At 50.2% G+C, this 120,419-nt stretch overlaps 7 protein-coding genes across 11 annotated transcripts in view; 2 read left to right on the forward strand and 5 right to left on the reverse strand.

The window, feature by feature from the left end:
- The window catches only part of Hap1 (huntingtin associated protein 1), an 8,248-nt gene extending 1,824 nt beyond the window's left edge, over window positions 1–6,424 (reverse strand). Inside the window, exons 1-11 of one of the 2 annotated variants that reach the window (XM_041644048.1) lie at window positions 5,976–6,424; window positions 4,943–5,019; window positions 4,488–4,604; window positions 4,214–4,386; window positions 3,912–4,011; window positions 3,767–3,833; window positions 2,374–2,504; window positions 1,967–2,029; window positions 1,559–1,693; window positions 1,350–1,441; window positions 1–344 (exon numbers count right to left, since the gene is read on the reverse strand). The exon at window positions 1–344 is cut by the window's left edge and continues 42 nt beyond it. In XM_041644048.1, coding sequence (XP_041499982.1) covers window positions 1–344; window positions 1,350–1,441; window positions 1,559–1,693; window positions 1,967–2,029; window positions 2,374–2,504; window positions 3,767–3,833; window positions 3,912–4,011; window positions 4,214–4,386; window positions 4,488–4,604; window positions 4,943–5,019; window positions 5,976–6,366 — 1,690 coding nt within the window. In that variant the 5' untranslated portion in view covers window positions 6,367–6,424. The remainder of the gene's footprint in view (window positions 345–1,349; window positions 1,442–1,558; window positions 1,694–1,966; window positions 2,030–2,373; window positions 2,505–3,766; window positions 3,834–3,911; window positions 4,012–4,213; window positions 4,387–4,487; window positions 4,605–4,942; window positions 5,020–5,975) is intronic. The other variant, XM_041644047.1, reaches the window with a different exon arrangement.
- Window positions 6,425–21,144: 14,720 nt separating this feature from the next.
- On the reverse strand, window positions 21,145–47,672 carry LOC121442411 (junction plakoglobin). Of its 4 annotated transcripts, none has more exons than XM_041643961.1 (15): window positions 47,528–47,672; window positions 35,462–35,674; window positions 32,711–32,970; window positions 32,279–32,517; window positions 30,882–31,083; window positions 29,947–30,091; window positions 29,322–29,425; window positions 27,818–28,156; window positions 26,456–26,611; window positions 26,131–26,250; window positions 24,183–24,333; window positions 23,951–24,072; window positions 23,098–23,137; window positions 22,738–22,903; window positions 21,145–21,948 (listed from the first exon to the last, which is right to left on the reverse strand). In XM_041643961.1, the coding sequence occupies exons 2-14, from the start codon at window positions 35,667–35,669 to the stop codon at window positions 22,752–22,754; spliced, it is 2,238 nt and encodes a 745-aa protein (XP_041499895.1). In that variant the 5' UTR covers window positions 35,670–35,674; window positions 47,528–47,672; the 3' UTR covers window positions 21,145–21,948; window positions 22,738–22,751. The 4 variants fall into 4 exon arrangements, with proteins under 4 accessions (XP_041499895.1, XP_041499894.1, XP_041499896.1 ...); XM_041643960.1 differs by having other exon boundaries at window positions 35,462–35,677; XM_041643962.1 differs by lacking the exon at window positions 47,528–47,672 and adding an exon at window positions 47,146–47,287 and having other exon boundaries at window positions 35,462–35,677.
- Window positions 47,673–58,506: 10,834 nt separating this feature from the next.
- P3h4 (prolyl 3-hydroxylase family member 4 (inactive)) lies at window positions 58,507–65,804 on the reverse strand. Its single transcript, XM_041643788.1, has 8 exons — window positions 65,178–65,804; window positions 64,929–65,081; window positions 64,639–64,810; window positions 62,730–62,858; window positions 61,673–61,818; window positions 61,049–61,132; window positions 59,236–59,392; window positions 58,507–59,030 (listed from the first exon to the last, which is right to left on the reverse strand). The coding sequence occupies exons 1-8, from the start codon at window positions 65,655–65,657 to the stop codon at window positions 59,008–59,010; spliced, it is 1,344 nt and encodes a 447-aa protein (XP_041499722.1). The 5' UTR covers window positions 65,658–65,804; the 3' UTR covers window positions 58,507–59,007.
- Window positions 65,805–66,663: 859 nt separating this feature from the next.
- On the forward strand, window positions 66,664–75,112 carry Fkbp10 (FKBP prolyl isomerase 10). Its single transcript, XM_041644038.1, has 10 exons — window positions 66,664–66,956; window positions 70,781–70,926; window positions 71,232–71,421; window positions 71,534–71,679; window positions 71,975–72,164; window positions 72,280–72,425; window positions 72,937–73,129; window positions 73,396–73,538; window positions 73,731–73,894; window positions 74,208–75,112. Exons 1-10 carry the CDS (start codon window positions 66,715–66,717, stop codon window positions 74,391–74,393), a joined length of 1,746 nt encoding a protein of 581 aa, XP_041499972.1. The 5' UTR covers window positions 66,664–66,714; the 3' UTR covers window positions 74,394–75,112.
- A 2,346-nt stretch (window positions 75,113–77,458) lies between these two features.
- Nt5c3b (5'-nucleotidase, cytosolic IIIB) lies at window positions 77,459–88,558 on the reverse strand. The gene is made up of 9 exons (XM_041643978.1): window positions 88,468–88,558; window positions 88,252–88,350; window positions 87,632–87,701; window positions 87,503–87,549; window positions 84,701–84,786; window positions 83,368–83,457; window positions 81,240–81,402; window positions 79,350–79,550; window positions 77,459–77,987 (listed from the first exon to the last, which is right to left on the reverse strand). Exons 1-9 carry the CDS (start codon window positions 88,477–88,479, stop codon window positions 77,853–77,855), a joined length of 903 nt encoding a protein of 300 aa, XP_041499912.1. The 5' UTR covers window positions 88,480–88,558; the 3' UTR covers window positions 77,459–77,852.
- An 867-nt stretch (window positions 88,559–89,425) lies between these two features.
- Window positions 89,426–102,302, forward strand: Klhl10 (kelch like family member 10). Its single transcript, XM_041644110.1, has 5 exons — window positions 89,426–89,619; window positions 94,339–94,828; window positions 95,673–96,290; window positions 101,637–101,786; window positions 101,928–102,302. The coding sequence occupies exons 1-5, from the start codon at window positions 89,426–89,428 to the stop codon at window positions 102,300–102,302; spliced, it is 1,827 nt and encodes a 608-aa protein (XP_041500044.1).
- A 205-nt stretch (window positions 102,303–102,507) lies between these two features.
- Klhl11 (kelch like family member 11) lies at window positions 102,508–117,123 on the reverse strand. Its single transcript, XM_041643899.1, has 2 exons — window positions 116,548–117,123; window positions 102,508–110,013 (listed from the first exon to the last, which is right to left on the reverse strand). The coding sequence occupies exons 1-2, from the start codon at window positions 117,084–117,086 to the stop codon at window positions 108,432–108,434; spliced, it is 2,121 nt and encodes a 706-aa protein (XP_041499833.1). The 5' UTR covers window positions 117,087–117,123; the 3' UTR covers window positions 102,508–108,431.
- Between the last annotated feature and the right edge of the window lie 3,296 nt (window positions 117,124–120,419).

Below are 120,419 nucleotides of genomic sequence, written 5' to 3' on the forward strand. Positions count from 1 at the left end.
CATCCTGCCAGTTGGTCAGCTGCCGGAGGACGTACTTCATGTCCAGGCGGGAAGGGCCCAGGCCACTGGCCTGCAGGGCGGAGGCCACCACATTCATCCTTGTGGCCTCGTCCACCTCTGGTTCCACTTCCTCCCAGGCCTCGGTCTCCTCAGACACCCGGTCTGCCTCGTCCGCCAGCCCTTCCTCGGCTGTCCCCACCTCTTCTATGGCCCCCAGCTCCTCCTCAGGCACCAGCTCCTCTGGAGCCTCGAAATCTTCAGGTGGCTTGAGATCTTGCGGTGGTGGGGGTTGTGGCATCGCCCCCTGTTCCTGCTCTCGCTCCTCCTTGCAGCGGACGTCACATCTAGGAGGGTGGGAAGTGGACAAGAGATGGAACCTGTTTGGTATTGATGACCCTGCTTCTTCTTGCTAAGTGGCACGGGCTGGGTACTGGGTACATTGAGGATAATTCTCCTTCCCTTCACTCCTGGCTGGGACAGAGCTGGGGAGGACCTTGAGGGTCTGTAGACTAGGGCAGGGCAAGAGAACTCAGAGAGCTAAGGGGTAGGGGTCGGGTTGGGATGTCCTCCTCAGAAGCCCCTGGTTGGAGGGAGAGGAGTAAGGGCCAGGAACTCCAGCATGGCTGACAGGTGTGGGAAAACCCTCACGTGTCCCTGTCTAGATATGACGTCCGCCTTGGTCTCTACACAGAGTAGCCTAAATCAAAGTGGCCACCTAGGTGTCATATGAATGGAAAGGGACAGCCTATTTCCAAAACAACTTTCAGATGAGTAGCCCCCAGGGCACGCCTTCCCAGTTTCCTGGTCACAGAACCAGCATCCTGCTGTCGTCTGACTGCTGCAATGTGAAGACAGATGATGGGGAGCCCTTAGCCAGGTTACCCCAGGTTTTATGTCTCCCCCACAGCCACCCTGTAAGCCCTTAACAGAGAGCAGGGCCTTCAGTGGACTGAGGAAGCTCACGTTGCAAAGTTCCTGGGGCACAGACATATTGAAAGGTCACAGGAAGCCAGGCGTGGCGGGACATTAAATCTCAGTACTGGGAAGACAGATCTCGAAGTTCAAGGCCAGCCTGGTCTACGGTGTGAGGGTGTGAGTTCCAGGACAGCCAGGGATACACAGAGAAACACAGTCTCAAAAGGACAAAAGAAAGAAGTCTCCGGTAGAAATGACCAATCCAATACAGAGTCCAAAGAGGGAGGGGCTAGGCAGTGTGAGTGGAGCAGGATGGATACCCAAGAGAGGTCAGAACATGAGGGTCAACCATGCCCCACTCAGAGAAAGTAGCTGCCACTGGGTGAACCAAAGTGAGCAGAGCTGAAGCAAGCCTGAGGATCCCAGTCACGCACCTCTCCATGAAATAGGCAGGGTCAGTAATGATCTTCCTTAGAGACGTTCGGAGCTCTTCAGCCAGCGTCTCTGGGAAACTGGGAAGCGCGTCCTATAACAGAGATGAGAGGAGCCGTTCCACCCCCACACTCACAGGGGAAAAATCAGAGGGCAGAGACCAGGCAGCAGCAGGTCTGGTTTGATCCCGAGATCAAAGGGACATCCTCACCAGAGGCACACTGTATCCATAGTGGGCGACAGAAGTCGTGGGCATCGAGGAGCGCTGGCGCTGGTTCTTCCCATCCTCCTGGCGATCGCGAAACCTGCTCCCATAATCCTGCACGTGGGAGCCCGCGCGAAAGCTCTGCGAGGATCCAGGGGTCCCCAGTCAGACACTCCGCCTGCTCTCGCCTTAGCGCCCCGCGCCCGCCTCCCGGTACACCCCCCCCCCACGCTCTTAATCCAAACAGTGAGATTCTGGGTAACCCTGGACAAGACCCATTCGGGTCTCAAATGAGCTGCTACTCGCTGAGCCACAAGCCAGTCAGGGTGGGCGGCAGAAAGGCTCTGTCTTCTGTGGAGATTCAAGCAATCCCCAGGGGCCTGCATCCCTGATCAAGGACACATGGAACCTCACCTCTGGGTGGACTCCCTTCTCCGAAGCCAGCTGCTGCTGCAGTTTCTCTGTCTGGGCTCCATACTGGAAGGAACCAGGATGTATGAGACCCCACAAGACCTCCCACTCCAGGGCTCCCTGCCCAAACAGGCGTCCCACATCAGAGTCTTTGACAGTCCTTTTAGGAGGAGGTCACATGGGATGGGCGTCCTAAAGTGCAGGTCATTCAGCTTGGCACCGGGAAGAGTTGTGGGATCCCGTGGGCTCGGCTAGGGACATGACGGGGCAAGATGAAAGGCTCTCTAGTTAACCTCTGCTAACTCTGATGCCCACACAGGTTAGACTTCTGGGCCTGGCAGAGCAGGGGGAAGAGGTTGGGGTCCCATGCAGCCTCGATGAGGGAGAGGAGCTCCCATGGTGCAGCTTACCGACTGACAACGCTGTTGTAGCTTGGTGATCTCAGCCTGCAGCTGGGTGATCTCCTTCTGCTGCCGCTCATAGCCCTCCAACCTCAGGACCAGCACCTCCGAGAGCTCTGCCATCTGCTGGCTCGCTTCAGCTACGGGACAAGCACAGATCAGCCTCGGCTCTGGCCCGCCCCTCGGGGGTCCCAGGGGGCTTTGGCATTCTTTGTTCAGGTCTTCTTGTCCAGGAACAGCTTATCAACACACAGATCCCAGCCCATACCAAGCTCCGGTACAGTGGAGACAGTCAACTAGGAAGAGGAACTCAGGATATCAGATAGTACGGGCTATGATAGAGCCAATGGGGGAGCAGTAGAGAAAATGACGTCATAGGTGGAAGGACCATCAACCTGTGCTGCAAAGCCTAGGAAGGGTTCTGGAAGGAGCCACCGGCTAAGTAAGCACCACCATACAAAGAGGAAGCTGGAGAGCGTGGGCAGCAAGAGATGCTGGGGCAGTGAGCAGAGGACCTTATCACACAGGTGGGGGGAGGGGTCGAGATTATCCTTTGACCAATGGGAAGACGGAACCTGATTCGGTTTCAGAAAACTCATCCAGGCTGTAGTCCTGGATGGGCAGAGAGACTCCATGGTGCATTAGGAGATGTTGGGGGCTAGAGATATTGAGTCTTGAGAGCCGTGGAATGCAGGGGGAAGGAAGGCCAGGGATGACGTAGGCCGACAGAAGCGGACTGCTACCCTCCTGAGTCTGCATCTCAGCAAGTAGACTTGAGGGCCTCGGGGACGGACAAAGCTCAGGTTGGTGCTAGGCACAGCTCAGACCCAATATGTGACTTTGAACGCCTCCAGCCCTAAATGTCCAGACTCTGGCAGCTGCTGGCTCTCTCCCCGCTGTCCCAGCCACATTCCCAGCGTGTACCGTCCCAAATAATAGACTTTAAGGACCCCTGTGGCTTCTGCCAAGCTCTCTTACACAAAGCACTTCCTCAGCTCAGCTCGTTCTCTTTCTCTCCTCTCTCTCTCTCTCTCTCTCTCTCTCTCTCTCTGTGTGTGTGTGTGTGTGTGTGTGTGCGCGTGCGTGTATGTGTGTGTCTCTCTCTCTCCCTTCAAAGTCTTCACCACCTGACTCTGCTCTGACTGCTGAGTGCTGGGATCACAGACGTGCACCGCCACGCTCGGCGACCTCATAAAGCCTGAGATGAAGGGTCAGCAGGTCACAGTCATTAATCCTCATTCTAAAGATGAACGTTCAGAAAAGCCGAGGAATCTGTCTGCGCTTACGCAGCTGCAAAGTCCCAGAGCCGAGACCTCAGCTCAGCTCTCCAGTCTCCAAACCCTGAATTCTTCCCACCACCCCTCCAGGCCCGTGCTCCATCCCGAATTACAGCGTCACGTACAAAACTGCTCCACGCATTCCAGGATGAGCATCTGCTCCTCGTCTTCCAGGTTGTCAAGGTGAGAGGCCTGGAGGAAGGGAAAGAGGAAGGGGGCCAGGCTGTCACCACCCCCAGCCAAAGGGCGTGCCTTCCTCCCTGGCCTCACCTCCTCTCGCAGGTGGTCATTCTCCTTCTCCAGTCGCCTCAACTTCTGCTGCAGAGCTTCCAGCTGTGGGCAGCGGTGCTGTGACTCCACCTTAGGGGGCCTGGCAACAGGGTGACGAGAGTCAGCATGGGGTGGAGGGTGGTGGATCCCAGGCCCCATGGCTTCCCCATACTGGATAAGGGTGGCAGGGTCAGCAAGTTCCAACAGCTCTCCTGGCAGGCTCACTGCCCGCGTCCCTGCTCACAAATGAGCAACTGAAGCTCGGAGAAGGGATGGTCCAGGCACAAAGGCAGGACACGTACGGCTTGGGAGCACCATAAGGATGATCATGCTGTTGGTCTTGATCCCGCTGTCCTTCGTGCTCCTCCTCTTCTCCCTCTTCCTCTTCTTCCTCCTCATCCTCCTCATCGTCGGAGTCTGAGTAGAGCTGAAGGAGGTCATCTCGCAGGTTCACCTGCTTCCGGAGATGCAAAATCTAGGGGAGGAGAGAGAAGCCACTGGAGGGTGAGCACGAAGGCATATAACAGGTGCTAGTTTGGGGAACACACTGACCCCTGCCCTTAGGTGCCCAAATACCTCCTCCCTGGCTGAGCCCAGCATGGTTTCCAGCTTGTTATTCTCCTCCATCAAAGCACTGTTCTGTTTCACCAGGGACTGACCGATGCGAGCAGCTGTGTTCAGGTCCCGTTCTTTCTGCAAAAGGAGAGCCAGCCATTCATACTTTCCCAGTTTCTCGGACCTCCCAAACAGGAGAGAGGAACCAGGGCTAGGACACACGAAGAAAGCTTCCCCAACACCCAGTAGTCCAGGTACTAGATCACAGACTACTAACGAACTCTGGGGTCTGATTCGATTTCCCATCTTGGGGAAAAGAATAAGATCAGCCCAGATTGCCCCCCTGGAAGCAAATGCATTTCTGGAGAGGGGCCCTCAAGTTGACCCTCAGGCAAGCAAAAAACAGACAGAATCCCTAAGTCCTGCAGGGCAGAGTTAAAATGAGGGCCGATCTGGGTGAGAAAAGCAATACCCACCTCTTCCAGCAAATATAGCATCACTTTGACATCATCTTCAGTGATTTTCTTCGTGGGAGGTGGGTTAGGACACAGTGCTGCAGGAGGAAAGGCTTGGGTGGGTCAGAGAAAGGAGCCAAGGCTGCCCACAGCCCACTGCGACCCTCAAACCAAAGGTCAGAGAGCCAGGAGACTGAGATCCATCCGGCCCTAGCACCCTCTGCAGAGCTCCGGATCTCAGCGCTCCTGCTTCCTCAGGAGGGGCCTGGGTGCTGTAAGAGCAAAACCACCCTCTAGGTTCAAGAACTGGAATCCTAGGACCCCTGGGTCCTTGGTCCCCAGAGATAGGAAGTCAGGGGAAATACAGCTGCAAACTGACTGGTCATGCCTGACCCAATCGGCAGCGGATCCAGCTCACTGGAGCCTCCTCGGTCATAAAAACATATGCAGTTTAGTCACCTTACACCTGTTGCTTGTGACAAGAGGGCCAAGGAGACTTCTTCAGCACCCAGAAGGGGGCACCAAAGCCTAAAATTGTGCCCGCCCAGAAGAGGAGGAACAGAAGCTCAGTGCCCCGCCCACTCCTCCCGCCTCAGCCCAGCTCCGGGGAAAACACAACCCAGACCCCTGCAGCCAGTTAGTGGTCAAAAGCTCCCTCTCCACCCACCCACGCATGCTGGTTCCACGAGCTAGCGCAGGCTCAGAGCGCGACTAGCAGCTCCCTACGGCAGCCCCCGCCCCTCTGCTGGCACTGCGGTAGATGGGGAGGGGGCACTGAGAGTGCGCAGATCTGCCGCAGCAACAGGCGCGAAGAGGGGGCGAGGAGCGCGCAGGCCCTGAACCTGACGCACACACAAAATTCGTGGAACCCGAAAGGGAGGAAGAGATGGGAAAAGGGAGACTAAACAGGCACTGCGGACAGAGGTCTCGCGGGGTGGTGGAAAGGTGGGAGTGAGCGCCACAGGGGGGCGGGGCTCCTGAGTCGTGGGCCCCTTCCTCCTCCCCGGAGATGCCCGAGTAGCAGTCAGTGCAGGATCCCATAGATTCAGTTTACCTTCCTGCAGCTCTCGAATAAACGCGGCGCGCTCAGGGCCGGACACGCCAGGCCTCCGGCCGATGTACGCGGCTGGCGTCTTCCAGATTCCCTCGGCTTTTCCAGTGCCCAGGCCAGTGGCCCGGGGACCATAAGGCCCCTGGAATACATAACGGGTCCATGGCGCGTCCGAATTACCGATAATCATGGACCGACAAAATCTTCCTGTCTTGATTCGGGATCCTGGAGCTCGCCGTCCGGACCCGGTTCCCTGCGCAGGAGCAGGTTTGGGCTCCGCCGAGGGCTCCGGGGCCGGACTGGCTGCAGGCTGGGTCTCGGGGGTCCCTGCTGCTGGGTCCCCAGACCCCGTCCCTTCCCCCGCACTGTTCTGCACCTGTTCCTTGGGGCGCATCTTGACTCCGCAGTGGGCTGCCGCAGCCGAGCCTTTATAACCTGCGCCCGGAGCGGGCTCCACTGGGCTGTACCACGTGTGATGCTGGGGGTCACCGAAGATCAATTAGTGGAGCCGAGGATTCGGAATCGTGCGAGAGTGCAGCAAGTGGTGATGGAAATAGAAAGAAAGAACAAGAAGAGGAAAGAAAGAGATGAGCGAGTGCCAAATTGGCTCTGCAGGATCGAGTTCATGGTGAAAGGCCTTTTGTCCCCCTTCCATCTTCTGATAATGGTTCTGTCCAAAGCCGCCGCTTTCCCTGGACTTGGGCTGAGGGACCCCGAGCTTCTTGTCTAGAAGCAGTCCCCCCCCTCCCCGCCCCCACCCCGTGCGCTCCCGCCCCCCGGACTTCCAGCTTGTGCCTTTTCTGTTGTCATACACAACGTTGTATAAAAGCTGAGGTGACTTGCGAGGCGGGGCAGTACGCCTGTGTCTTCCCAGGTGGATTAAGCGAGAAATGCAAACTCCTCCAATATGGTTTTCAACGTGTTGCGTGTCACCCACAGGTCCTCGCGCGCTCACACTCCCGCACTCGCCCCTGGACGTCTTCCATCTTAGTGCATTCACTCCTGGTTCTTTATTTCCAACCCTAATTCGCAGGGCCTGCCGTCCTTGTTCTTCAGACTTTCCAGAAACGGCATCTTCTGAGGAAGTCCCGTTTAAATGCTTTGCTGTGACCGCTCTTCCAGGACCTCCCGCCACATATGCCCCCCCACTCATCTTCCCAAAGCATCCGTCATCCCGAAGTCTGAAAGGACCAATGTCGGTCAAGACCCGTGCTCTTCAGCCCACGGATGGTGTGCTCCCGAGAAAACTGGATACCTTAGAAGGCTGCTCTAAGTCCTGAATGAACTGGGGTAGGGGTGGGAGCCAAGCAGGGCAGTAGCCATTTCTATGCGTTTAGACTGGAAGACAGGCTAAATAAGGAGATGGGTGGCTCATTGATGAAGGTCTCAAAGTAATTTTTGATGTCCTCCATTCTTCTCCACCGTCTTCTAGTTGCCAAGCCTACTGACTTTACCTTTAATGTGTGCGTGTGTGTGTGTGTGTGTGTGTGTGCGTGTGTGTGCCTCCCGAGTGCTGGCCCACCGCGCTCAGATTATTTTAAATTTTTGTATGTGGTGTATGAACGCGTCCATATCTGTGGGCGGAAGTCAGTGGTCAACAGTAGCTGTTGCCTATCGCTTTCCACCTCATTTTTTTGACACAAGGTCTCTCACTGAAGCTGGAGTTCAGTACTTTGACTAGACTGTCTGGCTAGTGCGCCCCAGGCATCCACTTAACTTCACCCCACCCTCAACCCTGGGGTTTGCAGACAGGTATCTTCCTGTGGGTGCCAGGGATCCAAACACAGGCCCTTGTGCTTACACAACAGTTTGCCTTTGAGCCGTCTCCTCAGCTCCCTATAGATTGTCTTGTTTTGTGTGTATGGCTGTTTTGCGTGCTTGTATGTCTGTGCACCGCTTGCATGCCTACGGTCCACAGAAGCCAGAAGAAGGCATCAGATCCCCCTAGAAATGGAATTACAGATGGCTGTGACCTGGGGGGAAAACCCAGGTCCTATAGAAGAGCCGCCTGGACTCTCAACCACTGACTCATCTCCCCATTTTCTTTTGGTTTTAAGAGAGGATCTCACTGTGTTGTCCAGGTTAGCTTAAAGTTCACTATGTGGGTCTGGAGAAATGGCTCAGCAGTTAAGAGCACTGGCTGCTCTTCAAGAGGATCTGGGTTCAATTCCCGGCACCCACATAGCAGCTCACAACTGTCTGTAACTCCAGTGCAAGGGAATCCTTCACATCAATGTACATAAAATAAATTTAAATAAATTATTTTAAAAATTCATTATGTTTGCCCATCAAAATCCCAGCAAAATTCTTCAAAGACCTTGAAAGAACGGTACTCAACTTCATTTGGAAAAGCAAAAAACCCAGGATAGCCCAAACAATCCTGTACAATAAAAAACTTCTGGAGGCATCACAATCCCTGACTTCAAACTCTACTACAGAGCTACAATACTGAAAACAGCCTGGTACTGGCATAAGAACAGACAGGAGGACCAATGGAACCGAATAGAAGACCCGGATATCAATCCACACATCTTCGAACACCTGATATTTGATAAAGAAGCAAAAAATATCAAATGGAAAAAAGAAAGCATATTTAACAAGTGGTGCTGGCATTACTGGATATCAACATGTAGAAAAATGAAAATAGACCCATATCTATCACCATGCACAAAACTCAAGTCCAAATGGATCAAAGACCTTAACATAAAGCCAGCCACACTGAACCTTATAGAAAAGAAAGTGGGAAGTACACTTGAATGCATTGGCACAGGGAACCACTTCCTAAATAGAACCCCAGCAGCACAGACACTGAGAGAAACAATTAATAAATGGGACCTCCTGAAACTGGAAAGCTTCTGTAAAGCAAAGGACATGGTCAACAAGACAAAACGACAGCCTACAGAATGGGAAAAGATCTTCACTAATCCCACATCAGATAGAGGTCTGATCTCCAAAATATACAAAGAACTCAAGAAATTGGACACCAAAAGAACAAATAATCCGATAAAAAAAAAAAACGGAGTACAGACCTAAACAGAGAACTCTCAACAGAGGAATCTAAAATGGCTGAAAGACACTTAAGGAAATGTTCAACATCCTTAGTCATCAGAGAAATGCAAATCAAAACAACTCTGAGATTCCATCTTACACCTGTAAGAATGGCCAAGATCAAAAACACTGATGACAACTTATGCTGGAGAGGTTGTGGGGAAAAGGGAACACTTCTGCATTGCTGGTGGTAATGCAAGCTGGTACAAACCCTTTGAATGTCACTGTGGCGATTTCTCAGAAAATTAGGAAACAACCTTCCTCAACACCCAGTAATACCACTTTTGGGTATATATCCAAAGGATGCTCAATCGTGCCACAAGGACATGTGCTCAACTATGTACATAGCAGCATTGTTTGTCATAGCCAGAATCTGGAAACAACCTAAATGCCCCTCGATCAAAGAATGGATAAGGAAAATGTGGTACATTTACACAATGGAGTACTACACAGCAGAAAAAAATAACGGCAGCTTGAATTTTGCAGACAAATGGATAGAGGTAGAAAACATCATATTGAGTGAGGTAACCCAGACCCAGAAAGACAATTATCACATGTACTCACTCAAAGGTGGTTTTTAAACATAAAGCAAAGAAAACCAGCCTACAAACCACAATCCCAGAGAACTTAAACAACAATGAGGACACTAAGAGAGACTTACATAGATCTATTAATCTACATGGGAAGTAGAAAAAGACAAGATCTCCTGAGTAAACTGGGAGCATGGGGACCTTGGGGGAGGGTTGGAGAGGGAAGGGGAGAGGCGGGGAGGGGAGCAGAGAAAAATGTAGAGCTCAATAAATATCATGGGGAAAAAAACTGAAAAAAGATTCACTATGTTGCCCAGGTTGGCCTCAATTCTCCTACCTCAGACTTTCTTGAACTGGGATTATAAGCATACCCAGTTTGAATTTCCATTTTAAATACATCTCAAATATAGCAAGTTCCAGGCCAGCCAAAGCTACAGAGCGAGACTTTATCTCAAAAATAAATAAATAAATAAATAAATAAAATAAAATAAAAAAAATTAAGTGATTTTCAAATGTTCATCTGCTTGGCTCTTCTGTTTTCCAAGCTGAGTGTTCCTTCTCTCTTTTTAGATTGCTGTAGTATCCAACTCCCTACACTCCCCCGACACTTCCCACACACCTGCCTTACCCCTTCCTGGATCCAAGTCCATTCATTCTTCATAATACACTTAACTAGGCTAAGGAACTCTGGAACCCCTTCCTCACAGCCATCCTTGCCTGGGCCCTAGAGAAGACTGATACCTAAGGTTTTTGCCTAGCATAGAGGCTCCTGGTACCTTTGGGGTCAGGTTTCCACACAGTCTGGAACAAGAGAGACAACCCAGAAAGAATCAAAGTGCCACTCCATCAGTATCCCATCAAGAAGCATTGGCGCCGGGCGGTGGTGGCGCACGCCTTTAATCCCAGCACTTGGGAGGCAGAGGCAGGCGGATCTCTGTGAGTTCGAGGCCAGCCTGGTCTAGAAGAGCTAGTTCCAGGACAGGAACCAAAAGCTACAGAGGAAATCCTGTCTCGAAAATCAAAAAAAAAAAAAAAAAAAAAAAAAAAAAGGAAGAAGAAGAAGAAGCATTGGCATTCGAATATGTCTTTCTACCACATGATAGTGTGCATCCACAGCCTCAGCCCTTGGGAGCTGAGACAGGTGAATTATGAGTTCAAGGTCAACCTGGACCCTGTGGCGAGTTTGAATCCAACCTGTACTACTTAGCAAGTTTGAGGTCAGCTTGGGCTACATGAGAACATGTCTTGATGCTGCTCCTCTCAAAACAATGTTTCCTTCTATTTCTGTTCATCCATTCATTCAACAAACATATTGAGTACCTGCTCTAACTCGTGTGTTTGTGCATGTATGGGGTGTGTATGTTTGTACGTTTGTACGGATGCCAGAAGCTACAGGAAACACCTCTCTCTACCCACCTTACTCCTTTGACACAAGGTCTCCCAATGAACCTGGAGTCTGACATTTTTCAGCTTCGCTGGCTGGCCAGCAAGCCCCAGAGATTCTCCGCTCCTTGAGCCCCATCCCCCAGCACCAGGGTTACAGGCTCATGTAGCCACGGCCAACTTTTCCCATGGATACTGGAGATCCAAACTCAGGTGGTCAAGCTTGTACAGCAAGCACTCTTACCCACTGAGCCATCTCCCTGGCCCTAAGTGCCGATTCTATATGCCAGGTATTGCGCTAGACTAGGGCTAAGGCAGGGAACGAGAGGTAGTCCGGCTCCGCTCTCCTGGAATTTAGAGTCTAGAGGAGAGACAGGTAAACAAGAAAACAAGTCAGATAGTCACGGATTTCACAAGTTCTCGGAAAGGTACAAAGAGGTATGATTAAGAGAAACAGAAAGTCCCCACTCTCAGAGGGTGGAGAAAATCATCTGCGGAATAGTCATTTTGCATCCCAGCCCACACCTGAGCTGTCGGCATACAAGGCTCACTCAGACTCCTTCTCTCCCTCAAGTAGCCTCCCTCCCTGGGGACCAGGGCTTCTTACTCCTGACTGGTGAGTGGACCCTGCTCCCACTTCCCCTCCTAGTCCCACCTCCTTTCCATACCCATCAGCCCCCAGCCCCATAGGGATTCATCTGCCTGTTTATCAAGGGGTCTGTTCTCTCTAATCAGGCCAGGTTTGAAATAGTACTTCACACTCAACTCCTGCAGTAGCAGGGAGACATAATAAAAGAAATGGCACCCTGCTGAACTTGGACCCCTCCCAACCTCTACCTGTTATTTCTTCCCCTCATTTTCCTTGGGTTCTCTCTCTCTCTCTTCTTCCATCTACCCATCTATTCATCATCAATCTTTTGTTTTTGTTTTTTCAAGACGAGACAGGGTGTCTCTGTAGCTTTGGGGCCTGTCCTGGAACTCGCTCTGTAGACCAGGCTGGCCTCCAACTCACAGAGATCCATCTGTCTCTGCCTCCCGAGTGCTGGGATTAAAGGCGTGTGTCACCACCGCCCAGCCCATCATCAATCTTTTTTTTAAAGATTTTATTATTTATTGTGTATACAAGAGGGCGCCAGATCTCATTACAGATGGTTGTGAGCCACCATGTGGTTGCTGGGAATTGAACTCAGGACCTCTGGAAGAACAGTCAGTGTTCTTAATCTCTGAGCCATCTCTCCAGTCTATCAATCTTTTTAAAGATTTTTTGGTTTATGTGTATGTTTTACTTGCATGTACATGTATCACATGCATGCCTTGTGCCCAAGGATACCAGAAGAGGGCATTGGATCCCCTGGAACTGGAGTTACAGATGATTGTGACCCACCATGTAGGTGCTGGGAACTGAACCCAGGTCCTCTGCAGAACAAGTGCTCTTAACCAATAACCCATCTCTCCAGCCCCCAACTACCTTTTTGAAGACAGGACCTTGTTATGTAACTCAAGCTGGCCTGGAACTCTCTATATGCACAGGCTAGTCTCCAACTTATCCTGCCTCATCTCTCTAGGTGTATAACTTATAGGCATGTCTTAGTTACTGTCCTATTGCTGTGACAAGACACCATGACAGAGGTGACTCTTACACGGGAATGTATTTAACTGGGGCTGGCAGAGGTTTAGTCCATTCTCATCATAGCAGGAAGCAGAGAGATACGGCACTGGAGAAGCGGCTGAGAGCTTTGAGAGCTTTACATTCTAATACACAGAGAGAGAGACAGACAGACAGACAGAGACAGAGATAGACAGACAGACAGACAGACAGAGAGAGAGAGAGAGACAGACAGACAGACAGTCAGACAGAGGAGAGAGAGAGACAGAAAGGGGAAAGATTGGTCCTGGTATGGGCTTTTGTGTCCTAGTGACATACTTCCTTCGACAAGGCCACACCTCCCAATCTTTCCCAAACAGTTCACCAACTATTCGTGACTAAGCATTCAAACACGTTAGTCCACTGCAGGACTTTCTCATTACACCGGGCTGATCCCAAGTCGGTTCTACAAAGCTGTTGAGAGTGGATCGGCCAGGGTCACTACAGAGAAGACAGAAAACGTAAGATTTTTTTATCGTTAGCTTTTATTACCTTTAGCCGTCTTCGTTTTTGTGGGGTTTGTGTCTTTTTTAATCTCATGCCTCTAAATTATCTTCCAATCATTGCTCATCCCTGACAAACACTTAGTAAGCATTACGACAGGCATTTGGGACACACCAGTGAGCCAAGAGGACAGATCTCTGTCGTCTTAGGAGTCCTGTGCTGGGGGAGCTACAAACCATCAACAAAGAACTGAAGCCCAGGGGCTGGAGAGATGGCTCAGTGGTTAAGAGCATTGCCTGCTCTTCCAAAGGTCCTGAGTTCAATTCCCAGCAACCACATGGTGGCTCACAACCATCTATAATGGGGTCTGGTGCCCTCTTCTGGCCTGCAGACATACACACAGACAGAATATTGTAGACATAATAAATAAATAAATATTTAAAAAAAAAAAAGAACTGAAGCCCAGGGTTCAGCCCAGTGGCAGACACCTGTAAGTGATCCCAGCCCTCCAGAGACAGAGGCAGGGAAATCAAAAGTTCAAGAACAGCCTGACCTATGAGAGTGACAGCTGTCTCCAAGAAAACTAAAAGGAGATGGGGTGGGGAGTGCTGTGGAGGACACAGTGGGGGTGGTGGGACTGGGCGCTGTGTGACTCTTCTGGGGGAGGTGTGAACAATGCCTCTTCACCCCAGATATGGCACCAAAGACAAAGCAGGGATTCCCCCCGAGGTCAGCTTGCTGAACCAGCGAGTTTACTGGGGACCATACGAAGTTATTTCCAAAAGTAGAGATGCTCAGCCCAGTGGCACTGTCCTCGAATCCCAGAACGCAGGAGGCTGGGGTAGGGCTTCCGGAAGAGCAAAACAGTATCTAAACTGCTGATCCATCTCACCAATCCCCCTCAAACTTTTTTCTTTTTCTTTTGGAAGACAGGGTTTCTCTGTGTAGCCCTGGCTGTCCTGGAACTCACTTTGTAGACCAGGCTGGCCTTGAACTCACAGAGATACGCCTGCCTCTGCCTCCCAAGTGCTGGGATTAAAGGCATGCACCATCACTGCCTGGCCCTCCACAAACTTTTCATCCTCCTGCCTCAACCTCACAAGGAGCTGGGGTCACAGACATGGACCACCATTCCCCACAGTATACGTATTTTCTTTTCTTTTTAAAAAAGATTTATTTATTTATTATGTATACATCATTCTGCCTCCATGTATGCCTGCAGGCCAGAAGAGGGCGCCAGATCTCATTACAGATGGTTGTGAGCCACCATGTGGTTGCTGGGAATTGAACTCAGGTCCTCTGAAAGAACAGTCAATGCTCTTAACCACTGACCCATCTCTACAGCCCATGTATATGTGTTTTCATTGTCAACAGAAAGCTTGAAAGTGACACACTCCCTGTGTTTGCTGTGGACGGCGAGGAAGAAGAGGAGGTGGCTCTTTTGACATCTGCCCAGGCCAGCTCTCATGAGGCCACAGCTCTGGATCTCTGTCAAACGCCTCCTTCCCAGGCAGTTTCTCTGTGCCTGGACACTTGCAGCTTACACCAAACACAGAACAGGGCACACAGAAGGAGCTCTTAAGTTCTTGTGAACAAGACATCTCCTTGCGCATGTAGAAGCGGCCCTAAGGCCTTTGGGAAGTCTGAGTAGGGAAGGAAATGGAACACCAAGGCGAAACTGGAGAACCCGCTAGGTCTAAGCGTTGGAATCAGGCAGTTCTGACTGTGGCCTCCAGAGGGCAGTGTCAGCCCACACTCGGCTGCACCCCTGGGCCGGCTGGCTCATTCACCTGACTGAGGACGGATGAAGAAGAGAGGTCTTCTCCGTAAGGCATCATTGTGGCCACTACCAGGCGACCCAGAGGGGGCTCTGATCCTGCTCACTATCTGCTACAGAGACGTCTTAAGGAACTGAGGTCTTGGGCCATCTCTTCCAGTGTGTCCTCTCCAACCCCTAATAGGCCGGAAAGGGAGTGGGGTGCCAAACCCTCACACCTCGTCCCGCCCCCTTCCCCGCCAAGAACTTGCAGGCACAGTTTCCATAATTCCCAACCTTGGGTAGCCCTCGCCTAGCTCAGGTCCCTCTCACTGACTCCTTGGTCGGAAAGAGACACCAGTAGGGTCACCGAAGGTCAACGCCATAACTGCCCAGTGCAAGGCCTCAGGATTCCTTTCTGAATGACCAAGGACTTGGGGTTGGGGGATACTTCCTCCTGGCTTTCCCCCTGCTGTCTCCTGCAGGCCTTGGGGGCTGCTCGCTTTCCTGGATTCTGTCACCCAGGCACTGCAGTCCCTCTTCCAAGCAGCACCAGCACAAAACCTCTTCATACACTCCGTACCGGATGGGATTTCCAAGGACCAGGCCTTTCCCATCTCTCAGAGCCCCTTCCCTTTTTTTTAACCCTTCCTTTCAGAATTCAGCCAAACTCTTGGGGCTCAGAGGCCCCCGGTTCCCAGCAGGAGTTCAGGCTGTGCTTGCCAGAACACCTTCAGGAGCGCTGTCTGTCTGTATCTCACGCCCCCTGCTGGCTATATTTCGGAAAGGCGAGATGCCCGGTCCAGGAGAGCAAGCTCTAGTGAGCGGAGAGGTATGAGGTGCTGGGTTGCGGAAGGACCAGGGTCTCAGGTCCAGTGATTTCTCATTCCTAACCGCTGCGCTCCCTGACACCTCCCTGACTCGTGCACCGGGACCTCCACTGCCGATGGGGGCTGGTGTATTCTCGCAGCTCCCTCTCTGAGCCAATTCTAGGAAGCTCTGAATCCTCACCCAGACTTTGTCTTCTCCTGATGCTCACCGTCCGCGGTGGTGATGGGTAAAATAATCCAGTTTCCCCATTTCACCAGTGATGTTGACAGCGTCTATTTTGTTCACTTTTACATGCTTCTGAATATAATTAGGTGTGCAATAAATATTTATTGAATGGATACACAAGGATGGACACTGGGTGTGGGTACATGGGGAGGTGCATGTCGTGCTAGAAGCCCTCAGAAAGTCGCGAGCTGCTCTGTAGATGCTGGGAATAGAACCTGGGTCTTTCTGGAATAGAAATGGGTTCTGAAAGACTACCCATTGCTTTTGGTGGGGCGACTGTCAAACCACTTTATTTCTAGGCTTGGGGAAGGGCTGAAGAGGTCCAAGCCATCTGATATTCTCCGCGGGGCAGATCTCCATAGCCCTCTCACTTCCCTAAAAGCAGCCAGTGCTCCGAGCTGCTGAGCCATCTCCCCAGCCCACGCCTTTCTGTTTTGTGGTAACTAACCTGCCCAGGCAGATCTTGAACTCACAATATTCCTGCCTCCGTTCTCTAAGCAGCTGAGACTGCAGGAATGCACAGAGCCTCACTTCTGTTGGTAGGTGGTTCTGCTTTGGGGCAGGGGTCTCTGGGGATGTGTGGCCTTGAGCTTCTCTTTCCTGATTTAAGCTGTCATTGTAGGCTACCCAGCCCATATTCAGACCCACTAGACCAGAGCATCATTAGACTGGACCCATTTGGGGAGGACAGGGGAAGCTGCTTGAGAGAGAGTTTGGCATCTGGGATTCAAAGTACGGTTCCAGGACAGAGTCACCCTCAGGAGGTCACTGTGCCTTCCAGTAACCACTCAGGCAGTGGCTCCCACTACCAAGGTCTCCAGGATCAGAATGCACCACCAGCTCTGGCTGTTATACCTTTGACATCTGATGGCTCTGTCTCAGGTGGATACAGCAAACCACTGTCCCTTCCCACTCTTCCGTCAGAGATCTGAGCATTTGCTGCTTGGGCCACAGTATGTCAATGCTCTCCCTAATGCCCTGCTCGGATATGGGTGGAGCAATATTCTTGCATGCTGCCAAACACAGAAAAGGACAGTGGATATCAAGAGTCCCGGAGCCTTGAAGAAAGTCTGGCAAAGAGCAAGCCTCTAGGGGACTCTTGCAAGGATGAGGGAATGATGGGCAAGCATTCCAGTCCAGGGACTCTGTCAAGGAGCTTGCTGTACTCTATGTGGGTAGCCATCTTCCAGTTGGACCCACATAGAACAAAAGATACAGGAAGGAGTTTGCCCTTCGTATCCTCATTGTTTGAGCTGGGCATTGGAGCTTATCTCTTCCTGATGCCAGGCTGGCACTTACGAACTGGGCTCTCCCACTTAGCCTCCAGGTCTTCTAGAAAGACACCACTTGGGTGCCCAGTCTCTGGCTTGCAGAGATAGATGGTACATCCTGGGACTTCTCAGCCCCCATCATCAGTTTCTCTTAACACATGGGCCAACAGTTCATAGTATATCTTATGTATGTGTATATGTATGTATGTATGACTTGTACACACATCTGTGTATATATGTCCCTCCCCCTCCCCTCTTTCTGAGAGACCGGAGTCTCTCATGTAACCCAGGCTAGCCTTGGATTCATTGCATAGCCAAGAATGATCTCAAACTCCTGGTGGTTCTGTCTCCAGCTTCTGTTCCAGTGCTGGGATTATAGGTTTGTAAACCAGTCTATCCATATATCTTACTAGTTGTTTCTCTGCAATTTGTGATCCTCCCGCCACAGCTTCCTGAGTATTGCGATGACAGAGGTCCAACACAACAATATTGGTTTCTGTAAACTTAAGATGCAGCTGCGTTTCTCAGGCTGTTCCCGTGTCTTGTGCACAACATAACTTCATATTCTATGTGCACAGATTTCTAGGGATCCTAGATCCTAACTAAAGGATTCATTCAGGGGTCCAGCTAATTATTTCCTAGTTACTTTAGACTGTCTTTTATATGAAGCTATAGACCTTTAAAAGAACCTTCTTGTGGTGTGCACACATGCATGGCACACATGGAGGTCAGAGGACAGATTGCAGGAGTCAGTTCTCTCCTTTTACCAAGCGGGTCCCGGGACCAAACTCAGACCGTTGGCTTGGCAGCAAGCGCTTCCCACTGAATCATTTTGCCAGCCTGAGATGAGGTTTTGTGTGATGTAGATTTTTCTTTTTCAGTGTAAGATTCCATAACTTTTTTAAAAAAGACGCGGCTTATTTGTATTACGTGTGTCCTGATATGAGCACATGTGGTGTTGCTTGTGAGCTCCAGAAGGGTGTGTCGGACCTCATGGGAGTGGAATCACGTAACTGCCAAACTCCAGTTTGTGAGTAATGAGTGTTCTTTACCACTGAGCCCACGGCATTTGCTTTTTTTTTTTTTTTTTTTTTTTTTTGAGACAGGGTTTCTCTGTGTAACTTTGGAGCCTGTCCTGGATCTTGCTCTGTGCACCAGGCTGGCCTCTCAACTCTCGAACTCACGGAGATCACCTGCCTCTGCCTCCTGAGTGCTGGGATTAAAGGCATGCACCACCAATGCCCAGCTGGCATTTACTTTTAGTGATTTCACTTGGTAAAGGGCTTGCTATAGCAGCCAAAGTTCAAGTTGTAAAAAGCAGGGCACAGTGGTACACGCCTACCGTTCCCGTGCCAGGAAGCCGAGACAGGAGAACCCCTGGGACTTGCAGGTGAGCAAGTCTAACCAAACTGATAGCTCTAGCTTCAGGGGGAACACTACTCTCAAAAATAAAACCAAAAACAGCTTGAGTGGGCCCATGAGATGGCTCAGCAGGCAACGGCCCCTTCCATCAAGCCTGACATCTGAGTCCATCCCCATCACATATATAAAAAATAAACAAAAAAATTAAAAAAGCCAGGTGGTGGTGGTGGCACACACCTTCAACTCCAGTGCTTGGAAGGAAGGTGGATCTCTGTGAGTTTGAGGCCAGCCTGATCTACAGTGAGATCCAGGACAGCCAGAGCTACAGTGAGACCCTGTCTTGAAAAACCAAAACAGACAACCTTATTGTAGAAATCTGCCTAGTTCTGCTTCTGTCCCATCGCCATTTCTGAGAGCACTGGGCTTGACATTTAGTCTACTGTCCTCCCCTATGTGAGTGGCACCTGCCATTTTGATAGGTGTATCTCTGCTATTGTGGCTGACTGGGTATAAAAATGTTACCTGTGGGTGACAGAGTAACCCTTGCTCCACACTCACAGTCCAAGGGCCATGGCTGTACCCACATACCTTCCACATGACTCAAGTCCCAGTGTCACCTCTGACCTAGGAACACCCAGTCAGTTCCATTGCGACTCCCCCAGTCAAGCCACTAGCAAAGGAAGTGGCCCTTTCTGTGGTGAACCATGGCGGTGATCTACCCAAAGTTTTCCACATCCCTTGTCACTGCTATAGCCTTGACATTCCCCAGGGACTGTCATGTAGATCTGGGATAGTCCCCATTTCCCAACCTCCTTGGCATAAAGGCTGGTCATGTGACATAGTCACGATAAACAGCAGGTCCGCCCCTGGTGTAAACATCTTTCCGGAATCAAAGAACTAAAACCTGGGGGAATCAAGTCTGCCCTGCCCTCACCCTGTTTGTTTTTTAAGTGTATGATTTTTTTTTTCTTTTTGGGGGGTTTTTAAGACAGGGTTTCTCTGTAGCTTTAGAACCTGTCCGCGAACTCGCTCGCTCGTAGACCAGGCTGGCCTTGAACTCACAGAGATCCACCTGCTTCTGCCTCCCGAGTGCTGGGATTAAAGGCGTGCGCCACCACCGTCCAGCTGCGTGTGTGCTTGTTTTGTCTGCACATATGTCTGTGCATCGTTTGCCTGCCCGGTGCTCAGAGGCCAGCTCCCTTGAACTGGAGTTACAGTTGTGAACTGCCATGCAAGGGCTAGAACAGAATCCAGGTCCACAGAAGAGCACCTGGTGCTCCGAGGCATCTCTCCAGCCCCCTTGACCCTCCTTCCGTCTGGAATCCTTGTGTCTTCAGCTTTCATCCTGACACTTGGCAGAGGACCAGGCAAGATTTCTCTGAGCATGGGGACTCCCAAGCCTGGCACAAGCCAAACTCATGCTCTACACCGAGCTATAACACACTTCTATTTTACAGATCAGGAAAGCAAAGGTTCTAAGAACTGACTTTCTCGGGGTTGTGAGAAAGCCTACATGAAAATGGGCCATTGAGGCTACATTAATCTATGCGCCTTTTTTGACCAGGCTGCTGGGGAGCTCAGAGCACCAGCTCAATCACGGCTAGAAATTAACCTTCAATCTTTCTGTAAAGGTTTTGCTGCCTCCTCCTCTCCCCTTGTCCTTGCTGACTGTTACAGGGCTAGAGACTGATTCTTCCTTGATGGCCACTGCACATCTTCTTTGGGGGTGGGTGGTCCTCATGGCGTCTTCCCTGGCATCTCTGGATCATTCTGCCCCGTGTTCGGCAGCTAGAGAGAACATGAGCATCCTCTCTGGTTTCTACCTGAGCTCATGCCGACAACAGGGAGCACCAGTCATTGGGAGTGAGATCCCAGCATGCCTGTCTGGGAGCATCAGACACGGATGCAGGATCCTACTGCATCCAGCAGGCCTAGCTAACACCATCTTTCCCCACCGCTGGTTCAGGTCTGTTCTCTCCTGTGGTGTTTCTCACACCAGAGGGACAGTCCGCGCAAAGCCCAGGTGACACGAAAACACGTAGAGGGTGCTGGCCACCACGCGTGTCACTCAAGATTGGGAGCAGCAAAGAATCATGGGGAGAGCTGGACAGGAGCTGGGGTGGGCCCACTACGGGCCAACAAGAAGCCTGGATTAGCAAGCCTTAGGTCGCAGAAGGCATCTATCACAACTACATTATGGCAGGGCAGAGGTTGAGGCCAGCAAGGAGCTTGCCTGTGGAGCAAAACAGCCTGGTGTCAGCCGGGCGGTGGTGGCGCACGCCTGTAATCCCAGCACTTGGGAGGCAGAGACAGGCGGATCTCTGTGAGTTCGAGGCCAGCCTGGTCTACCAAGGGAGTTCCAGGACAGGCTCCAAAGCTACAGAGAAACCCTGTCTCGAAAAACCAAAAACAAAACAAAACAGCCTGGTGTCAATAAAGCAGAAGCTCTTCTGTTACCTATCCTGTGTCCTAGACTCCTAAGGTTCCATGTGAATATGGAATTAAATCATTAAATTGACTTCAGGTCTTCAAATGCTCCCTTCTCCCCCATTTGCCTCACCCAGCCCCGAGGACAACAAGGCTTGGCTAAGGGGTATCCCAGGTTACGAGGAGAGGTCCCTCACCCCTACTGTACCCCTTATTCCCCTCCAGACCCACAGTGCTTTAATAGCCTCTATTGGATCTGTGTCTTATTTTATTTTCTTTGCTTTGGTCTATACAAAAACAAAAAGAAAAGAAAAACCAATAACCAAAAACATAAAGCAATCATAATAAAACTCTGATGGAACTCCCCGTCTAGTCCCCCAAACCCATGTGCAGGAGGTGGTGTGGGGGTCAAACAGAAAGGGGAGGAGGAAGCCCCTCACCACACCAGAGGGGTGATCTAGAGCACTTCTGCAGGTGAGCTGGACCAGTGTAGGGCAAGGTGGAAGGGGGCTTCACCAAGAGCTCCCCCGGAGAGGGGCAAAGCAGACTTAGCAACCTGGAGAGAAGGGCAGGTCCTGGAGGGGGCACTTGCAATCCCCACTCTTTTCCCCCCAGAAGGTCCCTGAACTTTTCAAAAGAAGCATTGGATGTCAGGGGTCAGGGCTTTGAACCTGTGTCTTGGATATTCCAGGAGGGCAGGGCAGTTGGATGCTGAAGTTCATTGAGAAAACTGCCTCCTGGTGGGGGGAGGCGGGGAAGGAAGTCAAGGGGACCCAGGCAGCTGGAGTAGAGCCGAGAGGATTACTGTGCAAGAACACAGTCTGAGTCTAAAGCTTTAGTGGCCATAGCCATAGTGGGGAGGGGGAAAAGGTGCTGGGCCTGGATCCACAGTCCAGGGCAGAGAAGAAGGAGCAGACACCATCCCAAGAAACCCTACGGAGGAACTCTCTGAAGCATGGGTTCAGCAGGACATCCAGGCTGGCTCCCGGGGTTCGGGGACTTTTCTGTCTCATCCCACAGTCTGCTCGAGAGCTTCCCGGGTGAGAAACAGCTCCTGTGGGGCATACAGACACAGGGATCAGGTGCTTGGCTGGTCTGCATCCCCTAGAAGCTCAGGATGCTATTGTGGCACCTGCCTATCACCCCCGAAAAATGCCTTTTTCCTTATTTGCTTAGAAGTAGCTGGAGGAGCAGGAGCTGGGTGCCAAGCAAGGGAGGGACAAACGCAAAGGAGAGAGGCTCCAGCGGTGAAGCCCTTAGGGGACTAAGGCGGGACAATCCTAAATTCAAGGCATACCTGGGCTCCAGACTGAGTTAAAGCCTAGCCTGGACAGTTTAGCGAGACTATTTCAATATAATGGAAGACAAAACCGGGGTTAAGGATGCAGTCCAGTGGCAGAGCATTTGCCTAGCACACAAAAAGTTCTAGGTTCGATTCCCAGGCTTATGAAAGAAAAAAAATGATCAAAAAAATAAAAAAGTGATGTCACTAAGGCTGGGGACAGATCTGAGGCCAGGCTGTGATACATAGTGAACTTCAGGCCAGCCTGAAACAGTAAAACCCTGTCAATAATAATCTTCATCTTCATCATCAAGGCAGGCCAGAGCACAACAAATCAAAAACCAAAGGATTCCTAAACTCCTCCTCCACCCTACATGAGCCAGGATTTACAGCCCAGAATGGAACTGTCCCCACCAGACCATTCAGAGGGGAAAGCAGGTACCACCGTAACCACGGCAGGGGAAAGCAGGTGCCACCGTAACCACGGCAGGGGAAAGCAGGTGCCACCGTAACCACGGCTACAGGCAGAGGGCAAGGCTACAAGACAGGAAGGGGCCATACTGAGGTGGAGTCAGCTAGGCCAGCATGTGGTCTGCAGTGGGGTAGGGAGGCCTCAGGCCATCGCTGTAGGTGTCCATGGGGTAGTCCCCATCCATGTCCATATGCATATCGAGTGTGTCCAGAGGAACATCGCTGGAATACATGGGGCGGTAGGTGGCATCCATGTCTGGGGACGAAAAAGAAAGACTTGTCCAGGGATCTGCAGGTCACACATGGTAGCAGAACAGGCCTACTGCTAGGACCCTAGCTCTCTCCCCACCCCCACCTACTGCAGGAATCTAGACTGGAACACACTGGCTACCATAGGTTTCTGCTCTCACTCACATAGCCCTGGGCAATGGGTTGGGGCCCCACACTTACCATCTGCGTAGGGTTCATTGATTGGGATCATACTCTGGGCCTAAAGAAGAACAGAAAGACTTAAGTGTGGAAAGTATCCTCTGGGCTACCTTTCCACCAAAGGTCAGAGAGGTGCTCTAAGGGACAAGGAGACCCCTCAGAGAAGGAAAAGAAAACACCAGTGTTGGGGGCTGGAGAGATGGCAGATGATTCAATGGCTAAGAGCACTGGCTGCTCTTTGAGAGGGCCTAAGTTCAAGTCTCAGCAACCACATGGTGAATCACAACCATCTGTAATGGAATCTGATGCCCTCTTCTGTTATGCATGCATATAAATATAATAAATATATATAAATAAATAAATCTAAAAAAAAAAAAAAAAAAGAAGTTCAAAATTCTTTGGTCCCAGCACTAGGGAGGCAGAAGCAGGTGGACCTCTGTGAGTTTGAGTTCAGCTTGGTCTACAGAACTAGTTCTAGGAGAGCCAGGGCTACACAAAGAAATCCTGTCTCAAAAAAACAAATAGCCAGAATGGTGGTGGTGCATGCCTTTAATCCCAGCACTTGGAAGGCAGAGACAGGCGGATCTCTGGGAGTTCGAGGCCAGCCTGGTCTACAAGACCTAGTTCCAGGACAGGCACCAAAGCTACAAAGAAACCCTGTCTCGAAAAACCAAAAAAAAAAAAAAAAAAAATCAGCCTTGAGATGACTATTGAGTTGGAGGTTATCCCTGGCTACACAAGACTCTATAAAAAATAAAAAGACACACCTGAAAACTAAGATAAAATCCCTGAGGTCAGCTAAGCCTCCTCAAAGAGCAATGAGCTGCCCCCGTAGCTCGCACAATCAGATGTTCAAGCCCAGTCAGATACTCACAGCCTCCCAGGCAGCTGGGTCATGCTTGAAGAGCGAGTTGGTGAGCTCCACAGACACTCGCTTGCGGTAATCCGGGTTCTTGTCCTCCGAGATGCGGAACAGGACAGCGGCAGCGTAGGTGGCTGAGCAGAGGGGGAAGGGAGGTCCAAGTCAGAGGCTAACTCTACTGTGGCCGGAGGAACAGAGCCCAGCCTCCTCCCTTTGGCGCCTGCCCACAGGCACAGCCCCTCACCGGTGCCCTCATTGCGGGAGTGGAGCAGTTCCATGAGAGGGGCAGAGGCGCCCTCGGCATCAATGGCATCGGCAGCCTCCTTGTCCTGGGCCAGCTCACACAGCACCCCGGCAGCCACACGCTGGATGTTCTCCACAGAGGAATACAGGAGCTAGGACAGAGGACGCAGGAGGAGGCGAGATTAGCCAGGCTGTGTACCAACAGTGCTGCCCACCCTCACCCTGCCTAGCCATCTTAGAAAATGTAAACCTGGGAAAACATAAGGGGGAAAAAGCAGACAAGCGCTATCCCCTGACCAGACACAGTCTGCTAACACGTCAGCAAATTACCAGTGTGTTTTCACTACAGTCCACTGGTACACACTATAGATATGTGCGTGTGCGTGTGCGTCTGTGTATGTGAGTATGTGAGCACACATGTATAATACATGTGTATATCATGGTGATTGTGTTTGGGGGCACATGTACATGTGGGTTCACGTAGTTGTGTATGAAGGTCAGAGTCACGTGTTCCCATCAGTCGATTCTCCAACTTTGTGTGTGTGTGTGTGTGTGTGTGTGTGTGTGTGTGTGTACAGGGTCTCTCACTGAACCTGAGGCTCCCTGTCTGGCTAGGCTCACTCGGTTACGCTACCACACCTGAGTGCTGGGGATCCGAACTCAGGTCCTCAGGATCGCACAGCAAACACCTTACTGACTGAGCCATTTCCCCGGCCCCAATAATCATTTTGATTCCTCTTTTTTTTTTTTTTCTGGCCTGCCATAGAAGAACAAGGCATTTCCCTGTGTATTTCAAAACCTGCCCTATCAAGCTATGCGTTCATACGGATGAGAACGAGAAAACAGCTGCCGGCTGAAACAATCTCTTAACACTGAAGACAGGATGGGGAAAGGAAGAAAAACTGTTTTCAAAGACAAAAACCAAACCAACTCTTCCTGGGCGGGTTAGCTCAGGGGTAGTGTGCTGGTCTCCAAGCTTGCGCATGGCCCTGGGTTCAACCCTTAGTACCACACAACTAAACAAGCATCCCGCTGCATGGCTGTGCGGCTGTACAACCTAACAAGCTACTCTTGTGTTTATTTAGCTCTTCCTGTAAAAGATAAGGTCAAGACGGGTCCCTCAGTCTCCCCAGCAACCGCTGTGTCCTGACATTCTTCTTCTTCTTCTTCTTGTTTTTTAGATGGAGATTTGTGTAACCCAGGGTAGCCTTAAGCTCACTCTTGCGTGGCTGATCCTCCTGCCTCCGCTCCTGGGTGCTGGAATGACAAGCATGTACCCCCACGCCCAGTTGCTTCCTTCCAGGCCATTTCCTTACCATCAGACAAAGACTTTGTTTGGGACAGCTGTGTCTGCAATTGTTATTTATCTCCCTGTATAAACCTCTGCCATTTGAGTTATGTTAAATGATTTCCTCAAGGGGGGTCAGATTTGAATTCCAGGTCAAAGGATAGGAATATTTCCAAGCCGCTCTTCACAGGGCAACAGCAGTTCCCAGGTTACACACACACACACACACACACACACACACACACGCCAGGGCACAAGGCACTCGTCCAACCCTCAAGCTATCTTCTTCGATGGCCAGTTCGACAGTGGAAAATGAACTCTCGCTGGGGGCTAGATTTCATTTCTATAAATTCCTGGGCTGCACCCTGTTTGCTTATGAGCCACCTGGGAGCCACTTGTTGACTCTGCCCACACAGCGCTGCTGGGACCCAGCGTTAATGAGCTCCTGTCTGCTGAGACACTCGCTCCTGTTTTCCAAGTTTGTGCTTTTCAGGTTGTTTTGAACACGCAGATGCTCCTACTGCCTGCGTGGCTACATCTCACCTCCCGGGCTTCTGAGCTTGGAAAGTCACTCATCCACCCTTCTGCACAGTCACTGGTCCACACACCCCAAAACCCTTGGCAGTATCTGGGGACACATCTCCTGCCTCTCTGGACTCACCTGGACAAAGAGGGGAATGGTGTTGAGCCGGAAGATCTCCATGCGGTTCATGGGATCCCGGGCGAGGATGTGGAGGGCTCCGGTGCAGCCCTCAACGATCTCTTCCATTCTCACGCCATCCTGCATGAGAAGAGCCGTGAAGCGTGAGGACGGGGATAAGGGGGCCCTGGACAAAGCCCCACCAAGACCCTGACCCCGGTCACTAGTTCCCAGAGTTGGCACTGATGTCAGCTCACCCTCTTATTTTATACACACAAACTCTGAGGACCCTCCCCCGGCGTCCCCTCCCAAAGAGGCTACCTCAGTTGCCACTGAGCTCATGTACCGTGTAGGGTTGCTGGGTGCCGGCGGCCACATGTCGCTGGGCATCCTGGTGGGCCTTGACCAACAGCTGAACCAGGCGGGGAATGACCGCAGCCTCTTGCAGTGGGGCATGGTTGGCTGGGCACAGGGCCAGATTCCGGATCAGACCAATGGTTGCCTGGCAAGGAAGGAGGCAGTGATCAAAGGTATTCCTCGAACATCTGGACAATCCCAACTCCCCAGCTTCGGGTGTTTTGTACCTGCTGCCCTCTCTTCTGAATCCCAGTCCCAGTGTAGTGACTGCCGTATACAGAGAGTCCTCACTGTTTGAGAAACCCTGCTTGGGGGGATGGGGGGCTGTAGGCACGGGACAGAAACAGTCTAGATCTAAGATTGGGGCTTTAGCTCAGGTGGTAGAGGGCTTACCCAGCATGCACAGCGCCCTGGGTTTGAGTCCCAGCACTACATCAGGTGTGGGGGCACATGGCTGTCATGCCCACACTTGAGAGAGGTAGAGGCAGGAGGATCAAAGTGATCCTCAGATACAATCTAAAGCCAGCCTGGGATACCTGAGACTCTACTTTTTAAAATAATTGGATTTAGCTCGCTGAGGTGGGACACGCCTATAGTATTCTCAGCAGTCAGGGTCTGAGGCAGGAGAATTGCAAATCTAAGGCCAGCCTGGGCTACACATCTCAGAGACCTTGTCTCAAAAGCCAGCCAGAACTAAGCATGGTAGCAAACACCTTTAATCCCAGCACTTGGGAGGCAGAGGCAGGAGAATCTACATGAGTTTGAGGCCAGTTTGATCTGTATAGTGAGTTCCATGACGGCCAAGGCTATACAGAGAGACCCTGTCTCAAAAAAACAAAATAAATCCATAAGCGCTAATATTTTTTTAAATGTGTTAATATATGTGTGTGAGCACAGGTCAACTTTGGGTGTTGTTCCCTTGCTTTTTACACATGGTTGTTAGCCAACCCTGTGGTTGTTGGGAATTGAACTCAGGACCTCTGGAAGAGCAGCCAGTGCTCTTAACCTCTGAGCCATCTCTCCAGCCTCTAATAAAAAAAAAAAAAATTTAAAAATAAAGAAACACTCGGAACAACAACAACAAAAACAAAACAAAACAAACAAAAAAACAGATAAGCAAAACGACTGCAGGTCTCCGGAGCAGAGACAATGCTGAAGTAGAAACTGCTGAGAGTGGACCTTTCTGTTGTCTGAGCCAGTGTCTAGGTCCTCCGTGCTGCTCCTCCGCGCCCTCCCTTACTATATCCCTGCAGCAGTGCATGGGACCGCGCACGCGCATGCACGTACACGCGCACGCACGCACGCACACCCCGAACCCCCCACAGCAGTGGCTGTGGCCGTTCGTGGCTACCTTGACCAGTGGCCACTGGTTGGGCTGGTTGAGCAACTTCACAATGGCTGGGATGCCGTAGTTGAGGCGCACAGAGTTCTGAGCCATCTCGGCCTCTGGGTGGCGGCTGGTAAGGTGCCTCAGGGCACAGACAGCAGGCTCTGTGATGTCATCCTTGTCCCCGGCTCTCAGGATGGCGTGGATGAGAGCCTCCACGCCGCTGTTCTGCGTCACCAGCGTCTTGTTTTTGCTGTTGTTGCAGGTCAGGTTGGAGAGGGTGCCTGTGGCGCAGGTGAGGACGTTGACGTCATCCACACTCAGCTGGTTGACCAGGATCTTCAGTACGCTCTCCAGACCCTCCTGAGAGAGGAAGAGCATGAAGGATGAGGGACACATCACCTCTACACGGCCTCCTCAGTAGGTCCAAGGGGAGTGGATAAGCTGATGGACTTGGTCTTTCTTTTATGTGGCCAGAAACCTTCACCCCGCAACCTTGCGTGCCCTGGGGAAAACTGTTAGCAGCTCCTGGAGCAGTAGAGGCCATGAGGCTGAGGAAGGCCGGCTATTTTCCCACAGACTCCCAGCTGCAGGCTTGCCTCCAAGACTCTGCTCTTTCCTCTGCCCCACGTGCGTCATCCCTGCTGGCCGCAGGAGGCCTCTGGTCAAGAGGAAGCTAGCAAGGAGGTCAGAGGCTTCAGTGGTCAGCTGATCCCCTGTCATATACTTCTCACCTTGCTGGCCCTTTTCTGTCACACCAGGGATCCCCAAGGTAAATCTACTTCCAAGAAAAATCCCTAATTCAGAAACCTCTCTTCTCCCAAGGAAGGCTGGTGGGTCCGAAAGACTATAGGCCTTGAGGATATACAATCATGGGTCAGAACGCCAGCTCTGCCAGCTACCAGCTCTCAACATGGGCTTTCTTTTAACTCCCTGAGCCTCAGTTTCTCCCACAACCAATAGGGTTGCTGAGGAGATTAAAGTCAGCTCTCATACCCATGGAAGCCAGCAGAATGGACAGCACTTGCTGGGCGGTGGTGATGGGTAAACACAGGGACAGAAGTCTGCTCGGAAGATGGTGCCAGGGACTTGCTCTGTGGTTAGTATTTTATTTATGCGTATGGGTGTTTCGCCTGCCTGTGTATATCACCATGTGCATACATGTGTATGTCCACATGTGCACCGTGTGTAAGTCTGGCTCCCTCAGAAGCTAGAAGAGGACATCGGATGCCTTGGGAGCCAGAGGTATAGGCAAACGTTCTTCACCCCTGAACCACCTCTCCAGCCCCTGTAGTTGGATTTCCCTCAACAGTACAGCTCCTGTTCCAGGGTCTAGGCCCAAACCGTCCCATCACCATCACCTGAACCCCAATTTAAAGATGTCAGCCCCCTTCCTCTTCCCATCCCAAGCCCTAAGTAGGATGAAAGCCTCCCACTAGAGGTGTGATGGGCTTCTGGGCCTTTCCAGCCTTAGCCATGAGGGAGGGGGACTCATAGGTCCCAGAGACGGGCCCAGGCCCCGACTCACCTGCTTGGTGGCCACATCCGAGAGGTTACGCAGAGTCCACAGGCAGTTTTGCACCAGGCGGGGGCTGTTGCTCGTCAGGTGCTTACCCAGAGCCTGCATCCCACCTGGGGAGGGAGCAGAGGTCCTGTCAGCCTTAGAGGAGCCAGACTGACGGGCAAGGACCCTACCCTGATCCTCCTGACCCCATAGATCACTCTTATAATTTTATTTTTAAAGGCTTATTGTGTGTGTGTGTGTGTGTGTGTGTGTGATCTCAGTGCCCATGGAGGTCAGAAGAGGGCATCAGATCCCCTGAATTTGTGCTACAAGCAGTTGTAAGTCACCAAATGTAGATAATTGGAACCAAACTTAGATCCTCTGGAAAAGTAGCAAGAACTTATTTATTGTGTGTGCAACATCCTGCCTCCATGTGTGCCTGCAGGCCAGAAGAGGGCGCCAGATCTCATTACAGATGGCCGTGAGCCACCATGTGGTTGCTGGGAATTGAACTCAGGACCTCTAGAAGAGCAGCCAGTGCTCTTAACCTCCGAGCCATCTCCGCAGCCCCCATAGCAAGAACGCTTCAGGTCTGTGTCACCTCTCCTGTTCCCCCACAGGACACCTTGCGGTTGGTCCTCACACTTACCGGCCTCCACGATGGCAGGCTTGTTGCTGGGACACACAGATAGCACCTTGAGCACTCGGCTGGTCGTCCAGAGAAGCTTCTCGTAGCTGTAGTTCCTCATGATCTGCACTAGCCCCTGCGGTCCCCCGTTGGCCAGGATGATCAGCTGTGGGGGAGGGAAAGGCGAACATGAGACAACAGATGTACGTGTGTGTGTGTGTGTGTGTGTGTGTGTGTGTGTTCAGGAGCTATCATTATTAAGCTCCTGCTGGAGTCTTAATGGCTTTTGTGGCTATCAAATAAGCCAATATCTAATACCGAATGCTGGCAAGGATGTGGCAAAGGGAGCCTAGCCCAGCCATTATCACAATGGTAGTGTAATACACTATAATCCTTTGGAAAGAGTGCTAACCCACTGAGTATAAAGTCTGGAAGTGTTTAAAAACAAACAAAAAGAAAAAGGCCTTCAGTCCTGCTGGTGCTCCACACCTTTAATCCAGCAGTTGGGAAACTGAAGCAAGGAGATCTAGGGTTCCAGGTCAGTCTGGGTTAGATGCTGAGACCCTGTCTAAAACACACAGAGAGAGCTGGAGAGATGGCTCTTTTCCAGAGAAACATGGTTCAGTTCCCAGCACCTACATGGTGACTTAGAACCGTCGCTAATTTTAGTTCTAGGACTCCAGCACCCTCTTCTGGCCTCCATGGGTACTGCAAGCCATCTCTCCACCCCACCTCCTTTTCAATTCTAGGGACTGAATTCAAGATCATCCAGCATACTAGGCAGCTTTCTATCACCCAGTTATATCCCTAACCCTAATTTTTTTTCACCCTTAAAATACTGGTACTGAAGAATTCAGAAACAGGATAAGAGACACAGTTATCTGTAGACACATTAATATGCCTTCGGGGAAGTGACCTGAAGCCACGGGATGCTTAGCTTTGTTGGAGAGACCCACCTTGCTCTCCTGGTTGCCATAGGCCAGGAGCTGCAGGCAGTCGGTGGTGATAGCCAGGAACTTAGGGTTGTTCTTGTTGAGGAGGGGCACCATCTTCTGCAACCCATCAGCCAGGCGCACCGCCATCTTGGCGCCCTCCTGGTAGAGTAGCAGGTTGTGCAGCGTGGTGATGGCGTAGAACAGGACAGATTCTACAGGGGAACTGGGGAGCAGGCAGAACCCATGTAAGTCAGCTCCCAGAGCCCAGCCTGAATGTGGGTGTGGAAGGAGTGCCCACCACATCCAGAAAGCTCACCCCAAATCAACCGCCCCGTGCCAGTAGCCCTTCACCAAAGCCTCATTCTCCCTTTTCACTTGTGCGTGTGTGTTGGTGTTCATGAGCGTGTGGAGGCCTGAAGACAACCTCAGGTGCCATCTTTAGGAACACAATCCCCCTCCTTAGATACAGGGTCTCTAACTGGCCCAGAGCTCACCAATTAGGCTAAACTTGGGCAGCCAGCAGTAAGCTCCAGGGCTTCCTCCAGTCTCCACTCCCCCAGGGCTGGGGTTGCAAATGCAGCGTGCTGCATCCAGCACTGTTACATGGGTGCTGGAGATTGACTTGGGTCCTCATGCTTGAGAGGTTAACCCTTTATTGACTGAGCCATCCCCCGCCCCCAAGACACCCGGTCCCATTCTTTTCTTTCTGGTTTTGTTATTTTTTGCTTTTTATTTTTTTTTTTTAGAGACAAATTTTCACTATTGTAGCTCTGACTAGCCTAGAACTCTCTGTATAGACCAGGTTGGCTTGGAATGCACAGAGGTCTACCTGTTGCTACTTTTTGAGGACTAGGACTAAAGGAGAGCACCATCATGTCCAGTCAACCCCACTCTTAAAGACATCAGCCCACAGCACATCTATCTCCACTCTTGCCTCTGAGGTCCGGCAGGTTGCTAATTACATACTAGGTGCCTGAACGGCTGAGTCACTACTGTGTGTAAGGTCCTGGAGGAAAGCCCCATGAAAACTTCCGAGGGGAGTGAAACAGCCTCCCTACCCTCAAAGAACTCCTGCTCAATGTCAGTACAAGGCCAGGAAAGAGGGGGGGAAAACCACATGGTTGGGAGGGGCTCAGATATGCTGTTCTCTTGCTAGGACAGCTTCCCTCTTATCAACTCTGACCGAATCCACTCCTCTGTCAAAGCACTGCTACACCACCTCTGGGCAATCTCAACCATTCTGCTGCTATAAATTACGTTATATCCTTACAGTTAGCCTGCTGTTTACGTTACTGTCTCTGGGTTAGGTTCTGAGCGGCTGAGAGCCAGGATGGGTGTGGTGCTTAACTTGTGTATGGAAGCCCAGGAATGGGGTGCTGGGAGGCCCCTGGCTCGTGTACTGCAGAGGAGCAAGTTACCTGAGCATTCGGACGAGGGCAGGGATGCCTCCAGACTTGAAGATAGCGAGCAAGCCCTCCCGGTGGTGGGAGAGGTTGTGCAGGATGCTTGTGGTGCATCGGGCGGTATCCAGGTCACTGGTGTTCTGCATGGTGCGCACCACAGCCGCCACCAGCTGGGGCGAGCCCATGAGGGCACGGCGGGACGCCTCCTTCTTCGACAGCTGGTTCACAATCATAGCTGCCTTGGTCACCACTACCTGGAGGAAGCATGTGAGATGTTGAGCGTTTGGCTCAGGCTCCTCCCCCACAGAGGGAAGGAAGGCAAAGGGCATGACATCCTTCCACACAGCTTAGATGACCCAAGTCAGTCTCCAGATGCCAGACTCATGGATTCCTTCCCTCTGGGGACAGCTAGTTTTGTCCCGCCCCACCTCCAGGCCCTTCACAGACCGGGTCCTCATCGTTGAGCAGCTTGGTGAGCTCAGGAAGAGCCCGCGTGGCCAGCTCCGCATCGTCCTGGTAGTTGATGAGATGTACGATGGCCGACTTGAGCAACTGGGATGGCTCCGCCAGTCGCTGCAGGTTGGTGGCTTGCCCCTCTACCTGGGTGGCCAGCAGTAGAGAACTGTCCTCGCCTGACACACCTGGACACATGGCCTCCCGCACTCGCTTGGCTCTGGCTGTCGTGGACATCTGGTACTCCAGGTCACCTGGAAGTCAAATGATGCAAGGATTGAGCTACATGAAATTTAGGGGGACTTGAAGGGCAAAGTAAGCTGTGCAGACACGGCTCCAAGCTGCCTCATATGCCACCAAAGTACAAGACATCACTCACGATTCTGTACCTAATAGGATTCTGGGAGATTGCCCTTGCCACTGCTTTTATCACCTTTTATCATGAGGCCCATCTAGTCCACCCAGCATAGGGAACTCTATGACAACTAACTAAAATCACAGCTATGATTCTTGTCTGACACCTATCATTACAAAAATGGTATGTCTATGTCATTACAAAAATATCTATATCAAATATTTATTTACTGCAATACAGTTCTATGAAGTAAAAGTAGGGCCGCATATTTGCTCAGCAAGCACCCTACTACTGAGCTATATCCCCATCCTTAAAAAAAAAAAACTAAGGGCTGGAGAAATGGTTTTGCAGTTAACAGCGCTTGCTGTTTTTGCAGAGAACTTAGGTTCCATTCCTAGCACCTAGATGATAGCTCACAGCCATATCTAACTCCAGGTCCAGGAGGTTCAGGTGCCCTCTTCTGGCGACCATAAGTACTGCACCCATTCAGTGTATATACATACATACACACACACATACAAGCACACACATCTTTAAAAATTAAAAATATTTTACGTTTCCCAGAGTGACTTTGAGCTTACTCTGTACTCAGAAAGCCTTTGTACTTGTAATCCTCCTGCCTCGGCCTGCCAAGTAGCTGGGACATCACAACATACCTTTGCTACCATGGCCAGCTCAGCAATAATAACAGCTGTGACTGGAGTTGTAACTCAGTTGGTAGAATGCTTGCCTAAGAAGGTTCCACTCTAAACACTGAATAAAACGGTGTTATAATTACAGTACTCCAGAAGTGGCAGCAAGAGGGTCAGAAGTTTGTGGGTATCCCTGGCTACACCTGAGATAGCCTAGGCTACATAAGACTTTGTCTCAGAAAAACAAAACCAGGGGCTGGAGAGTGGCTCAGTGGTCAAGAGTACTTGCTGTTTTTATCATGAAGGTCAGAGTTCGGATCCCAGCACCCACACCAGGCAGCTCACAAACAATGTAACTTCAGCTCTAAAGGATCCAAAAGAGGATGCCCTCTTCCGGCCTCCAAGGGTACCCTCGTGCATGTGTGTATACATTTACATAGACACACCCACACATAAATAATGACAACCCAAAAGAATAGCTAACGGTGGAATCCTCCTGTGCCTAACTGTGGGTTAAATACCTTTCTCCCACTTTCTCACTCACTCTTACAGCAATCTCTCAAGGCAAGTATAATATTATCTCTGTTTCTAGGACCTTGGACACAAAGGCCATAAAAACAGTGGACTCAGGTGCCCAAAGCCCCACCCCCCTCCACCTGTAACCATCAGGGCAGTCACGGGATTAGACAAGCTCAACGTCACCCTTCTAATTGCACACTCACCTGCTACAAAGTAGCAACTCTCTCTCCACAAAGGGGGCCAAAATGAGTCTCAGAGTGCCAGCCAGGCTCACATAGCCAATGAAGAGACAGGACGGGACTGAGGCTTTGGGAAGGCAGGAGCAAAAGCCCTCAAGTTCTACCTCTGGGGTGGGCGGGAGCTATTTTAAAAAGTCCCAGATAGCCCTGCCATGGCAAATGTCCCAGTGCCTAGAGAGGCAAGCCGAGGGTTATTCTCTAATTATGGGGAAGGAGACTCTGCCCACAGAGATCTCCCACCCGTATGCTTTGCTGTCGCTCCCAACATGCACCTGGCCCTGCCAGGCACAGAGGCTCCTGCCTAGGGGCCAGGGAGGAGACCTGAGACAGGGCTCATAGAGCCCCAACCAGCCACTGCTCACCCTGCAACTGTCGAGGCCCCAGAGCTAATCCCCTGGAATGTTTAGGGCCCTGGGGACATCTGTGAGTGACAGTCCTAAAGCCTCTGTCCCAGAGAGGAAGGAGCACCTGGACTGGTAGAGTGTTTGCCTTTGTGACAGAAACCCAGAACAGAGTCTCAGCTGCTGTGTGCCTGTCCCTGGGACATCTGCCTGTCACGTGCTAGCCTAGCCTAGGCTTGAACACTGTGCTGCTTCCACCAAACTGGGATTGGCGGGGTGGTTGTGGGGTCATTGTCCCGGTCTCTCTCATCAGATGCGCGTCTTCCCAATAATCATCAGGTTCCCACTGAGGGTAGCAATGAAGTCTCCCTATTACATAGCTGGGACCCCAGAAGTCAAGAACTGCAGGCTCACCCTTCCAACCACTGGCACCTCTGGGCAGAGCCTATGCCCATATTCGGAGATCATAGAAATGACATCTGTGTCTGTCTCTGGGTAGCCACATGTTCCCCTTCAGACTTCCTAAGTCCTCAAGAGTAGGAACTTCTTTCAAACCAGGGACCCCCTCGATCTACCTCCCACCAGGATTCAGCCAGAGTTTCTGTCCCATTAAAAAAAAAAAAAAAAAAAAAAAAAAAAGACAACCCTGGAGTCCAGACCTTGGTTCTGGGGCACCCCCTGTGTATAGGTGGTTGTCTTCTTGAGTGTGTACTGCCTGCCGCAGGCTTCGTCCTCGTCCATGATGCCCTTGCTGCTGACGGAGGGCACACAGGTATTGACACCTGAGTGGATGCCTGAGTCGTAGGTGTACGTCTGCTGCCACTCAGTCACCTTGATGGGCTGTTCAATCAGGTTCATCACCTCCATGGCGGCTGCTGGGGTGAAAAACAAGAGTGTGCTTAGCCACTCCCAGTTTCAACTCAGCTGCGGCCCTCTTCCCTGAATCTGCCCTTCTCCTTCTCCTGATACCCCACCAGGGCCTCAAGGCCCTCAGAAGACGGCAGACAGCAAGGTGCAGGGGTGAAGAGGAAGGGCACCCAGCCCAGAAATGGGCCGCCCGCCAGAAGACTGCCTAGGCACCGTAGAGCTGAAGATGGGCCATTGTGGTTAATTTAAGCCCTGGGCTTGCCTCCTCGGCTCTGGTGTGGAGACAGGAAACAGCCAGATGCCTCCAGCCCGGCCCCAAGCTAAACTCACCAGTCATTCCCAACCCAACAGTTCCAGCAGCAAAGGAACTAAGGGCTTTGGGCAGCCGCTGGGGCCCTGCAGACCAGTCCTCCCCTGCAGCTCCCGGGGAGGGTTGCCTAGGCTGCAGCACCCAGCCAGTCATTGGAGGAGAGACTGGGTGGGACAGGGAAGCTGTTCAACAGGTTTCTCGGGCACACCCCAGGCTCCCTCAGCTCTTGGTCTCACTTTCCAGAAGGTCAAGCCTAACCAGGCCCTCCTCTCTTCCAGTTCCCAGCTTTCCCAGTGTTCTGATCCTGACAGGCCAGTTCAAATCTCGGCTGGCTTACTCCCTAGCCAATCCATCTCCCGGGTGGATGCCAGGGGCTTCAAACTCAGGTTTTACCACTCTCATAGACTGCTTGCTGTGAGGAGAGTGCTTGGGAAGGACCCACTATGGATGGCTCTTAGCGGATGCTCAGTGTTGGGGACCAGGGTGTTGCAGTCCTAACTGGGCTATTGGCTCAGCTTCCTGGAATCCAGGCTAGCAGCGTGGAGTGGAGCAGACCTCTGGAGTGGTCACTGCTGTTGAGAAATCTCACCCTGCTTGAAGACTTGAGGCCACTTGAAGACTCACGAGCATCTGCACCCACTTGATATGTGGAGGAGGCTTCCCATTTGGTCTGTTTGGGCCCCACTGCCATGCACTCTGACCCCATCCCAGCCGCCACCACCCAGACACAGGCAGCCAGGGAATGTCTGCAGGCCTGCTACAAGTCCCCATCTCTCACACATGCCTCCAGACCCCCAATGCCTTCTCACACATGGCTTTCAAAGCTTTGTTCCCCAAGTCATAGATGTCTCGCCATGGGACCAGAGAGAGGACCAGGAGGCTTAGCAGTGAGGTCTTCACCCTCCACACACCAATCTGGCCTCAGAAAATGAGCAGAGCCCAGGCTAGTCCACGCATAAAATGGGGTAGTGCCTGGCCTCTTTCCAGCAGTGTGTTCCACCGCGATGCCAGGGGAACCTGCAAAAACGAGGGTGGGGCACCTGGTGCACCGAGAGGCGCCACCCCAGGAACAAAGGGAATCAGGGGCCCCTTCCCAGAGCATGACGACAGAGGGGCATGGTGGAACACGCCTGTCATGCCAGCACCCGGGAGACTGGGATAGAGGGATCACCAGTGGGAGGCCAGTTACAGAAGGAGACACTATTTCATAGAAAAAAGGAGAGCTTGATGAACGTTCTCCCCGCCCGCCCTTCATGGGCCACACAGCCCCTCCCCTGCCACAAGCAGTCCTAAAACAGGCAAGAGCAGCACCAGCTCCCAGCTGCCGCCTTTCTCGATTCCCACCACCCTGGGTGACTCAGAGTTTCGTTTGGGGCTGATAAACAGCAGTAAGCCCAGGCCAGCGACAGCAGGCTCTGTGCTGCCAGATGTGCACAGCTGCTCCCAGACACTTGCCAGGAGTCGCTATTTTAGATACCCCCACCTTCACACACTTCCCTCCTCCCAGCTCCAAGCAGCAGCAGCAGCAGCAAGTGAAAGGCCAAGGGTAGAAAATCAGGAGCTTGGAGGAGGCCGATTCAGGAAAACCCTGCTTTCCCCCATCCTGTCCTCTGCCCCCCAGGGTGCTTCTCAAGAGAGAACTGAGGAACTTAGAAAGAATGAGTGGGTCCCAGAAGTCACCTTTGGGGGAAGGCAAAAAAAACAAAACAAAACAACCTCCAAGCTCTTGAGAAGGCAAACCCATTGGCAGTGACCCTCCAGTGCCTAATGGAGGCGAGGTCAAGAGGGTGAGGAAGAGCTGCAGGACAGTAGCCCCTGTAGGCATGAGCTCCCCAATCTGACCACAAAGCTGCCTTCTACAGAGATAGCCATCTAACCCTAGGACCCAGAAACACAGGAGAGTGTGGTTTATCCCAAACCACAGGAGCCAGCCTTGGGTTAGAAGGGAACACTGCAGTCGAGGTAAGCCTCAGGAGAGAGGGTTTGCTCACAGGCTAGTCCTCGGGCCCAGCTGACCAGGCCTGGAGCCAAGGGAAGCCAAGGGCTGAATAGCTTCCCAGGGCCATGCTCGGGTCAAAGGATATCAGAGGGCAAGCGTCCAGCTCTCTAATATCCAGTGAATTCCAACCCTACTGGCAGGCCTTTGCAGATTCCCAGTTTCTAGGTGGCTCTCTGCTCAGTGCTGGGCCTGTCTTACTTTTGGATTGGATTTAGTGCACCTCTTAGAGTCTGGAGGAAGCTGGGTCCTCTGCCCAAGGAGAGGACAAGAAAGAGGGTGCTCAGGCCAGACACAGGTGATGCAAGCCTTTAATCCCAGCACTCAGGAGGCAGAGGCAGGCGGATCTCTGTGAGTTCGAGGCCAGCCTGGTCTACAGAGTGAGTAGGATCCAAAGCTACACAGAGAAACCCTTCTTGAAAAACTTTAAAAAAAAAAGGGGGGGGGCTGTTCCAGGTCTTGTAAACACGAGAGCATAGGCCTGGCAGTGGTGGCGCACGCCTTTAATCCCAGCACTAGGAAGGCAGAGGCAGGCAGATCTCTGTGAGTTCAAGGCCAGCCTGGTCTACAAGAGCTAGTTCCAGGACAGGCCCCAAAGCTACAGAGAGACCCTGTCTCAAAAAAAAAAAAAAAAAAAGAATGAGGGTGCTCATAGGTAAAGAACTTCCCACCTATACATTGCTCATATTAGGGCCTGGTCTCAGCTCTGCCACACATACTGGGGACCTCTGGGTGGTTTCTTTTTAACCTCTCTGGGTTTTACCCACAAAAAGGCTGGCCCCATGATCTCAGAAAAAGCACTGGCGCCTCAGATTCTAAGGCAGTAGGGTTCAGATGTCAACGAAGGGAAGGCTGAAAGCAGGCAAGAGACAGGAAACGCCAGAACTCTTCACAAGACAGCAATTCTTGCAACAGGAAGACTGGTAGTCCAGTGTCAGACAGGACGTCAATCAACTTCACCTTTTCCCCTACCAACTCAAAAGAACCTGGGAGATTCTTCCACAACAAGCGAAAGTACAGGTTTGGCCATTCCCGGGGGGGGGGGGGGGGGGGGGCGTGGAGAAGCTGCACCCAGTTTGGTCTCAGTGTTCTCCACCCTGGATCCACAGGTCAGGCCGTCCGCAATGAACAGAGCTGGGCTGGAAGCGAGGGAGACAGTGGCGGGGGCCCTGCCCAGGCGCTGGGCCAGAGATGGGTAGGAACAGAGACAGGGACAGGGCGGGTTTCCTAGTTGAATGGGGGGACCTTTGTTTAGCAGTGGGACTCTGCGGCAATGTTGGCAGCAGGGAGGAAGAAGCCAGCACAGAGATGACAGGGTGGAGTAAGGGGGCAGCTCAAAGGCAGGAAGAGAGAAGACACAGGCCCTTAAAGGGTATGCAAAGGGCCCTTCCCCCACTGGCTCCAGTCGGGGAAGAGCCCCGCCCTGCATGCCTGTTCTTCTGTAGAGCCAGCTGGGGTGTTGGCACCAGGCACCCTCCATCCAAGCTGTCCTGCCGAATGACGCCCAGTCCCGACTTTAAAAATAACCCTACCAGAGTGACAGCAGCCTCCGGCCTGGCCAGCACCTGCAGGGGACAGTCAGTAAAAGGCTCAGCTAGGCTGGGCTGCTACATGACAGTAAGACACTGAGAAATATGCTCAGGAACAGGTTGCTGAAAGACCTTGTTGGACCTCGGTGCAGAAACAAGGCATGTGGCCGCTGCACGGGGGGCAGGCAAGGCTGGGCTCCCCTACAGGTCCTCTGGGTCAGAGACTGGCACCCTGTGCATATCCAGATCCACAGGCTTAGATCAAGGCAGGGCGGGTATGGTGCGTGGGCAGCTTTGCAGAGGGTCTTCCATCAGAACCGACCCCTAACTGGCTGTGGGCCTTCTGGCAAGCCATAACATTTTCTTTGTCATGTGACCCCTTTCCTCAGACTCTGTGTGAACCTGAACACAGCTGCTGCCTCCCTGCCTCCCTCCTTCAACCAGGAGCGGTGGCCAGTCCAAACAGAACAGCCCCCACCTCAGGGGGTCACTGCTTAGAGGGGTCACCAGCCCCAACCTTCCCTCCTCATGGCTTCTAGATCCAGCTGGGATGTAGCCAGCAGTTCTGCAGACAGAAACACACACACCTTTATTGTACAGACAGACATAGGGACTTCTAGAGACTGCTGATACCAGGAGGGAACTCCTCACTGTCCCCCAACACCCCATTCTACCATGGTGAGAGGCTGCTGGGCAGACACCATGGCCTCCATCTGCAGACAAGGAGCCATGCGTGGCCAATGCTGAGGACAGAAGAAGACAAGGGAAGTTTTCAAAGGAAAACCTCACTTCCAGCCTGGCAGCCGGGGCCAGGCCAGGTCGCTGAGAAGGGGTATGGAGTGGGAGAGGCTCAGGCCATGACCCAGCTGCTGTTTGTTCTCTCCTGGGCTGCATCCCAAAGCAAACAGAGCAGGGTGGGAAAATGAAGAGGATGTACAGGGGCCCAGCCAAGTGGCCTGACCTAGAGAACCTCAGGGTTTCCCTGCAGAGGGCTCCGGCTGCAGCTGCATCCCTGCTGAGGACACTTTCCTTTGGGACAGCGTCCTGTCCCGAGCCAGCAGATGAGCCCAAACCAGGACTCCTGGGAATGGAAAAATCACTCCAGCTGTTACACGCCACCAGCCAGCACTAGCCCTGGAGCTTCGGCTGCCCCATTAACAGTAGTTGGAGCCCAGCCAGTTAGGGTATGATGCTGCAGGATAGGGCTAGACAGAAAGGACCTGAACACTTAGTCTCCAGACAACACAGCCTGCAGAAAGTTGCTCTGCAAGAAGGCTTCATGAGAACACCTTGGCTAGGTTTTCTGCATAGCCTGACGACTTGAGATCAAGCCACACAGTAGAAGGACAGAACTGACTCTTGCCCCTCGACTCCTACCTGCATGCAGTGGTATGCACACGCTCCCCCCACAGATAACTGTTAGAAAAATGACAACTTGCCATGGTGAGGGCATGGGAGGACTTCTTGGATGAGGGGCTTAAGAGTAAAGTGCTAAACCTGGTGGTGGTGGCGCACGCCTTTGATCCCAGCATTCAGGAGGCAGAGACAGGCGGATCTCTGTGAGTTGGAAGCCAACCTGGTTTATAGAGGAAGTTCCAGGACAGCCAGGGCTACATAGAGAAACCTTGTCTTTACCACCCCCCCCCCCAAAAAAAGAGTGAATTGCTTGAATGGCTGCAGAAAGTCCTCCCCCAGCTGGGTTCTGACCCCTATACTGGGAAGGAATAAAATCAACTCCCCAGTGTATACAGTACACACTTGGAAGGTAAAGATCAGCAGACAGGAGAGTGGAGCAGGGGAGGGAGGGCTCAAAGTGGCTGCTTCACAAAATTCAGATTAAGGACAACTTTTTATTCTCAAAAACTTTTGTGCACTTCTCAGTTTTAAAAAATGATGGGGGAGGGGCTGGAGAGATGGCTCAGTGATTAGGAGCACTGACTGCTCTTCCAGAGGACCTGGGTTCAATTCCCAGCACCCACATGGCAGCTCACAACTGTCCGAAGATCCAGTGCTGGGGCTTGACACCCTCATACAGACATACTTGCAGGCAAAACACCAATGTACATTTAAAAAAATTAAAAGATGATAACTGAGCTTGGTGGCACATGCCACACAACACTCAGGAAGCAGAGGCAGGGGAATATCTGTGAGCTCCTGGGCAGCAAGGAATACAAAGAGAGACTCTGTCTTTAAAAACAAACAGCTGGCCGGGCGGTGGTGGCGCACGCCTGTAATCCCAGCATTCTGGAGGCAGAGGCAGGCGGATCTCTGTGAGTTCGAGACCAGCCTGGTCTACAGAGCTAGTTCCAGGACAGGCTCCAAAACCACAGAGAAACCTTGTCTCGAAAAAACCAAAAAAAATAAAAAATAAAAAAATAAAAATAAAATAAAAACAAACAGCTGGGCAGTGGTGATGCACGCCTTTAATCCCAGCATTTAGGAGGCAGAGGACAGGCTGTGAGTTCGAGGACAGGCTCCAAAGCTACAGAGAAATCCTGTCTCGAAAAACCAAAACAAACAAACAAAAAAAGGAAAAAAAAAAAAGGTGATCAAATGTGAATTTCTCAGGGAAGGGAGGCAGAGTGATGCCCCACAATGAGGCAGCAGCTCGTTGACTTCTCAGCCTCTTCCCTCTAAGGAGTGATATAAGACTGTCTCCACCTTGGGGAAAGGCAAAGAAAGCTGAGCATCCTCTTCTGCAGTCAGTTAAAAGGTCAAGATGTCAGGAGACCAGCATGGCAGACAAAGAGCTATCTCTCTCTTCAAACCTAGCCCAGGAAGTTGCTGGAAAATGGGGCGGTCCATGTCGCCAGACATCCACCAGATTCAACTCCGTCCCAGGAGAAAAGCCTCAGGGTGTCTCTCTCATCTGCAGAGACAAAATCCCAGTGACCTGTCCTCAATTTCACCACTTTTCTCACTAGAGTTACAGGGCCAGCCAGCTGCCGGATGCTGCTTTCCCTTCCAGCCATGTGGTTCTTCTCCCCAAAGTCCCCAAACAAAAAGTTTCCTCCAAGGACTCTGTAGGTCTCAGACAGACTATTCACCCACAGGAAATGCCTGCAGGCCAGGATGAGCCTCGACCTGTTCCTCCTGCTCAAGTGAAGACCTCCTTACCCAGAGCTGGAGAGACGGCTCAGCAGTTAAGAGCACTTACTGCTCTTGGAGAGGACCCAGACTGGTTCCCGGAACCCATATGGCAGCTCACAGCCCTCTGTAACTCAGCTGCAGGGGAGCTCACACTGTCTTTCGGACAGGAAGTCTTTTTCTTCTGTCTAACCTCTATTCTGTCCCCCTATTCCCTTGTTCCGGGGCCCTCGGGGTGCTAGAAAGCCACAAGTTCATCTACCTGTGAGGCAGCCAGAATGACTTCATTCTCCCTCTGAGTTCCTCAGGCAAGGCTCCTTAGCAGTCTCCTCTCTGGGATCAGTAACCATGTGGTTCTGTGGTTCCCTCCTGAGTTTTGTTTTGTTTTGCTTTGTTTTTCAAGACAGGATTTCTTTGTGTAGCCTTGGCTGTCCTGGAACTAGCTCTGTAGACCAGGCTGGCCTCAAACTCACAGAGTCACAGAGATCCGCCTGCCTCTGCCTCCAGAGAGATGGGATTAAAGTCGTGTGCCACCACCACGCAGCTCCCCTCCTGATCTTAGGAATATGACAACCTAGTGGTCAGAGCCTCAGTCTTCAGGCTATACCAGTACTCAGGCTGCACCTAGCCCAAAGACCCTACTTCTAGGCCCATTCTGGTGCCAGGTGATAGGTTGGCAGAGGGGCCTAATCAGTCATACCCAAGAAGACCGTGTACCACCAAATCTTTCCCGAGGGGTAGGGCTCTGAATGACAGGCAGCCCCCACAACTTCTCATCCTACCCCACAGCAAGGCCCTCCTGTGGCCGTTACCACAGGCCAGATGGTCCCCAGCCAGGACAGCCAGTTCCCTCCAAGGAGCCCGACTGCACTACCTGGCATGATCTAGCAGGACACTCACCCAGGCCTAAACCTGACTCACATGTCTCCATTCTCCAGAGAGCACCCCGCCCCCCTTTAACTTGGCAAAGTCCAGGATGCTAATGAAGCAAGCAAATCCCACTTCCTATCCAGGGTCCAGCTTAGAGAGTTCCGACCCATGCTCTCCTTCCCTCCCTTCTCCCCTAACTCCTACCATCACCACTCTTGATTTTCACTGGGGAGATTTCCCAGTGCTGGCAGCCCGGAGGATGAGTGAGTCACCCCCACCTGACAAACCTGTCCCGCCTTCACCACCCCCACGCGTCTCCTAGGGCTTTTCTGAACTCCCTTCTGTCTGTGGAGCTGAGGTTCTCCAAAAGCAGCAGTGGACAACTTCCAGTGAGCGCTAAAGATGTAGCTTACGGGGTAGGGTGCTTGCTCTAGCATGTATGAAGCCCTGGGTTCAATCCCCAGCCCTGAATAAACCAGCCACAGCGTTATATGCCTGTTGTCATTCCAGCACTTGAAAGGTAGAGGCAGGAGGATCACAAGTTCAAAGTCTGAGCTGGTGAGATGGCTGGTGGGGTTAAGGCTAAATTGGATCCGTGGGACCGCATCATAAAAGTAAAAAAATAACCTCTGAAAAATTGTCCTCTGATCTCCACAGATGGGCTGTGTCCTGAGCATGCTCAAACACACAGGCACACACGAAATAAATGCAATAATAATAATAATAATAATAAATGTTTTAGGGCTGGAGAGATGGCTCAGAGGTTAAGAGCATTGCCTGCTCTTCCAAAGGATCAGAGTTCAATTCCCAGCAACCACATGGTGGCTCACAACCATCTGTAATGGGGTCTGGCACCCTCTGCTGGCCTGCAGACATACACACAGACAGAATATTGTATACATGATAAATAAATAAATAATTAAAAAAAATAAATGTTTTAAAAAGTTTGCCTGGCATGGTGGCAAACCTTTGATTCTGGTACTCAGGAGCAGAGGCAGATGGATCTCTGTGAGTTTGAGGCCAACCTGGTCTATATAGCAAGTTCTAGGCCAGCCAGGCTGCCACTAAAAAGAAGAGTTCAAGATCAACCTCAGAGGCTAGCCTGAGTTACATGAGACTTTGTCAAGAAAGAAAAAAGGCGCAGGGAGGGGGTGGTTAGTCCCATCCAGGGCTGAGAATGGGGATCCATGGGAAAGAGATTGCCTAGTTTGGATTTGATCCTTAGCACCTAGAAGAAAAAATGAGAGAGAAAAGAACTCCTTCCCGAGTTGTACCGGAGCCAAACAGCAGAATGAAGTCTGAGCTTAGAACAGAAGGCTTCCTTGAGTTTAGCGGCGCAACACCAGGCAAGTTCCTACCCTTCCCTGAGTTTCTGAGGATGGAATTACTGCACCTGCCTATAAGGTAAGCATGATTCGTGGGAACCCTAGTGAAAGGCTTGGTACCATGTAGTCTTCTGGCTTTGAGTTACCATCAATCAAAGCACTTACTGGGTAGATAGGTTTATTATTCCTGTTTGCCAAAGAGGTCGCTGAGCCTGCAAGAGGCAGGGTTGCCTTGACCCAAGCTATAAAGGTAACAAGACGCTGCTCAGAGACACAAGCTAGGTCACTCCAAGCCCCTGACCCAGTGCTCAGCCTGCTCCATTAGATTATCTCTCTCAATCACTGTTGTTCTGTGGACCAGCCAACTGTGTCACCTTGTTCTGAAGTAGCTCTGCACAGGGACGGGCCTTCCTTTCTTGAGCAATGGCCTGTGGGGCCCCCAGGAAGGGAAACAGTCAACCAGGCTCCGCTTGACCTTCCGTTCCCACAGGCTGCATTCTCCAAGCTCAACCATAGCAGGCCAGACGGCGGCTCCAGAGGGAACGGGGTGGAGCCCGGGTGCGGGGGAGGCTCCTGTCACCCAAGCCCAGACTTGATCTGGCAAGAAATGACTAATTGGATCCTACCTTTGCTTCCCCTCCCTCCTGGCCAGTCAGAAGCCAGCTTGGGCCAGGCACCTCCTAGCCATACTTCCTCAGTATTGTCTTTTCATCATGGCCACAAAACAGATTAGCTAAACTAATCATTTAGCTCATGTAATTACAATGCCTTCCCCTCCTCCACCTTGGCACAGAGAGGAGGAAAGACAGGTTGCTTGGGCCTAAACTTCATGCCCCTGGTGCTTCCTAGAGGTGGTCACACATACTTAACCACTCCCAGGACCGTGTCTGATCCCCACTTAAGGGGTTATTCCAGGGGAGGGTCTGATCTCCATCCCCACTCTCCCATCCACAACCAAGTATCAAGGCTTCCCAGGTGAGTCAGAGCAAGAGCACTGATGACCCTCGCCCCATCTTCCCTCTGCCCAAGGCTAGCCTGGGCATTCTTTCTCTGTCCCTCAAGGAGGCTGGGCTCCAAACACCTGTGAAAAGACCACACTTCAGATTTGTATAAACCAGAGCAGCAAGCCCAGTAGAAGTTCACAATTCCAGCCAGAGATGCGCTCTCAGCACACCGGGGACAAGGGAAGGGTGGCGCTCTCACTGTTCAGCCTGAGGGTGCCTGGTGTGGAAGAAGCCTTCCACAGTAAAGACTTCCTCCTGTCCCACTTTCCCAGCCAAACACTCAGGAAAAGGGTGGGTGGAGAAGGGACTTCTGGCAAACCCGCTGCACCTTCATAATTTAGAAACTCAGCGAAGGGCAAGCAACATTCCTGCCCTCCCGCCTCAGTTGTCAGCCAGCTAAATAAAACGGGGAATGGGATGAGGGGTTGAGGAAAGACAAGCATTCTCCCGATCTTTCTCAGTGTGACCCAGCCCTGCCCTGCCCCACCCCCATTCCTGGAGAAGGGGCAGAGATCGGGAGGGAGAGGCACTTAGCAGGCCTCATATAAGGGGGTGTGGTGGTCCCCAGAGGAGGGGAAAGGGAAGGAAGAAGACACTTTCAGCACCCTCCCATACCCTACATTGATTCCCCCACCTCAGTCAGGCCTTAGGGGTCTAGCAAACAGGATGGAGGTGGGGGCAGGGAGAACAGGGTCAAAGCGCAGGCACTGGCCCATGTTCAGCCTGGAGCTGGCTGGGGGATGGGGCTTTCCTCCAAGAAGCATCCTCAAGTCTGGAATCAGCTCTGAGCAAGGAGACAGGAAAATCTCAGAGAAGACTACCAGGGCTACTTTCTCCTGGAAAGTTTGTTTGGAGTGATTTCTCAACAATAATGGGTTGCAGAAATAAAAAGGTATCGCTGCTTTCCTATCAACACTCTGGAAAACACAGCTACTGAAAACCGGGCAAACGCTTCCTAATTCTCTCTGCTGGCCCAGACTCCAAGCCCAAGCCACCAGTGTCTGACATCGGTAGGGCACTGAGCCCAGTTCCTTTACCAGTTCCCCAGTCACCCCATCCCACCTCAATAGGAAAAGGCATAGACCCGCTTATACTAGAGCGGAGGGAGGCGCCACAGGTACAGCTCGAAGCTGAAGGGCAGGGCCTCGGTCCTCCAAGCGCTCACCTGCTCTGCTCAGCAGGTGGGGACCGCGTCTCTGGGAAAATGTGCACTCGGCCCCCACAGTTGGGTAAGCTGGGCGCAGACAATAGGGCCCCACCCAGGCCTGGGGGAGTAGGGAGGGAGGGAAAGCGAGGATGACGCGTGGGGTGGGGTGAGGGTGGCCCCAAAGAGACTAGGCAGCAAGTTTCCCTACCGGTAAAATGCTGTCACCCTGAGCTCCAGGACCAGGCGGAGCGGGTCAAAGTCTGCCCCGTCAGCTCGAGGCGAGAGTCAGGGACGCTGCGTCGTGCAAGCTCCGCGGGCCCCGGGGGAGGCGCGAACTCCGAAGCACCTGCCCTAGTTTCTCTCCGCCCTTCTCAAACCTGTGGTTCGAGTAGCCTGGAGGGGAGCTCCAACCCGGATCGCTCGTCCCAGGGGTAACGTGCTCAGGACCCCAGCGCGCCCCCTGTCGCCGGTGCAGGGTGCGCTCCCTGGCACCCGCCCTCACCTGCCCTGAGACAGCTGGAACCCGCCTCTAGATCGCTTGCTGTCCCTTCTCTACCCGCAGTGATATGCACCCCGAAATCCATATGTACCTGAGCGTGGAGCCGGGCCGGGCCGGGTCGGGTCGGGGTTGGGCCGGGAGGGAGCCGGCGGGGGTAGCTAAATGAGCTCGGCGCGCTCGGGCGGCGGCTGCTCCGGACTCTGGCCAAGGCAGCAACTCAGTAACCGAACAAAAGGCAAAAGGACCTGACAGCCAAGCCACACCTCTCGCCCCCTCGAAGCTCCTCCCCTTAGGGAGACGCCCACTCGTTGAGGCTAGCTCACTGGCTGCCCCGCCTGACTATCCCGTCGAGGGGCGGAGCCTCGCGCCCAGACCTTTACCACGGCCGCCTCTGTTTATGCGCTCACCATTGGCCCCAGGGACTGCCAGTCGGCTCTGGGGTGGACGCCAACTTGAAGTCTCATCATTACTCTGCATCTATTGGCAAATAGAAAGTTTCTTCCTTATGATTGGACAGGGGGCTGCCAGTAAGACTAAGGGAAAAGCCAATGGAACAGGTGGGGCGTGTCTTGCCCCACCCTAGCCCTGAGCAGGTGAGACTCATTACCGTCCCCTTCCCCCTACCTGTTCAACAGGTGAGTCAGGGGGCGGCCTGGGAAAGGACTGACGCCTTCACTGGCCAGCCGACTCAGCGTCAGGCTTATTCATTCCTGCCCCAACCTTAGCAATAAGATGTTTGTAAAGCATTTCATAGGCTTTGTGCTAGGTTGGGATTCCTCCCTTCTACAAAAGCTAGAGTGTTCCTTCTATTTAGAATTAGAAGGCCTGGGTTTGGGTTCCCTCCTTAGTCTCGGTATGACCTCAGGCCAATTAGTTTACCTTTCACCCCGTTTCTCCTCATCGGCAAAGTGGCTTCATTAGCTTTATCTGTCTTAGGTTGGAGAGATTAAATGAAGTAAGCTTTGTGGTAGTGCTTAAACAGCCAGGGATGTCACAATTTAACCAATGATATGGTCAATTTCAAGAACTGTTGGGAGGGCCCAGCTGTGATGGACACGCCTTTAATCCCAGCACTTGAGAGGCAGAGGCAGGAGGGAGGATGTCTGTGATTTCTCGAGGCCAAGCCTGGTCTACAGAGCGAGTTCCAGGACAACCAAGGCTACACAGAGAAACCCTGTCTCTAAAAACAAAAAGCAAGCAAGCAAACAAACAAAAAAAACCTGTTGGAGCAACAAGACGATCTGCATTAGAAGAATATTTTTAATGGACTTGCATGGCAGCTCAACTGCGCAAGCCCTGACAGCCTGAGTTTGATTCCTGGAGGAGGGAGACGATGAAGTCCCACAGGTTGTCCTCTGATCGCCATGTCCCCGCCTTGGCACAGGTGCCACACAAATAAAAGTAAATAAAATGTGATGTAATTTTAAAATTAAGCTTCAAAGGGGTCACGAGACTATGAAATAGGGTGCACTCCAAACTAGGACCCCTTCTTACTTCAAGTCCCACCATATCATAGAGAAACGGAGCAGGAGAAGGGTCACTAAGTGTGTGTGTGTGTGTGTGTGTGTGTGTGTGTGTGCCCGTGTGCGCACATGGGGGCAGGGTGGAGGGCGGTAATAACACTCCAGGGAGAAACAGACAAAAGAACAGCAATTCCATTAAAGATTAAATGTTGGTATAAAGAACCTTTGGGAGGCTTGGTGGGGGGACATCAGGCATTAGATGGAAAGAAAGGGGGCAGCAAGCCCTTCGATAGTGAGCCAGGCTGGTTGGTTAGCTATCAGAAAGAACTCCAGACAGGCCAAGATATCAAGAAGTCATAGATATTTCCTCCTGTGGTTGCTGAGGTGACTGCTGCTGTGGCCGTACCACGAACCCAGGGTCCTAGAGATGCTCATTCATTCAGCACAAGTACTGAGCACCAGCTGTATGCGAGGGGCCAAGTTAGAGTCTGGCTGCACAGAAAATCAAACGTATCCTAACTCTCAGAAAGTTTACAGAGCGACAAGAGTTCCCAGCCTATGTGGGTGGGAGTTGAGTGAGTGGCTGTTTAGAAAAGGATTTCCTGAACACACACACAGACGCACGCACGCACACACGCACGCATGCACAAGTGCTGATGGGCTAAAATAACTCCAGCTGAAGGTATCCTAACAGTGTCTTTGACCACAGTTCCCCAGCAGGGAAAAGAATGAAGCTTAAGTTGTTCTCTTCCATCCGGTAAGTCTTCCTGGAAGGGGCAGGAAGATAGCAACATCCCAGATCTAGTTGCAGCTACACAGGCCAAGTTGCCCAGGACCACTCCCCTTTGCTGTTTCCCCTGACACCCCGCCCCCTCCAGCTTACCTGGGAATCTTGATCTCCACCTAAACCCGCCCCCACCTGCCTACTTGCCCCCCTCCACGGAAAGCAGTGATCAGCCCAGAGCTCAGGAAGAGCTCACCATCTCAAGCTGCTGCCTCTGCCAGGGTTCCACCCTCCACCCAATCCGCCCACCCAGTCACACACCACTTCTAAACCCTTTGCGAGTTTCCTGCCACCGTTCTCTGCACTTCAGCCAACTGGCAGCAGGGGAGGGCTGTGGAGAGAGCTGTAGTAGCCTAAGTGGAATTGGGGGGGAAGGGGGTTGGGGCTTCTTAATAAGCTCTGTGTAGCCCCAGAATGCACCCCTGCTTGTCTTCGGCAAGCCACGGCAGGTCTCCAAAGCCAAAGCTAAACTCGCGGGTGGAGGCTCCACTATGGAAGGCGGCGCCAGCTCCTCCCAGATGGATGGATTTCCTGCGTGTTTCCTAATCTCCTACTATGTGCCTGCCAAACACGGGGGCTTCATCTGCACTCTTTCCTGGAATCAGCCATCTGCGTGAGGGATTTGGTCTCCCGGTGGGGAAGGAGGTATTTAGGAAGAGAGCTGAGCTCCACTGTGACCATGGCCTCCTTTGCAGTTTGAACTTGAAGGAGAGGCCACCAGGCCATTTTACCCAATCTTCTGCTTCCCTTTAAAGGCAAGGATTTTTGTATTTGACAAATCTCCAAAAAAGGGAAATTCTCCGGTCTCCCTTATAGCAAATGCCCTTGTCTCCTTTTCCTGACAGCGGTGTTTCTTCTGATGTCTAGCTTCAACTCAAACCCCTGCAGCTTAACCGCACTTCTCTTGCCTGGAGCTCAATAAGACCAAATCCTTGGGCCACCAAGACCAAGACATATCAGACTAATTCAACCTTGCAGCTTTTTGGAGCCTGAGAGTTGGGAGTGATAGGGCATCAACTAGTCCATCTCAAGCTCCCCAGAGAGAGACAGAAGCCGAGGAGAAAGAGGAGGGACTGTGTACCGCAGAGCCTCTTCAAGGCAAAGGGGAACATTCGTCAGTGTCCAGAACAGCCAGGCCACCTTCCTGCTTATGTCATTTTTCTCTCATGTTCCATAGGCCTCTGGGCCATATAAGGAGACAGGAGAGTTTCTGTTCTTTTTTTTTCTAATTATTATTGTAGGATACCTGATGGGTGGGTGTGGCATAGCATGCCCCTCAAGCTGAGACAACTTCATGGAGTTGGTTCAACAATTCCTTTTGTTTGTTTGTTTGTTTTTCGAGACAGGTTTCTCTGTGTAGCTTTGGAGCCTGTCCTGGCACTTGCTCTGTAGACCAGGCTGGCCTCGAACACATAGAGATCTGCCTGCCTCTGCCTCCCGAGTGCTGGGATTAAAGGTGTGTGCCACCACCACCCAGCTACAATTCCTATTATTTTTATGTGGGTTCTGGGGCTTCAACCCAAGTTGTCAGGCCACACAGGAAGGACCTTTACCCACTGAGTCATCTTACCAGCCTGGGTTTCTGTTCTTCATTTGAACTTAACCTTTATGCTGTGGAGAGAGAGCTCCTGATGGATGACTGTCATTTGGACCTATAGAACACACATACATACATACACACTCACACACATACACACACACTCACATACATACAAACACTCACTCACATACACACACAAACTCGCACACTCACATACACACACATTCACTCACACACATATCCTCACATACATACACACACACTCACACACATTCACACACACACACACACACACACACAGACCTTCTTTTCAGATAGCCACTTGAAGAAAGGATAATACAGGCTTATCTTTGAATCATGTCCAAAGCCTCTGCCCTGGCTTTCTAGCAGTGACAAAGAGAACCAGCTACCAATAGCTGAAGCTTTTCTGTAGATCTGAATCAAAGGCAGTGGTAAAACTCTAAAGGCAGCATGGGCACATTTATCTATCACTTCCGGCATACAGCCATCCTTAGGCCTAGGGAAGAGGCCTTCTGTCCTGGGTCCTACCCTTTAAAAGACCAGACTTTTCATCTTTGTCCTGGCCTTTCTGGGGTTTGGTTCTCCACCCAGGGCCAAGGCTGCACTTTCTCACACACCTTCCGAACCAGGTACCCGAAACCTTGGCATTCCTTGTCCAGCAAGAACTCTGCTTCCAAGTCTATGAATCTTTCACTATGTCTTTTGTCCCAAAGGTCCTGGCACTTGTGGGTGGTAAGCCAAAGAAATTACAAGTTCAGCTGTAGCAAGGTGGAAAGAAGGACACAGCCGGAAATACACACATCGATGTGTCCTCATGCATGTGTAGGGCCGGAAGAGCTTTGTGTGGTGTCCACAGGCAGAAGGAAGAAAGGTAGATGTCCCAGGGGCTGGGGACAATTCTCCCTGGGGCTATCATGTTCTGACAGAGGGAGAATTCTGAAGTCCTTCCTGGCTTTTGGTGGCCATTGTGGGGTTCCTCTGTGCTGGACTGCTTATCTCGCAGATTGCTCATATTGATCTGCGAGTCTCGGCAGGTCCTCCCGCCTATGTCGAAGGAAGCTGGGGGCAGGGCTAGATTGGGACACTGGCTGCAGAAGGCTTTGGAAGTCTCTGAGCTCCTTGCTGGAGGGATCCCCACTTCAGCTAGCACTAGAGCCCTCTGAAGAGGGGGAGAGCACTTTGGGGCCTCGAGGCCTTGAGGCCAGATGCTGCCCACAGCTAGCCCCGTGGATGTGCTTCCAGCCAAGGAAGGGTCCTAATTACAGAGGTAGCTCCAGCGACAGGCATGACACTTCACAGCAAGGCATGTGGGCGGGATGGAATGCCAAAAAGAAAACAGGGAGACAAGAAAACAGAGATAGGGGAAACAGAAATAGTACCGGCCAGGGCCAGATACCAGAGGTGGGGGAAGGGGAGCCCAGAGGAATTCTGGACCTGTTTAGAGAATGTCTATCCTAGGCTGTCCCTCTTAACTACAACAGCCCTTCTAGAATGAAGTCCTAGGACAGCTGCTCCCCTTTAGCCCCAACCCCCATGGGGGAAGTCTCAGGACAGGCTTCTGACATGGGTGTGCTCTGAAGTAGGTCTTGTGTGCACTCCTGAGCAATCGCCTGTAGGTCCCAGTCGAGTAGTTTTTTGGGGGGAAGGGAGGAACCAGTGAGACATTGCCTCCTGAGTCACCCAGCTTCCTGCTCCTGGCTTGGGCGACTCCATGAGCAGACTGGCACAGGTGGGGCCCCACCTGCCCTGCCAGCCTACCTGCCCCTCCCTCCCTCTACCCTCCCCTCCACAAGCCCTGGGAAATGCCTGCACTAACCAGGAACCCGTCCTACAGAGAGGCCATTGGTCCTGAGCAAGCTCGCACCTGTGCATGTGGTCACGCCTGCTTGTGGGACACACACACACACACACACTTTTCTCTTCCACCTTGGAGTTCTTGTAACCCCATTCCCAGGTACACATGAGAAAACTGAGGCTAGAGCCAGGAGAGGGGCTTGTCTGTGGTCCCTGAACAGCAAATGAACAGCAGGGCTGGGACCATAACCTTTGTCTCCTGCCCACTGGGTCATCAACCAAACGACCTCTGTTTCCAACCCAGGGAAAGTGGGGTTCTGGGGGGACGGAGGAGGAAGCAAGAACAATTCTTCAAGCTTGATTTCTGTCATCTGAGGTAAGGCTTTAGGAACACTTTGGGCTTAGAGAACCCAGGTGGAAGGCAGGTAGATGCCTCTGATGCCTAGGGCATCCCCCTCCCCCAGGCTCTATACCAACAACCTAAAACGTATTTCCTCTAAATCCCTCTAAATCACCACCTATGGTACCCAGCGAGCAGAGCCATAGCAAAGAGACCACCATACACACCCCTAGGTCTCAGTGACTCAGGAGGAATTGGGACAAGACTGGAAATCTAGGGCCCGGGCCCTGGGGAATGTGAGAGTTGAGACCCTTGAATATTTCATCAGCACTTCAGCTCCAACCGAAGCAGCAGCCAACTTACAGCTCATGGGTAATTTATGATCCCAACAGAGAACCTGGAAGTCGTGAGGGGGAAGGGCACTGAGAGGGAGACGGGACCAGGCTGTGGACAGGAGCGATGGAGAGAAGCCAGCGGGGATGGGAGTGTGTAAGAGAGGTCAGGGACCTCTCCAAGTTTGAGAATAGCAATATATTAAAAATAAATAACAACACCTCGAAGCTGGAAAGAACTGCTAAAGGTTAAAGTCATAGGACAAGTATTTTCTGACTCCCAGGTCTGACCCCAAGTCTGTGCCAAAGTGTATAATCTCATTCTGAGATAACAAAAAAAAGCAATGGTTCTGGGTGACTGTGAGGCCCTCACACAACCCCCCTGCTCCACACTTGGGCAGGCCAGGGAGAAAAGCCAGACTTCGCCCTTGGACCGGGTGAACCATCCCTTGCCAGCCTCCTCCTCCAGGAAGACCCTAAGAAATTTAGCCAAGTGGTTAAAGGAAAAGGGGGGCGGGGAATCAGGCATGGTCACCTCTGACTTTATCTGAGGAATATAACACTACACCCTCTTCGACCTCCTTTTTTTCTAGGCTGGCCCCAAAGTTGCCATGTGGTTGAAGACGATCTTGAACTTTTGATCCTCCTGCCTCCACTCCCAGAGTGCCAAGATTACAGTCCTGTATCATCATCATATCCAGTTTATGTAGTGCTGAGAATGGAACCCTGAGAGCTCCGTGCATGACAGGCGAACTCTGTGAGCTATACCCCCAGCCTTACAAATTTCTTTCTTTTTAAAGGCGGGCTGGAGAAGATGACCCCAAATGGAAAATGGCAGGTTCTCTGGGTCTCTGCTTTCCTCATAACCTTAGAGAACTCCTCCAGGTGGTTCAGGGATCAAGCATATGCATGTGGAGGGGAGGGCAAACAAGTAAGCATACCTTCCCCTTGCCTCAGTTTCCCCACCTGAGTCATGGGCAGAATAGGTACTCCTATACCAAGGGCTGTTTTAGGGGACCAAAGAGATGCTATCCAGGAGCCCTTGGCGCCAGCTGAGACCCAGGGAGGTAGTGATTATGAGGTGACAGGCCCACAGGCTGGGCCTGGAATTTCAGTTTCTGCTAGGGCTGCTTGCTATGGCTCCCAGCATACTCCCATTGAATCCCGTCATCTTGGGGCTTGATCGTAAAGGGAGCCAGCCAGAGCTGTGTGCTAGCCCAGATCAGATTTGGCCCCAGCCCTGGAGTTTGACCCAGACTCTTAGGGGCTCTGTTTCCCCATCCATGACATCAGGGCTATCTTCCAGGGCTGACCTTGAAGAGATACTGTAAAAGAGGGTCTGGAGGAAGGCCAGAGTGGGAGAAAAGGATGATGGCCCCAGGGCCCTGTAATCTTTGCTAGCCTGGTAGTTATTAGCTCCAGTCATCTGACATGGAGAAAGGCCCCTTCTTTGTCCCTAGAAGAGACCCTATTTTCAGAGACAGGCAACATCAGATAAGACATTAAAGATTCTTCCTTTTATTTTTAAATTTAAAAGTTATATTTTGCATGTGGATGTTTTGTCTGCAAGTATGTCTGTGCATGCAAAGGACAGAAAGGGACAACAGATCCCCTGAAACGGGAGTTCTAGGTTGTTGTACAGAGCTGCCGTGTGGGTGCTGGGAATCAAACCCAGGTCCTCTGAAAGACCAGCCCGTGCTTTTGATTGTTGAACTGACTGTTGGACCATCTCTTCAGCCAGCTTTCTTTTGGTTTTTTGAGACAAGGTTTCTCTGTGTAGCTTTGGAACCTGTCCTAGCACTCCCTCTGTAGATCTGTAGACCAGGCTGGCCTCGAACTCACAGAGATCCGCCTGCCTCTGCCTCCCAAGTGCTGGGATTAAAGGCGGGCACCATCACTGCCCGGCTAAGTATTCTTTTCAAGGTTGACCCCATTATAGTAGGTTGTCAGTAGTCACGTTAATGCCATGAGAGTTGTAATCAGCATCCCACTGCTAAATAACACTAGCTAAAAAAAACCATACCAGTTTCAGGCTAAGAAGGGAATTTATTCCTTTGGAATTTACTGTGATTTGGGGGAGCTGATGTGACTCTCTTCCGCTGACCAGCACTCTCAGGATGCAGGAGCTGCTATCCTAAGTTCCCCCAACAACTCTGTCCCAGTCCATCTAACATGATATCTAAATCCCATGGACCTGACATCAGAATTCTATTCCTCTCTCTTCCTTTTATCTTTTCTATGTCTTTTCTTCCCCTCTTCTCTTCCCCCACTCTGCCTTTTCAACTCCTTATAGGCCAAACATAGTAGATGCTCTATACTCCACTGTTCTTCCTTCCTCCAGCTGACAGCTCAGAGCCCCCAGGGCCTGTCCTTCCTTCTGACCATAACACTCCACCTTCCCTTCTCTGAGCATCTCCTGACACAGAAGAGGCAGTTCTGAAGGTGGCAACAGTTATCAGGTGCCTGGTCCCTGGGAGGCACTCTGCATGACAGAGTTCTGCTTTCATAGGGATGGGAATGTTCTGGATCCAGAACATTCCTGCGGCATCTCTTGAGTTTGCTCTGACTGTATGAGGTCACATCCCAGTCCCAGTGTTTTCTGCCCATCTCACACCTCCGCCCAGCGTGCTGTTCTGAATGGAAGAGCTAGTGGGGTGCTGTGGGAAGGGTAGGAGAGGTGAGAGCATCTGGCCTGGGTGGGGCTGGGAGGAGGGCCCACGCAGAGACTGGCTGGGACTCTGTCTCACCGGTTTGGGGAGCCAGCTGGCTGGGCAATGGGAGAGGCTCGCATTAGGGAGAAATGGGAGGTGCTGGCAGCTCCCTGAGAAAGAGGAGCTGAGTGAGGCATACTGGACTAGCTAAGCGCCTGGAAGGGATTCCTAAGGGTAGCTGGCTAATATGCACACACACACACACACACACACACACGCACACGCACACACACACTCAAACATAGTCACACGTAAACTGAAACCCTTCAGCATTCTGGGTCCCTCTCGCCTGACTCTGTTTTCCTAATGTATCTAGCATAACTCAATTTTTGTTTTTAGACAGGTTCTTCCGAGGTAGCCCTGGCTGGTCTGGAACCTCTGCCTCCTGAGTCCTGGGATACCAACAATTTATCGAAGATCTATTGTTTACCGCCTGCCTCCAGTGGAACAGAAGTTCCGAAAGGGTGAGGTGATTGGCCTGTTTTTCTCACGATCATGTGTCTCCTACATAAAAGGTGCTGAACGTCTAGATGAATGACATGTTGTGTGTCAAACATACTTAGCCACGCATGCATATATGGACAGAAACAAATACATTGAAAGACATCTGGGTGCCAACAGGCTCCCAGCTGCCACACATACCCTCAGACACACATGCAGGCACACACACACACACACACACACACACCTTTGCCCTCTGGTACACAAGCACTTTCCATACCCACACCCAGCAGTCCAAATTCCAGAGCTGGTACTCACAGAAGCACACATCTGTGCAGACATGCTCAAGCACATCCTCCTCCCTGCACCATGTTGTGCCAGACCTAGAGGGCAGCCCCTCCCCGGAGCAAAGGGGTGGGTCACCAGACGCTGACAGCGCAACAGCCTGGGAGGGTGAGGGTGGACAGAGCCATCCTGGTACCTGGGAGCTGTCAGGAAATCACTCTCCTGTGACAGAGATGGAGGTTGGAGAGAGGCTACCAGTTCCCTATCCTGAACCCAGTTCTACCTTTAGGCCAACAGACTTGGATCAGAGCCTAGGGAAGAGTTAGATGGGATATCAGTCCTCTAGGTGACAGAAGTGTGTGGGTCCCAGGACAAGTCATCTGGCATCTGGGAGCAGGGATGTGGCAATGAGAAGCCCTTCCCTGGTCAACTCCACCCTCCATCCCAGGGGCCTCTGCCCCCTGGGAGTTAGTTGAGGTGCAGAGTAACCTTGACCCTCTGTTCCTCTTGAAAGTGCCCCTTTTGCCCCTAACTCCCTGCAATGGAATGGAGGTAGAAACGGTACTTAAAGGACCACATGTTTACTCCTGCCCCTCCAGACTCCTGTCCCACAGAGCCAATACAAGGTTGGACAAGTGAACTCTGATGATCTCATTGCATTTCAAGAAGTTCAAAGTCTTCAAACCACTTCCCAGGTGTGCCTCTGGTCACTGGGCTGGGGTTCCAGCAATGGCCCGACTGGGCATTCTGGGGAGATTCCAGGAAGGAAAAACATGTAGTAAATGTCTTCAGGTCCCCTCTTCATATCCATAAGCCCCTGAGACTAGAAAAATACAGACATCCCTGGTTAGACATATGAAACCACAGTCTTCTGAGGGCTGCAGGGAATACTGTGTCTTCATGCCCCCTGGTGGCAGGTCTGAGTTGCGCACAGCTAAGAGGGTGCTCTCAGTCAGATGTAGAGGGTGCTAAGGCCACAGGGTACACCAGCTGGTATTGTACAGATAAGGGAAGATGGGCGGAGGGAAGATGAACTGTACCTACACAGCTCAGTCTTGGAGACCGGCCTCAGGTGCAGTGATTCACCCAACAATAAACATTTATTGAGCACCAGAACTCCAAGCCCGTGTTCTTCACAACCCCCTCTGCAGCTCTGACAGACTGTCACCTGGCTGGTCTCAGTCCTGTAGACTCAAGCCAGAAGCTGAAAACTTCCTCAGGAGGATGTTCACCTTGGAGGCACAGAAAGGGGAAGGAGAGATCCCCAAAAGCCCACGTGGCAGCCAGCAACATGGTCACCATTCTGAGGGGCACAATAGAGTCTGGGTGGGAGCTAGGTCAACTATGTTCCTTTTAAGGTTTTTCTTTTTATTTTGAGATGGGGTCTCACTGTGTAGCCTTATCTAGCCTGGAATTGACCATGTGGGCCTTGAACTCACAAAGATACACCTGCCTCTGCATCTCAACTGCTGGGATTAAAAGCTATTTTTGTTTTGAAACAAGATCTCATCATGTAGCCTGAGCTGGCCCGCATCTCACTATGTAGTCAAGGCTGGCCTGGGACTGAGATCTGCCTGTTTCTGCCCCTTTGGGTGCTGGTGTCAAAGGCATGCACCATCACACCGGGCTACTTTATGTTTTAATAAATAGTTCTTGCTCCTGGTCCGGTATCCTGAGTTTGAGGGGAGCACCATGCCACGGCTCTTTTTTCTTTTCTTTTTGGTTTTTCGAGACAGGGTTTGTCCATGTAGGCCTGGCTGTCCTGGAACTCGCTTTGTAGACCAGCCTGGCCTCGAACCCACAGAGGTCGGCCTGCCTCTGCCTCCCAAGTGCCGGGATTAAAGCTGTGCACCACCACTCTTAAGCCAGTTCAGGCTCTGGCTCTGAAAAGGAAGGAAAGAGCAAGGAGTTAGTCGTGCCCACTCCAACAGGTGTCTGAGGACTGACCTAGCAGGAGGGTGGATCACTAACAGGTGCAACACCCTAAAGCAGCACCCACCCACACTCCATTGGCACCATAGCCCAGGGAGAACCCCTGCCTTCAGCACCCATCCCAAACTGTGTCCTTCCTCCCAATCCATTACTGACCAGCCTCGGCCTCGTCGCCCTTGGCATCCGGCTCCTGCCACCAGTCTGCATAGAGGCCCTCCTCATAGTCGCCCTCCCCTTCAAACTCGGCATCGGATGGGAGTTCTTCTGTCTCCTCCACTTTATCTGGGGGTGACTCTGTCTCCTCCAGTTCCATCTAGAGCATCCCAGGGTGGTGGGGGAGAAACTGAGTCACAGCAGGCCCACATCCATATAGGCTCCCCTTCAGATCAGAACCCTCCCAACCCCATCTTTCAGAACCCGCGCCCCCACACTTTGGTGGGTTTCCTGGTATCATCCTGAGAGGAGGTGAACAGGCAGGCCTGAAACTTCCCCAGTGCCAGCATCTAACATGAGGGCAATGTCAGAATTTGTCCTGCTGGGTCCCACTCTGACACTGCTTCCCCGAGTGACACTTGGGGCTCCACCAGCAGAGGCGGGGTGCTAGCATCATCGCGGCTTGCACCACAACCCCACCTTCGGGCCCACACCCAGTGAGAACACTGCTAGTCTGTGCATTTTGTCTCCTGGCTCTACTCCCCTGCCAGGAATGCCTTTGCAACCCTGATGGATGGGCCTGTGGATTCTGCCAAAGCCACATGTCCACTCCAGGCTGAGGCCTTCATGTATCACCCTGGCCGGTACCCACGCTAGCCTCTGCAGCTGCACAGTCTACGCCTCCCTCAAGAGAACCTCTGGGAGGCAGGCTGCTCCTCTCAGCCACTCACTGCAACCCAAGACTGACGTCTGGCAAACAGCAGACCAAAAGCGACAGCCATCGAAACTGCTACGCGTCCTGAGCATCTGCTGAGTGCCAGGTGCATACGTGGCGCTTTAAATAATCTCGTTTAATTGTTACCACAATAAAAGTCAAAGGGCATGCATGCTCCTCAGCTGATGGGTGAAGATGCAGGAGTTTGCTAAGTCACTTAAGATTGATGCTAAGGCCGGGCGGTGGCGGCGCACGCCTTTAATCCCAGCACTTGGGAGGCAGAGGCAGGCGGATCTCTGTGAGTTCGAGACCAGCCTGGTCTACAAGAGCTAGTTCCAGGACAGGCTCCAAAACCACAGAGAAACCCTGTCTCGAAAAACTAAAAAAAAAAAAAAAAAAAAGATTGATGCTAAGGCCACCCGGCTGGTAAAGGACAGAGATGGGATGAATAGCAAGCACCTAAGCCAGGCACGTGTCACAATGCAGATCCCGTTCCTGAGTTCACTGAATGTGGGGTACAGTGGATGTACCGAGGGGATGAATAAATAAGCTGCACAGCAACTCCCCCGAGAAACCCAGGCTGCCAAACCCTCACCCTGAACTGGGGCATACTATGGCTCTTCCCAGCATCATTCATTCAGCTTTTTGTCCACTGGCTCAGACTCGGTTCCTGAGAATGGGCATAATGCCAGGTGCTGTAGCAGAGCTAGGGATAATCCAGTCCCCTATCCTGGGATGCAGCTGTCAAGGAGGCCACATGGCCTTGGTGAGATGGATAAGCAGTATGAGTAACTCCAGGTTTCAGGCCAGGTAGCCATGTAGGTGACGGGGCGGGGGGAGGCAGTGTAAGCCCAGAAGAAAGCCAGGACATCCAGCAAGGATCCCTAGAGGAGCTACCATTTGAGCTGGGCCCAGGAGGGATAGGCCTGGGACAGGCAGAGAAAGAGCCGCTGGAACACTAAGATGGCGGGAAAAGGGAGGTACAGATGGGGGACAGGAAACTCCTGCTTCACAACCGTTGGGTTTGCCACACGCAGTGACCTCAGGAGAGAGCCTAGCGTGTCCCCATCATGGTCCAGCCTCTCCTGGCGAGCCACTCACCTCATCATCCGACTGAAGGTACATGTGTGTGAAGTCCAGCAACTCCCGGAGCTCGGAGGTCTGGTTGTGGTAGAGCAAGGCCTCCTGGGAGGTGGGAAAGGAGGACAGAGTGAGGTGGACCCTGCTGCCACAGGGCAGAAAGACAGGGCTCAGGGCTGGGGAAACGGATCATCTCATGGCATACTCCTAGTTCCTTGGAACACTGGATAAAGAAGGATCCTGAGGATCCCAGGAGGGAGAGCACTTCAATCCAGCAGTAATGTCTGCCACAGGCATGGAAAGTGGGGACTGGGGACAGCACCATGGGGCTCATATCTGCCAGCCTTGCCCTAAACTCCCAAGGGCTTTTCTCATTGGTTCAGGCTAACAGGCTCCTGGAAGGAAAGGCTCAAAGGACAGCACTGAGGTGCAAGCGGGCATGTGCGGACACCCATTTTTATTTTCCACATCCCAGACACTATGCTGAAGTCTAGACTCTATCCACAACCCACCTTCACTATTTCCCCTTCCTCTCCAGCCTTCCAAGGAAGCCAAGAGGTTTTTCTGTATTTTCGGTTTATTTTTTTCTAAACTAAACCACAAAACTGCACATCAGGCCAGTTCCCCACTAGAAGCAGTTCCCACCTCCCGGGGCTGGAAGTCCTCCTCTTCAAGGCCCCAGCGAGCCCGGTGGAAGCGGTAATACACCAGGTTCTGCTGCATGACACTGTCCTTGGGGTCAAAGAGCATGTAGCTAGCAGCACTGCGGGCGGCCTGGCGCACATCATTCACTGCAGGCAGGAAAAAGTAAAGGGGTGACCCTGACCTTTCCCTGTAAAGGCGATCCACTCGCCCCATCTCACTCCCACCTTTCCACCTAGCCTGTTGCCTTTACCTCCAGACACCTCCCAGAATATCGGCTGGCTCCTCACCCCGCCCAATCCAACAGGCCCCGGGTGTGGCCCTCCTACCAGGCAAGGGTGAGTCACTGACACCTCAATCATTGTCACTGCGGTTTACAGACAAGGGATTGGAGGCGCAGAGAGACGAGATAAACTGCTTGTACCTCCATCTTTGTCACTGCGGTTTAGAGACAAAGGCTTGGAGGCGCAGAGACGAGATAAACTTCTGGTGCTGATACTGTTGATGAGTGACAGCAGCTGGAGATTCAGAAGAGGTCCTTAGAGCTCTCTGTCACAGCCCTCAGGAGGAGCCGACTGCTCCCTGATCTCAGCCCCTCGGCTCACAGCTCTAGGCCCTGAAGCGTGCAACCCTGAGTTATAGGAACCCTGGACTGGCCCACTCCAGCCCCAGCTGATGTCACAACCTCTCTGGGACTCCCGAGTCACGGGGCTAATGGTCTCTTGCCCTTCAGAAACCTCAGTTTAACCTGAAGAATGGATCCAGGAACGCCACTGGTGTGGTGTTGCTGAGAGGAGAGAGAAAGGCTACATAAACCCTGAAGTGCCGAGCAGGGTTGCTAACCTTGTCTACCAGAGGGCCTCTCATTCTTCCTTGAGGCCTCACCTTCCTCATATGCCCTGCCTGGGTTCTGCCCATGTCTCCACCACCCCTAGCCTTTCATCCCCTCCCCAGAGTCTTCAGTCTGAGAGACACCTCCCCACATCTCTGGCAGACCCCATGTACTGCCCTTTGCCACACCCCCTTGTCCCCCTTCACCCAGCCCAGTCAGGAAGCTCACGTTTGTAGTAGGCAAACTGTAGGTAGTGATACATGGTGGCCACAAACTTGTCCACAAAGTAGCCACCTACGTTGGGGATGAGGTTGGTTTCACAGTCCACCTTGCACTGTAGGGACTCTGCAAAGAGATCTGGGAAGGGATGCAGCAGTCAGGAACACGGTGTGCTAATCCTGACCCCCTGTGGAGACCAAAATCTGCCTACTGGTGCCCACTTTCCTGTGCAAGAGGTACATCCTTATCAAGATCTCATGGATTAACATGTATGAAATGCTTGACATACAGTACATGATGCAGGCTGAGAAGCACTTGCTAATGCCCCCAGCCCTGTGACTTAACCCCTATCTGACACCAGAGGGAAGCCTGGGAGAAGAGCAGGTGAGCTTCAGATGAGACTGAGACCATATAGGATAATGTATGTCTGTGTGAGGGGGTTGGATCCTAAAGTTAAGACTGTTGTGAGCTGCCATGTGGTTGTTCGGAATTGAACCCAGGTCCTCAGGAAGAGTAGCCAGTGCTCTTAACTGATGAGCCATCTCGCCAGTCCCCACCTTTACCCCCTTTGAGGGGCCTTGTAGGTTAGGGGATCCAAAGACTCATTGTGATATTGCCCACAGCTGTTTCTGCACACACCGGTCTGGTGCCAATTCTGAATCTTTGTTTGTTTGTTTTTAAAGTTTTTGTTTAGAAACAGGGTCTCACTATGTAGCTCTTGCTGTTCTGGAAGTCACTATGTAGACCAGTGTTATAGAATATTACTTTAACTATGTAAAGATGTGTTATATTGTTTATGTCACAGAATATTACTTTATGTAAAGGTGTGTTACTTTCTTTGCTCCTTCCTTCCTTCCTCCTTCCTTCTAGGTTTTTCAAGACAGGGTTTCTCTGTAACTTTGGAACCTGTCCTGGAACTAGCTCTTGTAGACCAGGGTGGCCTCAAACTCACAGAGATCCGCCTGCCTCTGCCTCTGCCTCCCGAGTGCTGGGATTAAAGATGTGCGCCACCACTGCCTGGCACATTTGTTTATTTAAGATGTGTTGCTATTTTTACCTTGCTTGCCTAAAGCACCTGATTGGTCTAATCAAAAGCTGAACAGCCAATAGCTAGGTAGTAAAGGTACAGGCAGGGCTATCAGGCAGAGAGAGTAAGTAGGAGGAGAAAACAAGAGAGGAGAGAATTAAGCAGAAAGTGAGGCCAACACTCAGGACCAGACAACCAGGCAGCCCCCAGGCAGCCAGACACAGAGTAGAAACACAGAATGAAAAAAAGGTTAAAAGTACCAAGGCAAAACGTAGATGAAAAGAGACAGGTTAATTTAAGTTATAAGAGCTAGTAGGACAAGCATAAGATAAGGCTGAGCATTCATAACTAATAAGTCTCCATGTCATGATCTGGGAGTTGGTTGGTGGTCCAAAGACCAGACTGGCCTTGAACTCATAGAGATCCACCTACCTGGTTTCTCCCAAGTGCTGGCATTAAAGTCATGGGACACCAGCCCCCCCCCCTTTTTTAAGATTTATTTATTAAGCATCCAATGTACTGCTGGCAAGGAAGGCACCAGGTCTCATTACAGATGGTTGTGAGCCACCATGTGGTTGCTGGGAATTGAACTTGGGACCTCTGGAAGAGCAGCCAGTGCTCTTACCCTCTGAGCCATCTCTCCAGCCCCCCCCCCCTTTGAGACAAGATTTTTCTATATAGCCCTAACTGTCCCATAATCTGCTATGGATACCAGTATTTCTCTCATCAGACTGGAGACAGAAAAGACCTAACTCATGTGTAACTTCCGAGCACTTTGCTATATCTGCTGAATGCTGCTGCAGGTCGTAGCCCTGTGTTAGGAGGCCTGAGAAGCAGTCAGGGGCCCTGTCGGGGAAGACTACCCACGGTGGTGGTCTGAATGGGAGATACCTGCTATGGCTGGGTAGAAGTCCTTGAAGTCTACCTGCTCATGGGCCCCCTCACAGCCAGCTAGACACCGAGCAAAGACGGTCATGTACTCAGCCAGGGCCCGCTCCATGTCTTCTGTGCTGCTGCGGAAGTCTCCGCTGTTGTAGAGCTTCACAGCCCGGAGGAACACAGCCTGTAAGGAGGAGTCAAGGGAACCCCAACAGCTAGTAAGGTGTGTGTGTGTGTGTGTATGGGGGGGCGGATGTAGGAAGGAGCGCCAAGGCCAGCCAACCCTCCCACTCTCTCCACACCTCGTAGGGCTGGGCTTCTAGGTCCGTAAGGAACTCATCTCCGATATCCAGCATCCCCCTGTAGTAGTTGAGATACTTGGCGGTCAGCTCGTGCTTGGGGTTCCTCTGGAGGAAGGTGTAGGCCGCAGCCACCGCCTTCTCCAGTCGGTTCGCCTGGTGGGGGGCGTGGGGAGTGGGTCAGTGGGGCGTCGGACGCACCGCGGGCCTCACGTTCTAGGGAAACTCGACGGCGGTCCTGGCCGCGCCCACCTTGAAGTGCGCGTAGTGCAGGTACTGGTAGGGCAGGCGGCTCTGGAAGTCGCGCAGCAGTTGCCTCGGCGGATAGGGGACCTGGAAGGCAGGCAGCGTCCGCTTGCAGCGCCGCAGGCAGGCGGCGCGCTCCAGGACGTGACCGAAGAGCCGCAGCTCGCGCGCCCAGTCCTCGCCATCGCCATCGCCGTCATCGTCCGGGCCGGGCGCCGGCCGGGGCTGCGAGGCGGTGGGGCCGCTGCAGTTGGCGTGGCAGAAGGCCTCGCTGTCGCGCAGCAGCCGGTGCAGCCGCAGCGCCGCCTCCAGGTAGCGCGCGCTCTCGCGCCAGCTCTCACCCTCATACTGCTCCAGAGCGTGGCCGTAGGCCGTGGCCAGAGGCATCAGGTCCTCCGGAGGGAAGCCTCGGAAGCTGTACTTCTCGTACTGCGCGCCCGCGCTGCCCAGCAGCAGCCACAGCAACCCCCACGCCGGGCGAGCCATGCCCGCGCCGCGCCGCTCCGCGCCCCGAGGCTCCCAGAGCAGCCGGAGGACCGACGGGCTTCAGCACCCCCACCCCCACCCCTCGGAGCTTCTCCTGGGTCTTAGCGCCGGCCCGGGCTAGAGCAAGGAGGTTGGGACACCCGTCTCTTTCGGATGGTCAGTTGTCGCTCTAGTCCGCTACGTGGGCTGGACTTGCAACGCTTACCCCGCCCCGCCCTCTCCGCGGACCCGGGTGGGTGGGGCTATATTTCACGCCCAGAAAGCCCCTCCCCACCGACAGTGTCCCCCACCTTAAGTGCCACCTCTCTTTGCTTTGCCTACGCTCTGGGTAAAGCCCCAGAATCCGGTCTTTTCTCCAGAGCTCCCTTTGTACCCTCTAGGTGGCCCCACAAACACCCGCTCCGGCGTCGAGGGGCAACAACTCGTGTTAGCCCCGCACACCTGGCACTGACACTACCAGCCTCCCTACTGAGCTCGATCCCTGCGTCTTTCTAGCGGTCTGGCTTTTGCAGGACAAAGCTGCCTTTCACCTAGAAAGCACTCCCTCTCTCCACTCCCGGGAAGAGAGCTGGAGGGGGAAGGACTGAAATATCCTTCAGATTAAGTTCTCACCTGCCACCAAAAGGGGCCTAGATTTGGGGAGCCAGGAAAGGCTAGAGATTCCTCCAACCAGCTTTAGGACCCAGAGGCTCAGGACAAAACTTTTTTTTCTTTTGGAAGTCCATTCTGACTTCTCATCTTTCCCGAGCCTCCCTCTGGGCCAGGCCCGAAGTTTTGCCGGGGGGTGGGGGGGGGGGGAGACACGACTCAGAGATCTTTGTGGCAAATTCCTGGGACTCCAGAGACTCTCAACCTGGACCCCTCCTCCTAGTCCACCACAATCATCACCCCACCCGGCCAGCTCAGTCTCCCCAGCCCCCATTCCACGTGGACCAGCCAGGGCGGGGTGGGGAGAGAGGACAGGAAGGGGGGGGAGTCAGCTCTGAGGAGGGGGAAGGAGGCTGGCGGCTGGCGACTGGCGTCCGACTTCATTGCTGGCGTCCTCGATCTGGGCACCATGTTCCTTGCGGGGTCCCCCAGCCACACCCTCCGCCGGCTCCCCGTGCTGCGCTTGCTGCTGCTTCTACAGACCTTGGAGAGGGGGCTGGGCCGTGCCAGCCCCGCCGGAGCCCCCTTGGAAGATGTGGTCATCGAGAGATACCATATCCCCAGGGCCTGTCCCCGAGAGGTGCAGATGGGGGATTTCGTGCGTTACCACTACAATGGCACTTTCGAAGATGGGAAGAAGTTTGACTCTAGGTAAGATGTTGGGCACCCCCAGGCTCACCACCACTTTTCTGGGCTTCCAGGGAATGTAGCCCCTTGTCAGCTTTGCTTTCCTGTATTCCTCCCATAACCCCTAGTCTCAAACAGCAAGCACCCCGGGAAGTGCATCCCTAAGAATGTTCCCTGTCTTCGGTATCAAATCTTCAACTCCTGAAAGACACAAACACAGGCACACATTCCCAATCCACCAGAATATTTGGTGCTCCGTTTCCGCATTCATTTACCAGTACCTTATTTAAAGACATGAGCCGTACCCTGGTACTTAGTCTTGGGGAGAAAAGAGGCACTTCATACTACATGTGAAGGCTGGGATGTTGGTCAACCTGGGGCCACCTGCCTTTCCGCACACCCTGGCACCCTGTCTACCTCTACCTCCAGTTTTCTATGCCTTTATGTTTGGAGACTACAGAAGTGGCCTTCTCTTGAGGGACCCCAGAGCAGCCAGGGAAGGCCTTAAGCACAGTGGGAGTTATAATTTGGGGACAGGCTGTAGCTGGTGCTGTGACCAACTGTCCACGTGTTACAAGGTCTGACATGCCACCCTGAGGACCTCCTTGCCACCTTCTCCGAGTCTTGGCACTCGGAGAAGTTCCTCCATCTTAGCTTTAGCAGCCAACACTGGACTGAGTTGCCAGCCTTGGCTTGATGGACAGGCTTTTCTATTCTGACCCAGGCCCTTGGCCAGGCAGGCAGGCAGATCCCCTTTGGTTGTGGGGGACGGAGTGTGGCAGCCTCTTTCTAGCTGTAGGTAGGGTAAACGTCAGGCCCTCTCACATTTGAAACTCTGCACCATAAAGAAGAGTCACCCTTCAGTCTCTTCTGTGAAATACACAACTCAGCCCACAAGCAATTAGCGGTCATGACCTTGTGGGGAGAGTGTATACTGGATGAGAATACTATCTTCATAGTGTAAGACCCTGGTTCACATTCAGGCTGTGACAGAGGAGGAGGAGGAATTTGTCTTCTTCGCGTTCCTTGTCTGAAACATGGGATGGGACCAGCACCTACCTCCTAAGGGTGCAAATGAAGAAGATGAATGACAGTGGCTTCCACGGTGCCTGCAGACCCCCAGTGGGCTCAGGACATACTGGCCTGGATTCTGGGAAGAACCATAAGCCTGATGATTTTTTTTTTTTTTAGTTTTTCGAGACAGGGTTTCTCTGTAGCTTTGGAGCCTGTCCTGGCACTAGCTCTTGTAGACCAGGCTGGCCTCGAACTCACAGAGATCCGCCTGCCTCTGCCTCCCGAGTGCTGAGATTAAAGGCGTGCGCCACCACGGCCCGGCGAGACCCTGTTTTGAAAACAAACAAAACAAAACAAAAAAAAACTACACTGTGGGCAAAGTGGGGAATAGAGAGAGCTTGGGAGTATCTTCCCTGGTAGGAACTTCTTTTTGTTTTGTGTTTTGAGACAGGGTTTCTTTGGGTAGCCTTGGCTGTTTAGCCACTTAGATTAGGCTGGCCTCCAAATAGAGATCCTCCTGCCTCTGCCTCCAGAATGATGTGATCAAAGGCATGTGCCCACCACAACCTGGCTTGGTGGAACTTTTTTTTTTTAAAGATTTATTTATTATGTTCTGCCTTCACGCCAGAAGAGGGCAGCAGATCTCCTTTCAGATGGTTGTGAGCCACCATGTGGTTGCTGAGACTTGAACTCAAGACCTCTGAAAGAGCAGTCAGTGCTCTTAACCTCTGAGCCATCTCTCCAGCTCATGGTGGGGACTTGTTTTGTTTTGTTTTGTTTTTCCAAGACAGGGTTTCTCTGTATAGCCCTGGCAGTCCTGGAACTCTCTGTATAGATCCAGTTGACCTCCAACTCAGAGATTTGCCTGCCTCTGCCTCCCAAGTACTGGGATTAAAGGCATGCACCGCCACCGCCTGGCTGGGTCCAGTTTTTAAGTGTTGAAATTAGAAAACTTTTTAGCTCTTGGCTACCTTAAACCAAAATAGAATCTCCTGGGGCTGGAGAGATGGCTCAGTAGCTAAGAGCACTTGTTTTTGCAGAGGACCTGGGTTTGGTTCCCTGAACTCTAAGGTGGCTCATAACCATCTGTAACTCCAGTGGGATCTCTGACCTCCATAGATACCAGACAGGACATGTACATGGTGCACAGACACACAGACAACACACTCAAATACATCAAGTAAATCTAAACAAATTAATATCCCATTTTGGGGGCCGAGAGTAGTAGAGTGCTTGCCTAGCATGCGTGAAGCCCTGGGGTCCCCAGAACCATGTCAACCAGGTATGGTGGCATACACCTGTAATTCCAGCCTTCAGGAGGCAAAGACAGGAAGACCCGAAGTTCAAGGTCATCCTTGACTACGGAGAGAGTTCCAGACCAGCCAGGACTACAAATGACACCTGTCTCAAAGAGCAGGGGTGGGAGTAACTGGAGAGATGGCTCAATAGTTAAGGGCACTAGCTGTACAATCATCGCAAGGATTAGCACCCATATGAGAAACTGAACGTCGTGTGCATACCTAGCGTCACTGTGAGACCCTCAAAAGAGTAGCCGTAGGGTGATAGATGAGGACACCCAGTGCCCTGTGGGGGCCTCTGCATAGGCGCACACACAGACATACATACATCATCAAATCTCTCTTTCTTTCTTTCTTTATTTTTTTTTTTTTTGGTTTTTCGAGACAGGGTTTCTCTGTGGCTTTGGAGCCTGTCCTGGAACTAGCTCTGTAGACCAGGCTGGTCTCGAACTCACAGAGATCCGCCTGCCTCTGCCTCCCGAGTGCTGGGATTAAAGGCGTGCGCCACCACCGCCCGGCTCTCTCTTTCTTTAAAGAAAAGAACTCTCTCTTTACTTCTGAAAGGAAATACAAGCCAGGGTAAGTTTAGAACGGGCTTTCTTCCAAGGAAGGCTGCTTTTTATCTCACCTCTGGCCACTTCTGCTTTCTGTTCCTTATAGACTGGGTGCTTAGTAGCAGAAACTAGGAGCTGTGACAAAGTCAGGTCTGTTTTTCTCTTACAAAACAAAACCAAAACCTGGGCGTGTTGGCTCAGGCCTTTAATCCAGGCACTTGGGGAAGCAGAGGCAGGCTCATCTCTGAGTTCAAGGCCAGCCTGATCTACAAAGGGAGTTCCAGGACAGCCAGGGCTACACAAAGAAACACTGTCTCAAAAGACAAACAAAGAATAAGAACAGTTGGGATATATCTCAGCATCCTAGATCCTGTGAGGCCCTAGATTTTGTTCCCAGTATCAGAAAAAGAAAACCTGAAAACAATAATGCCCTCATGGGGAGAAAATTCAGCAAAATAACGAAATAAAGTGTCGAGCACTTACTTTGACACATTGTAAGTGCTCAACAAATACTCCTTTGTCCTCTGAGCTGCTATCAGAAGGAGCAGTAAGTAACAGGCAGGCTTATCTGCTCCACCCCACCCTCCTTTCAGGGGAGTAAAAGCTTCTGGCCTTCTCTGGGACTTCTCTCTTGTAACAGCCTGTTCTTGGTGATGATGATGATGGTGATGATGATGATGACGACAGTTTTGCTATGTAGCCCTGACTGTCTTGGAACTCCTTATTTGGGCCACGCTGGCCTTGAACTCACCGAGATCATTCGCTTCTGCTTCCAAGGTGCTGGGGTTAAAAGTGCGCACCCGCACCTATCCCACCTGTTACCCCAAGAGGGACAGAAGGGCTAGCCCAGGAGAGAGACTTGGAGAGGAGGCGAAGTGAGGCGTGTGTGTGTGTGCCTGCACCATGTCCTGTGTATATGTGACTGTGGGCGGAGGGTATCGTGTGGCTCCGTGCATGCTCATCTGTCCCTTTACTCCCCCAGCTATGACCGCAACACCCTGGTGGCCATCGTTGTGGGTGTAGGCCGCCTCATCACTGGCATGGACAGAGGTCTCATGGGCATGTGTGTCAATGAGCGCCGCCGCCTCATTGTGCCTCCCCACCTGGGCTACGGCAGCATTGGTGTGGGTAAGGAAGTCAGGAGATGGGAGATGGGGACAGGAGGCAGGAATAGACAGAAGGGTAAAACTCAGAGGGGCTGAGTGAGTTGGCCAAGGCCACACTGCAGGCAGTCTGATTGGGAGGGAATACGGCCATCGTTTCACTTTGGGATGAACGGAGCAGGATGCAGAGCCCTGAGTGGGGTCACAGCTTGCCCAGGAAGGATGGTAGCTGGTACAGCAGATGGTGTAGGGGAACTGAGGAGTGCACCTCTCACGCCTGCACCTGGGCTGGCGACTTCTGTAAACTTGGCCTTCGCTGCTTCCCCGCAGCGGGCCTCATTCCCCCTGACGCCACCCTCTATTTTGACGTGGTCCTGCTGGATGTGTGGAACAAGGCGGACACGGTGCAAGTGACCATCCTCCTGCGGCCCCCTCACTGCCCCCGAATGGTGCAGAACAGCGACTTTGTGCGCTACCACTACAACGGCACCCTGCTCGATGGCACCGCCTTTGACAACAGGTAGAACCTGGGGGGAGTCCTAAAGGCTGGGACCTTGAGCAAGAGAAGGGAGCCCTGGTCCGCTCTGCCTCCCTCGCCTCCAGCCACGGGGTCTCTGTCTTATTCTCGGCAGCTACAGTCGGGGAGGCACGTACGACACCTACATCGGCTCGGGTTGGCTGATTAAAGGCATGGACCAAGGACTGCTGGGCATGTGTCCTGGAGAGAAAAGAAAGATCATTATTCCTCCCTTCCTGGCTTACGGGGAGAAAGGCTACGGTAAGGCAAGGACACGGGAGTTAAAACTAGGGCTCTATCTACATAGAGGTGTTCAGATTGTGTACTGTCCAAGGACATCCGGCCAGGGAGGCGAGTGGTGATGAGATCTCCCTCCCTAGACAGAATTGCTTTATTCTGATTCACACAAAGGCTAGTTATGGGTTGGTGGATAGCTCTGGCGACAACGGAAGGAGGAGGACATAGGAGCACTGAGTAGGTCTTCTTTGCATGAGACCCCTTACTGAGCCTGGGTTTGCTCCCCGCTTGTATGGTTCAAGCCCTGTGCCCTCCCCAGGGACTGTGATACCCCCGCAGGCCTCCCTGGTCTTCAATGTCCTGCTGATTGATGTCCACAACCCAAAGGACACAGTCCAGCTGGAGACGCTGGAGCTGCCCCAGGGCTGTGTCCGGCGAGCGGTGGCAGGGGACTTTATGCGTTACCACTACAATGGCTCTTTAATGGATGGTACCCTCTTTGATTCCAGGTCAGAAGGTGTCCTGAGGTGGGAGGGTGGGGGCTTAGGGGTACTCTGAAGGGCTGGAGCCTGGAAGGGATGGGGCCCCTTTGACTCCCTCCCCACCCCTTCCCCTCTGTTGCAGCTACTCCCGCAACCACACCTACAATACCTATGTTGGGCAGGGTTACATCATCCCTGGGATGGACCAGGGGCTGCAGGGCGCATGCATAGGGGAGCGAAGGAAGATTACCGTGCCCCCTCACCTTGCCTACGGGGAGAATGGAACAGGTAGGGTTTGGTCCCCTGGCCACCCCTCGGCTCCTCTGAAGTGTGCCCCTAGGAGTGCTGTTCCTCCCATTGCCCAAGCGTGTACAGCTTCTCCTTAGTCACCCGTCGGATCTCTACCATGCGGACTTGATCCTGCTCCTCCAAGGCAGGCCTCGTTCAACATTCTGTAGTGGAGAAAGGCAGCCAACACCTACGTCTGGGGACAGAGCATGGTTAAGAATGAACAGTATCACTGAGCAAAGGGGATATTAGAGATTCTGGGAGCCTCAGGCCCCTCGCTGATGTGCTGGGCACCACTCACAGGAGGGTCACTGGGAGCTTGCTTGAAAGTTGTCAGGGGGAAAAGAGTTTCCCTGCCTCTCTGTCCCATCACTCCAACAGCAAGAAATAGGAAGCACTCATTCTGGAACATGTCATCTGACCTCCCTGAGACTGGGAAGGGGTGGCCAGCCTGGGCCCCATGCAGCCCTCGCCCAGAGCCCTGAGCTAACCGTGCCCCATCTGGCCTTAGGAGACAAGATCCCTGGCTCGGCCGTGCTCATCTTTGACGTGCATGTCATCGACTTCCACAACCCTGCAGATCCTGTGGAAATCAAGACACTCTTCCGGCCACCTGAGGGCTGCAATGAGACATCCAAGACTGGGGACTTCATTCGCTACCATTACAACTGTTCTCTTCTGGATGGCACCAGGCTCTTCTCTTCGTGGGTTCTTGGGCAGGGCCAGGGCTAGGCAGGTGGTGGGCTCAGGTAGAGGTGAACTTCTGATAGCTGGGTCTCACGGTCTCTCAGTTCCTCCCCAAGTCCCCATTTGAGTGAGCCTCAGGGAACCATGGCTATGAAATACAGGGCTAAGGGCAGGGGAGTGAAGCTGGAGAAAGAGAATTATCACCTCACCGGGATGGAGAAATTGAACAAGATGAGCGCTCAGACACCCCTGCTGCTAACCTGGGAATCCACTCTCCCCACAGCTACGACTATGAGGCCCCTCAAGAGGCCACCCTTGGCAATAACAAAGTGATTGAAGGTCTGGACAGGGGCCTGCAGGGCATGTGTGTGGGAGAGAGGAGGCAGCTCATTGTGCCTCCACATCTGGCCCACGGGGAGAGTGGAGGTGAGCAACAGTGGCCTGGATCCCGTTAGTCCCAGATTCCCTACCCATCTCAGGTCTTGGCGGCTGGAGTGGGGGGACCAGGGAAACTTATAGGATAGTTCCTAAACATCCCACGTCCCTTCCATGAGCCTGTGTAAGGCTCAGTGCCAGGCCTCACCAGCACCTTGTTCTCTTTTTCCTCCCTCTCTCTAGCCCGGGGTGTCCCGGGCAGTGCTGTCCTGCTATTTGAGGTGGAGCTGTTATCGCGAGAGGACGGCCTGCCCACAGGTTACCTGTTTGTGTGGCACCAGGATCCTCCTGCCAGCCTGTTTGAAGACATGGATCTCAATAAAGATGGAGAGGTGCCCGCAGAAGAGGTGGGCCAGGAACTGAGTCACAGTCCTAACCTGGAAGCCAGCACGCTCACTTGCATGGCCACTGTCACTGTTCCCCTTCTGCTGAGCTTCCAGCCTCCCTTCCCCTCCTGCATACTGCATGCGCAGCCTGTCCTCACCCTACCTGGCCCCTAACTTACACCGTCCATCTCAGGCCTGGGTTCCCTGGGTACCAGGCCTGGGGAAACACTGTTGGACTCCACCTGGGGTCCCTTCCCAAGGCCCCACCCACAACCGTTGACATTGATCCTCACTGCCCCCTCTTGTCCTCTCTCCCTCTTGTCCCCTCCCTCAGTTCTCCTCCTTCATCAACGCTCAAGTGAATGAAGGCAAAGGGCGCCTCATGCCCGGGCAAGACCCTGACAAGACCATAAGAGACATGTTTCAGAACCAGGACCGAAACCAGGACGGCAAGATCACAGCCGAGGAGCTCAAGCTGAAGTCCGACGAGGACCAGGAACGGATCCATGAGGAGCTCTGAGGGCCAGAGTCTCAGTCCTGACCTCAGACGCAAAGGTCCTGCACTGGGGGACGGTGGCCATGGAACTGGCCTGCCAACAGCCCCCCTCCCTCAGTGGGGATAACTCTGTGTGAGTCACTGGATGTCACCAGAGACTGCTGTGACCTTCCCACTGGCTGCAGCTCCCAGTCCACAGCACAGACCTCTGCATTTTTCTCTTCCCACCCTACGCCTCTTCCTTAAGGTTCTTCGCGTGATAAATCCAGTTTGGGCAGGGGGCACTGGCGTGTGGTTAGGACCATTGCTGACTCCACACACCCATACCTCCCGTTCACATCACTACACTCAGCAAGGCTGAGCTCCTCGGTCCCTCCCTTTCCAAATGTGCCCTTTATTTGTACTGCCCTGCCCCATCTCCCTGTCCATGTCTGTCCCCTCTCCCTGTGTCATGGCAGCTCCCCAGGGGCATGAGTGAGGAGACCCTCCATTCTCCTGCATTAGCTCTGCCTGCTCCTCAGGAAGGGGTGGCTCCGGGCACACAGTCCTGCCACTGGGGTCAGGCCTTCTGACCTTCTCTCTTAGAGCTTTCTCTGAAGGGAAAGGTTGTGTGAGAGGAAGCCTTCTTGGGCTTCAGGGCTGTGCAGACCTGCACATGGTGCTACTTTGATGGGAGGTACGCAGAGTTCTGAACTCTCGAAGGCTAAACTGATCCGATCCCTTTGTGTCAATAAAAGGTTAGACTGAAGGCCTCAAGAAGCGTATGTGTGCACGTTCACACGTGTGTGGAAAGCAGAGATCGACATCTGGTGTGTTTGGCAATGTCTTTTTATCTTTTATTGTTAATTGGGTTTTGTTTGTTTTGTTTTTTTTTAAAGATTTATTTATTTATGTATACAGTACCCTGCCTGCAGGCCAGAAGGGGGCACCAGATCTCATTACAGATGGTTGTGAGCCACCATGTGGTTGCTGGGAATTGAACTCAGGACCTCTGGAAGAACAGTCAGTGCTCTTAACCGCTGAGCCATCTCTCCAACCCCTTTATTTGTTTTTTGAGAGGGTTTCTCTGTAGCCTTGGAGCCTATCCTGGAACTAGCTCTGTAGACCAGGCTGGTCTCGAACTCACAGAGATCTACTACCTGTGTCTGCCTCCCAAGTGCTGGGATTAAAGACATGCACCACCATCTCTCTCTCTCTCTCTCTCTCTCTCTCTCTCTCACACACACACACACACACACACACCTGGCATGGTTATAACTTGCTCTTTATTTATTTTTTCAAGACAGGGTTCTCTGTAGTTTTGGAGCCTGTCCTGGAACTTGCTCTGTAGACCAGCCTTATTATATTTTTAACTAACGTTTTTGTGTGTGTATATGTGTGTGTATGTAAGGATATTTTGCCTGCATGTATGTCTTTTGTACTACATATGTGCCTGGCACCCGCAGAGGCCACAAGAGGGTGTCGGGTCCCCTGGGACCAGAGTCACAGCCAATTGTTGTTTACCAGGTGTGTGCTGAGAACGGGTGTGTGCTGGGAACGGGTGTGTGCTGGGGACTGGTGTGTGCTGGGGACTGTGTGTGCTGGGAACTGGTGTGTGCTGGGAACTGGTGTGTGCTGGGGACTGGTGTGTGCTGGGGACTGGTGTGTGCTGAGAACGGGTGTGTGCTGGGAACTGGTGTGTGCTGGGGACTGGTGTGTGCTGGGGACTGGTGTGTGCTGGGAACTGGTGTGTGCTGGGGACTGGTGTGTGCTGGGGACTGGTGTGTGCTGGGAACTGGTGTGTGCTGGGGACTGGTGTGTGCTGAGAACGGGTGTGTGCTGGGAACTGGTGTGTGCTGGGGCTGGGAACTGGTGTGTGCTGGGAACTGTGTATGCTGGGGACGGGTGTGTGCTGGGAACTGGTGTGTGCTGGGAACGGGTGTGTGCTGGGGACTGGTGTGTGCTGGGGACTGGTGTGTGCTGGGGACTGGTGTGTGCTGAGGACTGTGTGTGCTGGGGACTGTGTATGCTGGGGACGGGTGTGTGCTGGGGACTGGTGTGTGCTGGGGACTGTGTGTGCTGGGGACTGTGTATGCTGGGGACGGGTGTGTGCTGGGGACTGTGTATGCTGGGGACGGGTGTGTGCTGGGAACTGGTGTGTACTGGGGACTGGTGTGTGCTGGGAACTGGTGTGTGCCTTCTGTTCAGGAGGGCGTATGAACGACTTTCTCTAAGGGTGTGAGAGAAAAAGTCCAGGGGAGCCAGCTCTTCTGTTTGTTCTTTGACAAAAGCCACAGGGAGAACGCCCCTAGGTCTTCACTCCCCGAGTGAACAGAACAAAGAGGGAAGGAAGCTACAGACAGTTGGTATTGCATGGAAATGCATCCATGACTTCTGCTTGGCTCCACCATCTTCCTGAGGGTCTGGTCTCAAAGCCCTTTAAGGGGCCTGGAGAGGTGGATCAGTGGTTATGAACACTGGCTGTTCTTGCAGAGGATCTGGGTTCAGTTCCCAGAGTCCACATGGTGGATAACAGCCCGTTGGTAACTCCAGTTCCAGGGGATCCAGCACACTCTTCTGACCTCTGCAGTCACCAGGCACACATCCGGGGCAATACATCCATGCAGAGAAACACTCATATACATGAATTAAAACAAAAAATAAAATCCCTTTCATGTCATGTTGGTGGTACTGGACCAAAAAGTAGAGGAAAGATCCAAGGACATATGGAAAATGGACACTCAAATGGATCCTCTGTGTGTGTGTGGGGGGGGGCGTCTCAGACAGGGCCACCTCAACCCAGCTGATGTCAAGTGTCAAGGCTGTACCCACTCCAGGTCAGGATCACACAGTCCCATCGCGACCCTTCCAGATTTACACACTCCTGGGCTAGTCCGGGATTCAGGCTGCAGGCAGACTCTCACGCAGCACTGACACGGGGTTTTTCAGCTTTCCCACTGTCCTCAGCCTCTGTTCCGTGGCACTCCAGGGGTCCCTCACTGGCCCTTGTGCCTTGAGGGTGGAGGTTTGGGTTGTACACCCAGCTCCCACACTGTGAGTTGGAGCTACTCTTTTGTTTTTTAAATAAATTCACACATCATATTTGATGTACAGCTTTACTTTTTCTTCTTTTACAGTGCTTGGGAAGAGACCCAGGGTTTGCCACATGCTAGACAGGTGCTTCGCCACTGAGCGGTCTGTATTCCCAGCTCTGAAAACTGTCTTAGAACGAGCCCTTGGACTAGATGGTCCGTAGAAGGCTAACATGCTGTGGTCCCCAGTTCACTTGGAAGCACACTTGCTGCCCTCCCCTCCCACAGGCAGGGCCTCCCTCGAGCCTCTTGCTAGAAGGAGGAAGGCAAAGGCATAGGGAAGGAGTCAAGAGTGAGGAGGGCCCAGCAGCTCTCGGCTGCCCTGGACTTCTCTCGGCGCTCACACAGGAGGCTTCGTGGGCAGGCAATCCCCCTCCTCACTGCCTGCAGGACCTGGCCTGAGTCTTCGTACTTAGGAGCCCTGTAGCTCCATGCAGTCCCCCTGGCGCAGGATATGCTGCAGCAGCCCGTTGACCACGTCCAGCGTCTCGTCCTTCTCCAACACAATGTCATAGGAATCCATGTACCGCTCCCGCCGCTCCTCCACCTGCCCGGGGAAGCAGATCTGAGTCCCCCAAATGTCTTTCTTTTTTTTTTTTTAAAGATTTATTTATTTATTATATATACAGCATTCCTTCTATGTATGCTTGTATGCCAGAAGAGGGCACCAGATCTCATTATAGATGGCTGTGAACCACCATGTGGTTGCTGGGAATTGAACTCAGGACCTCTGGAAGAGCAGTCAGTGCTCTTAACCTCTGAGCCATCTCTCCAGCCCCCCAAATGTCTTTCTTTGCATCCTTTGCTCTCAGGCCTCTGGGGCCTAGGGGAGAGGCATACAAGCACCACTCCCCGAAAGCCTGGAGAGTTCAAGGTTATAGGGACACAGGAAGGCAAATGAGGAGCACTGGCCGGTGTCAAACAGACAGTAACAAGAACTATAGACAAATGCCCAGGCGTCACAAGTAGTCTTCATATGACTCTGGCATCCACTGGGCTCCTGCCTCTCCTGGCTGGGTCCACCCTTCTGGCCACCTCTCTGAGCCCTTCTGGTCTGTGCCCTGTCCACCCCTGCATGCCTCTGCTGTTTTTGTCTCCTTTTATAAAGTCATGCTTCCATCCCTAGCATTTCCCATCTCAGTCAAGCTAGAGAAACCCTGTCTCAAAAGCCAGAACCAACCAAACGAACAAGAAACCCAAGGATGAGAGTTAAATAGGATGGCAGCATTTGCATGACTAGACTGGGAACTGACACATGTTGATTGTATAGCCACGCATGTAAGGCTGTGTGACCTTCTTCTCTCACGTCTTGAGCCAAGTCATAGTGGAAAGAGCTGAGGCTCTGGAATGTAACTCAATGACAGAGCATTTACCTGGCTTCTCTCAGGTTCTATGCTCCTTTTCTTGTATGTGCGTGTGCGCCCCCCCCCCCCCAAAAGAGAGATCATAAATCATGGTTTGATGGTAAATTCATGTAATTCCATCATTTAGGAGGCTGAGGCAAGATGGTCAGAAGTTCAAGGCCAGCCTTAGCTACAGTTTGAGACTAGTTTTGGATACATAAATTCCCATTTCACCCCGCCCCCCACCACACACATGGGGGGTGGAGAATACAACTATGGCCCTCCTCTGTAGCTCTAATCCTTTCCACAATATTCAGTACGTGAAAGGCATGCAGGAGTGTGAAAAGGCCTGGCATTGGAGGCGCACGCCTTTAATCCCAGCACTCGGGAGGCAGAGGCAGGCGGATCTCTGTGAGTTCGAGGCCAGCCTGGTCTACAAGAGCTAGTTCCAGGACAGGCCCCAAAGCTACAGAGAAACCCTGTCTTGAAAAACAAAACAAAAAAGGGTGTAAAAAGGAATCGATCCAGAAGCCATAGGGGAAAGCCCAGCCAAGCCCCTGGCTTACCTTGTCATTTAGGAAGCCAATCTTGAGAATGTTCTGCACCCCAGGGACCCCATCAGCCATAGTGAGGTCCCCCATGGAGTCTCCAAGCAGGATGATGTTGGTTTTGCCCTGAAGCTGCTGGAAGTAACCGGAGTTCTCACACACGGAGCTATTCTTGTTATAGGTGTGGATGAGTTGGCCCTTGAAGCCTTGCAGGAAACCCTAAAACACAAGAGACAGAGAGCAAGACTAGGGGGACCCATGGAGCACAGGGGTCTGTCATGGGAAGAACTCCAAACCCAGAATAATGGCAAAGTTTTACTGTAGCCTGAAGGGCTGGAAAACTAGGCTGGATTTGGTCTGCTTCTCTAAATGGTTGCACGGAACACAGCTGGCCTCATTTGCTTGCGTCTTGCTTTTGGGTGCATTCTGGGAGGTGATGGCAAGGTTGAGGGGAGGTGCAAGAGTGCTGCCCACAAAAGCCTTAGCCTGCAAGGCTGGCCTCTTCCCGAGTCACTGGGATTTAGCCCGGGGCCTTACACTTGCAAGCACTGCACCACTGAGCTTCACCTCCAACTCTTCCCTGTTTTTCTTTTGAGACAGGGTCTCTCTGTGTAGCTTTAGCTGGCTGTGAACCCAGAGGTCCGCCTGTCTCTGCCTCCTGAATGAGAGGATTAAAGGTACACACCACCCACTGTGCCAGTTTTCTTTCTTTCTTGTTTTTGAGACAGGGTCTCACTATACATCCATCACCCTGGTTATCCTAGAACTCACTATGTGGACCAGGCTGGTCTCGAACTCATAGATTCCGGGATTAAAGGAGTGCACCACCATGCCTGCCCCAGTGAGACCCATCTTTTGCCATCTAGGCTTCCCAGGCTCTCTTTGGATTTGTTCTGCAGCTCAGGCCAGGCAGGTCTTGGACTTTCAGTGCTCTAAGTCTCCTGAGCAGCTGGGACCACACGCCTGTGCCTCCAGGTCCAAACTGCTTGGCCTTTTATAGGAGAACTTTGTAATTTCTGTTGTAAACAATGACCATTAAGTGTTCCTGATTTCCATTCTGGTGGAAACCCTGGAATACAAAAGCTGCTCGTCAGGCTGCAGGAACCATTCAGAGGTAAGAGCAGCTGCTGAAAGGCCAGGGTCAAGACTCTAACCTGAAAAAACAATGTTCTCTGGGTCACACACGTTGTTAGCACTTGGCTATAGGCCATTAAGAGGGACAAAATTTCACTAATGATTTGTTTGAGACAGGGTCCTGTAGCCCAGTGAATCTGAACTCATTATGCAGGCGAGGCTGGCTTTGAAATCCTAAGGATGCTTCCTTCACCTCGCAAGTACTGGGATTAAAGGCACAGGCCATCATGGCTGCCCACTCAGCAGTGAAAGCTTGGGTAAACTGGAGCCCTGACCTCTGGCTTTCAATACGCAAGTCAAGGTATATGCCCTCCGGTACCCAGGGTGACACACAACCTATGATGGTGTCACAGGGCTATGGTGACAGAGAACTGACTGCTGATCCTTTCAAAGTAACACACAAGCTGGGTTCAGTCCCAGCATGTAGGAGGGAGAGCCTGGTTTATAGGAGCCTGGTCTATACAGTGAGTTCTAGGACAGCCAGGGCTATAGAGAAAGACCCTGTCTCAACAAAGAAAGCAAGTAATCCATAAAGCCAAGTGCCAGGACTCATACCTATCGTCCCAGCCATGTGGGAGCCGAGGCCAGAGGACTGAGCTCAGGAACTCCGGGCCAGTCTAGGTAATGTAGCAAGACTCTCGTCTCAAAGAAAGGAAGGGGCAACCAGACTAAAAATGCCCACCAGAGGGCAAAGAGGCCAGATAGTAAAGCAAAAAGGCCCATAGGCTGGCAGCCCACCCCGCCTCTCTGCAGCCCGCCGGAGACGTGGCTCACATCCTCACTGAAATCCATGTAGTTAGACACAATGTGGATGTTGGGGTGGAACACTTTCATCTGCCGGATAATTTCCTCCAGGATATCCCCGATGCCCGCCGAGAAGATGAAAAGCGGGATGTTGTTATGGTAGAGTGTGTCGAAGAAAGTCTTATATCCCTCCCTGTAAAGAGACAAGGGCTGTGAATGGCATGGCCCTCCCTACTGCTATTTTATTTTCTACTCAGGTTGGTATTTTATTTGTGTGTATGTGTGTGTGTGTGCGCGCACGCGCGCGCACACACACACGTGCAGGTTACACACAGGTCTACCTGTGACCTGAGCGTGGAGGCCAGAGGTCAACTTCTTGAGTGTCCTTCCTCAGGAGACATTCATCTTTCCTTTTCCCTTTCCTTTCCTTTCCTTTCCTTCCCTTCCCTTCCCTTCCCTTTTCCTTTCCTTTCCTTCTTTCCTTTTCTTTTTCAAGACAGGATTTCTCTGTGTAGCCCTGTCTGTCCTGGAACTTACTCTGTGGACCAGGCTGGCCTCGAACTCACAGAGATCGACTAGACTCTGCCTCCCGAGTGCTGGGATTAAAAGTGTGCATCACTACGCCTGTCATTTATTTTTGTTTTTGAAAATTTACTTATCATTGTATGTTTATGGGCATAGATGTGCCACGGCACATGTGTGGAGGCCAAAGAACAACACCATGGAGTCAGTCCCCCTCTCGACCTTTACATGGGGCTGGGATTATAGTAGCCAGGCTTGTATGACAAGCATCTTACCCACCCCTCACTTTGTTTCGAGGTAGGGTCTCTCACTGGGATCTGGGGCTCACTAGTTAGGCAGGCCAGTCAGTCCCAGGGATTTTCCTGTCTGCACTTCCCCAGTGCTGGGATTACAAACTCATCCTACCAGACCCAGCTTTCGGGGCAGAGAGCAGGCCTGCATGCTTCATGAAGTAAGCACTTTACCAACTGGGCCACCATCTCAGCACCTCAGGCAAGGAATTTTTAAATTATTTTGTTTGTTTATACATAGTATAACATATAGACACACATATAAACATAGGAGATCTCTCTCTCTCTCTTTCTCTCATATATATATATATATATATTAATTATTTTATTTTTTTTGAGAAAAGGTCTTCCAGTGTAATCCTGACTGGCCTGGAACTGGAACTTGCTATATAGACCACGCTGGCCTAGGACTCAAGAGAGCCACTTGCCTCCTGAGTGCTTGGATTAGAAGTATGTGCCACCCCACCAGCTTTTTCCTTTAAAAAAGAAAACCTGGGGGACTGACTGGAGAGACAGCTCAGCAATGTTAGGAGCACTTGCTGCTCTACCAGAGGACCTGGACTCAAAGCCCACATGGTGGCTCACAACCATCCATGACCACAGCTCCGGGGGAGCCAATGGCCTCTTCTGGCCCACTCGGGTATCAGGCATACATGGTATACATACATAGGTGCAGGAAAACATATATACACAAAATAAAATAAACTCATGTAAAAAATTAAGGCTCTGTGCGTTTAACTCTGGTGGAGCTCTTGACAGCTTGCTCAGAACACCTACACCACAAACAAAACTCCACATATAAACCTCAGGTGACAATGTATGGTCACACAGCCCCAGCACTGAGGAGGCAGAGGCAGGTGGGTCTCTGAGTTCAAGGCCAGCCCAGTTATAGAGTGAGCTCCAGACAGCTAGGGTTACACAGAGAAACCCTGTCCTAAAAAATCAAAATGAAATAAAATTTTAAAAAAATTAAAAAAAAAGGATGCTAGTCAACCAGAGGGACCAGAGTTCTGGTTTGTGTGTGTGTGTGTGTGTGTTTTCAAACCATCATTTAAAAGGAGTTGGCCCTTAGGAGATGAAGGTCTGGCCATTTTGCACAACATCTCACTGAAGCAAATGGCTTCTGGGGCCACCTTTCCTTCTCCCAGCCCCTAACCACTCAACCCTCCCCAGCCTTCTCTGCCTGGGCCAAAGTTTTAGACTGGCTTTCATTTTTATTTTTCAATACAAGGATGGAATTTATAAGCCCCCAGCATGCCAGGCAAGTACCTAACCAGGGAGCCACACCCCAGCCCACAAAGCTGCTCAGACTAGTCTGGCAGAAACACTTAGAGCAAGGGGCTTACCTGAGCATTGCCGTGGAGTCTCTAACCACCTGCGCTATCTGGAATTTCTGTATCCTCTGCTGGCACAGGAGATTGTGGGCTTTGGACCACCTAGGAACAGACAACCCACACACCCCAAGTCCCAGTCACCCCAGAAGTCGAACGCCTCGTCCCTTGTCCCCTCTGGTAGTACTCACTGGGGGAATGAGCACATTCTGCCACACAGAGGCGGCTCCTGAAGGACTTTAAGAGATCCTTAGAAGGAAGTTGGGAAAGGAGAGCTGCGCAGTGAACCAGGGAGAGCAAACCTCTTCTGAACCCCTCCCCCGTGGGGACCTAGGACACTATCCATGGACGCCAGGTTTTGTTTAACAGGGTCTTGTATAGTGCAGGCTAGCCTACAACTTCCTGTAAAGCCAAGAACAACCCTGATCCTCCTGCCCCATCTATCTCCCCAGCACTAGGATGATAGGCGTGTTCCACCATGGCCAAGCTTAGCGGTGCTTGCTTCTATATGAATTTTGGGGTTTGATTGTGTCCCCAGGTTACCAACTGGAACTCTGTGGTGGTCTGAATGAGAATAACCCCTGTAGGCTCATAAATTTGAGTGTTCCCCAAAGTTGGTGGAACTGTTTGGAAAGGATCAGCAGGTGTGGCTTTGTTGGGGGTTTAACACTGGGGGTGGGTTTGAACTTTCAAAAGCCATGCCTGCTTCCTGCTGCCATGGTCCCTGACATGATGGTCATGGCTCACCCTCTGAACTGTAAGCCCCCCAAAAAACTCCTTCTTCTACCAGTTGTCTTGGTCACGGTATCTTAGCACAGCAATAAAAAGGTAATTACAACAATCCCCGACAAGAGGAGTTGGGTCAGGGGGCTTTGCCCTTAAGAATGAATGAAATTAGGTTACTAATGGGGAAGTTCAGCCTCTCTTATTCTCTCTCTTTTCTGTTGTTCTTACCCCCTTTTAGCCCTCCTGCTACGGAGTGACCCAGCAACAAAGCCGTTGGCAGATGCCAAACCCTTCATCTGGGACTTCCCAGGCTCCTCAACTGGGAGCCAATGAACTCTGTTCATTATGCGCTATCCAGACAGTGGCATTCTGTTACCCCAGAACAAAACAGACTGACTTAGGCCACTTGCTGCTTATCTCCCAAGCCAAGGCATTTCTAACCGACTCCAAGAAGTCCCTGAGGTTTTCCTCCCTAGCAGCAGAGTCAGGGCGTAAGGGGATGTTCGTTCTTAGAGTTGGGCAGTGTCATGGTCCTCAGGAAGGAGGTTCACTGAAGGACAGTCGTACCCGGCCCCCTCCATCTTCTGTCACAGGAGTGCTTCCTGGTCAATGACGCACTTACCACTGCACCATGTGAGGCAGCTTCTCTTTGATGGTCCGGTGTGGGTCGATCTCAATGGGGTAATAGTGGTGAAAGAGCGCGCTGAGCTACAACAGCCAACAAGGAGAGAGGTCACTAGTGCCACCCCATGGGCCCCCAGGGAAGATCAAAACCACCTCAGGATGGTGCTTCCTCTAAAAGTTTTCTTCAAGTCTTCACATGGGATACATCATGTATGAAACTCAAGTTTCTCCACATGCTTTCCGACAGCTCACGCTTCCCTATTATATACGGTATGCGGTGGGGCGGTACTCAGAGTTCATTGCTCGTTGGCACCCACCCCGAGAATGAGGCCGAGGAGTCCTTGGCATGAGCTAGACTTGGTGGCCCATGCCTATAATCCCAGCACTTGGAAGGAAGCGACAGGAGGATTACAGATGTGTAGCCTGGGCTATATAGGCAAGCCTAAGCTACATAGTAAAATTTTGTCTCAAAACTAAAATATATACATATAGACGCTACGGGAGTGGGGGGCGGACAAGGAGTGGGAGCGGGGATGCAGCTTGTTGGCAGAGAGCTTGCCTAGAGCGCAGTCCTCAGCATCACAAAATCCATGGAGGCTGAAGAGTTAGCTCAGCAGTTAAGAGCACTTGCTGCCTTGGCAAGAGGATCAGGGCTCAACCCCCAGCATGACATAGAGGCTCACAACTGTCTATAACTCTAGTCCTAGAGGACCTGACACCCTCTTTCCACCTCAGTGGGCACGAGGCACTTATGTGGTGTATGGATATATACGCACGCAAAACACACATAAAATAACGGTAATAAAAACTAGTCAGTGAGAGCCGGGCCTAGTGGCTCACACATTTAATCCCAGCACTTGGGAGGCAGAGGCAGGCAGATCTCTGTGAGTTCGAGGCCAGCCTGGTCTATAAAGTGAGTTTCAGGACAGTCAGAGCTGTTACACAGAGAAACCCTGTCTTGAAAAACCAAAAACAACAACTAGTCAATGAGGCAGACACGTAAGTGATAACTGTCAAATAAGGGCTGGAGATGCAGCTCACCTGGGTGATTATTTGCCTAGCATCAACATGGTGGCTCACAGCCGTGGAACTCCAGTTCCAGAGGATATGGTGCCCTTTTCTGACTTTGTGGGCACCTGACAAACACACACACAGTACACATACATAAATGCAGGTAAAACACACACACACACACACACACACACACACACATATAGTAAACCACCAGGCAGTGGTGGTGCACATCTTTAATACCAGCACTTGGGAGGCAGAAGCAGGCGGATCTCTGTGAGTTCGAGGCCATCCTGGTCTACAGAACGAGTTTTGGGATAGCCAAGGCTGCACAGAGAGACCCTGTCTTGGGCGGGGGGTGGGGGGAAGGAGAGAGGGGGAGGGAAAGAGAACTAAGTCACAGAGTTATCTGCAAGAATGAACTCAGCAATGTATAATAGCCTAGCCTGGCTCTGCTCCAGGAAGCGACCACTCAGGGCAAAAGCTTGGAGCCAAGCAAACCAAGGGCCAAAGCTCTAGAACTGGTTTCTCAGAATTTGTACACATCTTAAAGAAATGAATTAACATTCATTCAGAATGTTCTCCATATCTGCTCCCTTACCAGAAAGTAACACCATCAATGACATGGCACAATACAGTGGGAAGAGTTTGGGACAAAGTCTCTGCAAAACCAAGATATGTGACTCAACCAAATGCCCAAGGGGCAAGTGGTTCAACCTCTTGAAACACCTGCTTTCTCACAATGGAGAGAGTAATACGATAGTTCTATCCACCTTTGGAGTAGAGGGTTGTTCAATAAGATAAAGCATTCAAGTCTCATGCAAACTCCATAGTTAGCAGTAAGCAGAGTGTTCACACACGAACCACCCATCATCGTGTCTCAGCCAACAGAGAAAAGCTGTCTCATATATGAAGACTAGACTCAGGGGTCTTGGAGAGATGGTTCAGCAGTTAAGAGCACAGACTGCTTTTCCAGAAGACCGGAGTTCAGCGCTCTCTCTCTCTCTCTCTCTCTCTCTCTCTCTCACACACACACACACACACACACACTTTGCTATGACAAGCTTTAAAAAGGAATGTTTAAAAACAACAACAACAAAAACAACCAAACAACCAAAAAAAATCCAAAATACAAACAAAAAACAAACTGAGGAGCAAATCCAGCACATCAGCCATGCTTGGTGAGTTACCTCTGAGCTATATCCCAGACTCTTTTTTAGGTCTCACTATGTAGCCTTGGCCACTTGGCCATTTGCCTTGCAGACCAGGCTGGCACCGAACACTTAGAGATCCACCTGCCTCTTTCTCCTCCCTCTCCCTCTCTCTCTCTCTCTCTCTCTCTCTCTCTCTCTCTCTCTGGTGGTGGTGGTGGTGGAGGGGAGAGTTTCTCTGTGTAGCCCTGGCTGGCCTGGTATTTGCTCACTCTGCAGACCAGGCTGTCCCTGAACTCAAAGATCCACCTGCCTCTGCCTCCCAAGTACTGGGAATTAAAGGTGTGCACCACCACCACCTGGGTTCCTGTATGCCCTGCTTCCATTTTTCCATTTTCAAACTTTTCATATGGAGGTAGAGTCTCCTATATTGCCCAAGATGACCCTGAACTCTTTCCGGAGCCCAGGCCGACCCTGAACTTGTAATCCTCCCGCTTAGATCTCCCGGGTAACTGGGATTATAGGCCTCCACACTGGGTTTAAAGAACAAACTTTCTTACGATTTCTGTCATGGAGTCTGTGGTTCAACCCCAGAAGAGGACCAGAGCTATTTTTGAGCAAAGAAGGGAGTGACCCACCTCTTTGCGGCAGTCCTCACTGATGATTTTGCTGTTATCCAGAATATCTGAAAAAAACAAAACTCCCTTTACTTGCTCTTTAGCAATTGCCATCTTGAGACCTGCCAGGAAGGCTGCAGTGTGACTTACTGTGGGAAGAGGGGCATCGCTGTCCGTTGTACGCGAATCTGCTCAAGGTCATGTCAAAATCGGAAATCACCTAAGAAACCAAAGAGAGATAATGGTGGCTGAACCTGGCCTCACCTCAGCCTGGGGTAACCACAAGTCTCACCACCGGCCACTGCCCAGTTAGCAACAAAGCCTCTGCAAGGGTAGGAAGAGACAGAGAGGAGAAGGAACGAAGTGATCCTGTGTCAGTACACGAGTTAACCTTGAGGAAACCAAAATCCCTTAAGTGTGTGGGACTCTCCATGGCATCTTTCTCAAATGGACCGGTTCTTTCTCAAGGTGCCTTCCGACCTTTACGGATCTCCCCATCTTCAACTTCTTGTGGAGCCAGTTAGCCTGGGGTAGCCGGGCAGCTAGGCTTCAGAAGGCACTTCCCTTCTGAAACCAAGCCGCACGACCACATCGGACTACTTTGAAAGTTGGCTGTTGGGGCAGGTAGGCTCTCTCCCCCCTAGGCGAGCCAATTTGTCCATGCCCACTCCGGGACGCAGGCTTACAGCGTGCTCACCCGCTGTGGCAGGAAGACCGCAGGACAGACACCCTTCCGCCACCCGGGCCGGCCGTGCCCCGCGCCCCGGTACCTGCAGGCGGTCTCCTCCGCCCCTGCGAAGGGCGCCCACGATTTCCTGCACCCGCCCGGGCTGCCGCATCAGGACCGTGGCCTTCATGAGACTCTTCACCTGTTGCGAGACCCGAGAGACCGGCTGACCCGAGCGCCGCGATAGGCGCTAAGGCAGCTGGGCCATCTCGCACCCGCGATCCCGCCACGCGGGACTCTTTCCCACCCGCGGCCTCACCTCCTCCGCCATCGCGCCGACCGCCTGCTTGGTGGGCGGCCCGGAAGACGGTGCCCGCCCCGCAACCTCACTGCGCAGGCGTCGTCTCGCTCAAGTAGCGCTGGACTCAGAGCTGCGGGCCGGCCGGCCGTTTGCAGCCGGCTCAGGATGCTGGCAGGAGAAACGCCTTGGGAGGTGGGCGGTTCTACTGTGTGTGGGGGTGGGGTAGGGGAGGACCAAGACTCTGGAGCCCTGTGATGGGCTGTCAGGAGGCTTTGCTGTGCAAGGGCTCCTGTCACTCTCTCTTGAATCCTTTGGCAAGAGCCATCTTTCCCAGGATTTGGGTCATAGCTCAGTGGAAGAGTGCTTGCCTGCATATAAATATATATATTTATATGAGGCCCTGAGTTCCATCCCCAGTATTGCAAATAACAAAGCCCACCAGGTAATCCGTATGCCTTTTGGACTAGGGATGCACCCAGGAGACACTTTCCTAACTGGGCCCCTCCTCATCACTAAGCAAATTAAGCCACCTCAGGGTCTAGAAGACCAGCCTGACATTTAGTCAGCTTTGCTTCTGGCTCTGCACACGAGGAGCCCAGTGGGAGTTGGGGAAGGATGCTGCAGGGATGTGGAATCGACCTGAAAACGCAACAGGAAGGTACACTCAATAAAGCCTCAGTTGTGTTGGTGGCCACAGGTCTGCCTTAGGTCTGAGGGCAAGGAAGGAGGTGTGGGGTGGTCTGTGTGTATGTCCCTGGGGGAGGGGGAGGCAGAAGAAGGGGTAGGAGAGGTTCCAGAACCTGAGAGCACAATCCTGAGTGATCTCACTGCTCAGGATTCTGGAACTTGGGCTGCCGGATGGTACCTATATGAAAGATGTAGTAGGGAAAAAGAGCGACAGCTGGCTAAAGGGGCCCCCCAGAACCCTCCCCAACACCCCAGGAGAGCAGCCTCTCTCCCCTGGTCCCAAGGTGCCATGGAGATGGAGAACACGGCGGCCTCCACCCGGTTCCACCAGCCTCACATGGAGAGGAAGATGAGTGCGATGACCTGTGAGATCTTCAACGAGCTTCGACTCGAGGGCAAGCTCTGCGATGTGGTCATCAAAGTCAATGGCTTGGAGTTCAATGCCCACAAGAACATCCTCTGTAGCTGCAGCTCCTACTTTAGGTACAACAGGGGCCCGAGCTAAGCCCAAGGGGAGTCAGGGCTCCGCTTGAGGCTTTGTCATCTGCTTCTCAGTTTCCCATTTCCCATCTTAAATGTAGGGCTACTGAAGCTCTGGGCTCCTTGGAGCCTGGCTATGCTGCCTTCTAAGCAATCCCAGCTGGGGCCAGAGCCTCTCTCTGCTTCTTGATGTGTTTTAAACTGGGCTTCAGCCAATATCTGGCAAGTCAGGGGCTTTTCTCTTTGATCCTCACGTCAACCAACTTCGAGTTGGACGCCTGTGGATTCTGCACTTAACCTAGGTGATATGACTCCCAGCCCAGGCCCAGTAGAGATCACTGAAATCAGGAAGGTCAATAGTAAGAATACAGGGGATGGGGAGGGGATGAGGGGGGAGTAAGTACCCAGGAAATATTTTCAAAAGAAAAGGAGTTTGGGTTGAAATTCTTAACTCAGGGGGTGCATATGTTCTTTTGTTTATAAGCTGAAAAAAATGTACTTGGTCCCAATGAAAACATGAGAAATATAGTCATTTTTTGCTAAAAGTTCTTATTCAAGCCCAGCACGGTGGTACAGGCCTATAATCACATTTACTCAGAGGCTGAGACAAGAGGATCAAAAGTTCAAGGCCTTGGGGTCTGGGGATTTGGTTCAATAGTAGAAGGTTTGTTGTCCAGCATGCACTACGCCCTGGGTTCAAGCCCCAGTTCTCAAACAGACCACCACCCACCAATAACAACAATAAAACCATTCAAAGCCTGCCTAGGATACTTAGTGAGGGTCTGTCTCAAAATCACAATGACAACAAAAGGACTGGAGGAGGAGAGCTAGGCATTGTGCCGCCCATCTGGAATGTCAGCTCTCAGGAGGTCAAGGCACCAAGATGAATTCAAGTTCAACCAAGCTACATAAGTTCTAGGCCAGCCTGAGCTACAGACAAGACTCTGTCTCAGTTACAACTGTCTCAGTTGCCTGATTAACAAAACCCCAACCATTACCCTAAAAAGAATCTCTATTCAGCTGAGGGGCCACTCCAGGGCTTACAGGTCAAAAACTTAAAACTTTGAGGACTTGGAAAAAAAAAAAGCCACGAGGCGGTGGTTGGTGCACACTTTTGATCCTAGCATTTGGGAGGCCAAGGCGGGCAGATCTCTGAGTTTGAGGCCAGCCTGATCTATAGAGCAAGCTCTAGGACTGCCAGGGCTACCCAAAGAAACCAAACCAAACAAACAATAAAACAACAACAAAAGACTTTATGTATAGATACATATCTTGCATGCCTGTGTGTGTTCTGGCACTGGAGTCAGGCAGGTGACACAGGTGCTGGGGACTGAACTCAGGTCCTCTCCAAGAGCACTGTGAGGACTTAACCGAGAACCATTGCCCCAGCCCTCGGACTTTGGGTTGGTTTGTTTGAAACTGGTTTGAGTTGTCCTCAAGTACAAGGTTTGTAGATGAGGGCTGGAGAGATGGCTCGGAGGTTAAGAGAACTGACTGCTGTTCGGAGTCCTGAGTTCAATTCCCAGCAACCACATGGTGGTTCACAACCATCTATAATGAGATCTGGTGCCCAGAACACTATATACATAGTAAATTTTTAAAAAGGTTTGTAGATGACAATGTGGCATTGCAATGTTAAAAAGTTGGCCATGCCGGATTCTCTCCTCTAGAACAGAAGCTACGAAAAGACCATAAACCAGGCTCATACCTGTAATCCCAGAACTGGAGAGGCTGAGGCAGGAGGATCAGTAGTTCAAGGCCAGCCTGGGCACGGAGTGAGAATCTGTCTTTAAAAACAAAACAAACAAAAAAACAAAGCTAAAACAACAAAAAAATAAGATAGTAAATGTTTTTTTAAAAATTGCATTTGTTCATTTATTTTGTTTATGGATATTTGCCTGCATGTCTGTCTGTCTGTCTGCGCCCCATGCATGAAGTGCCTGAAAAGACCATAAGGGTATTGGATCCCGTGGGACTGGGGTTACAGACTGCTGTCAGCTACCATGTTGATGGCTGGGCTTGAACCCTGTGTCTCTGGAAAAGAGCCACCTCTCCAGCCCCAAGACAGTAAAATATCTTAAGCTCCACAGGCCATATACTTTCTTGCAACTGCTCAACCTTGCCTTTATGTCAAGAAGGGCCAAACAGGGCACTTGGGAGGTAGAGACAGGCAGATCTCTGAGAATTCTAGGCCAGCCTGGTCTACATAGAGAGTTCCAGGTCTACATAGGGAGTTCCAGGGCTACATAGGTAAGGCCCTGCCTTTAAAAAAAAATGAATTGCCAGGTGGTAGTGGCACACACCTTTCATCCCAGCACTCAGGAGGCAGAGACAGGTGGATCTCTGTGAGTTCGAGACTAGCCTGGTCTACAAGAACTAGTTCCAAGACAGCTAAGGTTGTTAAATTGCATTTGACAGAGGCTGTAGGCTGGCAAGCCACAGTCCTGAGGAAGAATTTGAAGCCTAAGCCCACTGTCCTTAAGCCTCTTAGGGGGAAAAATACATGTGTGTGTGTGTGTGTGTGTGTGTGTGTGTGTGCGTGTGTGTATGTGTGTATCATACACATATACGTTCTGTTTGATTCAATACCCAGAAATGTACTTAGTCACACAGAGAACCAAACACATAGCTCTGATCATTTGTTGCTTATTTTCTGACTGGCAGTATTCTGAGGATTGGGAAGAAAATAAAGAGATGAATGTTCCTGTCCTCACGAGGCTTACTTTCTCTCTTTTTTTTTCTTTCTTTCTTCTTCTTTTTTTTTGTTGTTTTGTTTTGCTTTTTGTTTTTTGAGACAGTTTTTATGTAGCTCTGGCCTTTCTGGAACTTGTCCAGGATGGCCTTGAATTCAGAAATCTCCCTGTCTCTGCCTACAGAATCCTGGGATTAAAGGTGTGCACCACCAAGTAGGTCAATACACATATAAATTTTTTTAATATGCATATATTTTTGTAAGATTTATATATGTGTGTATATATGTGTATGTATATGTATATGAGTGTATGTATATGTATGTGTGTGTGTATATGTATACATATATATGACTGTCAGGGACCAGAAGATGACGCACTAGTAAAGGTACTTGCTGCTCAGCATGATGACCTAGGTTCAATCCCTGGATTCTACATGGTAGGAAGAGAGCACCAACCCTCACATGTTCCCTGACCTCCACACAAACACTCCACATACACACATACAAACATATAAATAAACTTAATTTTAAAAAAAAGATGGTCAGAGAAGACTTTGCTGACAAGGCGATACTTGAATTATCTTGGGGACCTCCAGGGAGAGGGAACTCAAGTTAGGAGGTGGAATTAGCTCCAGGACACAAACAATATGTAAGAAGCCCTGAGGACAGAGGACAGGGAAGATGGGAGATACTCAGAGCTCACCAGTTCTTGTAGTTCTTAGTAAAGACCTAGCATTTCCCTCTTAACAAGTCAGGGGAAGGTTTTGAATGCAAGGGCGATGCGGGCTATGTAAGCTTTGTAAGGATGGCTCCGGGGCTGAGCAGGGTTGTTCAGTCACATGGGAGATTTGGTGGGCAGCGGGTCGAGGCAGATTTAGATTTAATTTTGTGTGTATGAATGTTTTGTCTGCACATAGGCCTGTGTATCACTTGTGGGCCTGGTGCTTGTGGAGGCCAGCAGAAGGCTACAGAGTCCCTAAAAAGGAAGTTAGAATGGTTATGAGCCACCACGTAGGTGCTGGGACTCTGCAAGAGCAACAAGTACTCATATTGCTGGGTCATCTCTATCCTCTGGGACCCGGGTCTTTATTTTTTAATTATTTTTTATTTTATGCGTATAAATGTTTTGTCCGTGTGTATGTATGTGCACCATGTACATGCCCGATGCCTGCAGAGATCAGAAGGCACTGAATTCCCTGGAACTGGAGCTATACATGGTTGTGAGCCACCGTGTGGGTGTTGGGAATTGAACTTGGGTCCTGTGCAAGAGCAACTCCTGAGGCATTTCTCCAGACCATAACAGAGTCTTGGTCTTATTTTCACTCTAGAGCTCACTTTCTCCATCCAGAAACTGTAAACGAAACAAGGGTGGTAGGCTGGGGGAATGAGTCAGTGGGTAAGTGTTTGCTGCCCAAGCAGGGAGGCCTGAATTCAGATCCCCAGAAACCATATAAAAGCCAAGCTGAGTGGCACATACTTGTAATTCTAACATTGGGAGGAAGAGATAGGGTGATCCTGGGGTTTGCTGGCTAGCCGGTCTAGTCAAAACAGTGAGCTCCAGTGTGAGACCCGTGTCTCAAAAACAAAAAATATACATACATACATACATACATACATACGTACGTACGTACATACATACGTACATACATACATACGTACATACATACATACGTACATACGTAGCAAAGACAGTCAACATTGATCTATAGCATTGATATACCAGCACAGGCTAGTATACCTGCATACACACACACACACACACACACACACACACACACACCTGGAAAAAAGAAGGTAAAGACAGACTGCAGGAGGTTCCTGGAAAATTCTTTTCACACCCACTGTATAGAGCCATTCTTCACTGCACTCCCTCAGGCCAGTCTAGTTCCAACATACTCACTGGGCAACACTGGGAGTGTGTCCAAGCCCTCTGAAAGCGAAGGGGCCAGGGTGGGGTGAGAGTGGCCACCAGGAGCAGACTGTTTCTGTGCTGCTAATTTCTCTCGTCTTTGGTTTTTTTTCCCTCCCAGAGCTTTGTTTACAAGTGGCTGGAACAACACGGAGAAGAAGGTTTACAACATTCCCGGTATTTCCCCCGACATGATGAAGCTAATTATTGAGTATGCGTACACTCGTACCGTGCCAATCACCCCTGACAACGTGGAGAGGCTGCTGGCTGCTGCCGACCAGTTTAACATCATGGGCATTGTTAGGGGTTGTTGCGAGTTCCTCAAGTCGGAGCTGTGTCTGGATAACTGCATCGGCATCTGCAAGTTCACGGACTACTACTACTGCCCGGAGCTGAGGCAGAAGGCCTACATGTTCATCCTGCACAACTTCGAGGAGATGGTGAAAGTCTCAGCGGAGTTTCTGGAGCTCTCGGTCACTGAACTCAAGGACATCATCGAGAAAGATGAGCTCAACGTGAAGCAGGAGGACGCTGTATTTGAGGCCATTTTAAAGTGGATTTCTCACGACCCTCAAAATAGGAAGCAACATATTTCAGTTTTGCTTCCTAAGGTCAAGTTTAGATATTCTTTGCAAAGGCTTAGTTGCTCGCGTTCGTTTATCCAGAGGGACCATCCCTAAGAGCCACAGAGCCCAGGGTTGTGCCAACGCTTCATGAGAGGCATCTCCTGCTTCTCTCTGAAGTTTGCAGTTTTCTCTTCCCTTGATGTTGCTTTCGTTAAATTCCCTCTTGATGCGGGGGGGGGGGGGGGGGGGAGCAGCAGGGGATTCCACAGAGTTCTAAAAGGTCTCTCACCCTCTTTCCATTTGCTACACTCCCCACACCGAACAGGAACTAAGTCACAAGAGACAGGAACTAAGTCACAAGAGTGGCATACAGTGGTAGTCACTTGATCCTATCTACTGTTTTACATACAGCTATATTTAATTTCTGGACAATTATACGGCTTCTTTTGGTTGGAAAGCTCTACCCAGTGGCCAAGGAATGTGTAATTGTTACCCTCGGGTGCCTTCTGACTAGCTCATGTCTCTGTATGTATACCACCTCCTCAAGACAAATACACATTATTAAAAAGCAAACAAAGGGGCCGGGCGGTGGTGGCGCACGCCTTTAATCCCAGCACTCGGGAGGCAGAGGCAGGCGGATCTCTGTGAGTTCGAGACCAGCCTGGTCTACAAGAGCTAGTTCCAGGACAGGTCCCAAAGCCACAGAGAAACCCTGTCTCGAAAAACCAAAAAGAATTAAAAAAAAAAAAAAAAGCAAACAAAGGGACTTGGAATATGGCTCAGAGGTTAAGAGCACTTGCTGCTCTTTCAGAAAGTGGGGCTTAGAGAGATGGGACTTGCAGACAGCCTTGCCTCAAAGGAATGAATTTCTGTATTTTATTCTTCTTAGGTTCGCCTGGCCCTAATGCATGCCGAGTACTTCATGAATAATGTTAAGATGAACGACTATGTCAAAGACAGTGAAGAATGTAAGCCAGTCATCATAAATGCCCTAAAGGCCATGTATGACCTGAACATGAACGGACCCTCCAATTCTGACTTCACCAACCCACTCACCAGGCCCCGCCTGCCCTACGCCATTCTATTTGCTATTGGTGGCTGGAGTGGCGGGAGCCCCACCAATGCTATTGAGGCATACGATGCTCGAGCAGACAGATGGGTGAATGTCACTTGTGAGGAAGAAAGTCCTCGAGCCTACCATGGGGCAGCCTACTTGAAAGGCTACGTTTATATCATCGGGGGGTTTGATAGCGTAGACTACTTTAATAGTGTTAAGCGTTTTGACCCTGTGAAGAAAACTTGGCACCAAGTGGCCCCTATGCACTCTAGACGTTGCTACGTCAGCGTGACAGTCCTCAGCAATTTCATCTACGCCATGGGAGGGTTTGATGGCTATGTGCGTCTCAACACTGCAGAACGATACGAGCCAGAGACCAACCAGTGGACGCTCATTGCCCCCATGCACGAGCAGCGGAGCGACGCAAGCGCTACAACACTCTATGGGAAGGTAAAGAACCAGGACAGCAGGGGAGGATGGATACTCTTCTTCCTTTTGGGATGAGGCTGGAAGACACAATGGCAGTACTTACAAGGCAGTACAGCTGTCTTTCGGTATCCACTGAAGCTTGGATGACAGTCCCCCGTACACAGCCGCATCCAGACGCTTGAGTCTCATATAACATGATATGGTGCCTGTGTATAGCCTGTGAGCAGTTGGGTGTGGGGACACACACCCATAAACCTAGCTCTTGGGAGCCTAAGACAGGAAGATTGCTATGAGTTTAAGGCCGGTCTGGGCTACACAGAGTTCAAGGCAAGCTGGGGGCTAAACAGGAAGACTCTATCTCAGAGAAAAACTGTTGTATAATTTCCTCCCATATACTTGAATCATCTCCAGATTGCCTGTAATACTTGACATTATGTAAATGCTAAGCAAATTGTTTACTGTATTTTTTTAGATATCTATGAGAAAAAAATCTATCCATTTTCAGTACATATATTTAACTTATTTTAAATTAAATTTTCTGGGGGCATAACATGAGCATTTGTGGGGGTCAGAGAACAACATGTAAGAGTAGATTCCTTCTACCAGGTGGGGCCCAGAGATCAAACAGGTCTTCAGGTTTGGTGACAAGTGCCATTACACATAATGCCATCTCGCTAGCCAGTTTTATTTTTACTAGATATAAAAAAATTATTATGTATATGAATGTTTTGCCTGCATGTATGTATATGCATCATATGTATGTCTGGTGCTCAGGGAGGACAGAAGAGGGAGTCCCCTGGAATTAAAGACTTATGGATAGTTAGTGAGCCACCATGTGGGTGCTGGGAATCAAACTCTGAGTCCTCTGCAAGAGTAGCAAGTGTAGCTTGGTCACGGTGGTGCATGGTGCACGCCTTTAATTCCAGCACTAAACAGAGGCAGGTGTACCTCTGAGCTTGAGGCCAGCCTCATCCACACTGTGAGGCCCAGGACAGCAATAAAAAAGCTCAAACAAAACAACAAGTGCGATAATCTGCTGAGCGCTCCCTCGCCTCCATTTGTTTAGAGATGGGCCTCCGTACTCCTGAGAGCCTGGCATTCCCAAAGGTCCTCCTGCCTCTGATGCCTGAGTGCTGAGATTAAAAGCATACCCCACCTTGATTGACAATTTTTTTTAATATTTATTTATTTATTATGTATACAATATTCTGTCTGTGTGTATGCCTGCAGGCCAGCAGAGGGCACCAAACCCCATTATAGATGGTTGTGAGCCACCATGTGGTTGCTGGGAATTGAACTCAGGACCTTTGGAAGAGCAGGCAATGCTCTTAACCTCTGAGCCATCTCTCCAGCCCCCGACAATTTTTTTTTTAAGACAGGGTCTCACTCTGTAGCCAAGGCTAGCCTTGAAGCTTCAGTGATCGCCTTGCTGTAACTTCCCTCATATATATATATATATATATATATATATATATATATATATATATTTTGTTTGATTTGAGACAGGGTTTCTCTGTGTAGCCCTGGCTGACCTGGAACTCACTTTGTAGACCAGGCTGTCCTCAAACTCAGAGATCCACCTGCCTCTGCCTCCAGAGTGCTGCGATTAAAAGCATGCACCATCCCCTCCCTTGGCAATATTTTCTTAAGGTTTTTCTTTTCATGGGGGATTGGGCCTGAAGAGATGGCTCAGTGGTTAAGAGCACTTGTTGCTCTTGTAAAGGGCCCAAGTTCAGTTCCCAGCACCCATGTGAAACGGGTAGCTTGTAACTTTTAATTTTTTTAATTCATTTTACGTACCAACCATAGTTCCCCCTCCCTTCTGTCCTCCCACCCTGCCCCTGTATCCTCCCCCTTACAAATTCTTTTAATTCCAGCTCCAGGGGAGCCAACATCTCCCTCTGGCTTATGAGGGCTCACAGACACACAGATGTGTGCATGCATACAAAATTTTTTTTAAATTTATTTTTATCGTGTGCATTGATGTTTTGTTTGCATGTATGTCCATATGAAATCCTCTGGAACTGGAGTTACAGACAGCTGTGAGCTGCCATGTGGTTGCTGGGAATTGAACCTGGGTCCTCTGGAAGAGCAGCCAGTGCTCTTAAACACTGAGCCATCTCCCCAGCCCCACAAACATACTTTTTAAGTTTTTTTCTTTCTTTTTAGACGCATTTCTCTGTGTAGCCCTGATTGTTCCTGGAACTCACTGTGTAGACCAGGCTGGCCTCGAACTCAAGAGATTCACCTGCCTCTGCTGGGATTAAAGGTGTGCGCCACCTACCTTCTTTTTCAACTAAATTTGTATTTAGTGTGTGTGTAAACTCCTATGGTGTACGTGTGGAGGTCAGAGGACAACTTGCAGAAGTCAGATTTTTCCTCCCACCATGCAGCGCAAGCTCCTTCGCCCACTGAACCATCTTTCCAGCCCTCCCCAACATCTCCTGTAATGATCTAATGCTTTGTGTGCATGGGCACACATGTGACACCACGCAAGTGTGGCGGTCAGAGGACACTTTCCTTTCCAGCACGCGGGACCTGGGATTGCATTTAGGGTGTCACTCAGCGACAAGCGCTATTACCCACAGCCCCTCCCCAGAATCTGCAGTCCTAGTTCTGATCATGGATGTATGGAACCTGAGGTGCACAGGGCTGACTGTGCTCTTCTTCTCAAGTTACTAAGTGGCTATTTATAAATGTATAATTTTTGTTTATTAAAGCACAATGTAGCAGGCATGGTGGCACACACCTTTACTTTTTCTTTCTTTTTTCTTTTTTTTTTTTTTTTTTTTTTTTGGTTTTTCGAGACAGGGTTTCTCTGTAGCTTTTTGGTGCCTGTCCTGGAACTAGCTCTTGTAGACCAGGCTGGCCTCGAACTCCCAGAGATCCGCCTGCCTCTGCCTCCCGAGTGCTGGGATTAAAGGCGTGCGCCACCACCGCCCGGCCAGGCACACACCTTTAATCTCAGCACTCAGGAGGCAGAGGCAGACTCCTGTCTGTGAGTTTGACGCCAGCCTGGTCTACAGAGCTCCAGGCTGGGTTACAAAGTGAGACCCTTCTTCAAAAAACCAAACCAGCTGGGCAGTGATGGCGCATGCCTTTAATCCCAGCACTTGGGAGGCAGAAGCAGGCAGATCTCTGTGAGTTTAAGGCCAGCCTGGTCTAAAAAGAGAGTTCTAGACAGCCAGCTCTGTGACACAGAGAAACCCTGTCTTGAAAAACAAAATAAACAACCACAAAAACAAACAACCAAATCCCAAACAATAAAATACAATGTATAGCAGGGCGTGGCAGTGCACACCTTAAACCAGCATTCTAGAGGCCAAGGCAGGCAAATTTCTGAGTTCCAGGCCAGTCTGGTTTACACAGTGAGTTCCAGGCCAGTTAGGGCTACACAGTGAGGCAATGCCGTCTCAGAACAAAATAAAGCAACACATAAGAAAACAATGCACGTAACTGGGGTTTAGCTCAGTTGGTAGAGATAGTTGCCTAGCAAATGGAAGCCCTGGCTTCAATTTCCAGCACCAAGTCACAGCAGGTATGGTGGTGGCACATGGGCCTGGGGTAAATGGGACCCTATCTTCAAAAACAAAACAAAAACATAAAAACCCAAAAAACAAAACAAAACAACAACAACAAAAAAAAACATGTAGGTGGGAGGATGGCTTAATTGGTAAAGTGTTTGCCTTGTCAAGTTAGATCCTCAGCACACGTATCCATCTGCTTGTAATCTCAGTGCTGGGGAGGCAGAAACAAGCGGCTCTCTGTTCTATGAAAAACCAACTAGCCTAACCTACTTGGCAAGTTCCAGGGCAGTGAGTAAACCATGTCTTAGAACAACCCACCCACCAAAGAAGCTGGGGACCTGAAAAGAAGGTTCAGCAGCTCAGAGCTTTTCTTGCAGAGGACCACTGGCAACTCACAACCACCTGTAATTCCAGTTCCGGGGGATCTGATGCCCTCTTCTGACCTCTGCAAGGACCTATATACACACGGTGTAAATACAGATAAGCAGGTACACAGGCACACACGCACACACATACAGAAATAAATAGGTTGAAACTAAGAGAAGGGCAGCGCCATGCGGAGGGCCCAGCAGGTAAAGGAGCTTGCCACCAAGCCTGACTTGAGTTCAATCCAGAAGCAACAGTGGGAGAGAATCAGTCTGAAGCAGTTGTCTTCTGACCTCAAAATGTGCATCACAGCAAATGCAGAGACACTCATGCATGCATGTGCACATCCATACACATACAATATCCATGCGAAAAAATGGATGGTTCCTGAGGACTTCTGGCCTTCGTATGCATACATACATACTGGCATCCCCACACATTCATGTACACACAGAATCCATGCACATAGAGAGAGGATAATGGATAGACTGGCATTAAAAATGTCCCCTGGGGGACTAGAGAGATGGCTCAGTGGTTAAGAGCAATGGCTGTTCTTCCAGAAGACTCCAATTAGATTTCAACACCCACCTGGCAGCTTAACAGTCTGTAACTCCAGTTCCAAGGAAAGTTAACACCTTCTGGCCTCTGAGGACATGACACACATATGTTATATAGACAGGCATATGGGCAAAACATCCATAAGCAAATAAATCTTTCAAAAAGTGCCCCCTGGGCCTTTGAGATGGTCCAGTGGATAAAGGCATTTGCTATTAAATCTGATAACCCGACTTCCACCCTTGTTACCTAGGAGAGATGAGAGGAAGGAACTGACTCCAGCAAGCTGTCCTCTGACCTCCACATGTGTGACATGGCACAGGTGCATGCATGCATACAAATGTGATTGGGGGAAAAAGAGGACAGGGAAAGATGGTGTGGTGGCACAGGCTTTTAAACTCAGGAGGCTGAGGCAGGGAGGCCCACCTGGTCTACATAGGGAGTTTCAGGGCAACCAGGGCTATATAGTAAAAGTGAGACTTTATTGCAAAAGAAACAAACAAAAAAGTAAAAAAAAGCACATGGAGGGGCTGGAGAGTTGGCTCAGAGAGTAAGAACATTGGCTGTTCTTCCAGAAGATCTGGGTTCAATTGTAAGTACCCACATGGTAAGTCACAACTGTTAACTCTAATCCCAGGGGATCCCCAGCCTTCACTGACATTGCATACACGTGGTGTACAAACTTGCAGGCAAAACGCTCATACACATAAAATAATACACAACTTGTCCCTGATCACGTCTACCAGCTGGCCTGCAACTTGGAGAGCATCCAGCACAGGCTAAGTTTTGGGCTGGGACAGCTGCTATGTCCTCTCCACACGCTTAGAAGACAGCTCTCCAAAAACTTGAAAGTCCTCGCCTTGTTATCTTCTGTGTACGCCTCAGTATAACTTAACGATCCTGAATTCTCTCCTCACAGGTCTACATATGTGGTGGGTTTAATGGAAACGAATGCCTGTTTACAGCAGAAGTGTACAACACTGAGAGCAATCAGTGGACAGTCATTGCACCCATGAGGAGCAGGAGGAGCGGAATAGGTGTAATTGCTTACGGGGAACATGTATACGCAGTGAGTTTCCATTGTATCATGATAAAATGGCACCCTTAAGACTTTCTAATAGCAAAGAGGCTCAGCCTGTCATTAGCGAGCATTCCTCGGTAAACAGAAGCAATGGATAGCAGTCAACCTTGTCTCTTTTGCTCTTCACAGGTAGGTGGCTTTGATGGAGCTAATCGACTGAGGAGTGCAGAAGCCTACAGTCCAGTGGCTAATACGTGGCGCACAATCCCCACTATGTTTAATCCTCGTAGCAATTTTGGTATCGAGGTAGTGGACGACCTCTTGTTTGTGGTGGGCGGCTTTAATGGCTTTACCACCACCTTTAATGTGGAGTGTTATGATGAAAAGACGGACGAGTGGTATGACGCCCACGACATGAGCATATACCGCAGTGCCCTGAGTTGCTGCGTGGTGCCAGGGCTGGCCAATGTTGGGGAGTATGCAGCTAGGCGGGACAACTTCACAGGATTAGCACTGCGAGATGAAGTAAAGTATTCCGCTTCCACAAGTACCCTACCTGTATGAGCCTCTTCATTTAGCTAATAAAAAGTCTAAGCAATAAGAATTAATTCTTTTTTTTTAAATAAATGCAGTGTTTAAACTTGTAAGAGTACTGGAAAATGTTCAACTTAAGGGAAGCAAGGGTTGGATAAATGAGAGAGTTAAGAAAGAAGGTGATTATTTTCAACAGTGCATAATTAAGAAAAGAACCACACAGTATAAAACCAGCTCTACAGAAATATGTTTATTGAAAACTTACATTTGGACAATTAGTAACTTGAACACGAGCAAGATAGCTTCAGGAACATAAACATAATATCTCAGAGTGTTCTAAATACTACATCTCCTCTAATCTGAAGGGAGATAACCAAGATTCTATCTTGCATAGGGGCTTGGGTGCCACTAAGCCAAGAAAACTGTTTTTAAACTAAATACTTATTTTACAAATAACACAACTTAGCCCCAGCCCATGGATGGTAAAATCTTCAAACACCTAGTACTGTGTTTCACAGGTGCAGGAAGCAGGAGGGGTAACTGATTAACAAGTGCTTCAAGGTACCACACTCCTAGCAAGGGTCACAGAGTAAGCCAAAAGCTCTGTAAGGGTTACAGTGAGCAGTGATTTGGCTAAGTAAAGTCCTCGCAGCAAATGACTACTTTGTAAAGTTACTGTCATTGTATTACAACTCTCAACAACTGTTTGGTTTTATGACCAGAACATGTGCTGTAAGTATAACAACAAAATGGACTTTCCTCAAGAAAATAACAAATGGAGTGACGAGTCATGCCAAAATGTTTAATGGCTGAGAACAGACTGAATTGTTGCTCAAATATTCTAGGGTCGAAGCACCGCATTTCTCTAGTGTAGACGAATGCTTCACAACACCATATATGTTCAAAGACACGAAATGTGTTAACATGCCCTTTGCACGTAAGCTTAGCTCAGAAGGTACCAGAAAGAGGTCCTGTATACTTTATTAGACCAAGTAGCTAAAATATGTAACACAGCTCCAGTCTACTTATAGTGTTGACACTTGAATCAGGAAGCAGAAAAGGAAGTATTTCAAACACACCACATGCTACAGTCAGAGAGGAAAGTGTGCACAAGAACCTGCCTACCAGCTATGACAGGGCTGAACACAAAGGCGCTCTCTGGCTTCAGACCGAGCGTCTGTATTTTAATAGCTCAGTAGTTTAAAAGAATTTTTGGTCCCAGAAATACTACACACAACCAGGTAACCAAAACAAAACTGATGTCAGTTAATTTTAAGTGTTCTTAACAAAAATCTTACTTTGAACTGGCACAAAAAAGCAAAGCTGTCGGGATACACAAGACTAATCATGCAAGCGATGATCGCTTAAACCCTAAGCTCACGACTGACATTCTCAACCTAAAAGGTAGACAGGAAGGGCCCATTATGATGTGGAAGTAGCCTTACTCCAAGTAATGGACAGTCGTACCTTTTTTGGTATAATCGAGTTCTTTCCAACATAGAAAAATAAAAACAAAACAAAGGTTCACTTGAATACATTTAAGTTTTTTAAAAAAGCTATGTTTATAACTTTCACAAAGAGCTATATTAGACCTGCACAATTATTATTATAAATACTGTTATGTCCAGTTTAAATTTTCAGAATGTCAGCCTTGAACAGATTTAAGCAAATCTGGTTTCTTCCCTTCCTAACAAGTTAGTTAGAGTATTTAGGAGACACAAGTTATGGTGGTGAAGCCACACACGTGAATTCACATATGAACATTAGAAACTTGGTAGTCAGGAAAACCTGCACACCATCATGCAAGGAAGGACTTACCCCTTCATTCAGCCAGGGTCTAGGCTGCCTGCTGAGTCAAAAAAACAGTGGTTTCAATCAAGTTTTTAAAACCAGATTATACCTAAACCTTAGGAGTTATATTGTCTGCCAAAAAATAAAGGGGGAAAAAAAAAGACAAAAAGATGGCCCTATTAACAACTTGGTGATGACAGCCCCAAAATACAATTCTGGGACCAAAAAGTCAAAAATCAAAATATGACATTCTTCTGGAGAAAGCTGGCATCCTGATGAAATATTAAATGATTTGCTTGTAAAATTAGAGATAAAGGCAAGCTTCCTTCAGTGCACAGACCTCTTATAACTAAGGAATGCTTCTCAGAATCCAAAGGCTTATTTATGTTATGAAGGTAACCACAAAGAGGGCTGGGAAGCAACCCAGTTGGCAGAGTATTTCCCTAGCGTGTGCAAGGCCCTGCGTTCAGTTCCCAGCACTGTAAAACACACCAACCTAAAGAAACCCAAAGGATGGAAACTGAGAAAAAGTTAAGGGAAAGGGGGAGGATAATAGATCCTTTATGCGGAAAGGACTTGTGGTTTCCCAGACTCACTTCAGTTTAAGTTAAATGGCTTTAAAGCACATTTCCAACATAGCTATTAACCCTTGTCCTGGACAAGAACACTAATTTAGACACTTCAAGAATATTATCAGTACAGAATCCAAGAACATTAAGCAAATGGCTTAAATTTCTGGTTGTGCTTCTGTTATTTTATCACATAATAAAGTTAACTCTAGTACAATCGGGGAAGTCTAGATCACTCTTCTTGGACTTTTCCAGAATGAGAGAAGGAGGTGAAGACATTCTTAAATTTAAAATCGGATTTACAATACAAACCATCAAGAGTCTTATTTTATATTATTTATGTACTCTATGATTAGTTACCCTTCTGTTGTTGGTTAGTTTGAGGCAGGGTCTCACATGTATACTAACTAGACTGGCTCAGAACTCCTGATCTTCTTGCCTTTGCTTCCCAAATGCTCCGCTCACAGGTGAGCACTTCCATACCCAATTTTTAATTAATTAGATGTTTGTGTCTGCTTGTGGATATGTCCATGTGAATGAATGCGGGTGCCCACGGGGGCCATGGGTATTAGATCCCCTGAAGGCGGAGTTATAGAGGCTGTGAGCTGCCTGAAGTGGATGTGGGAACCAAACTCAGTGAGAAAAAGGCAAATGTGCTTTCCTGATGATCCACCTCTCTAGCCCACTGAACAGGAATCTATGCTAAGTGAGTGTTGAGAGATTTAGCCTGAATACTAACTTGCATAAAGCCCAGGAGTGGATAGAAACTCAAAAAATGGGTATTCCTTGATGTAACTTCCTTGAGGTCAAAGCCCATTAGAGGATGGGACCTATTAGTGATGCCACCTTGAGAATTATCCGCACTCCTAACTGCTTTATATATTGCTTGTGGGTATGACTACTCAGAAGTGGTGACTGCACAGGTCTGATGAAGGCCCTACAATGTCAAGAGAACATTCCTCTATTCTGCTGGAGAGCAGTGTTGCTCTAAATATGCATGCTTAATGTAACTGTGTTCTCTAAGCTTGTTAAAACAAACAAACAAACAAAAAACAAAACAAAAAAAAAAACCCTTGAACATGAAGTGAATACTGAAGCAAGAAAAAGAAGTGGCTTTACCCTGGCTGTCAGTGAGGATCACAGCTGAATCTTTACTAAAGAATGCTTATATACCAGTTATGAATCAACAGATCAATCAAGATGTCTTTGGACTGACTACAATTGACTTGTCAATGTTAAATCAATAGGGAAATTCTTCCTGAATATGAAAAACATTCATATATTCTCAAAGCCAATCCAGCACAACAGTGTTTAGAAAGAAGTGATGGGAGTGAAAGGAATTAGGTTGGAAGGAATGACAAACATAATCACAAGTGCCAGAGGCGCTGAAGCACAGTGGCACTGATGCTGCTGACCATGCTTAAGACAGCAAATCTACAAGGATGGGGAACCAATATCCAGCAGCTTATAGACAAAACAGCTCTTTCAGAGAATCTCTGAGTACAGAGTACAGAGGTTTGGGAAGTCCAGATCCATCACTGGTGCTGTGCTGCAAGTCAAGGGGGCTCATGAAACAGACCAGGTGAAAGAAGGCTTCAAAGGAAAACAAAATGTACAGACAATATTAGGACAGAAAAGAAGGAAATGCCATGAAAGACCCTAATGACTTAACACCATGAACTTACAAAAGAAACTGAAGAAGTGGAAAATAAAATTAATGTGCTACAGAGCCGTCAAGCCCAGCATAGTGGGTGGGACATGGCCTTTAACCCCAGGCAGAGGAAGGTAGATCTCCATGAGTTCAGGCCAGCCTGGTCTACATAGAGACTTCCAGGTCAGCCAACACTACATAGAAGACTATCAAGAAAACAAAACAAAAAACAAACAAACAAACAAAAAACAACAACAAAAAAAAAATCAAAGGTAAAATAAAATCAGCAGATCTGGGGAAATCTCTGCAATTTGAGATTTGCATTAAAACAAAAATCCAAAAGAGAAATAATGTTTCTTTGATGGTAGGATTCACCAAGAGAAGTTGTACAATGTTCCACCAAGAACAGGATTACTCACAAAAGCCTAAGGCTGAGCACTCCAAGACTAAAGTCCTGCACAAGGGAGTTCAGAAATTAAGTACAAATTAGATCCAGATCCTTAAAGAAAAATGGGAAACTATATACTCTGTCTACAGATGAACAAAAAAAAATTTAAGTACCGAGCAGGGATTTATTATCAAAAATAGTACAAAAGCAATGATACCAATACAAGGCTCAATAGACACTAAAGAAAAGAGCTAACCCTCAATACCATACACAGAAATAGGTGATAAAATCAGCAAACAAAGAATATGCAGACACTAAGAGAATGGGACTCAAGGATATACCTAAAGCAACTGAGAATTATAGATCTTGAATATGAGAGCTCTAAAATAACAGCTCAAGAAAATGTTAATAAATGTGAACAGTTAGAGGAATGTGAATGTACAGTATCATTGTAGCTTATTATTGGAAGCTTTCCCCTCAGGATCTATGTACGGTCAAAGCCTAGTCTACCCTAGTGAGCTCCAGGCCAGCCACGGCTAAATAGAGAGACCCTGTCTCAAAAAACTAAGACTACTTTAGGGAGAGTAATAAAAATATGTATAGATTAAAAACCTTTTCTGAAAGATGACAGTCATTGAACTGATTATTTAACCTTTTGACATTTTTCTATTAAATGTGTTATGTGAAAACCTTAAATATTTAAAAGCCAAAACTATGTACTCAGGTTTGGTATTCTAGGCTCTAAATTCCAATAAAAGTCTAGGGTAATCCAGTACAATATTATGGCAATTAAGGGCCAGAAATAACATGGCTTCTCTTAGAGGAGTATTTTCTAAACTCTTACTTTCCTTGCCATTTTGAAAGTTTTTCTTGTGGAAAGAACTGATAAAGAGCCTATATAATATTCAATGGAGCAAAAAATGAACTGAAGGCATCACGTGTGATTGTCACGGGCATGCTGCAAACTCCTCAGCTCAGTCACAACCCTTCAAAGTGTTTCAAAATGTTGTTCACTTGCTTTCTCAGCAACACTGAACACTTTTCTTAGAGAAACAAACTTCACCTATGTAACTTCCTCTCTAGTAAAATCAGCTAAATACTAATACCTCCCCAATTCTCATCTCAGAATGATGGCTTCCAGTCTATAAATAGCTGCGGCAGAAATAAAAGCCAGATGATGTGCCAATCACAAACTTCTCATTGGTCACTCTTTCCAAGGAACAAAAACAGCATTTATAAACACATAAAACAAACGTGAGCACCAACATTCTGAGATCAATCTTGCTGAAACATTGTGCTTTTATCTTCAGATCCAGTCTCACTATTGCACATGCCTCCTGCAGATGAGAACTTAATGCATAAATTGATATCACTGAAAACAAACAATCTACACAAAATGTAAAGGAATATCAAAGTAAATGTGCAAATAATGCTGGTGCTTAAAGCCCCAAATATTAGGTCCCTAAAACAAAGGAGTTACAGTTGTTGGCAGAAAAAAGGCCAAATACCTAGACTCGCTTTCCCCCATTCTCTTTAATAAGATCTTATTTGCCAGCATACAAACTAAAGACAGGACTGGAAGTTAACAAAATTACCACACTAAACTGAGTTTCCTGTTTGCTTTTTTTAACTATCTTCCGTTATAGGGAGTAAGTCCAAGTAGAAAATAAGTTATTGACATACTTTTCCAAGTAACAGTCCAGGCATCTCCAGCCCCATGGGATGGGGAGAACAGTTTCCAGCTGCGCACGTCGGCATGTTTAGCATTCAATTTGGGAACTTGGCACTCTCCGCATGTTCAGGGCGTGCCGGTGTATCTCTTGCATCTGTCTGATGCGGTCCTTCTGCCACATTAAATTTTGAGGCATAGGGTATCTCTGTGTGCCATGCAGATACCGGTAGGGGATCCTAACGTGACAAGCGGTGGCTCTACAACGGGGCTGAGGCATGGGAGGAAGGAGCATCCACCTCTTTCTCTCAGCACAGTATCGGTAGGCCTCTTTCCGATACTGTTTGTCAATATCATCGCTGTTTTTCCAGCCTCCAATAATGAAGACATCATCTTTATAATAGCAAATGGCTGCTCCTTCAATGCTCAGGACTTCTGGAGGCAAGCTTTCAAGGATTTCATCAGACACCTGACCGGCAATTTTTCTTACTGCCTCTTCGTTTTCTAAAGAATAACTCTTGGGACAGCAAGATGCTGTCTGATAAAAGTTTGAATTGACCACAGACATCTGGAAAAAACAGTAATTGTCAATAAGTGGTAAAGATTCTACATCTTTCCACTGTCGAGTCTCTGTATCATAACAAGTAATTACAGCCTTCAATCCATCCTCGGTGTCCCGGTCCACAGGAGTGCGGGCAGCAATGTACACATACCGGTCTTCAATAGCTAGTGCCTTGACATCGCGAAGAATCTTTGGTGCCGATTCTAAGTTGTGCCATTTATCAAGCTCGGGATTGTAAACAGTCACATCTTTAAAGCCGGGGCTAAAATTGCCATGTCCTCCAATGCTATACAGCTTCCCTTTGACTTCTGTTAGCCCAAAAGAATGCTTTCTCGTCATCAGACTACAAACGTGTTCCCATGTATTCAAGTTTGGGTTGTACCTTTCCACAGTCTTAGCAAAGCCTGGTTCCATCGAGCCAGCAACATACACATAAGATTCTGTTACTGCAACAGCATGTCCATCAAGGTGATTATGAATGTGGGGCAGATTGACCCATCTGTCCTCGTCAACAAAATATCCCACACACTCACTTAAATAGTCTCCTCCTTCTGACACACCTCCAATAACCATGATTACGTCCATGTTTTGTCCGTAGCGAGGTAAGAGTGAGACATGGGATGCGGGATGCTGGAGTGTGCCAGACTGTATGTTCTCTGCTCTGAGTGCATGCCTCTCCACTGCATCAGCCACCAGCTTGACACAAACTTCATTATTGGCCACCAGACGCTCTGGTTTGACATGCCGTGTAAGGTAGGTGGGTTTCATCTGGGACAACCTGAGCAATTTAAAAAGTTCTTCAAAGTATCTCTCTCTGTCTTCAGCATTTCTCTGAACCCACTTCAAAACCGTTTCAAAAAGAACTTCTTCAGAATCCACGGTAATTTCCAAATCCGAAAGCCAGTCTCGAATGAGATGGAAAGGTAAAGTATAAAATTCTTCATCCTGAATGACTTTATAGAAATTTCTCCGGATCATTTCTGCAGCTTTCATAGCAAGCTGACTCAGGGTGTACATGTGGGCTAAACTATGAATGGCCACACAATTTGAGAGATGAAGTTTTTTCTTGAGAAATTCTCCACAAAATTCTTTTAAACGAATCAGTAAGAATCTAGAATCAAGAAAAAGAGAAAAGATTAATGTTGGAATGTAATTATTTCATTTGGTTGCAATGTAGGTGCACTTGGATTATACATATTGAAATGGTAGGATTAATCTCATAAGCACAGTATCTGGAAAAAAAAAAACAAGCAAGTTTTTCAGGAGGAAGGGGTTGAGATAGGTCTTATTATTGCAGATGGCTCAGAGGGTAAGCACTTGCCAGAGCAAGCCTAGAGATTCAAGTTCAATCCCTAGAGCCCACATAAAGTCAAAGTTGTCCTCTTCCAGGTGTGTACTCTGGCACCCACACATCATAGACACACAATAATACATTTGTAAAAAGTGAGATTACATGCTCATGCCTGTATTCATGAATCATAAACTCAGGAGACCGAGATAGGAGAATCGCAAGGTCAAGGCCTACCTGGAAAACTTTTTTAAAATTAATTAATTCATTTATTTATTGTTTCTTTGTTTGCTTTGTTTTGTTTTTTTGAAATTAGGTTTCTATGTGTTGAACTCTGGCTGTTCTAGAACTCACCTGTAGACCAGGCTGGCCTCAGACTTACAGAGATCCACCTGAGTGCTGGGATTAAAAGTGTGTGCCACCACTGCCTGGCCTTTATTTATTTATTTATTTATTTATTTATTTTTTAAGACAGTCTCATCGTTTAACTCTGAAACAGAGATCTTCCTTCTGCCTCCCGAGTGCTGGGATTAAAAATATGTGCCACTATGCCTGGATTCTATTTTCTATGTATGGGTATTTTGTTTGTATGTATGTCTATGTGTGACATTCATAACTGGTACCCTTGGAAGCCAAAGGATGGCATCTGAAGACTTGAGTTTGGTTCCCAGTACCCATACTGACTAGCTCACAACTGCCTAATCCCAGTTACAAGGGGTCCAATGCCCTTTTCTGGCCTTCTTGGACACTGCACCCATATGCACATATTGTCACACAGATACACACATACAACAAGGACAAATGCCAATCCAAATGCATTTTTGACATTTTAAAAAATTTATTTATTTACTTATTATGTATACAATATTCTGTCTGCATGTATGCCTGCAGGACAGAAGAGGGCACCAGACCTCATTACAGGTGGTTGTGAGCCACCACGTGGTTGCCGGGAATTGAACTCAGGACCTTTGGAAGAGGAGGCAATGCTCTTAACCACTGAACCATCTCTCCAGCCCTTGACATTTTTTCTAATCCTTTTGCAGTCACTGGACCTCTGATTTATTTATTTTGGCTCTGCTTTGTTTTTTGGGGACAGCATCTCAAGTAGCCCAGGCTGGTCTCCAACACATCATATAGCGAAGGACAACCCTTCTGCTTCTACCGACTATGTGCCAGGATCACAGACATGCACTATCACTCCCAGCCTTCGGTTCTTTTTTTATTGAGAAACAATTTTGGTGAAAGGCAGTATGATCATCTAGTCTAAACTAGAGGCAGGCAGGAACTCTAACTTTCTGAAGGCTCAGCTTGGTCAGGTATCTCAAAGAACTCAGCCTTGGCTGAGTTAGGTTTTCATCTCTTTGGGCAATCACAGAAAGTAGACTAAGGGGCTTTACCCAAGGCTGAAGCCTGGAAATAAAACAAAATCACAACAAAAAAATCATGTGTAGCTTAAAAAAGAAAAATGATTTATAGCAGTGCCCACCCACCTAAATTAATATGAGTTAAAACAAAACACAACAGTGTTCGCTCAAATCATCAATCTAATTAATAGCACTTAGCCCAAGAGAGGTGGATCTGAGACCAAGGTTATAGAAGAAAAAGACCCTTTAACTGAAAAGAACCTTAAACAATCTAAGAATGATGTCATCATGACAGGCCCATTTCTATTCAATAATGGTTTATTATGGTTACTGTGCTTAGTAACTACTTAATTACAAAATACAGACGAATTAAGACAAGCTCTCTTAACCTTCTTGAAGAAACATTCCCACCTTAGAGATGAAACAAAGACCAGGTAGAGTGGCGAGGAAAGGCTCTAGACTCTAGAGAGCCCCAGACAATCTGGGTGCCAGAACCACCTGAGTCCCAGGCTGCCTCAAGCTCCTATGTTTAGCAGGTAATTCTGAAGTATACCACCTTAGACAGGTTTTGGGAAGCATTACTCTATTAAAACAATAGCACACTTGGCATTGTTATGTAAGGAACACTGTGCTGCACATGTCTGTTTATATTTATTTATTACAGGACTGGGGATTCAACTCAGGGTCTAAAACATACTAGACAGGTGCTCTACTATTAATCCCTCCCTCCAACCTTCATTTTAGAGACAGGATCTATCTAATCAGTGATTCTTCTGCCTCAGCCTCCTGAGGAGCTGGGATTAAAGCGCTGAGCCTAGAGACTCTGCTTATTCTATTATTTCTAATCACAGACAGTCTATGTGGGCACAGAGAAGACGATCCTACCTCAGAGCTCTTTAAGCTCGATCATTACAGGCACGTGTGAAGGATGGAGAACAGTTAGATTATGGGTTTTTTTTTTTGTATTTTTGAGACAAGGTCTCTCTATGTAGCCCTGGCTGGCCTTGAACACAGTGGCAGCTTGTCTCTGCTTCCCTAGTGAAAAGAATGAAGGCATGCACCACCATGTCGGCAAGTTTTAAGTCATAGACAGACCAAGCAAACTTGATAATGGCTCTTCTTCTGGGTTTCATTTAACAACCCTTCTCAGGCTGTAAACACCCTACCCATCCTGACGATCCAGTCTTGTGCTCTGAGACAAGCAATCAGGTAGGCAGGGACTTTATCTTCCCAATCTATCTGCAGTTATACCTTGTATTTTCTTTCCCACTTTGGCCTATGGTTTCATTTTGAGATAGGGTCTCTCTATGTAGCCCTTGGTGGCCTTGACCACCTGCTGCTGCCTCTTGAGTGCTGGGATTAAAGACGTGAGCCACCACAGCCAGCATCCAATCCTTACTATTTCCTGGAAAGGGTCTCACTAAATAGTCCAGATTGGCCTAAATCTCCTGCCTCAGGCTCCCAAGTGCTGGAATTACAGGAGTGCAACACTCAATCTCCAACTTTAGTATGGAGGATTATCAGTTTCTCTTCTTCCACAGAATTATTTTCTTCAGCACAAACATATTCCACCATTTTCTATTTTACAGTCAACTAAGTAGGCACTCTACCTTAAACCCAATCCTTTTTAATACTTTTTTTTTTTTTTGGTTTTTCGAGACAGGGTTTCTCTGTGGTTTTGCAACCTGTCCTGGAACTAGCTCTTGTAGACCAGGCTGGCCTCTAACTCACAGAGATCCGCCTGCCTCTGCCTCCCAAGTACTGGGATTAAAGGCGTGCGCCACCACTGCCCGGCCTTTTAAATACTTTTGTTTTTTGAGACAGGGTTTCTCTGTTTAACAGTCCTGGCTGTACAGAAATTGCCTGCCTCTGCTTTCCAAGTGCCTGAATGTACGTATAAGCCTACTGCCAATATCAGAAGAGGGAGCTGGACCCTCAAACTGGAATTACAGACGGCTGTGAACCACCATATGGGTTCTGGGAATTGAACACAGGTCCTCTGGAAAAGCAGTCATAGCTCTTAATGGCTGAGCAATCTCTCCAATCCCTGGAAATATCCCTATCTGTGACATTGTTTCTACTTGTGATTTCCTTCATAACTTAACTGGAGATCCAATGTTCCTCAATCTAACAGCTTATCCAGACATTGTGAACAAGTCCACACTGACCTTCTCATATCTGTTCAATTTTCAGTATCTTTTGTGTGAGTATGAATGTAGAGAGAAGCACAAGGCTTTGATATCAGATGTCTTTCCTTGATTGATCTCCATCTTATTCTAGACTTTTTAAAAAAGATTTATGTGCACAAGTGTTTTGCCTACATGTTTATCTGTGCACCATGTGTGCCTGATGTCCTTGATGGCCAGAAGATATCAGATTCACTGAAACAGGAGTTACAGATGGTTATGAGCCGACATGTGGGTATTGGGAACTTATCCAACCTAGGTCTTCTGCAACAGTAACAAGTGCTCTTAGCCACTGGGCTATCTCTCCAGCCCCTCGACCTTTATTCTTTTCAGACAAGGTCTCTCACTGAGCCCCATCCACTGGGCCAGTCTGGCTGGACAATGAGCTTCAGAAATCAGCCCGTCTCTGCCCTATCCCTCAAGGCTGGGGTTACCATGCCCAACTTTTAAAGAACTGGTCAAGTCCTTATGCTGCAGTACAGGCATTTTATCTATGGCTGGGCCATCCCCATAACCCCTATTCTCCCACATCTTTTTTGAGGAATGAAGAGGTGGGGTAGATCTCATTATGAAACCCTGGCTGGCCTAAATATACAGACCAAACTAAAACTGGCCTAAAACTCAGAGATCTGCTTGTCTCTGCTTTCCAAAAGTGCTGGGATGAATTTCCCAGCATTTCCTCAGACTGTAATAATAATCAGATCTTTCCAAAGTGCTAGGGTCAAAAAAACCCTTTTTTTTCCTTACTCCCGTATCAAGTAAACTGGCAGTTCATCTCTACTTCAAAACATAGATGTCCTGCAGAGATGGCTCAGTAGTTAAAAGCACTGGCTGCTCTTCAGGTTCAATTGCCAGCATGACATGCTCTCTTTCTGGTCTCCTTAGGCACCAAGCACTAACACTGTGCACATATAAATGCAGGCAAAACACTCATATACATAAAATAAACCTCAAAGCATACACACACAGGTGTCACCTCTTCTCATCACCTTCCTTCTCAATCAAAGCCTCTACCACTATTGTGGTGACTTAAACTATCTGCATCCTCCCACCATTGCATCCTTTTCCCCCAATACAGAATTTATCATTCTCACCAACTTCTATTTTAAAAAGTTCAGCTCTAGCCAGGCAGTGGTGGGCACACCTTTAATCCCAGCACTTGGGTGGCAGAGGCAGGCAGAGTGCTATGACTTTGAGGCCAGCATGATCTACAGAGCTAGTTCTAGGACAGCTAAGGCTACACAATGAAACCCTGTGTAGCTGGGCAATGGTGGTGCACGCCTTTAATCCTAGCACTTGGGAGGCAGAGACAGGCGGATCTCTGAATTCAAGGCCAGCCTGGTTTACAGAGTTAGTGCCAGGACAGACTCCAAAGCTACAGAGAAACCCTGTCTCGAAAAACAAAAGTTCAGCTCCTTTCACAGGCGGCCCGTAAGGCTGTGGTTCTCTATCTGTGGGTTGAGACTCCCTGGGGTCAAATGACCCTTTTCACAGAGGTCACCTATCAGAAAATCTGCATATTGGATACTTATGTTACGTTTCATAACACTAGCAAAATTATAATTGTGAAATAGCAACAAAAATAACTTTATGCTCAGCGGGTCACCACAACATGAGAAACTGTATTAAAGGGTCACAGCTAGGAAGGTCGAGAACCACTATCTTAAGGGCTCCATCCTCACTATGATGCTTTTGTTCCTTTTAACTGCCTCCCTCCCTCCCGTCCAGCTACGTGACCCTGCTGTTCTCTATCTGTCTACGTGGGGGTTTTAGACTGGCAATCTCTAGCTGAAGCACACTACCTTGCCACCGACATCCTTTTATTACGTCTTTTGAACTTCTTCTATCCACCCAATTTAAAAATAGCTCCTCTCAGCTGGCCATAGCAGGGCACTCCTTTAATCCCAGTGCGCAGAGGCAGGTGGATTTCTGAGTTCAAAGCCATCCTGGTCTACATAGTGAGTTCCAGGACAGCCAGAGATACATAGGAAGACCCTGTTTCTAAAACAAAAACAAACAAACCGAAGACCGTCCCCTCCATCACCCTCCACATCACATTCCGCTGTCTCACAGCTGTGACGGCCATTCAACAGGCTAGGCATTCACTGTTAAACGACAGGAGTTCCGTAAGGAAAGGGATCTATTTTCATGTGTTTTGTTCACATAAAAACCAGTGTCTGGTGCACACCTCGGCTCAAGAAGTGCGTGTTAAAGAGTTTGTAACAAACAATACTACCATCCCTAAAAACGGCGTCCACCTGCCTCCAAACCGACCCTGGGCCATCTTTTTCTGGCTCCCTACCATCCATTTTCCACAATAGCTAAGAAAACCTTTGGAAATATTTCAGTCGGATCATCTCTCTACCCACTTTCTCATCCATCACACCCAGTAAAATGCTCAACTTTCCCCCACGCATCTCATACACCACCCTCCCCGTCGCCCGGCAGGTCCAGACTCACAAGCTGGATCCCGACCGAGGGCCTTTGGGAGCCTGGAAGGCGCATCCATCCGCCTTTGCACTGCTAATTTCTCTTGCCATTCCGAGGTCGGCTTAAATGTCAGCTCCTCCATCCCGCAGCTAGCCTTCCACTGTTTTTTTTTTTTTATGTCGTCATCACACAGCTCTTTTTTTTTTTTTTTACCGTCTTTGTCCCTACACCTGGAGCCTGCGCTCTAAGATGCAAGGCGCACAAGCTAGACTCTCAAAGGCCTCCTCCGTGCCAGGCGCGGTGGCTGTCCCGCCCGTCCCCGCAGACACGACCCCTCCCCAACCCCCGCTCGCCCCGCCCCCCCCCCCATCGTCTACCTGTCGGCCAGCTCCAGCACCTCGTGCACGCTGCCGGTGCTCACTCGGATGCGCCCGGTGTACATGTACTCGATAACGGCTTCCACCGTGTCAGGTTCGGGTCCCGGCTCCGAGCTCCACTTGCGCATCTCCACCCGGCCGGAGCGCGACTCGGAAAACTGGCCGGAGAGCAAGGGCGTGAAGTACTCGGTGGCGGCGGCCAGCACCGAGCGGTGGGCGCGGAACTCGCGACCTCCGGCCCCCCCGAAGCACAGGGTGATGTCGCAGAACAGGCCCTGCCGCCGCTGCTCGTTCTGCCGCCAGGACAGCTCGGAGCAGTGAGTGCTGCACTCGAAGTCCTCGGCCTCTGGGCCTGGATCGCCCCCGCTCGCCTCCATAGCAGAGATCCCGGGCCCGAAGTCCAACGTGCTACCTCCTCGGATATCGGCAGCTAGGCTCGCCGAACCGATGGCGGCAGTCTCCATGCTCTCCATCTCCAGCACCTGGAGAGACGCAGCCGCGGCCGCCGCAGCCGCCGCAGCCGCCACCGCCGCCGCCATCTTGAAGCCGCCGCACCGGCCCCCAGAGCTTCCGAACGGTGCGGCAACACTGGTGCGACACAGAGGAATTCTGGGATTAAATAGAGCGCGCGGGGCGGAGCTGCGCCTGCGCACTTCCGCCAAGCTTGCGCCTTCTAGTGAGGCAAACTGGGGGCGGAGAGCATTAGGGTTGCCGTCTGTGCGTGTTTTGTTGAATTTTCTACTTTAAATTGCTTTAGAGGCTATCCTCACCACCACACGCACACACAGAAACTTTGTTTGATTTTTGAACTCGCTCTGTAGATCAGGATGGCCTGGAGCTCACAGAGATCCACCTACCCCTGCTGGGATTAAAGGCATGTAACCACCACGCCCAATTTATATTTTAAAACGTGGTTTAGGCTGGGCAGTGGTGGCGCACGCCTTTAATCCTAGTACTGAGGAGGCCGAAGCAGGCGAATCTCTGAGCTCAAGGCCAGTCTGGTTTACAGAGCGAGTTCCAGGACAGCTAGAGCTTTCACACAGTGAAACCCTGCCTTGAAAAACAAAACAAAAAACTTAAAATATTTTATTTTCTTCGAAAAAGGGTTTCCTCTGTAGTTTTGGAGCCTGTCCTGGAACAAGCTTTCTATAACAGGTTGGCCTCGAACTCAGAGAGATCCACCTGTCTCTGTCTTCTGAGTGCTGGGATTAAAGGCATGCGCTATCACCGCCCAGCTTTTGTTTTTTTAATTTATTATGTATACAGTATTCTGTCTGCATGCCAGAAGAGGGAACCTGATCAAATTACAGATGGTTGTGAGCCACCATACGGTTGCTGGGAATTGAACTCAGGACCTCAGGAAGAGCAGCCAGTGCTCTTAACCTCTGAGCCATCTCTCCAGCCCCTTAATTTTATTCTTTTTTTTTTTTTTTTTTTTTTTGATTTTTCGAGACAGGGTTTTTCCGTAGCTTTTGGTTCCTGCTCTGGAACTAGCTCTTGTAGACCAGGCTGGCCTCGAACTCACAGAGATCCGCCTGCCTCTGCCTCCCGAGTGCTGGGATTAAAGGCGTGCGCCACCACCGCCCCCCGGCTAATTTTATTCTTATCTAAGTGGCTGTGTATATGCACACGTGTGCCCTGGAGCCTACAGAGAACAGCGGAGCTCGAGTTACAGGGGTGAAGGACTCACCTAATGTGCTGGAAGTCAACTTGGTCCTCTGAGTGCCCCCTTTTTTTTTTTTGTGGTTTTCTTGAGACAGGGTTTCTCTGTGTAGCCTTGGCTATCTTTGAACCCGCTCTGTAGACCAGGCTGGCCTTGAACTCAGAGATCCACCTGCCTCTGCCCCCGAGTGCTGGAATTAAAGGTGTGTGACTCCCAAATACTGGGATTAAAGGTATGAGCTACTATTTCTCTTTGAGACTGGATCAATCTAGTATAGCCCAGGGTGGCCTTGAACTCACAGAAATCCCTCTACCTCTCCTCCTCCCAGTGCTGGGATTAAATGTGTGTGCCACTGGCCTCTATGGCTAACTGGTGATTTAGCTCTGCATTCTGATCTTCAGGCAAGCTTTATTTATTAGATCCCAAAATGTCTTAGAGGGGTATGGTGGCTCACACCTGTAATCCTAGCACTTGGGACCCTAAAGACGGACCATTTCCAGTAGGTCAGCCTGGGCTAGATTGTCTCAAAAACCAACCAACCAACCACCAAAAAAAAAAAAAAAAAAAACCCTGCATTTCAGCTAAATACATGAAGGTGAGGAGTTATGGGCATTGCCTCCTTTAGAACACAGGGTTAAACAAGGTAGTGCTGAATCAAATGTTTGCCGCATAGTCACCATTTCATATATAGTAAAATGAGGAACGGGCCAGCCTGGTCTACAGAGTGAGTTTCTGGACAGCCAGGGTGCCATAGAAAAATGAATAAAAGCCACTTTGGGACTTCAAGCAAGGAAGTGAAATATCCTAATTAGATTTTCTTTTTACATTTATTTAGTCTAGGGAGGTAGTGTAGTTGTGCACAGGCCCTGGCACACCTGTGGTTGGAGAACGTTCAGGAGTCAATCCTTTCCTTTCACGTGGTTCCTGACATATTCACGTAGGCAGGCTCGGCAGCTGATGTCTTCACCTGCTGAGCTATCTCACCAGCCCTCAATTTGATTTTTAAATGTCACTGGTGTCTGTAAGGAAGATGGCTTGTACCAGGACTAAAGAGGAAATAAGGGCACCAGTTAGCAGACACAGATAGCTCAGAGGAGAGTTGAAGGGTAAATCAACAGAACTCAGAGCCCAGGGGAGCAGAAGGGCGAGTCCTGCTTTTGGCTTAAGTCATTAAGCCTAGAGTTACCACTAATTGAGAAGGGGAAGCGCAGGTTAAAAGTAGATTTTTCAAAAGCTCCTGTTTTAAAGGCTTTTTCCTTCATTCTTGAAGATTTTTCAAAAATTACTTTTAATTAAGTATAGATGACTCTACAAATGGGTATATGCAAAAGAGTGAAGGTGCCCTCAGAGGCTAGAGGTGTAGGATTCCCTGGAGCTGGAGGGTTACAGATAGTTGTGAGCAATCTAATGGTTCTGGGAACTGAACTCGGGATGAGCAGCAAGTGCTCTTAACCACCAAGTCATCTCTCCAGATCAGCTCTTTCTTTTTCTTTTTCATTTTTTTTTTTTTTTTTTGAGGCAAGGTTTCTCTGTAGCTTTGGAGCCTGTCCTGGAACTCGCTCTGTATAGACCAGGCTGGCCTCAAAGACAGAGATCCGCCTGCCTCTGCCTTCCAAGTACTAGGATTAAAGGCACGGGCCACCACCACTGCCTGGCTGCTTTTTCTTTAAGTATTTATTCTTATTTTATGTACATTGGTGTTTTTCCTGAAAGCATGCCTGTATGAGGGCATCAGATCTCCTGGAACAGGACTTACAGACAGCTGTGAGCTGCCATGTGGGTGCTGGGAATTGAACCTGGGTCCTCTGGAAGAGCAGCCTGCGCTCTTAACTCCTAGGCCATCTCTCTACCTTCAGCTTTTTCTTTTTTTTTTAAAGACAGGTTTCACAGCCAGGTAGTGGTGGCACATGCCTTTAATCCCAGCATTTGGGAGGAAAGCCGGGGGGAATCTCTGTGAGATCAGGGCCAGTCTGGTCTACAGAGCGAATATCAGGACAGCCAGGGCTACACAGAGAAACCCCGTTTTGAAGAAAACAAAGCAAAACAAAAAACAAATACCACCAACAAATCAGGTTTTGCAGCCCTGGCTGTCTGAAAACCTAGTAGGTGCCAAAGAGATCAGGCTGGCCTTGAACTCTGATCCCAAGTGGTGGAATTAAAGGTGCCAGCAAGCCTAAACTTTAAGGTTTTTATAGCCTTTGGGGGTGGG

This window comes from Microtus oregoni, unplaced genomic scaffold (assembly GCF_018167655.1).
Source record: "Microtus oregoni isolate MIOR12 unplaced genomic scaffold, Mior012 000091F_ref0000469, whole genome shotgun sequence".
NCBI lineage: Eukaryota > Metazoa > Chordata > Mammalia > Rodentia > Cricetidae > Microtus > Microtus oregoni.

What these genes read in the sequence shown, in the direction of transcription:
- LOC121442411 (XM_041643958.1), bottom strand. An exon ending in CCATTCCCCTCTTTGTCCAG is followed by an intron (nt 24,334 to 26,130) that starts GTGAGTCCAGAG and finishes CCTCTGTCCTAG; the next exon opens with CTCCTGTATTCCTCTGTGGA. An exon ending in CTCCCGCAATGAGGGCACCG is followed by an intron (nt 24,073 to 24,182) that starts GTGAGGGGCTGT and finishes CCCTCTGCTCAG; the next exon opens with CCACCTACGCTGCCGCTGTC.
- P3h4 (XM_041643788.1), bottom strand. Translation starts at nt 65,657, where the DNA reads ATGGCTCGCCCGGCGTGGGGGTTGCTGTGGCTGCTGCTGGGCAGCGCG. An exon ending in TAGAAGCCCAGCCCTACGAG is followed by an intron (nt 64,811 to 64,928) that starts GTGTGGAGAGAG and finishes TCCTCCTTACAG; the next exon opens with GCTGTGTTCCTCCGGGCTGT. An exon ending in GGGCGACGAGGCCGAGGCTG is followed by an intron (nt 59,031 to 59,235) that starts GTCAGTAATGGA and finishes CTTCCTTTTCAG; the next exon opens with AGCCAGAGCCTGAACTGGCT.
- Fkbp10 (XM_041644038.1), top strand. Translation starts at nt 66,715, where the DNA reads ATGTTCCTTGCGGGGTCCCCCAGCCACACCCTCCGCCGGCTCCCCGTG. An exon ending in CTACGGCAGCATTGGTGTGG is followed by an intron (nt 70,927 to 71,231) that starts GTAAGGAAGTCA and finishes GCTTCCCCGCAG; the next exon opens with CGGGCCTCATTCCCCCTGAC. An exon ending in GGCACCAGGCTCTTCTCTTC is followed by an intron (nt 73,130 to 73,395) that starts GTGGGTTCTTGG and finishes CTCTCCCCACAG; the next exon opens with CTACGACTATGAGGCCCCTC.
- Nt5c3b (XM_041643978.1), bottom strand. An exon ending in CTGCCTCACATGGTGCAGTG is followed by an intron (nt 83,458 to 84,700) that starts GTAAGTGCGTCA and finishes GTCTGTTCCTAG; the next exon opens with GTGGTCCAAAGCCCACAATC. An exon ending in TTGGCTTCCTAAATGACAAG is followed by an intron (nt 77,988 to 79,349) that starts GTAAGCCAGGGG and finishes TTCCCCGGGCAG; the next exon opens with GTGGAGGAGCGGCGGGAGCG.
- Klhl10 (XM_041644110.1), top strand. Translation starts at nt 89,426, where the DNA reads ATGGAGATGGAGAACACGGCGGCCTCCACCCGGTTCCACCAGCCTCAC. An exon ending in TTTCAGTTTTGCTTCCTAAG is followed by an intron (nt 94,829 to 95,672) that starts GTCAAGTTTAGA and finishes TATTCTTCTTAG; the next exon opens with GTTCGCCTGGCCCTAATGCA. An exon ending in ACGGGGAACATGTATACGCA is followed by an intron (nt 101,787 to 101,927) that starts GTGAGTTTCCAT and finishes TGCTCTTCACAG; the next exon opens with GTAGGTGGCTTTGATGGAGC.
- Klhl11 (XM_041643899.1), bottom strand. Translation starts at nt 117,086, where the DNA reads ATGGCGGCGGCGGTGGCGGCTGCGGCGGCTGCGGCGGCCGCGGCTGCG. An exon ending in GTGCTGGAGCTGGCCGACAG is followed by an intron (nt 110,014 to 116,547) that starts GTAGACGATGGG and finishes TCTTGATTCTAG; the next exon opens with ATTCTTACTGATTCGTTTAA.